Source organism: Erpetoichthys calabaricus, chromosome 2 (genome assembly GCF_900747795.2).
Source record: "Erpetoichthys calabaricus chromosome 2, fErpCal1.3, whole genome shotgun sequence".
Lineage (NCBI taxonomy): Eukaryota > Metazoa > Chordata > Cladistia > Polypteriformes > Polypteridae > Erpetoichthys > Erpetoichthys calabaricus.
The window spans coordinates 105,981,657-106,105,308 of NC_041395.2; the positions used below are offsets into that span (position 1 = coordinate 105,981,657).

General features: G+C 40.6%; 1 protein-coding gene across 2 annotated transcripts; it reads right to left on the reverse strand.

The window, feature by feature from the left end:
* Window positions 1–28,084: 28,084 nt before the first annotated feature.
* On the reverse strand, window positions 28,085–120,977 carry kcna4 (potassium voltage-gated channel, shaker-related subfamily, member 4). Of its 2 annotated transcripts, none has more exons than XM_028794235.2 (3): window positions 120,871–120,977; window positions 115,838–120,207; window positions 28,085–32,359 (listed from the first exon to the last, which is right to left on the reverse strand). In XM_028794235.2, exon 2 carries the CDS (start codon window positions 119,707–119,709, stop codon window positions 117,703–117,705), a length of 2,007 nt encoding a protein of 668 aa, XP_028650068.2. In that variant the 5' UTR covers window positions 119,710–120,207; window positions 120,871–120,977; the 3' UTR covers window positions 28,085–32,359; window positions 115,838–117,702. The 2 variants fall into 2 exon arrangements, with proteins under 2 accessions (XP_028650068.2, XP_051779153.1); XM_051923193.1 differs by lacking the exon at window positions 120,871–120,977 and adding an exon at window positions 120,574–120,782.
* Window positions 120,978–123,652: the final 2,675 nt, after the last annotated feature.

A 123,652-nucleotide genomic window follows, 5' to 3' on the forward strand; every position in this document is an offset into this window, starting at 1 on the left:
TATGCTAGTATAGCTGTACTGGCCTCACTGAATCTCCTATTCAGTTGTCCAACAAGCTAAACACCTTCATACAGTAACTCTCTGAACCATGGGGTGATATAGAGAATGTTTAATCCCATAAAATGATGTGAGAATGTAATTATAAATGCATATAAACACTAATAAGTACTCGTATAAACATCAGGTAAGTACAATAGCATTTTAAATACAGCCTGCTTCTATGATGAACAGCTCAATACTTACGTATTACAAATTTAACACTGGCTTTAACAGTTCCCTGACTAAAAGTTACTCAAATAAAAGATAGATAGCAAGAAAATATAATATCTTACAGGGAATGTCTTCACAAGGGCTAACTAGGAAGGATGCCAAAGGATAGTTTGAGGAAACAAACACACCATGCTGTCCGCTGCTGCACTCACTTCCTACTCTCCCTACCTCCTGCTACATGCAGCTGAACGTACAAGTACATAAAAGTTATATTACAGAATAATGAATAATTATTTATTCTAACTTAAGACGAAATGAGTTTGTCTTTACTGAACTCTGTTATCTGTGATCAGTGTGTTATTCTGTGCCTTCTCTCTGTTGTTGTAACATCAAATATAAAATTTGCAAAGAGTACATATTTACATGAAGCATATATTTCTGTTACCTAACATACTCATTCCCACTGATAACACGATCTTCCTAACAGTTCTTTGGACTCTGCTGATTATTTTCCAATATATTTATATATCACACTAGCTGTCCACCCGCATAATAGTGAAACAGGACAAACTTTAAAAATCAATAAACAAACAGGTAATGCTAGCTAAGCGGAGGCAAGGTCGTGAGAGTTACACCAACTCAAACGGAGGCCGGATGCATGAGTGAGGAGGGCCCTGCCCGGCTCCCAACTCCTGATGTTACGCTTCCCCCTCCCCTTGGTCCACAGCCTCTATTTTGGATTAGTGTGAAATGTGAATAAATCACTCCTGCAAGCAGACTATCATACTTAGCATGATAAGAGAAGTTTGAGATCTAAATCCGTTAAGTAGTTCTCTCATGAAAAGCGGACAGACAGACAGACAGACAGACAGACAGACAGACAGACAGACCATATGTTGGAGTTTACATATATAGAGATATGTGTATATCATAGGAAGACATACAGTGGGAAATAAAATGTGCTTCTTCTTGTGTTAGAGTCTTTTGGGTAATGTTCTGCACCTTGTATGTACTTACAATGAGTTTACATGCACAAACAAAATCAGGACAGGGTCAGCAATACAATTAAGGCAAAAACCTGGTTTCTTAAAACTTGAGTTTATATGGGCTAGTCCACCTATGGTCTTGTCTCTTGCCCAAAGAATACAATGTCATTAAACCATGTAAAAGTGATAAATGTCATCACTGGCAGAAAACAAGAATGGAGCCAATATGTCCTGAGATCATGCTACTGAGTTAGTAATGTACAGTATGTTCAGCTCATCAACATAAATGTGATGACTTCTGAAGTATTGAGGCAGATTATTTCAGTTTTAAGAAGGAATAACTCAATTGTCCAAGTTCTTCTCTCAGGAGATTTATCTTTTTAATGTTGCATTGATTTTGCCCTGCTAAACAAATCAAAATATTAAATTCCTTCATGAAGTATAGTGATGGGTGGTTTCACCATAGTTCCAAAAATACGAGGATCCATTCTTTTCTTGTTCCTGACACTCATCATGTTCAAACATTACGTTATGTTAGGTGATCTTTTTTATCCCAGGTAGAAATTTGTTTCCAACCAGAAAGTAAAAAAACATGACTTTGTTACAGAGATGCAAGAAAATAAGCCGAAACACAACATCTGACAACTAGTGTTATCATAACTACACACACTCAAGATTAGTACAAAGATTAATTATCTTTAACAGTTTTGGACAGCAGGGAGCGCTCCAGCTCCCCAAACCCAACACAACAGACACAGGGCAAGTTAAAAGCACAAAGAGTCTTTTTATTCTGTGGAAGACTCTTCACTACAGTGTTTCCCACCACCACAGCCACTAGCATATGAAGGGCACAGCACACAGGGATTCTTCTTTCTTTCTGCCTGTCTGTTGGTCTTTGCCTCCTCTGCTCCTCCTAGCAAGTTTTGTCCATCTTCCACTTAACTCTGGCTCACCTCAGTGAAACCAGCAAGTCCTCTTATACTGGCCAACCCAGAAGTGCTTCTGCTCTTGTCCCCACATACTCTGTAAACTTCCGGGTAAGGTGGAAACCCCATGCCATACGGTTCCTCAGTCTTTGCAGTGCCACCCTGGTGGCACTCACCGTGCCCGCAGGGCTGAGGTAAAGAACTCTAAGTCCCATAATGCTCTGTGGGAGTCCGAGGCACTGCTGCAACCCAGGGGAGTTACCATCTAGCCTTCCCCCATTCTTCTGTCTCTTGGGCTGCCAGCCATCCTTTACATAGTACACAAAATAATAGTTTAGAATTAACCTTCAGCAGCATTACCACAAAGAATAGAATTCAAAATGCTTATAACTCTAGGAATAAAAGAGGCATTCAGTTCTTTGCTCTTTACCCTTGGAAACCTAAATCTGCAGCCTGATGGTACAAGCTGAAATTTAGAGAAAGCGAATGGCTACTGTCTGACAGAATTGTATCAGTCTTCTTTCTAACCTGTTTGTAATACATGTCAGTGACAGAGATCTGCTTCACACCAGTAATTTTACTGCTCATTTTTACAATTTTTGTTAGATGGCTTATATTCTAAATGCTGTGGTTGCCAAACCAATATATGCATAAAAGCAAATGTAACAATAGATTCAATAAAGGATTTATAAAGAAGTGTTATTGTGGTTTTGTCCACTTCCAAACAATTGAGTTTGAAAATCCATGTCTGCCCCTTCTTACAACTTTGTTCTCTGTTAAGATCAAACTTTAGCCGGTTATCAATGATTGTCCCCAGATATCTGTACGTGGTGTCCCTTTCAATTAAAGATGAGACAATGGAAGGAGGGGAGCACTTAAGATCTACAACCACATCCTTTGTCTTAGAAATATTTAGCTGTAAAAAAAAACTAAATCATCAACAACAGGTCCATGGCTGTCCTCCTGATCTTGTAGAAGACTTACGTGACAGAGTCGCCTGCAAATTTCAAATGTTTATGATGTCAAAAGTGAGTGCAATGGACATTCGCAAACTACAAAATCTGTGACATGGTTAAGGGTTTATATGACCACATAAACTGGTTTCTTGCAGAACCATCTACATGTGCTAACCTGATTTCTCAGAGACCAATATCCTGATTTCCTTATTCAGAATAAAGGAATACATGGCATTTTTGAAATCAAGTTTCTATGAATAAGGGGTTTGGTAAAGCACATGTAAATACACTGATTGGGATCCTGCCTATCTTTTTCTGTGATAAATTCTGTGACTTATTTTATGATTGTTGTGTAATAAGAATATTGGGAAAAAGGGTGAGCACACCACAGAGGTAGTATTGTGTCTTACTGGCTTTGTAACAGCCTTCATAAATTTAGTGTTTGGAATTTCTCTGATATTTTGAAATTTTTAATTCTAGAAGACAGCATGTAAATGGCAGGCACAGCCTAAATAGTTTAAAATTGTGAATCAGCTGTCACAAATGCAAGTATTCTGAACTATTTATACTTTTATTTTGTTCTCAGATCTTTTTAATCTAGTTCAGTGTTGTGGGGGCCGGTGCCAATCTAAGGAGCCTTGGGTGCAAAGTAGGAAACAGCCCTGGACAAGGCCCCAGTTCACCTCAGGAGTCAGGTCACACATAAACCCACACACAGGCTGTCACTAAATTTAGAGGCGTCAGTTAAGCTGTACATCTTTGGAAATATGAAGGAAACAACCATGCAGTACACTCTTAAAAATAAAAGGGTCTCTTCAGAGCGATGCCATAGGGAAACCATTTTCGAAAAGAAACATCTACATTAAAGTTCCAGAAAGAACTTTAATTTATTTAGATCCATTAGCAGTTCCATAAATAACTGTAAACTGATAATAACAAGTTTGTGAGACACCACTGGGTTCCATATTATAAAAGGACCCTTACTGCATACAATAGCATGGCAGGAATTGTTGATCTGTCAGTATCCTGCTGAGTAGCCTACCATGCATTAAAGATTTCTGTTTTGTCCATGTATTAGAAACCTTAGGAAAGCCCAAAGAACCAAATTAATTTGCAAAGAACTCCCCCCCAGAATTAAATTAAAGGAATGGTTTTAAAAGGAACCACACAACCCAGTCACATGCCATTAAAGAATATTCACTTGGAGACTCTAAAGTTTTCTGATGACACAGCCATAGTTGTGTGTATCAGTGGCATGCAGGAGAATGAATATGGGACACTTGTAGAGGACTTTGTTCAATGGTGCAAATTGAACCATCTGCACCTAAACATCAGTAAGACAAAGGAGACCACTGTAGACTTCAAGAAGGTCAAAACCACTTCGTCTCCTGTTCTGATTGATGGAGAAGATGTGAAGATGGTGAGGACATACAAATGCTTTGGGTTGCATCTGAACAACAGAATTGAGTAGAGCGCCAGCACAAAGCTCTACACAAGACGAGTCTGAGTCGCTTCTGTTTCCTTGGAATGTTGAGGTCATATGTAGTATGCTGGTCACTCTTGCACATTTTTTATCAGTTTGTAGTGGCCAGCGTATTTTTCTATGCAGTAGTTTGTTGAGGAAATGGCATTAGTGCAAGTGACGCTAACAGACAAAATAAGCTGATTTAAAAGGTGGTTAAATTTGGGAGTCAGGTTGGACTCCCTGGAGGAACTGGTAGAACGAAAGTTACTCAAGAAGCTGCTAACTATTCCAGACAACGGTACTAAGCTGGTCTAGAAGACATCTTTACAGATAATATACTAAGTCAATGACACCTACTACTGTGAAATTGTATTTTATAAGTATGTTAAATTCTAATCACTTTACACTTAATAAATACCTACACTTCGTTAATAGACTGTACTTACCATTAATTATATATTTTATGTGTATTTGTATCTTGTCAGCATACTTAAGATTATTATAATTCTTGTTATATGTATATCTGTGCCTTTTTTGCCTACTGCAGTAACTCTGCAACTTCCTTCTGGATTAATAAAGTATCTATCTATCTATCTATCTATCTATCTATCTATCTATCTATCTATCTATCTATCTATGATATAGTGCAATTCAAACTATCTATCTATCTATCTATCTATCTATCTATCTATCTATCTATCTATCTATCTATCTATCTATCTATCTATCTATCTATCTATCTATCTATCTATCTATCTATCTATGATATAGTGCAATTCAAACTATCTATCTATCTATCTATCTATCTATCTATCTATCTATCTATCTATCTATCTATCTATCTATCTATCTATCTATCTATCTATCTATCTATCTATCTATCTATCTATCTATCTATCTATCTATCTATCAACCAAAGTCAAAAAGCCCTAAAACCAATGAAAAAATGAATAGCGACAAAATTAACCAAACATCACCGTCAAGAGTTTGACAAAGTCCAGTTTCCTTGAAATGATTTTCACACTTGTTAAATTACAATCCAAACTTTTGGATGCCAGGAGCTCCATGCTGCCTTCTTATATTTCTTCTATGAATGATGTGACTTCCAGGTGACATGTGGTGGGGCAACATTACCAATAACAACATGGCCACTGACATACAGAAATAAACCAAAATGGCAGTGTGTAGAAGAAAACAGTATAAATGTGTTGTCTTAGTCGTAGCTGAAATGTGATTCCAAATGTTTGAGCTGAAGACATAAATATTGAAAAAAAGGGGTGTGAGGTCTCCAGTTTAACCATAAGCAGGCCAGGAAACCTCCCTGGCCAGCTCAGAGGAAGTTTACTTTATACCAGCCAAGTCCCAACTCCTACTTGCTGGCTTCATCTGGAGCATGGCCCCAAAAATAAAGGGCTAACTTTAAAAATTTAAAATGCAACGAAAATCCCAAAATATAAGTCAGAAATGCCTCAGAAGGGGCAGACCATCAATATCCTGCTTGTAAAGACAAGCCAAACAAAATATCCTTATAAAAGTAGAATATTGTGACCAAGTGAAACAGACTGGTGATGTCAGATGAAATATTTGGGTGCCAACCGTGCAACTCCATTTAATTGAAAAAAAAATAATAGTGTTCACAGCTCACAGAGTACAGAGTCTTTCAATACCTCAAAGGTATAGCACTTTAGTAGGAACACTGTCACCATTGAGGTTCTGATCCAAAATGATCATGTCCTTCCGTGGACTGCCCAATTTTATGGCATCCTAGGTGGAAGGGGGGAGCCTTCTCTGCTTGTTGTGGTCAGGGCTAGTTATCACTCTGGCATGTCTTCTTGGAACTGTGGTAGAGAGAGAAGAAATGACCCCTCGTGTCCTAAGGTGGTATCACTTACCTTCTCAGAGCTTGGAATGTGGTCCCCATGCATGCATGCGTGACAACATTTATTAATAAAATCTATCTATCAAAGTCAAGAAGTTAGTCCCCTAAAACCAATGAAAAAATGAATAGCAACAAAATTAACCAAACATCACTATCAAGGGTCCTACAAAGTCTAGTTACCTTGAAATGATTTTCACACTAGCTAGCTCTGAGAAAGGATTGCAATCCAAACTTTTGGATGCCAGGAGCTCTATGCTGCCTTCTTATATTTCTTCTAGGAATGATGTGAAGTCCATAAATCTCTATCTCAGATCAAACTATGCCCAGAGAATTTGAAGCATACCTGGCCACTGTCCACAAGTACTGCCTTGTAGAAGCACCTTTCTGCAAAGTGCCGTACCCATACTAGGGTAAAACCCTTGACAACTGGGCATCTCTTTCCTAATGGATATAAAGTATCCCAAGTTCTATTTCAATTAATGTTTTAATAAACTGATAAAAGAAGAATCTTTAGTCTTGTCTATGTAATGGATAGAAACTAATAAGCACTTCATTTCATAATTTATTTCTGAAGTTGGACTCTATTTAATCATTCTTTTTTACCTTTTCTTATAACTTTGATCATTTGTGAGCTGCAGACAAACTTACATTGAATTACTAAGCTTAAGCTTGTACACTTACTGCATTCTTTTTATTATTTGTACTAGGAATCATTAAGCCAATAGCTTTATTTGGCAATTCCCTTTTCAGATACCTATGATCTACAAAGAGAATTCTTATATTTTTCTCTAGGCTCATTTTTTAACACACACTACTTCACCTGGCCCCACCACCATTTCTTCTTTAGATTCCCTTATAGCAAACACAACATATTCCCTCAGGATTCTGACTTACTGACATTTCTATGCTGCTGCTGTGCATTTGGCCATTTCAGCTACATCTGAATATCTCGTCAGGATATTTGTTCTAACTATTCATTCTGTGATTACTGCTTGTTGCAATTATCATCTCGTGATCCTGAACTGGATTAAGTGATTTTGAAAATAGAGACAAAGGGGCAGAAGGTGTGGAAGAGGTGGGTGTATGGCTGTGCAGAGTGTGTGATAAAGGTTTTGAAAGAAACGAATGTTTGATTTGCTAGAAGCAGGTGCATAAAAGATGTAGTGGTGTGAAGGGTAGTGTGGAGGCGGCTAATGTGACTTTTGTAGAAAATGTGTGAGACAAGTGCAGAATGTTGATGCATGTGTAGCTTTAGATATTGGGAATGGATTTGTTTTGGAGGAAGTAAGAAAGTTCTGCTACTTAGGTGACATGTTAAGGAAAGACAGAGATGTTGATATAGCAGTGACAGCAAGTGTGAGAAGGGCATGGAAGAAATTCCAGGAGCTGTCTACCATTCTGACGTATAAAGAAGCCTGTCTGACATTGAAGGGAAATTTCTAGATGATGTGTGAGGAGTAGTATGTTCCATGGAAGTGAGACATAACCGATGAAAGCAGAACGTGAAGCAAATTTGAAAAGAATGGAGATCAGAACAATCAGATGAATATGTGTTGTGCCACAGTGTAAGAGGGAGACAAATGCCAAATTATGAAGAAGACTTGGTGCTAGAAGATACATGTTGTGCTTGAAAGAAATGGACAAGGGTGGTTTTGGCATGTGGAACAAAAGGTTGAGGTGAATGAAGAGATGCACCAAAATGGAGATGAATGAAGTGAGGCCTCGAGGGAGACTGAAGAAGATGTTATTGTAGGTGGTGGCAGTCAGATTACATAAGAAGAATGTTTCTCACCCCAAAAATGCCCAGGACCACAGAGAGTGGAAGAAGAAGATTTTGGAGGGAAAGAGCCAACCTGGGTAAATCTGAAAAATGGGCATTAAACCGATGATGATGATAATTAGTTTCCTATCTTTTTTCAATTCTACTCATTATAAACATGGTGTCCATTTTTTTGTTTGTTTTTGTTGTTCATTAATATCATGAAATTTGTCAGACATCACATTTTCTAGTCAACTTTCATTCCCTTTCTTCGTTCCTTTAGTTTCAAGTTAATCATCCATCACCTTTTCCTGTGTCTTTATGTTTCCCCGGTTTCTTAATGAATTTCTCTTTTACTGCACATTTCCATTCATCACTGCTTCCTCCCAAGCTCTGTGAGTCATTCCCATCATGCTTTACACTATTTCAGACAATCATTCCTCCATTATCAGTCCTTTATCTTTCAATCAGCTGTTCACACATCTCTAGCATACTCAGATGCCACATCTCTTCCAGGCAGGGTGATTTACTGGCATAAGTGAACTAAACAGCTGCATGGGGCCCTAATATCAATGGGGGACCCCCCAGCTCATATAGAAAAGAGGGACGTAGACCCCAAGATAAGTATACTGCTTCGGGCCAAAACAGCTAGAAACTGCCGTGCTTCCAGTTTCAAGTTGTAATAATCTGATTTTCTAAACACTGTCATCCCATTTTTCTTTGTTTGGACATCTTGTCTATCACCATCATCTCCACCTCTCAGCAAAACTATTTAATTACCAGTTGTATTAAAAAATCTTCCATACAACATTCCCAAAATACACATTGTGGAATGTTAATGAACTATGGTTGGCAGCCAGTATATTGTGATGCATAAAAAGTTACTGTATGTTCAGTAAAATGACAGCAGCATCAGCATTTAATAAAATGCTACAAAATAAAGAATATTTCTGGGACATGTCATGCATTTTCAGCACAATTATTCAAAAATGTAACTGGGAAAACCATTCATTTTGGAACAGATTAACAATAGATTGCCTTATACGTATCCATATAGCCACCCAGCAGGTCATGATATGGTAAGAAATATGGAAATAGTAAATCAACTTCTTTCTTGGTTTCAAGCATACCAATTATAGAAGACAAGAAAAACAAAATGGTCATCAGCTGCCCTGTAGCAAGAAGAAAAAAGTAATGAAACATTGGATAAGGAGGAGAATATTTGTATTAGAGGTACTAAAAGAAAACTGTAGAAGGTCAATAATGACTGATTTAATGACTGATGTAAAAAAATGTATCATAAAATGAAACTAGATAGTTCACTGGAACCAGTAATAAAAACACATATGAAGGAGCAATTATAGATGTTCACAAAGTTTGATTGCTCATTCTCAGTGTTTCATAACACAGGGTTGTAGCCAGTGGGCAGCAGTCCTGAGCCACTTAAAAATGACTCACAAAAACCACACTGTCCAGTCACAAGGTTTTTGATTTATAGAAAAAAAGGTTTCAGGGATGGTGAAGAGCACAAGGCTATATAAAGGGAAAACAATAAACATTCGACACTTCAGGGCCTTTCTCCACCACACACAATATTTTGGTTCTAGCCTACCTTTCTCTATTCTGTCTCACCAATAATATTGGTGACTCTTTTTCTTCTTTCTCCACTTCTTTTCCAGATGACCATTTGTCTCCACTTTACTTCCAACTCCAAGCTCAACTGGCTGAAGAAAGTAGTCTTTTGTTAAAGCATATCCCTTGACTACCTCCAGGTGTCACAGCCAGCTGACCAAACAACGGTTTCAGACCATCTCTGTCTCCTGGAGAAGCATACAACTGTCTAATTAACGGGGCAGGCACACCTATATTTGGCTGCAACCTGAGAGTAGCTTCTTGTTTCTCCCATGTGGCTGGAAGGAGTAGTAAGTGGTCTCTTATCCTCCTTTGGCAACTGTGATGCTCTTACCAAAGCCAATGGGCACCCTCTCCTTTTTGAACCATAAAAACCAAGACAGACTAGAGGAGCAAGTGGGGTAACCACAACAAGTTTAAGGTGCAAAAATTGCAAAAGTGTGGATTTATTAAAAGGAAAAAGTGTAATTGTGTAATGCAACTAAATAAAAGATCTTCAATATATACAGTAAATCCTCCCAACAGTGCAATGAGGAAAACACAATTAACATTCAACAAATAGTTAAGAATCCAACCTTCCTTAGTTTAGTCCTCTCCTGCACTCACTTTAAAAATGAATCAACAAGTGTGAGACACCAATGGACTCGGTCAATCCAGCTCCCTCTTGGCCAACTCGGCCAGTACCCAATGAGAGTTCTTGGAGCACATCTTGCGCTCTGTGCCACCTCACTTGGCCACCTCAGTGAGATCCTCCAGAGCCCTTGACTGCTTTTGCTCCTCTCACTCAGCAGGACTGAATCAACATCTCTTAGAACAGCATTTCTCACTAGTTCCCCTAGAGATCCATTCTCTCTCTCACTGAATGTGCTCCACTATTTCTCCCCTCTTTCTTTCCTTCTTGCCTTGGTTACACTTCTCTCTCTTGACTCAGATTTTTATACTGCAGGTGTAGGTACTGCACTACATAACCCATAGAGCCACTAATGAGTGATGGCTCTCCGCGTACGTGAGTAACTCATTAGTCCAGTCCCTAAAATAGTGCTCTTTGGCTGCATGTACTCTATCCTCCCTGAGCTGTACTAGAAAAAATGCTCCCTGCCGTGTTACCTCAGTCTCAGAACATGATATGCCACAACCACCTTCACTATTCCATCTGGGATGAGATCTCCAATTCCCGGATTGCTCCTTTGTATCCCATTTGGGCAGTTGAGGACAGTATATTGGCATCACGGTACAGAAAGTGTTCTCAACCAATCCCCAGGAGTAATTGAAGGAGGAGTATCTGACTATCTATCATGGTAGCAGATCTTGGCTTTTACTAATGTTGTGCTTTTTACCCTCTTCTTCTGTAGCTGTGATTCTACAATAGTTATGTCTTTCTTGTCCTGTCTAGAGTTGGTTTCTCTTTTTGTGCCAAAATAGGAGGAGATCAGTCCTTGTGATCATGAACTAGATTCAGCAGGTACAATAATGGGTGGAAGAATTTTTCTATTTTGTTTATTTAAAATGTATTTATTATTTTATGTCTTCCTTGTATGTTTCATTTCCTTTGTACCTTTTTTTGAGGGGGCAGTTTTCCAGGTAGCATGATGGGCCACTGCTTAGTGCTGCTCCCTCAAAGATGTGACAGGCTGGATTCAAGTCCTTGCCTGTATAGAGTCTTGATGTTCCTCTTGTGTCTATAGCTATTTTTTGCATGTACTCCTGTGTCCTTTCACATCCCAAAAAGGTGCAAGGAAGGTTGTTTGCCTACTTGAAATTGAGTGTGGAGATGCCCTTTGTCTGATCCCTGTCATAGACTTAAGAACCTCCATCTTGCTGGCGCAGCAGCATAAGTGAGGTCAAAAAATAAATGTGAAAATGAACTGTGCTCCTCACACTAATCATGAACGTTTATTTAGTATGACTTGGGGACTTGACTCTCAGTCCCCTCAGTCAATGCAAACAAGTGACGCTGAGCATCAGGTGAGGCCTACTAACAGGGGGACAATGACACCAGAAGGAAATCACTTCTGATCTGAAAAGAGAGGCAAATTAATTAGCTGTATATTTGGGGGCAGCTTGTCCTTTATGTCTTGACACATCTATTCTTTCTGCAATCTTTAAAGTCATGGAGTTATGTGTGTGGAGGCTGATAGTAGCTTCTTGCAGTTTCTGATGACACATGTTTAAAGTAGTTGAGGGAGTTTATGTTGGCTTCTTGGGTTTGTATAGCACACAAAGGCTTCATGAGAGAAGAGCTGGAAAATATCCTCCTAAATACAGGCCTTGTACTACGGAATGTCAAAGCCTTAGCTGAATTCTGGTCTAAATCAAATCACTTTACTCTATGGACACTCTGCCATTGAGAAGTGACCCAACGCTCTAAGACAGGTCATGTTTTCTATAAAGTGATAAGATTAGCCGTGTCAAAATGGGTGAAGTGTTCTACCTGTTACTTAATAAATAATAGACACCTGCACCGTTCAGGTTACACAGCTATCCATACTAAACTGTTCAAGGCTTAGTACTTTTACCCACTAGACCTTGTGGATCATTACCATAGACAAGGGCACTGACTGAGTGACATAGGGCAGGAAAAAAATCCTAAATAGACCTCTTGATGAAAGCCCCACTGCCAGTGATGGAGCACCGTGTCAATTTAGTGCTAGTGGACAGGGACACTATGGAGTTGCAGACTTTATCTTCTGGACTGATGCCTTGCAGTGAAACCTCCAGGGGCACCTCTGTCCTTCCCAGGAGTACGAAAACAGATAACACACCTCAGGAGCACAGGGGGTCCGACCCAGTAGCTAAAAAGAGATCTCAATGGCTGAGAAAAAGACCAGAACCAGGACAACATAAGGAGAAAATAAGCTGTCTCTGCAGTTAATGCCAGCGGAGAGTGCCAGGAGTCCAGATTTTCCCACTGGACTTGAATATTGCCAGTGAAGGAGAGGAGCGGATGGGGATACATAACAGACACAGGCTTTTCAGATATTCACAGGATTCAAAGGGACACCAGGAGCTTTTAGACAGAGTTTGAGCCTTGCAACACTGTAGCTAAAGATGTGGCCACTCAAGATCCCAATAGTGACCCCAAAGTTAGGTGATAAAAACCAATTTGAATGAAAAGCTATTAAAAAGATTCTGAAGTTGATCTGAAACAAAGACCAGGGTTAGGAAAGGGATAGACGTGAGGATGAGGATGAGGGTGCTTTCCATCTCAGGTGACAGTCATGGGCTCAGCCCACAGGGGCAGCCAGATTTTCTTGTTTTGTCGGTTCTTTTGAAGATTGACTTCTCCTTTATGTGCTTAATTCTTTTGTAAACATTCTGTCGTTTTTAAACCTTAATACAGTATTATTATAGGTTTAAAGGTTTACAGGGCCATCGTTGTCATGAGTACAGAGTACACTGAAATTCATGCTTGCGTGTGCTAATCATCACACAACACATCACAACTTTCCAGCAAAAGATAGCTGCCTGCCTCTTTTTAAATCTTTTTAAGTTTGTATTTTCATTAAAATAGTCAATGGCAGATTTTCTATTTTCATTTTTTATGCTGATATCTTTAAGGGTTTGTATTATATTTTTGTATTTTTGCTTTATTTTGCACAAGATTACATATTACACAGAGAATAATGTAGTAAGAGTGTGTCACTGTGTGCAAGTCGTTATTATTAATGTTGTTCATATAATAACTGTAACTGTTTTAAATTTTAATAAAGAAATCAATTCAAACTTAAGTGATTTGGTGTAACTCAATGTTAGTCATGTAGCTTACCGATGGTGACCCGCATCTGTAGAAACATCTTCTGTCATTTCTCATAGAAAACACATCACTGTAGTTCTAAATGAAAAAAATAAGTCAAATTTTTTTTTCAAGTATTAAAAGTACAAGGTTAAAGCAAGATGGGCCAGTGGACACCCAGTTTCAGAGATCTGGGTCCAGTTATGGATCAAGGAGTTTGCATATTCTCAACATGTCTGTTTTTTCTTGTAGCCCTCCAGTCCCCTACCACATCCTAATGATGCACCTGTTAGAATAACTTGTGTGTGTGTGTGTGTGCGCGTGTATGCGTACTCTATGTGTGTGTATGCGTGTGTGTTCGTGCGTGCGTGTGTATGTGCGTGTGTGTGCGCGCGTGCGTGTGTGTGCATGTGTCCACTGTAATGGACGTTTCATTGCCTCCCACGTAAGAAACATGTGCTTTTAATTTAACTGGTGACACCTGCTGGTCCCTAGAAGTAAAAGCTAACACTTTATATCAGGGTCCAGATGTGTTATTGGGGGTTTCCACAGTCTTGCAAGGCTTTTTGCCCTGCACAAAGTAGATGTCTTAAACAATATGCCAAATGTATAATATGAAATCTGTGGAGGGGTTATAAAGTGAATTTTAAAGAATTCATTCTAAGTGTATGTAAACGTCTGACTTCAACCGTAGACACCATGCATTAGTGTTCAGAGTGTGGGGTGGGGTGTCATACTAACTGAGCAAACCTTTCGTGTCTCTCAGATGTATTATAATGGGCTGAAAGAATAAAGCAACAATATTTTTGTTTATGCAAAATTATTATTGTCCTCTTCTTTTATTGATTCTTTCAAAAAAAAAAAACAAAAACGACAAACACTTTTCAAGTGTTGGATTCTGACTTTATCACCATTGTATTTCTGTGGGTATGTTCCATGCAGAGGACGAGGTGCTGCTTTTGTTACTCATCTACATTTTAAATATTGAAACAAAAAAAATCAGAAAAAAGATTTTTATTAAGAATTTTTTTTTTGATTTTATAAATTTGGTTACAGCTGTCTTTCAACTCTGTTCCTTGCTAATTGTGATATCCATCATGAATTTCATTTCCTATGCGTATGGATTAATTGTAACATTTTTTAGTTTGTTTTTGCTTATTTCATATTGTTATGAAAATGTTTTTGTTATTTTATGTTATTTTTGGACACCGTTTTGTTTTTGCTAATTCCGTTGTCCAATGCCAATGTAAGGAAACGTGTAATGGCCACAGCCATGTTGTTTTTTGATGTCATGATCAGTGCCAGGCACATGAGGAAGCATCATTGCACATTGTGTAATCACACCGCCAGTATGTAGCCTCATCCACGTTATATTTATCCCTGGAAAAAAATGAGTCAAAAACGCTGAATATTTTTCAACAAAGAAAAAATGTATTATGTGTAAGAGAAGCATATTGAAACCAAGACGTCAACATAAAAACTGTAGGAAAGGTATGTCGAGTGTAAATTATGCACAAACATTAGGAAGTTTTTCTTCACACAGAGAACCAAAGACTCATGGAATAAGCTACCAAGTATTGTGGTAGACAGTAGGACTTTAGGGACTTTCAAAACTCGACTTGATGTTATTTTGTGGATGTTACATTAAGTGGATAGGACTGGTGAGCTTTGTTGGGCTGAATGGCCTGTTCTCGTCTAAAATGTTCTAATGTTCTAATAATGCTAACACCTAAAGCCTTCAGGTGTCTGGGTTCAGTTTCTACATTCTCCCTGTATCCAAGTGCTTTTCTGCCCTCCAGCTTTCCTGCAATATCCTTAAAATATGCAGGTTAAGTTAGTTGGTGCTGTGTGGCAGGTGATGTATGGTGCACACCATCGATATTTGCTTCTTGCCTAGCTTCTATTGCTGCTGGAATATACTACATCCTGCCCATTACTCCATAATGAAAAAAGTCACACTTCAAAAGTACAGCAAATGAATGTGCTTCCTTTGGACATTCAAGAGCAATTTACATTAAAGAGTAACACAGTTGAGGAACTGGGATGCTGAGATCTGAAGGAGGTTCTGTGCAGCGGATGTTAATTGATTGCTTCTCAGTCAGATGCCCAACATCAGTGGCTTTGTTGTGTTGTTGTTGGGCCTTCTTCTGATAAATTTGTTTTTTCACTGTTCTCAAGCCAGCATGTAAAAAAAAATTAAATGAGGTTTTCTAAAAAATAATGGGCACTATCATAGACATTCCTTGGCTGTTGGGAAACTCTTCTCGGGAGGTTACAGTCAGAGCTAGGAAAGTGATAAGAGACCAGGACGTTGTTGTGGAAGAGTTAGTGAGCTCGGTACAGGCTGTGGAAGTGAGCTTGGTGCCACAATGAATAGCCAGCTGTATAGCACAAAGTGACTGCCATGGTATGAACTAGGACTTTGAACTATTGCCCACTCAACTGATCCAATAACAGTATTGCAGATTTTTACAGAGACCTAGTTGACCTGACAGTAACCTGACCTACTGGCCAGAGGCGTGAACCTATTTGCCTGGCTGCTGTCTGGGATACCAGAACAGCAACAAAGCAAACTTCTTGAATTTCGAGACAATTTGTCACTCATATGATGTCCCTTTTGTAAAGAGGTGAAAGAAGCAGACAGTGCCTGTGAGGAGTCATCTAAAAGACTGATGAATTATTAAGCAGCCAGTGATGCTCTGTCACAAAAACACCATCCATTGCGACACCTGGATTGTCTCATGTGAGTTGGGGGTCACAAGACAACTGGGAATTAGATATCTTTCCCCTTTCAGGCCCTCCTAAAATAGACACTGAGTTGGGAGCACAACATGCAGTTCTGAGAAATCTAATCCTCTGTTGTTTTATTTTCTATTGTAGGTAACAAAGCAGGTCAATCACAACCTATAATAGAGCCCCAAGTGGGCAATCTGTGCCCCACTTTTATGACTCTAATGTTGGCCTCCCAGGAAGCTCACACTCAGTGTAATGTGTTACTTTGAAACTCCCTCACTCACTGCTTCTATTTCTGCACGGAGAAAAAGGTTCCAGACCTATCAGTTCCTTCTTCTCAGAAGCATTTAGTCTTTAACTGTGAACGCTCTCCAGTACCTTTTCACTATGGTACCCCATCACCTGTCAAGGCAGAAATGGATACATTCCAGGAGCCAGTTCTGGTTAGGCTGCCACAGTTTAAACCCACACTCACACCTCTCTGTAATGTGGGAGGAAACTGGAATGCCATGACAAATCAGGACAGGTCTGGGTGGGGAGCAAGCACTGGGTGGGGAGCAAGCACACCAACCACACGACATAACAGCTCAGGATCTCAGCTGGCAACCCCCCAGGCAAAGACAAGGTCCAGTCCCACCCCCCAGAAATGACAATCTATCTGCTACACCCAGGTGTTATGTGGGCATTCCTTTGATCTGGTTTAGCCGCTTGGGTCCTCAGTAATGAGGATCCTCCGAGTTGGATCACCATCAAGGAATTGCATCACATGGCCATAGTGCTGTAATTGACACTCCCCCACAATGCAGGTAATGTGCCTCATTCAGTACACCACGAGCAACTGCTAATTCAACACAAAGTCAAGCAGTGGTAACCAAGGATACTCCAAAGAGACACACTACCAAAGGAGTCCAGTCTTTGTCTCAGGTCACTGGATGGAGTCCATGTCTCGCAACCATATAGCAAAACAGGAAGCACCAGGACTCTAAAGACCTGGACGTTCGTCCTTTTGCAAAGGTATCGTAAGCACCACAAACTCTTTTCCAGCGACCTCATGACTCCCCATGCTCCCCCTATCCGTCAACTGACTTCAATAGGAAGAATCACCAGAGACATGAATGTCGCTGCGAAGGTAAGTAAACCTCTTGACACAGTAGACACTCTCCAGATCAGTGAATCTCTCTTCAACAACAGATGCCCCAGAGCTGCTGGACCCCATGACCCTGCCCAACATCCAGTCCATGCAAGCATGGAACAGGGTGGGAGCAAGAACACACCCCCAATGAACACCAGAACACCAGACCTGTAAATAGCTGGGAGTGCAGCTGGATGATAAACTGGACTGGACTGCCAATACTGATGCTCTGTGTAAAAAAGGACAGAGCCGGTTATACTTCCTTAGAAGGCTGGCGTCCTTCAACATCTGCAATAAGATGCTGCAGATGTTCTATCAGACGGTTGTGGCAAGCACCCTCTTCTACGTGGTGGTGTGCTGGGGAGGCAGCATAAAGAAGAGGGACGCCTCACGCCTGGACAAACTGGTGAGGAAGGCAGGCTCTATTGTAGGCACGGAGCTGGACAGTTTGACATCCGTGGCAGAGCGATGGGAACTGAGCAGGCTCCTGTCAATCATGGAGAATCCACTGCATCCACTGAACAGTATCATCTCCAGACAGAAGAGCAGTTTCAGCGACAGACTGCTGTCACTGTCCTGCTCCACTAACAGACTGAGGAGATTGTTCCTCCCCCAACTATGCGACTCTTCAATTCCACCCGGGGGGGGTAAACATTAACATTATACAAAGTTATTGTCTGTCTGTTATATCTGCATTGTTATCACTCTAATTTAATATTGTTCTTTATCAGTATGCTGCTGCTGGAGTATGTGAATTTCCCCTTGGGATTAATAAAGTATCTATCTATCTATCTATCTATCTATCTATCTATCTATCTATCTATCTATCTATCTATCTAGAATCAACTGGGAAAAACTCAGAGGTTCTGCTTCCAACCTGCTCAGCACTCACAGTACCAGTGTACAGGCCAGTCGTGACATCCAGCAACTTTGGGGGAATCCCACAAAGTCTCAGGATGTCCCACAGGGCAGCTTGTTCAAATGAGTCTAACGCTTTATGAAAATCAACAAAGTCTGCAAAGAAACTCTGCTGATATTCGCATTTGTGCTCGATGAGAACCCTCAGTGCCAGGATGGATCCTATTTAAGATGACCCTACCAAGGATCTTACCCGGCATCAAGATCAATGTTATCCCCCTGTAGTTGCAGCAATCCAGGCAATCGCCCTTCCATTTACAGATGACACCAGTCTCCCAAATGGAAGCAAAGATTGCTCACAATGCCAGGAGGACAGCCTTACCACCAGCCTGGAGAAGTTCAACCCGGATACCACAGATCCCTGCAGCCTTTTCTACCTTCAGCCGATTCACCACCTGTACAATCACAGATAGATGGGATGGTTCACAGCTACTGTATTTGGAGGATCAGCCTCAAAACCGTGGACCCAGAGATATCCAACGTCCTAGCCAGAGGATCAGCTTTAAACAGCCACTCAACGTATCCAACCCAGCAGGTCACAACTGCAGCATCATCCGTAAGGACCATTCCTTCAGCCGCCCTGACTGCAACTCTCTGAGATGCGTAATTCTTTGATTCCTATGTAAGCAGGATGTGGGCCACTAGAGCATTGATTGTGTGTCACTTGCTCACAGATTCCTCTAACAAACACCTACTTATCTGCCCTCAGAGACCTCACAGCCATCCTTCTTAGTTCCCAGTACAGATTGGAGCCATGCACTGAGACTCCTCTTGATGATATCCAGGGTGCCCTGAAAGATTAAATACATTCTTCTGGGAACACCGGCAACACCAACCAACCCTCAGCAACCTTCAGGGTCTTGTCACAGAAGGTATCCCACATCACATTAGGATCAGCAGTCACACCCAAGTATGCAAGTTCCTCACACGAACTGCGTGCAAACATATTAGAAACAGCCTGATCTTGGAGTCTGGCCTCATTCACCTAGTAGGTGGTAGCCTACTGAAACTATACTGGATCTTCAGTAGCAACAGTAACAATAAGTCTGTGGTCAGAACTCACAAACTGGGCACTTCTATACACCCTGCAACTCTGAAGGAGCCTCTAGTGTCTGTCCGCAAGGATATGATCAGCCTCCTCCATCGTACCACCAGTATTGGAGTACCAAGTCCAACAATGCACTTCAGGGTGCTGGAACCAGGATTCAGCAATCCACAGCCTCTGACCTTTTGCAAAATCAAGGAACATGGAGCTGCTTTCACCATGGTCACCAGGTCAGTGGGGACAAACACAATCCTTACAACCAGCCCTGCCAGTGCCAGTGACTGCATTGAAGTAACCCATGACCACAGGAGTGTCACCTTGCAGGCAAACCATCAACCACAGAGTGAAGCTGCGAATAGAATGTCTTCCTCACTGCGGTTAATACATACAATGTGACAACAGACAAGTAACCCAAACGGTGCCTTAACCTGAGTCTCATAATACGCTCTTTGAAAGGAGCAACATCGTACACCATCGAAAGAAGCTGTTTCACAGTAGCAGCACAACCAGTCATATCCACCTATATAGATCTGGCCACTCCAAGGTCTGTGTACCACAGAGTCCCACCACTGAAATGCAGAGTTTACAAAGCTTCTCCAACAGCAGAGAAAGATGGTCATCATGCCAGAGAGACAAGACGTTCCACATGCCTACCCAGATGGGCCACCTTAAATTAGGACCCAAGTGCTGCTGTGTAGTGAGCAATGCCTCAGCACCATTCCAGTTCTGATCCACAGCAGGCCTGACCTCATTGGCTATCCTGCGGTTTTGACTTTTCCAGGGATGAGGCTCCCCAGGGTTCCCCCCATCCCCTTCATAATGTGAGCAGCCTTCCTGCAGCAGCGCTACTCCGACAGAGAGCAGAAAGGAGTCGTATCTGCCATTTCAGAGTTGCGTGAAGTTTTTACAATAGTTGAAGTGCCACGTTTTCCTGGCAAGTTGGAGGACCATAGGCAGTTTAACATCATACCCAGGACCAGGAGAAAACCCCACATGGAAATGGGGATGGAAATAACAACTTCTCACTGAGTATGGCCAAACCAGGGCCCTGGAGCTGTGAGGTAGCAGGGCTATACGGCTTGGTTTTTGTTCAGACATGCAGTGTGAATTGTGTGACCTTATATGCACAGTATGTGCCTTTCTAAACGATGTCTAATCAATTCAATTTGCCACATGTGGACTCCAATCAATTTCTAGTGAGATCTCAAGGAAAATTAAAGCAAACAGGATGCAGCTGGTCACAATTTGGATTGCCACAGCAAAGGGTCTGAATAATTCTGTAAATAAAAGATTTCATTTTTGATTTTTAATATATGTGCAAACTTTTTGAAAACTTGTTTTCATTTTATCATTATGGGTTATTGGATGTAGATTTGTTGGCAAAAATGGCAAATGTATCCATTTAAAGTTAAATCTACAACACAATAAAATGGCAGAAAGTGAAGGGGTCTGAAAATTGTCTGAATCCATTTATTCCTTGAGATGCTCTACAGATAATTAGTGCTGGCCAAAGAGGGACATTGATGCAGAGATCAATGGAATTTGTAATGTGGACATATGGAACAACGTTTCATTACATCACTTGGCACCATTTGTATTTCATGCAGACAGATAGCATTGTTCTCTGGCACCATCTGAACAATTCCTGTGTCTTGTTCATTCATAAATATTTTGCCTTGTGTGCCAGCTGAGGGGTCTTCTTTCAAATCTGTAAATGCATTTTATTTCCACTGAGGTAATTTAATATAGCACACCACTTAGGGAAACAAAACAATGTTAATGAATAGAATTTGTGTATAGACGTCAAACTTGATTTCTGCATGTATTATACTTGGGTGTAAATTTTGTTTGGATGCCTTACCAATTACAGGGAAAACTTGGAGGCTGGTGACAGGATTGGCACTCCAACCACCGTAAAAAAACTCACATTGTTTCAGTGTGGTGCTGAGGAGTCACCCATTGCACTTGGGTCCCAATCCGAGTGGTTTGTTGTATTGGGAGTGCGGCAACGTGCTATCAGCATATGTTCCCAACCTCCTCCTCCTTACCAATTCTCCATCCAGAATGTTTGAATAATCAATGTCACACATGAACATGAAACATTCAGCTGCACCCTAAGACCAGCCTCATGTAATGGGAAACCGTAATGTTTGACAAGGACTGAAATGATTGCTGTAATTTCATTGGAGACCTTTGTCCTCTGCTGTCTTCTTAGAAGACCTTCAGCATGAAGTCTTCTTCCTCTTCATCTTTGTCTTCCATGTTCTCTATGGCCCTGAAGTAGTTATTGTATATTGCTTTCCATTTTCCATGTGAAATAAAGCCACAAACTCCTTTTTATGTGTAATACTGTGTGCTGATTTTTTAGAGACTTGCAGGAAGTGGCTAATTTATTCCAAGGCTGGTTCCAATTTGAGGCAGTGATTTGGAATTGGCTGTTAGCACCTGAGGGTATTTTATGGTGATTTGCTTGACCTGACACTTCCACTGGAATTTTGTATTATCAGATAATTACTATATTTAGATTTGTGCAAAGCTTTGGTAGTTTTTCTCAATCGCTTACACATATTACCAAACTTATTAACAAAAAATCCCAAACCATACCGCCATCTACCAAAATACAAACTCATTTCCTGAAACTATAAGCACTATTTGGATATTTTGACACATAATTTAGATTCATTTCACTTTTTGTGCAAAACTCTGCACACAAATCCTTTCATATGTCATTGGCTTCACTATGTGCTCATTTAGAAAGCACTGGCTTCAATATCATGAACTCAAGTCAGCAGAGCAGGAGCACATGGAGCACACAATTTCCCAGCAGCAAACACTACGACTCCAAATTGTTCACACACCAGACATACCCTTAGGATAGACAGATACAACAACCATGGGTCAGTTCAGTTGTCTTGGAAAAAGGGATCAACCACTACAGGAAGAAAGAGAAAGAGGACACAGGAGGGGAGGTGGAAGAGGGTGAGGAAGAATAAGAGCATGAGTAAGGAGACAAATGGCTTCAAATGAGATTTTGTGTCACTGTCATTGACCATGTCATTGTGCAAACCCGAGTCACTTTGCCGAGTAGCTTCTGTAATATGAACATTCAGAAGAGACCATAGGCAGGTCATTGACATACTGCTCTCTGCTGTATCTTTGGAGTTCTGTATACTGTTACGTACAACACCTACACCTGCTCTAGCTGCTTGCTCTGCTGGACTGCATGCTGTCTGAAATGCACCACTTGACATAGTTGCTGTATGTTCCTACTGTAAAAGTATGATTTTACAGTTAGTACTTGAAGTATTTGGTTTGCCAGAACTGAGAGGTGACCACCTGTTGGAAGCAGAAGAACCCTATTTTCTGAAGCGCAAGAGAGGACAATGATCAATATGATTTTTGCCAACAATACAATTTGCTTGCAGGAGATACCACATGGGGTTGATTATGGAGTATTTCCATAATTCTTTGAAAAAACAGGTTGACAATGAAACAGGCCTGTCATGATTCTGTGAGAAGTATCATGAAGTACTTCAGCTTTGTTACAGGATGCATTACAGTACTGTACAGCACTATGTAGTGTAGAACAAACTGAATTTTGGGCCTCCTTTTTTGTGTACTCTAGCAATGTGTTTCAGAGCAGTCGTTTACAGCAGTGTGTGTCATCTTTTGTAGAGAATCTTTGAAATAGAAGCAAGACACACTCCTCATGAGCTCATCTTTGGTGATGAAGCAGGCGTCAGCCTCACCAAGGAGGAGAAGGGTTTGAACCATAATTGGCCAACAGGCCATTTTGAATGTCCCTGGCCAGCAAGGGGGGGAACGTAACAGTCTGTGCCACCATCAGCCACCGAGGGGTACTCCACCGACATGCCATCCTTGGTTGATATGCCACCATGCTTCTACTAGCTTTCCTCAATGGTCTCCAAGATCATGTATACCAACTGGACCAGAGCAGCCATGCTACGTTGTAATTCGGGACAATGTCTATTTCCATTGGGCTGCTCTGGTTCGTGACTGGTTCCCCAACAGCCCCAGATTCAGTAACATCTTTCTGCCTGCATATTCTCCTTTTCTAAACCCTATAGAGGATGGTCTATGACCAAGAGTCCTACATTTGTGTTCACCTCCTCCAGTGCATGGAGGAAGCTTGTTTGGACATCACAGTTGAGGTTTGCCAGGGATGGATGTGGCGTACAAGGTTTTTTTTACCCTGCCGCCTGGCCAGGGCTCATATTGTATGTGATGTCGATGAGATTCTCTGCCGTGACCCTGACCAGAGAAGGGATGCTACAGCTAAATACAATTTTCTTTTTCTTTTCCATCCTTTTATGTATTGTGTTGTACATTAAAGGATAGCATTTTTAGAAAATTTCTACATTTGTTGTTTATATATTGTTCATCATGTAAAGATGTTGGGAGGGGGGACATAAGTAACGTTACTCGTTGCAGTAACTGGTTTTTACAGTAGTGTTCAGAACTTATCTCAGCATGGTGTAAGGTTATGTTGTAGTGTACAGTATGTGTTTTTGTGTGATGTCAGATTTGGTGGAGCAATCAAAGGAGTGTGCAAGTCAGTCAGTCAATGCATGAATGAATGAGTGAGTGAATGATGAAGCTAAGGAGTAAATGAATGAATGTGTTATCAAGTAAATAAATGAGTGTTGACTGAACAAGTCAGCCAGTTCCACACGCTCCTTTTTTCCCTTCTGCACAGCCTTAATGGCAGTTCACTGGTGAAACAATGGCATACTGATGATGAATAAAACATGTTATAAGAAATGTGAAAAATGGCCTGCACATTTTTCTTTTCTGCTTCCCACTTCAAAGCTGTGTAGATCGACAGTTCTTGTTAAGTAAGTTTGCCATTAATAAAAGAAGCCTGCATTTCAAAGCTTGTTACATCAGCAGGCTTGGCATTAGTGAATGACATTTCTTAAACGCAGAGATAGAGAAATCAGCCCATCGAGGATAAAAATAGATTCTATAAGAAAACCATCAAAACAGGACAAAAGGGAGAGTCCAGACAAACATGTGCAGGCAGGGAACAGCCCACTGCTCATGTGTCTGGCTATCAGTGTGCCTTTGAGTGAGCCCACCTTTTATATAACGAAGACAGTGACCTTGAACCTCTGGAGCTATGGACTGGACTGCATAAGTAGCCGTGACATCTTACTGGATTGATTTGCTGTCCCAGTAGATTTTGTCAGGGGATTTAAATGAAGGAACAATTTTCTATAACCAGTTTGAGGTCATGGAGACTCACCCATTCAACTGATATGGACAGGAAGAGAGAAGTGGTAGGTAGGTGAGCATACAGTATGTAAAGAGCATGACGACTTTGGGTTCAATGTATCAGCAGAACCGGAGATGCGCTAATACTGCTTTGGCAGCTCTCTGCCAGCACAAACGCCTACCGGAGTTGTCACCAGCATTTTGCTCTACCGGCCTGGGCAGTAGCCGCGTCTGTAGGAGTCATCTCCTCTAGTGTCACATCCTTTGCATACTTAAGTGCAGACTGTGTCTGGCACACAGTAGCTTGAAGGAGGCTGATTGGTAATTAGCCCTCTTTTGCTCTCTGGCAACTTACTATTTTAGTAAGAATAAATAAGCTTTAAGCACTGAGTTTTAAAAAGGTCGCTTTATTTATGGCAACAACAACAACACATGAAAGAAAGAAAGTACCCTTTTTTAATACATTCTGTGCATTTTCAGGGCAGCATGCTGGCAAAGCAGGTAGCACTGATATCTCAAAGACGCTGGTTTCAAGTTTTGCAGCTGAACGTTTACACATTCTCCCTGTGTGGTGTGTGGTTTTGGAAGCTCCTTCAGATATACTGGTTTTCTTCAAAAAGTGTGCAGGTTAGGTTAAATGGTGATTGTAAGCCCTGCAATGGACTGGAATCCAGTCCTGAGTTGTCTTGGAAAAAGGGATCAACCACCACAGGAAGAAAGAGAAAGAGGACACAGGAGGGAAGGTAGAAGAGGGTGAGGAAGAATAAGAGCATGAGTAAAGAGACAAATGGCTTCAAATGAGATTTTGTGTCACTGTCGTTGACCATGTCGTTGTGCAAACCCGAGTCACTTTGCCGAGTAGCTTCCGTAATATGAACATTCAGAGGAGACCATAGGCAGGTCATTGACATACTGCTCTCTCTGTATCTTTGGAGTTCTGTATACTGTTACGTACAACATCTACACCTGCTCTGTTTGCTCTGTTGGACTGTATGCTGTCTCCCTGTGTTTTATGGAAGTTCCTTCAGATATACTGGTTTGTTTCTTCAAAAAGTGTGCAGGTTAGGTTAAATTGTGATTGTAAGCTCGCCCTGTGCATGTCTGGTTATGAGTATATGCATCAGTGAGCCCTGCAATGAACTGGAACCCAGTCCTGAGGTGAGAGTGAATGTTACTATCAACCCACGACCCTGAATTGAGATGAGCAGGTTTAAGAATTGTGTAGCGCGTTAAAAGTATGTGCATTTTCTTTGTATCAGCTCTTTCAATAGATGCTCTGCAATATTAGATCTAGCAGGAACATCAGTCAGGAGGCCAGGTATCTCGCTGCCACTGCCACAAATGAAAAAGACCTCATGTCACTGGTGGGCAATAAGTGGCAGGTGCAGAAGTGAGTCATCTCTATGTCATGTTTGTTTCATTTTTATCTTACCTGTCACCATTGTGTAGTACTACATCCAAGCTTCAGTCTAGTACCTTTATTGACATTGTAGAGCATTATATTCTTCTTGTGTTAAAATACTGGGAAATAATTTTTTTGATATTGTTTTTTTCAATTTTAATCTGGTTTTCAGGAATTGATTACAATTACGCAACAAAGGGTGGCTGTACTTTGGAGACCTTCAAGACACAGAGGGAGAGGGAGAGAAGAGAGGGAGAGCCTGCCATTGTATAGCAGGCACCCCTACAAAAAGAGGCCCAACTAGCCACAGGGCTGAAGAGTGTGCTCCATTAGCTCCATTAGCTGAATGAGCTGTTCTGTAATGCAATAGCCTTGGGACTGAGTCCCGCTACTGCCATCTCAGGAGGACAAACAGCTGAGAGAGGGGCATCACCTTTGATGAAGTGCACCAAAAACAGTCAAAGGGATTATTTTACAGCCAGACCTTGGTTTTTGACTTTCTCCTTTTTTATTGCATAATTTGACCAGGAATTTTATAAATGCTGTAAGGGACGCCCCAGTAACGGAAGGATGGGGGAAGGCAGCTTATCAAAGACACTGCCTCCTCCAGGACGATAGACAGCAGCATCCCTGGACTGCAGTGATGCCCCAGATGCCCCCAGGGCACTATGGGACTTGGAGTTCGGCAACACAGCCCTGCTTAGTACCATGGGTGTCACCAGGAGACGCTGCAGGGAGACTGGGGAGTCCCTACTGTTTACATAGCCCGGAAGTGCTTCAAAGTCACGGCGATTGAAGCACAGAAGTACTTTCAGGCTGAAGAAATTACAAGTTCTCCATCTGACCTGGAAGTGCAGGTCAAGGACTATATAAAGGACTGTTGGAGACCCAGCAAGAGAGCCAGAGTTGGAAGGTAGAGGACAGAGCTTGCTGGAAGGTGTAGAGGAGAATTTAGGAATTATCATTACTTATTTGTTGTGTTTATTGTGGTTGTGGTGCTTTGGAGGCACGATACAAAGAAGAAATAAAATATTAAAAGTCTTTTTAGTGCTTTTAACCTGTGTCCTGCGTCTGTCTGTTGGGAAAAAGGTGGGCAACAGTGCCACCTAGTGTCCATTTGCTTAAAACGCACATATTCATTAAATATTGCTATTTAAGAAATATCCATCCATCCATCCATTTTCCAACCCGCTGAATCCGAACACAGGGTCACGGGGGTCTGCTGGAGCCAATCCCAGCCAACACAGGGCACAAGGCAGGAACCAATCCCGGGCAGGGTGCCAACCCACCGCAGTATTTAAGAAACATTTGATATGAAAAAGCTAAGATTCAGCAAAAGCATAGATTGTAGCACTAATTTAAAAATTTTATGAAACACTTCCCTAGACACTTTTGAGTAATCACCAAGTAGCCTAATATACTTGTTGCATTAAGGAAATTTAAGAACGAATCCAGGTGTTTGGAATCTCGAAGAAAACTGGACTACCTGGAGGATGCTAAGGCAATAATCACAAGTAAAAAAGGTCTTCAATGGGACAAAGTCAGTGGTTTGGATGTAAAAAGTCATAGTTCAATCACAGTATGGACCGAAGAAAAGAAGAAGAAGTGGAAGACGTGGAACTGGTCTTCTCAACTAGAAACTTCAAACATACTTTACAGATGTAGATATAATAGGAGGCTTTTCAAACTGCTGTCCAAACTTTTAACACATTGCACGCCTTAGTGACTTGAGTAAGTTCACCAAAACCTGAATTCAGGTTAACTTTAGCCAAAGATCCACAACTGACAAATACTTCAGCTATCTGAACATCTTGACATTCTTTGTTTTTCCTTATAACTTACTTAAAACAGCTACTGTGAAAGAAAGAAAGAAAGAAAGAAAGAAAGAAAGAAAGAAAGAAAGAAAGAAAGAAAGAAAGAAAGAAAGAAAGAAAGCTGCAATTTAGACCACACAAAGACATGCCCTCTGTCACCTTTGTCACCATTTACATTCCCTGATCTTTTCTCTGAGGGTTCCACCACTTCCACAACCATCAGAAATCCACAGCCACACATTAAAACACGACTCAGAGGTAAGAGTTATCACTTTATTTTCATCATTGCACATAATTCCATAACTTGACCCTTCTTGTATTGCTGCCTTGTTGGAGACATGAATATAGAAATTCCATGAGTCAGATTAGAAAAGAAAACAAAAGACAAACAGAGGTCCCAAAAACAAGAAGCGCGCTAGCACCCAAATCAATAATAGTTACATCTCTTCACAGAAGTGGAGTAAAATACTGAATCATGCAGTGGGAGACAGATATGAAATGCAGAAGAAGACCATACAGGAGGCTGCACGGTCCCCAGATATGTCAGGAGATTTCAACTGCTAAATGTACAGCTCCACGTTGCTATTGTGTACACAGCAGACATCCAGAATGCAAGAACTTTATGAATCTTGGAAAAAAAAAAACATAATAGCAAACACTGCATGGGATGAACGGACAATAATGATGATGATAATGCTGAATCCGGACCCCGAGGGAGACTGAACAAAGAGCTTAGAGTTGATTGCGGCCCTTTAACAGACGTGAGTTGAGAACCCCCTAGGAAGACTTAGCCAATGACAGCCTTTAATAGGGCACCAACTTTAAGGAAAATGGTAAGTAACTAAGGAACAGCCTTCCAAAAATGAGATTAATTTAGAGGGCCCATTGAATGGAGACACATGAACAACTGGTAACAAGGAGGGATGATCAAGCCTTGATTGCCAGACAGCAAGGGCAACTGATTATAGTTCCATTCCTGGAAACTACCCTAAAATAGAACAACAAAAGAGCAGCCTTCCAGAGTTACTCCACTCACCAGATGAAATCCTGCCAATAGTGGCCCTTAAAAGAACACTGAGCTAGGTCAACAGAGAAAATATCCCTCTGTGGAATGGTCTTTAGGCTAGAATGACCATGGAAAGCATAGATAGGAAGACTGAGTTTCCATTTCCTCTGCCTGAAAATAACCAAATTCAGACTGCCCCACTAAGAAGGAGTCCACCTTATCCCCCTTGGGGAAATATACCTGGCAGCGGGCATTCAGGAAAAGAAGGATGCACTGTATGTTTAGTGATTGGAGATCACCTCATCTGCAATGACCCTGGGTCATAAGTAAACTCGAGGCAAGAATTCCTTATGGAGTATAAGTGCACACTGTTCGACCTGTGTAATGCAACTGCTGACCAAAATGGCAGCAGCTGTCATCCCACAACAAAGTGAATGAACCGCATAAACCAAACTGTCTTGTTACACACAAGCCATTTGCAGCTATGTGTCTGTGATAAAAAAAATGCTTGAATATCATCAGTTCATTGATTCCTTTTTCAACTCTAGCTTGGAAAAATACATTAACAGTCTAGGCTGGGCAGTCAACTCTAGGTTAGTCATTTCCAGAGGAGAAGACAGAGATTGTAGACCATTTACTCTAAATGAGGGGGAACTCCTTAGCTGCCAGCATGCTTGTCCCCCTGTAACAGCGACAAGATGGGCCAGACAATACCCATGATTTGCAAATTAGATTAGTTCTAAGGGCTTATGTGGCTACTTTTACAGGAAGACTGTTTTTGCAGCAATCAGACCGATCGGATATAAAACACACCAAGAAGGAGGAAAACAAAAATGATCACAGAGTTTAAGTGAAGACGGAATGACAGGGGAGGGAAAAAACTAAAACATCGTTCTCAGCGGACACGTTTCAATCTGTAAGTCTGTATTCTCGAAATGAATGCTTCACACCTGAAGTCTCACTTTGTTGAGGGTGATTTTTTTTTTTTTTTGTAGCCTAGAATGCCCATCCTGCAGAGATCTGCTCCTCTTATAGTGAAATACAGGAATGGGCATGGAAGATTTGCAACCTTGTACTGGTTTTACAAAAATACCATCTTCTTTTTTAAATTTCTGCTAAAAACACTATAGCTAAATACTGCAAATAACTGTTTCAAAAAATAGCCAGTACAAAAATATTCTTTCCTGTGTGCAAAGAAAAGCTTGAATTTTGTTGGAGGAGACTCTATTGAAAAACATGTAAGCAGTAAATATACGGTCAGCATCCAATTCCCCACCTTCCCCACATGACTGCAGGTTGATCAAAGATGAACAAATGCGCTGAAGGAGAAAGGGAACAGAAAGACAAATGAAAATGCATAGATAAGTATCTCCCGAATAACTGAGCCCAGCGCCATCTGCGGAGAGGAATATCACACTTGGACGCGGCTGCCTTTCCGAAGAAGTCTCCGAGCTCAGTTACTCAACCGGTCATTCCTGTTACAGGACATGGCGGTCAGCAGCATGTCTGGCTCTTTTTTTGTATTGTTTCTCATTTCTTTTATTTGATTTCATCCTTAGATAGGCAGCAGTAAGTTTGAATAATTCTGCACATCAGCTCTAGAGGAACCAAGTGTTACATCAAACTTTTTATAGATTATGTCCTTGGAACTTTGCTGGGTAGGTTCCTTTAGTCAATCTGTCTGGCTCCTTTGTTGGCCAGCTCTATAAAAGGTGCTGAGGAAGACAATCAGGTTGACCCTACACTTCCAGGGATGCATCTTGCTGAGGAGGTCCAGGCATCAAAAATAATTGGACAGGTTGGGGGAGTGTGGGTCACAAAAAAAATCTCTGAGGGCTCAAACACGGCTTCTGGCCTGGGTTCCAAAACACAATCCCAAGAGGACAGGATATTATCATTATGTTGGGCACTAGAACCTCAAATAGCACATCAAGAAGACATGCAATTAATCTTCTGAACTAGAAACTTTAACCTTATACTACAAAAGTAGATATCATGGGAGTCTTTTCAAATTGTCCTCTAAAATCGGAAAACATTGCAGATCTTACTGACTTAAGTCAGTCCCCGAAAAATGAGGTCCACCGTTAGTTAATGATCTAGAACTGGCAAATACTTCAGCTCTCTGGGACTGATTTTCACAATGAACCCAAAACCAGAGCACAACTTGGAGGAGACTGCTTAAAACGCAGCTACTTTGAAACATGACATGTCTGGTAACCTGCAAACAGAAAATGTATCAGCCCTCAGCGACACTTGTTAGTGACTCCTAGTTCTGATGAACTATCTGATTTCCCCTCCGCCATCCTCATCACCTTCTCATCCTGAACAAGTAACCAACGTGATGAAGATTAACTACTGGATTCCTCTCCAAGGGGAGTCAGGTTCGTGACGGCAGGAAAGAAAGCAGACACGTTCACTCTTCCTCAGTCCACGGCACCAAGGAAAGGTCAGGCCCAAAGAAAAAGAAAAACTGAGGGACGGGGCCGAAGATCAACAAAATAAACGAAGGAGGTGGAAGTTGAAGATGCGCTGTTAGCCCTAGCCTTACTCCCCTTCCGTAACCATGAATGTCCTAAAGTAGCTCGAGAGATTTTTTTTTTTTGTATAAATCTGAGTTTGCATGCTGTTTCAATGGCTTCACAGAGTGCCACAGTTTTGCTTGGTCAGTATTTCTATAAGGTAGATTGCAACTGGTCAACTGGTTCCCCGTTCAAGGGGGTCAACCAATGTAAAATAGTAACAAATATCTTCTATGTTCTTTTATAAATTTTGCAACACCTTGACATTCTTTGTTTTGCAATGCAACAGTAAAACATCAAAAAGCAAACAAAAAGTATAGAAAATATAGCTATGACATATATTTATATCTTTATATATTTATATATATATATACTGTATGTGTGTGTGTGTGTGTGTACATGTTACTTTATATATATCTATATAAAGCAACATTATTATTAAATTGGGAAACAAACTAGACCTTACCAAGGTCGTCTCTTGACTGATAAAGGAATGCAGGCAGAGACGTACACGCAATTGGAATTATTGAAAAAAAAAAAAAAACTTTAACAAAAAAATAAATAAAATAAAACCTTCTTTCTGTTGATGAAGCGTCCAGAGCAGCACCATTTGCATCAGTGGCATTTTGGTTTAAGAAGATCTATTTGCATGCCAGAAAAGTAAAATATATCCACTGTCCTGAGCCTGCTAACTCCAAGTTCAGCCAAGAAGCTGGATGGCAGATGACAGCCAACCATTTCTTCTGTCAAAAACAAGTCAGAAAAAAAAAGAATCTATGGTCTTTATTTGCAGTAATTGCTTGCACCCCTCTCCAAGGTGCAGGACTCTTCACCTTGGGTGATGAGGAAATGGAGAAACATGACTAATCTTGGTTTTCTTTAAGGCATTCGACTGGGATTTGACTTTGTTGCAGGTAAACTCCAAACACAAAGGTCTTCTTCTTCTGCCACCACCAGCATGGCAGGCTGCTGGCATAGTGTCCGGGTCTGGGCAGCAATAACCCTGCTCCTGGAAAGGACAGACAAAAAAACAAAAAAAAAACAATGAGCAAGGCTATAGAAGAACTACACATAGGCCGAAATTATTGCATTTTTGTAAATGGCTGCCACATCAGAAAATAAGCATCTATTCTGTTGTCATTAATGTTGCCCAACTTTCCACTCCCAAGCAGAGTTTTCTGACAATGTGACTGTTGTTCCTTCTGTTGTAACAAATTAGCTGTTCAAAGCCTAACCTGAGCTGTCACAGTCCACACTACTTCCCCATTTTTTACATCATAACATAATCATTAGTGATGAATTAAACAGTCACGTGAAATCCAGTGCTTGATTTTGCAAAAAGAAAAATTACAAAATGGATTGTTTCACCACTGATGAAATTGAAGCCATTTACAACAAGAAGAAAGGCATTTAGTTGCCTTGTGCAAAAGTTTTCACTAGGTTTGATTAGCTACATTTTACTAATCCCACGGGGAAATTCAAATTTCACACAATAACTCCACATGTATCTGCCTGTTATTTAGTATTTAGATAAAGATCTCAAATGAAAACCGAATTCCCCACTAGTGTGCATATCCCCAACTAGGATATAGTGGTTGTAAGAGAGGAGGTTTGGCAGTGGTGTTTTTCCGTCCAGATCATTTTCCCATGGAGAAAACACAGTAAATGTGCATGATAATGTGTTTTACTGTGTCTTTACCTGAAGAACATGCAGTACATCACATTTAAAAAAAAAATGTACAGCAAACTTCTGCTGTGTTGTGAACGAGACACAAAAATAGAATTGATTTTACCGATGTGGTGTGTATTACATGCTTAACAAAGCTGCAGAACAGAACACAGCGAAACACGAAACTGTGAATGGGGCTTTAAAGAGCAGTTTTCCTTGTTTTCCACCAAAAAAACGCTCTTAAGTGAGTTTTTGGTTTCACAACTGCAAAAAGTATCACTTTATGCAAATCCAAAATTGCTTGTTTGTGTTGAATAAAAATAAAGGGACGTTCCACTCAAACTACACAATGTACTATTAAGACCTCACATGGAGTACTGTGTGCAGGTCTGGTCACATAAAGACATAGCAGCACTTGGAGCTGTGCAGAGGAGCAACCAAGTGCATCCTGGGACTTAAGGACATGTCCTACCTACTCTGACAGACTCAGAGAATGAAACCTGTTTAGTCTCGAGCAGAGGAGACTGCGTGGGGAGCTAATCCAGGCATTTAAATTCCTCAAAGGCATTGATAAAGTAGATATGGCAGAATTTTTTTACCTTAAGGGTGAATCACGTACTCGAGGACATCAGTGGAAATTAAGCGGAAGTGTTTATTTAGGACTTCTTTATACAAAGACTTGTGGGAATCTTGAACAAACAACCTAGCCATGTAGTTGAAGCAGAAGCCTCGAAAACCTTTAAGAAGTATCCGGATGTGATTTTTTTTGATAGTTTAGCTATTAGCTAAACAGGTGAGCATGATGGACTAAATGGTCTTGTCTTGTTTATCAAATTTCTTATGCTCTCTTTTGATCATCACTAGTTGTCATATAATGTATCACATACTACAGGATGATGGTCGAAGTTAAGATGAAGTATACGCAAAAGCAGAATCCAGGAAGTACTTCTACACACAAAGGGTGTGGGAACCTGGAACAAACTACAAGGTTGTGTATATTGAAGAGGAAACCGCAACAACTTTTAAAAAATGTCCAAATGAGATTTTGGGACAATTTAGATATTAGCTCACCAAACAGCCTTGATGGACTAAAAGGTCTCCTGTCACTTGTCTAACCTCTTATGTCTTTATATATTCTGTTTGTCCAAGTCTATACTTCCATGGCAAGCAGATTAAAGAGGGACATGCATAACACAAGGACTGTCTCAAGCACTGATGTCCCACAAGGTTTAATTGACTGTTCTTTGAATCCGACTCAAGCTTGAAATACAAGGACTCACAGTTGTTCGAAATGAGAATCGCAAAGATGCAGATCGTAATATCAAACCTTTGGTATAGAGGAGCTCAGAAGTATTCTTACAAACAAAAGTGAACGTTTTCACATGAATTATGAAGAAGAAAAGACGGGTGCACATTGATGCTAAGTGAGCTACTAAACAAGATTAAAAGTTTTAAAATGTAATGGGGTAGAAGTATGAATGAGGGAATTTCAGAACAGTAGTGTGAGGACTGTCAGCTATGAACACACAGGCTGAAAAGGAACACATTAAGTGCAGCAGCAGTCAAATGATTTTAATTTGTTGAATTAACTAAACAGTTTCCATAGCCTCATCGGAAGAGAAGATCGGGCAGTTTAAACACACTCTAGTGTCTTCTACTCTTTAAACACAGGATGCGTTTAAGTGACTTTGATCCACTTCATTTAGCAAGGGCCCAGTGCCAGACTTCTGAGGCGATCCTTCGGGCACTATGCTGAGCAGCTCAGTGGGGTCCTACTACAGCTGACCTAGCACTTGTTGCTGTCATCCTGTCCCTAAATAGTGCAGGCTCTCCTTCTTCAGTGACCACCGGGCTAATGCATTATCATCTCTTTGAACATTCAAGGCCTACTTTTTTAATTTTGACTTTTCTTTCTGGAAAAATGACATGTTAAATGATAATGTTATGTTTAGGCCAAAATCTCTAAGACGCACTTTCAACTGCTTGGCAAAATCTGAGTGATATATTATAGTAATATACTTGAGTAATATATTATATTATAATTTGAGTAATATATTATTATAATCCTTATTAAAATGATTACTGAAAAGGAATTCTCTGTAACGATCAGTAGATCAGAATGACTGGTGATGTGTAACATTCAGATGAGGATGAGTTCAACATTACTCTTCAGTATGCAGTTTGCAAATACTCCCCCTCTAGCCCCTAGGCTTGGGTGGTCCTCCTAGAATTGTACCTTTCCCAGAAACATCATAGCATATAAAATTAATGGAACTTCCTTATTGGGAGACTCCTAATCCACTGAGTAGTCCCCATGAACAGGCAGTCTACATCTCCACATCATATTCTATGTTTTCCAATATGGCTACATGTATTATCACATTTTCTTGATATTACTGGGGTTATGCAGTATAGTGTGCAAATTACTCCATAACAATGGGGGAGGGGTCCTGTTAGTGTATGACTGTTGGATGAACATTGAAATCTTACTCTGGTACTATGGAATATACTATTAGGTAGAATTATGTCTGTTAGGGTTTGCATATCTTAAGGAGATGAATCACATCATGCACAGATATGCAATCTGCAAATAAAAGCCACACAACCTTGACCCTCTGATCAGCATCACACTTTTCCGAGACACTGTCTCTGCAATATTAAAATGCATGTGTTCCGTGAACCAATTTGTGACCCTGTTACAAATTAGCACTGCTACTCTAGTTATTTAAGTGAAAAGAGGCAGAAGAAGGACATTTCTAGCAGAAAGCAGTGTTCCCCTACATCCGTTGGTATCACACTCGTCACCATCACTGCGACCAAGGCAAGCACTAACAGCCATATGGAGCTCCTGCTCATACCTTTTCTCTGAATGTCTCGGCTCTCTTCTCGAGGGTTGTCAGTGGACCTGCTACATGGGCTGCTGCCACTCAAGTCTCTAGCCCCGCCCACCAGCCTCTGAACCACTCAGACAGCTGCATTCCCTCCTGACCAGTGAAAACGTGTCTGTCGGCTGCTACAATGTTTGCTTGCAATCCATGCTGCTCTATAAAACACAATGCTCTTCAAAATGTATTTCTACAAGCACCATTTTGATTTCTTTGGGGGTTTTTTTAGGGAATCTACAGGGTTAATTAGGATGTCCCCTACTTCTTAGGACAGCCCATATTTCACTTCTTGCTTGCAAAATCCCCTTCCTGTCTTGTAGCACTGAATTGCATGCCCAATTCAGTGGCAACTGTTGAGGGTGGGTGTTCGCAGAGAAATATTCTGCAGTGATAAGTGAAATGGGGGACAAGAAGCACACAGCCAACATTGTTTAGAAGGCACTGCTGTTAACTATGGCTATTTCATTAATGTAATGTAGATGTCACTGATCAGTGTATCAATAATTCCTTTTTGTAATATAATGGAGTTTGGACAGAACGTGTGACAGGTGACCCCCACTTGTGCTTTATGTGCCCACTTAATGTGGTGGGGGGTCCCTTGTTTTAAGCACCAGCCAGTACAATAAGAAAAACACCACAGACCAGGATAGCGAGGTAGAAACTCATAAATTCAGAAAAATGAAGCTAAATCAATATATAGTTAAAGCACATTTTCAAAAAAAGGTTTCTTTTTATTTTTTGTTTTTCAAAAGAATGTTAACATTGCAGGGGGGCTTGGTACCACAGTGCCGCTACTGCTGCTTCACGGACCCAGTCCGTCTGGGCTTGAAACCTGTGTCTGTCCGTTCTTTGTATGTTTTCCCCATGTCCGTAGGGGTTTTCCTCCCGCCTTCCCACCGACATGCTGCTTATTTTAACAGGCACGAGTGTAGCCGTGTACTGTATGTGTGTGTGTGTGTGGGTGTGTGTGTGTGTGTGTGTGTGTGGAAACGGGCCCTGTGATGATCTGGCACCCAATGCTTCAAGGCTCTGGCCACCATAACCCTGAATCGGATTAATTAGGTTTGAGGATATCATGTTAACAGTATAATTTTAGAAAAATCCAAAATCTATGTTAGTCTTTATGTGCTTCCTTAGTGACATTATAAAGTAAAGAATGAATTTCACCCTTTGTTACTCATGTATCATTTTATGATTGAATTAATGCCAGTGTAGATGCATGCTTTAAAATACTAAGCCTGGGGTATGCTTGCGGTCTCTTATTGTTTTTCATATTTATGTCTGCTATTTATTTTGATTTTTCTTGTGGTACCGAAGTGCGTCTTTGTTTTAATTGAAGTTTAAAAATAGAAAGTGCAGCATGCAAAATACATGAGATAATATTAGCAGCTGCCCAGTTGCCTTTTAGCATTCATTTTTTTTTCTCTTTTTAATATTCTCTCCTGTGATTGAATTCCTACAAACGCCAGGTTTATGTTTTACTTTCCTAAAATAGATTAATCCTAGAGAAGGACACCAAATTTTAAATGCAAAAATGGTATAATATTTCAGGAGCTTTTGGTGTTTAATATTTTTTGCCATAAATAGTGTTACATTTAAAGAGTGGGCAGCATGGTAATGCAGTGGTCAGATGCCTCACATCTTCGGGGTTCAAATCTTGGCATTATTGATGTGGAGTACGCAGGGTCTCCCTGTGTCTGTGTTTTTTCCCCAGTGAGTACCTCAAGGATACACCATTCTGGGTTCAAATTCAGCACTTAGGTGCTGTCTGAGAAGGCATTTGCATGTCCTCTCCTGTCTGCACATGCATTTTCCTTGAAGTTCTCCGTTTCCCCTCTCACATCCCCATAAACATGCATGTCTGGCTACTCGAACCTCTTAAATTGGCTGTGTGTGTGTGCGTCTGCACCAGTGGCTCATTTCACAGAGTGGTCAAACATCGAGTGTGGGTTCCTGCCTTTCTCCTGATGCTCCCACACCCTGATTAAGTGTATCTGCGAATGTTAAGTTGGTTTGACTAGCCCGTATATTAGACTGTAAAGTGCCTGTGCTGTTGCATTTCTTTATTGGCACTATATAAAATAAAGATTGACTGAAGGCATTTGGTGATTTTTCTCTCTCAGGAAATCCTGTGATATTTCAAAGACAAGCTGTTGGATGGACCAGAGACTCCAGATTGTCTTGGCGTGTGTCAGTGGGTGTATGTGTGTGGGTGCGCATGCTTTCGTCTGCACATTATTACATTTCATTCCTCACTGCAAGTTCTCATTGTTTCTTGTATATATATTTCACTACACAGTTTCAGCAGTACAGGGGTCTGGAGCCAAATCACTATCTATATGTATGTCATATTGTGGTTTGATTAATATTGTGTTTATTTATTTTTTTCGTTCTGCATTATTTTAATGGATATGTTACTTTTAGTTATCAACCCTGCTTCCTTAACGAGGAGGCCAAGGAGGCGGGGCCACCCGATGATGCAGCTGGGGGTGGTCCAGCTGGATAAAAACAGAAGCGTTGGTGCTGTGATTGTGATTTTTGCTCTATGTATATAATAAGGAAACCAGACCACCCTGGCCCACTGAAGGGGGTTCAGCCTAAAAATCAGATTAAACCAGATATGGACCAAAGACGTTCAGGTACTAGATTAAGAAACTGTCCTGTAAAAATGGAATTAACACTTTAAAGAAATTGCAGACTGCAAGAGAGAGGCAAGACACAAAAATGACAGTGGCACAATTCTAAACTCTAAAACCTGAAATTAGGCAACACGTATATACTGTAATAAAAACACAGATAAGTACAAGATACAACTGAATACCGAAAAAAGGCACAATCAATGCATTAAATATAAAAGGTGAACATAGCCCATATACTGTACAGAATACAGAAAACGAGCACTTCTTATATTATTAAAAGGTGGCTATAACCCTTACAGTGAATACAGAAAGTGGGTACACCTTATAAACAAAGTGGAAACAGTCAGTCAGTCATTGTCCAACCCGCTATATCCTAACTTACAGGGTCACGGGGGTCTGCTGGAGCCAATCCCAGCCAACACAGGGCGCAAGGCAGGAACAAATCCCGGGCAGGGTGCCTGCCCACCACAGGGCACACACACCCACACACCAAGCACACACTAGGGAAAATTTAGGATCGCCAATGCACCTAACCTGCATGTCTTTGGACTGTGGGTGGAAACCCACACAGACACGGGGAGAACATGCAAACTCCATGCAGGGAGGACCTGGGAAGCAAACCCAAGTCTCCTTACTGCTAGGCAGCACTACCACTGTGCCACCGTGCCGCCAAGTGGAAACATTTAAATAATAAACATAATGGGTGGGCACAACCCTTGTAGTGAACACAAAAAGTGGTTCACATAATGGCCATTGACAAGTTGGGCAGAGTCCATGCAATGGCTAAACAACAACATTTATTTATATAGCACATTTTCATATAGCAATGTAGCTCAAAGTGCTTTACAGGATGACAAAAAGAAAGTTACAAGAAGAGAAAACAATTACAAATAAGCAATAATATTAAAGAATAAATAACAACACAACAAGGCAAAATCAAATGGCTGGAAGGACAGAAAAAACAAAACAATTCTCCACTTAGGCTGGAAAATTAAAATAAAATCTGCAGGGGTTCAAATAGTCTGTCCAGCCATACTGGGCATTCTACCTAACCTCTCGTAGATTTTATGATTGACATGATGGGATTTGATGAAGTTGATCTCGTGGACAGCTGAGACCCCTGCCTTAAAACAATAAACTAAAAGGGTGGGAATGAATATGATTAATATTAATAATTCATTCATTCCTGTGTCTAATCATTCATTTTTGAGTGTGCTTAATCCAATTTAGGACTGCAGGTTAAATGATTACTAATGTCAAAAGGGTACAATCAGTTAATAAAACCTTCTTTTTTTACTGAGAAGGATGAGCACAAGCAAGCATTGCTTGGCTCTTGTGAATATGGAATAATTTATGTACTGTAACTGATAAAGAAAACAGATACTCCCAGCTAATGCAAATTACTAAATATAAAACAGACCGATTAGCCCCGACATATTTAATCAATTCACCTAAAATGCGCTAAAATCTGTGAATCTGAAAACTCAAGACTACTTTCACAAAGCTATAATGAGTGGTGGAAGTGAGCACAGCTCTTCATTAATACAAAAATGAGGTGCATCACCCATAATGCACTCTGAGTCAGGGTTTGAAACAAATAATCAATATGAACATTCATTAGTTGGCACAGACACAGATCATCCCTCATTGCTCTAAGCCTCCTTTTTTTGGACACCACATGTGTAGCATGCTTGGATGAACTGCTCCCAGGATGGCACATCAAGGGCTGGGTCGTTCTTTTTTTTTTTTTACACAAAAGCACAGCATTACCATTTTGGTTTATGGATTACTCCCAATAACCCAGACCTGTCTCATTACAGATAAAATCTAAATACAAGAGAAGCTGTTTGTTTTGCTTTTTTTTTTTGAATAATGACAGAAGTATCAGCGAGACAATTGGGCGGTCGGTAAATAACAGACGTCAGCCCCTGCAGTCTGCCGTGTGCATTTATATACACAGAACACATTCAGTGTGAAGGAGTAAAATGAGAGCGCAGCATGAGCATTCTTAGTCAGGAAAACAGATTTGGACCAATCCTGGGAAAGAAGCACAGCAGCATCCCCCTAAGCCCACCATATTCTGGTGGATGGGGTCAGGAGAATGGCCCACAATATGGCACTGCCCTCCGTTAACCCAAAAGTGTTTTTCAGTCCTTCTATTCCTGCTCCTGCTTCACAGCTTCTGCCTATGGACTGAAAACAGAAGCCATAGCAATCTCCCAGTGACGCACACGTTAACAGCGGACTGGGAATTCCTCCTGCTGGATCTAAACAAAAGCAAGCCCATGGGTGCCAGCAGCCTCTTTAGATTTTGATATGGCTAACCTGCTTCACGTCTGCTTGCTGCACATCTGAAATGCACAAGGCAGAACTACCATCAGCGGGGTCTCCGCTTGCAGAATAGTAATGCAGAGAAGGAAACTCCCCCAGTGAGAGATGCTGAGGGAGGAATAAAAGAGATTATGAACACTCTGGTACCCATAATTACTTAAAAACAGACCAAGAAGTAATCACAAAAGGCCAAAAAAAAAAATCAGGAAAATCCTCACAATAAAGGCCTGAGGTGGTGGTGAGGTAGAGGGGGACCTGTGTATTGAAATGCAAAATGATGTCACTCCATAGGCACAAAGCTCTATGAACAGACATACTGTACTCTCTCCATCAGTGGGGACTTGCTCGTTTTCAAGTGATGATGTTTCTTTCGAGTACTGATTTGTCTTGGGGATGAGATCTCAAGATTATGACAAGAGCAAAGCTCAGAGGTGCCTGCATCTACAGCAACTGCAATAACAACAGCAAAAGGCGCTGCTTAGAAGTACAAGGAAGAGAACAAAGTGGGAGAACTTAGCCCAATGCGGTATGGCTTTAGTAAGTGCTCATGTTTGAAACCTTAGCAGGACTTGAAAATTCAGGGTACTGGGAGAGTGCAGTAGTGGGATCTGTTCTGTAAAAAGCAGACCCTGGACTTGACGTTTAGGTCTTGATGTACACAAGTCATTAAGCACATTATGGCTGCTCAACTTCAGCATTGCGGCTTTAGGGTGGATGCTGGCCGAGCAAAGGGAAAGAGCGCACGAAGAGCCTGGTTTGGCATCAGCCCGAAAATGACAAATTTGAAAAGTTTAAAAGCACTGCATCTGGTACCTAAGCCTAACAACAAACCAAGTGAAACAGTCAGCAAGAAGAAGGTTAACTCCCCGGGGAAGAGCTAGAAAGAAACCAGAAAGACACACATTGGGCAGGGTGATATAAATTGGCCATTAATGCCTGACTAGAACATATTTTAAATCATTGTTGAAAACATGAGACACTTCGCACATAACTATAGGATTTGAACTTGCAAATATTTAATATTTATGATTTTAAGTCGGGTACCTATGATAAACATTTGAGTAAATTGGGAACATTAAGATTGATCACTGGGTATCTCACATAAAATGAGATAATCTCTTAAAATCTGACATGGGGATGCCTTTTGCAGAAGGGCAAATCTGCCCTGCAATTGTTCCAATTATCCTTTAATGTCTAGCATTAGATGCTGTTGGGAAAACCTGATGTATGACTTGCCTTTTGGGAAGATGACACTAATCTGTGCCTTTAATTGGCTTACTTTATTGTCTCTAGAGCTGTGCTGAAATTCAACCCAATGCAGTCATCTGCTTACTAAACCTGCTTATCCAGAGCAGGGTTGCAGAGAAGCTGGAACCTCTCCCAGCAAGCATCAGGCAGGAATAACCCTTGGACCAGGCGCCAACACACAGCAGAATGAATATACACCCAAACACATATCATGGTTTAATTTTAGCATCGCCAATACATCTAACCTGCATTTCTTTGGTCTGTAGGAGTGAACCAGAGAAACTGGAGAAAATCCACAAGAACAAAGGGAGAACATGCAAACTCCATGTGCACTCTTAAAAATAAAGGTGCCAGAGTGGTTCTTCAGAGCAGTGCCATAGGGCAGTGGTCTTCAACTTAGATCCTGGAGTGCTACTGTGGCTGCAGGTTTTCATTCCAATCCTTCTCTTAATTAGTGAGCAGTTTTTACTGCTAATTAACTCCTTTTCCCTTCATTTTAATTGACTTATTTTTTAAGATTCAATCCTCTAAATTGCTTAATTTTTTTGTTAAACGGCACCTGAACAAAAATGAGCTATGAAGTAAGCCAACAAAAGACCAGCTAAGTTGGGGACTCAAACTCCAACCAATTTCACTCCAACCAGTCTCCTAATTAGAAGCTGATTCTTGTTATTAATTAAATCTGTTATTTAATTCCATGGCTTGTTGCTACTCTCATTCTGCCAAGGCAGACATTTCCAAAACTGTTGATTTTCTACTTTCTGAGAACATCATCAAAATGTTTTGTGAACCAGAGCCGATCAACATCATTGAGACCATCACCTTTCTTTATGTTCATATACTGTACGATGGACACAGGTTGCTGGTCATCTGTTGGCTCATTTTGTATCTCATTATTGTTTGGATGCTAATTAAGGAAAAAAATGAATACTTAAGAGGTCAAAGTCTTAAATAGCAAGTCTATTCAAATTAAGACAAAAGAGCTAATTAGCAGCAAACACTGGTCATCAATTAAGAAAAGGGTTAGAACGATAAACTACAAACACAGTAGCGCTTTAGGACTGGAGCTGGAGACCCCTGTCATAGGAGAGCCATTTTTGGTTCAGAAAAGACCTATTCACATGAATGTCCCAGAAAGAGCTTTTATTTATTTAGATCCATAACACGCTCAATAAAGTAACTAACCATGAAGATATAATAAAAGAGATACCAATGGCTTATGAGTTTAAAAGGACTCTCGCTGCATACAATAACGCAGGCTAAGTCCAGGTTTGCTTGATCGGTTAGTGTCCTTCTACCTAGTCTACCATACATTAAAGATTTCATTTTTTGTTTTGTTTTCTATACATATTAGAAAGTTATTCAGAGCACAAAGAACCAACTTTATATGCTAAGAACCCTTCTCACAATGAAATGGTTCTTTGTCAAGCAATGGCTCTATGAGGAACCACAAAACCTAATAAAGAACCATATAGTGCCATTAAAGAACCATTATTTTTAAGAATGTAGGGAGCAGCCTCTACGTGAACCCTGGTCTCCCTATTGCAAGGCAATAGCACTACCACCGTGCCAACTGACTTTAGTGCATCAAACAATGCATTAATTTTCCGTTACTGAGTGATTTTTAAGTTTGAGTAAATGAGACCAGAGAATGCTATCAATGAGAAACAAGTTAGCTTTCACTTCCTTTTGACAAAACTACCTTTAGAGCTGAGATACAGTACAAGAACTTACTGATAACTTTTCAAATAAACCACACACTCGCACAGATATTTAAATAGTTACAATAAAGGTCCAGTATACTCAAGCAGATAGTATACTCAGTAAGACAGTTGTTTTCTCTTATCTACCCAGAGAGATGATCCCGAGTTCACACCTGGGTATGGAATTATGCCCTAGAAATGTCTCTCCATGGATAGAATTAATGAAACATCCTGTGAATGTTATAAAGAAACCTCTGCAGTGTCCCCAGGGGATCAAAGTGACATTTGTGCAAAAGACATAGAAAAACAACCCACCAAAACATTATATTCCAATGTTCCGATAGTAACTTACGAATTTCCAGTGATATCATTCTTCCAGTTGAAAAAGATGTTATAAGAACATTTACAAAGGTTACACAAAGCCACCCTAAGATGTATTTAAAGAACCCCATACAACAACGCATCAGGGACATTACATTGCATCATTTGGGGTCTCACTGGGACATTTTAAGGATATCATTCTTCTTGGGGGGAACTGCCTAACAGTTCTTTCTTACTCACTGCTCTTTTAAATTCGTCCTTAGAGCATACACGTCTTTATATAATTGATCAAGTTTTGCACTTGACATGACTCACTCACTGCATCCTGGCTTCTGGAGCTCTCTGACAGCGTTCAGCGTCTGTGGCCTAACTAACTGGGGTGATGTACCGCTTACACATGGCAGCAGTCTGAAGTCAGTAAATCAGCAGGCTTTTTCATGTCGGACGATTAGATAGAGATATGCAGCCTTATTTTTCTGTTTCCATTTTGAGTAGGCACTGTAAACCATAAACTGGTGGACTTGTTTGCATTGAAAAATAAAAGAACCATTTTAAACGAGATTTATGCAATTACATCATAATGAAAAATATCATACTGTGGAATGAATGGCATGGCTCAGATCAAATCTCAGCATGACTTAGACATCAAGGAATCACAACTGTGAGGTAGCGGCAAGATGTAAAATGATGAACTTGAAACGTTTTGGTTTGGTTTTCCAACTCACAACAAAGCAAGTTCTCCCGCAACATACACAGAACTGTGACCTTGCCCCTGCACCCATCCAGCATTTGATCAACATCCGACGGTCTGAAACAAAAATCCCCTCTCAGTACTGGTGATTTTGAGGGAACTGTAACTTATTTATCAGTGACTTTCTCCCATTTCATGCTCATTTTCCCTTCTTATTCACTGCTGCCATGATTTTCTCATTCTCTTAAGATGCTCAGATGATTGTGAAAGCTTATAAGCTTGTGTTTTCTTCTGTTATTCCGCTTTTGCTATCACATTTCAAAATGTGTGTGTTAGCTTGAATTGTTAAGCCTGGTTTATACTTGACACAAAGGCCACACAGCAAAAAATGACATCAGACCTGAAGGCATGCCCCTTCGCATGGTTCATGCACAATGGGTTTTTGCCATGTGCTTTGCACTGAATTTTACCTAACTATGCACAGAAGCGGCTGCGTCATTGTGTATCCAAAATGGACAATTTTGAGGACAGGCTGATGGTAGATGTGCCAGAATAATAAACAAATGGGTAATTATGATGTAACAGGTCATGAAACCACAAGGAAGTGCATCTGTTCATCATGACCGGCAACCACTCACGAGAATTTCATACTTGCCCTGCCTTCATAGCTTTTAGTTAATGACTCTGGCACTCCACCTTCTCAATTTTTTTCATTAAGTCAGATTTGCATTAACTGCCCACAACTTCTGATATCTTTCACTGAACAATCATGTAAACAATTCACTTCATCTGCTGTGAAACTATAAGGTATGCGAAACTGACCAAACATTGTCACCTACTGACTAGAAGAATATCAACGCTTCGATTGAATGGCCCAGCACAAGTATAAATGCATTTTGGTCACAGATAGCACTTGTACTTTGAATTGCAGTCTGCACACAAGCTTCACGCATTAAACAAGGCTTCACTATGAATTGGCCCAGTATGGGGTTAGGGTTAGGGCTTAGGGTAGGGTTAGGGATATGTGTGTGAATGTGGCTTCAATGGGCCAACTATTCAGAACTGGTTCTGGCAATTGCTGATGGAATAGGCTCTGTCTTCATCAAAGAAACCAGACTTAATGGGTTCTGGAAAATGGACAGATATACCACATGACTAACTTGACCAAAATTTCACAGACTGCTAGTCAGCTTTATAGATTCCAGAGGATGAAAGCTGAGCAGCATGAACCAGGTTTGGACTGTGTGACTGTGTTAGTACTCTGCTACTAGAGCATAAACATATCTGAATATGCGAGCCCTCACATTAAAAGATCGGTGTTACATCTGTCCTATTATGTTGTGTGTTCATGTACTGTATATGACAATCAGACCTCTTCTACTCCAATAATAAATCTATCTTGCTTCTGTTTTTTGTTGACCCCCTGATTGCAGGGACAACATACTTTCACAACAGCTGAACAACCATAAGTCGATGTAACGTACATGGAGGAACAATATTAATGTTAGTTTGAATGGCACCGGGTTCACCATTCAGCAATTGTGGAACTTCACATCAGATCACACAACGATTATACAACTGTCCACCACTGTGTTTTGAACAAATTGGGAACAGGGCCAATCATCTGCTCAAACTTCATCATGCTGCCATCTACAGTCAGTGCCAGCTTAACTAAGGGAATTTTTTTATTATAGATGCAGCTCTTTAATAGACCAACCAATCTTGTGACAGCTTGCAGCTTGGCAGGTATCACATAAATTGAGAAATGATGGTAAATGTTTATTAAAAAGAGGCAACTGATATTAGCAAATTATGGTAAACTGCTGGAAAAACATAACTATTTTAGAGAAGTCAGCTTTACACAAAGATTTAACATACCGTGTAATATGAAAGATGCTCTGTATTGTCACAGTTCGCTCTGCCTATATCTGTAAAAATGCTGGGAGGAAACCACTAAAAAGGAGCCAGGAAATCTCGGGGGTTTAGTCTTCTTGAAGGTGTACAGGTCTAACCAAGCCTGACCAGGAAAGTAACAGAACAACGAGTTTCACCCCATGAGGTCACATGATACTAGAGAGTACAAAAGAGAACCAAGAACAAGGAAGTTCAATTCATTTGTGAACTCTGCAAAGGGTGGAAGTCCACCTGCAGGTGACTTACAGCCCGACTAAGCTAACAGAGAATGCACTCTGGCCCATTGGACATTTACTTATTGAAATTTATTGGGCATTTATTTATTCATGTTGTTTACTTGAAAGACACAGACTGTTTATCCAAAGAGAAAAAATGTGTGCCAAAAGTATCCAGGATCTATGTCTGAGTAGAAAAATCTATTCTTTAGTCTGCATCTGGGTTTGCCGAAGTCCTCACACTGGCCACAACACAACCTAACTAGTGAAGCAATGAAATAATCATTGGGAATGTTTTTTTTAATTGTAAATTTTTAATCTTAAAAATTATCACCCAAACTCTGAGTCAGGACCATACATTAAAGTCAAAAATTAATTCTCCACCCAGATCCAATCCCGGCAGTATTGTGAAAAAGGCAGGAATCCTGGACCAGGTGCAATTCTGTCATGAATTACACTTAGATTTGACAACTAAAAGCCATGTCAGATTACCTGAGAGCTGACAACCAATGAATGCTTTTCTAGATTTACAATGTATAGAAAAGGGAACAAAGGTAGTCTGGACCCAAAAAACAGAACAGCATACCTTGTGTTTTTTCGTACCACAAGCAATTTAAAGAAAAAGGGTTGTGATTGCGTCTGAACTCTCCATATGTGTTAACTCTTCTAGCAGAGGCAACTCTATCAGGTGGCTTATTATTGGCTGCCAGAAAAAGGGGTAACCTTGACTGTGCAGGAAAATCAATGCACAGTCACTAATTGTGACACATCCAGTGATTTTCATTCGTGTAAGCATACATGGTTTGTCGATGAGATCAGCAACTGAGGTTGGAAAGTATGACATCCCCGTCGATGAATACAAGTTGCATAATATGACATCGGCTTAACTTAAACTGAAAGAAAAACCAGAGTACTAAGTGGGCAACTGTCAAATACATGATAACAAATACATGAAAACTTCACACAGACAGCACGTCAGGCTGGGATTCCAACTCTGCCTTCTAAATTTGTGAGTCTGCCCCATTTATTAGTACGCCAGAGTGCTTCATCATCACACCAAAATTGTTATCAATATATATCAGCGGATTGGCTCCAGCAGACCCCCGTGACCCTGTGTTCGGATTCAGCGGGTTGGAAACTGGATGGATGGATATATATCAGCAACTGAAACGTCAACTGTGCTCAGTAGAAACACTTTCAAAAATCCAAGTAAAAGCCCCAGCTCACATATAACAGACAAATGATGGTATCTGAAAAGATGTCTTTGGAGAAATCCTGTAAAGCCAAAGAGACTACAAAATGTTACCAAATCTTTTTTGTTTAAACAAGCATGTTAGTCTGCAGATAGTGTCATTGCCCTTACTTCACATAACATGGACAGTTTGCTCATTCTAACAGATAGACCTGCCACAGGAAGAAGAAACTATAAAATGGATGGATTTGAAAGGATTTGTACTAAATGAATAAGCTAAATGGAAAGCCAGAGTCTGTGATGCTTGCAATGAAGCTGAAAACCAATAGCCTGGAAAAAAATAACAAATGGACAGTAATAGGCAGGGATATCAAATGATAATAATAGTCAAGTTTACCAATAGCCAAATTGATCAAAAGGAAAGAAGACTGAGAACTAAAGCAATAACTAGAAATTTTGGGTAACTTTAAATAAAGCCGTACTAATACACAGTGATGGCACTAAACCAAGAATTTCATCATGAAAAGCAAAAGAGGTGGGCAGCTTGGCAGTTTACGTAATCAGCAGTGCTGTTAGTTTCTTCAGGGTACAAGAGAGGGAAAATCAATATCTTATTAAACATCATCTTTTCTAAGCAGCACTGCATGCCCTTTGTCAAGGATAGCCCACGGGTGACATTGAAGTAAAGTTTAGTGGTCCTGAAAAGTACAACTTTCTGTTGATCGGCAAAAACACTCCAAATAAGAGCACAACGGCTGGTCCTCTGAACAAGAAGAACAAGAGGAATCTCCTGCACTTGAGCACCAATGAAGCCAGGCCTATCAATGTAGCTATCCAGCCGTTCATTGTCTGAACCTGATTATTCCAACTTTAGAGATAACTGTGCCATCAGGCTAAGCAGACCTGACTTCTCTTTCCCCAGTAACAGTTTATAGCACATCTTGGCTGAAGAATTCATAAGTGTTCACCAGGCCAGCATTAAAAACAGGATCATAGTATGTCCTATGTCTGGGTCTGAAATTAATGTACCCTTTGTGAAACCAGATAGGAATTTTACTTGATGTTGAAAATACTTCAATTATTACTGGCTACATTCAAGCTTAAGCATCAGGGAATCTACTTCCAGGTCCTGCCTCAGTGCTGACTTTCTTGTCTTGTTATGCAGGTGGTGTGGCCGAGTAACTAAGACATTTGACTTTAAACTCCAGTTCAGTCCTCACCTCTGACCAGCTGTGTGTCACTGAGCAGTCTGCTAAAAATGTCTGAGCTTCAGCTGTAAACAATGCATGTAAATAATCACAACATCTCCATGTGAAATACCTAGGAATGAAGTTTCACCACAGTATAGAAAGGTCCATTAACCCTGTTCAGGGTTGCAGGGGAAGGAGAGGCAGGAAACAACCAGAACCACAGAAGGGGCACTAATCCATCTCAGGACACATTCATGTACTTGCTAAACCTCATTTCTAGTGGTCCACTTTAGAATCGTCAGTTAACCTAACCTGCTTGAGTCTGAGATGTTTGAGGAAAACATGGAGCACCCAAAGAAAAACCCACAAAGAGACCATACAAAATCAAGGCAAAATGTCCCCAAGCTTCGGTACTTGGAAAGCATCAGTTCTAAACCCTAGCAGAAAGAGGAGCTATACAGGGGGTCATCGGGTTACGACACAGTTCCGTTCCTACAACAGTGATGTAAACAAAACACACCCTAGCCTAAGTCACGTACCTATCCTAACACATTTGCAAAATCATAATCTAGAACATAAAAACACAACTAAGCCACAGAAAAAGGAAAAGGACATAAATATACTGTACTGTACACTGCACTGTAGTAACAGAAAAAATGACAAAAAATTAGTGTAAAAAAATTCCTTACCTTTATTCCTTCTGATCTCTTTACCATGTCTAATTTCACTTCTATTGTGATGGCTTTCCTCTTCTTAGAAGGAGTACCTTCTGAAGACTCTGACTTTCGTTTAGGAGCCATGATAAGGGCAAAAAGTCACTAAACAAAGCAACACAAACAGAACACTTGTGCCGCACGCAACCAAACTAGTTTGCCAACTCCCTCACTCATACGCCGCATTGCATACAACCAAACTAGTTTGCTCACGTAGTCTGTAAGTATGACGCTAATGGCATAAGCCGAAACACTCACGTCTCAATTTTTTTAAGTTTTTATGGGAGTGAGCATTGTAAACTCAAAACGTCATATGTCGAGACGTTGTAACCCGAGGACCCCCTGTATAATAAAAGTTGTTCATTTGCTAACTGAGAATGAGCTTAGTAAAACTGCCTCTGCACAAGAACTTCTTTTTCCACATGCACTCAGATTCTATTTTCTTTCAGTCACAGTCTGACGCGTGTGAGATATGGCGAGGGTGAAGATATATATACGCCAATTAGTACATGGATAGTTTAGTCCTAGTTCTCAGCTCCCATTTTACTGCCACTGTCCACTTATCTTTGTTTCATCTCAGGACTACCTTCATACTCACTGATAAACATGGCCCTGAGACATCTAAACTCCTCATCCTCTACAGGCAGCTGCTGCCTCTTCATCTGCGACAGCAAACCCCAGACCCCCGCCCCATTCCAGGAAACACTTTTTCTTGTAGTTTTGATTCAGTCCACTCCAGAAAGTCGCATAAGGCCAAAAGGACAGTGTCACCCACAAAAAAGAGAGGGGCAGTTCTCAGGTATCTAAACACCACCATGTGCTCATAAATTCCCTTTATCTTTAACTTGATAGCTTCACTCATGGTGTCCACCATTTTATCTTACAGACATATGTAGCATTTAAAGAGAATGATGTGACAAACAGAACTCATCCAGTGAGCCAATACATCCCATTAAGAGAAGAATGGCCAGGCTCATTCAAAGCAAACAAAAAGAATTTAAGAATTATAAGAACAATTTTATCAGATATAGGCCGGTTAGCCTATCATCTGCAAAATATCCTCCTGTCAAGTTTTTAAGGTCCCAAAGTACTACTCTCAACTACCCTCATTTTTTATTCTACACTTTACCAAGTTCTTTTGAAGTTCTGGTGGTTGAACTCATTTTAAAATCACAGCTGGAATCCACTGCACTGATTCCTTTCACAATTTCAAACCCCTCTGTATTATCACCATTTTAAATTGAAAAGACTGAGCTCTTTCAGTCTTTCCTCACAGCTTAGAGTCCTAGAATCAGTCTGGTTTCTCCAATCCTGGATTTTTTTTTGGGCTGCCGCATACTTTCTGAGACCACAGCTGCACACAGTACTCCAAATGAAAGCTTATTAGTAATTTGAATAGTTTAACAATAACCTCCCTTGACTTGTAACGCATGCTCCATAACCTAACAGCTCATCAACCTTCTTACAGTAATCACTTCTGCACACTGTGTGGATGTGGACGATGATAAGTCCACTACAGCTCTCAAGACTTCTTGTAAAATGTATGTGTATGGTTAACAGACCCTACTGTGTATTCGCATATAACATTTTTACATCTGCAAAGCACTTTTATTTAGTTGCTGACAAATCAGTGGAAGATGAACCCAAAATATGGTTAAGGCGTAGAGGATAAACAGAATACTGAGAAAACAATTAAGATTTGGTGATCCGGCCATAGAACAAAGACTGGTTTTGTGTTTTGAATAGAGCAAAAATTCAGAAAAGCCAAGTTGACAGAACCTGATGAGCTGGCAAGGTGTTGGGCTCAGTCTAAACATTTTCATATGCTGCTTGGTTCTCCCTGTGCAGTGAACATTTCACAGGCTAAGCCAGCTTTCTGCTTCAGTACTTCCGAGATAAACAGATAGCACTGTGGCTGAGGAAACGTGCAAATTGCTTGAATTCTGAAAGTCTGAGTCATTTTCAAAAGGTGCAAGTAGCTCCACCTCGTTTTTTAAAACTGTGCCCCTTTTGCAAACAGAAAGTTCATAGAGGTAAAACTAAGAATTGATGTGACTAAGAACCTACTAGACCTCATTATCAAAAATATGGGCACAGCAGTAAATACTGAAAACCAATGATTTAAACGACTTTCTGATTATTTTCCGTTGTTCATTTCCAGGATCAGCTATACTGATAAGCAGTTCATTCAGGGTCACGTAGTGATTACAGCTGCTGCCTCATGGATCCTGTGTCCTGGGTCTGAATCCAACACTGGGTTACAGACTTTTGGCCATCTACACGTTCTCTGTTTTCTTCTTACATTCCAAATACATGTGTGTTAAAATATCTTGGCCCTGTGTGGTGCTGTATGAGTGCACTTTGCGAACTACTGGTGCTCAGAATGGGGAGGGATTCCCATTTTGGGCTCAATGCTGTTAGAACAATCACTGGCCCCTTATCACCTTGAACTACATAAGCAGGTTACAAAATGGATTGGCTGTTAGATTTTCAGACCAATTTCAAAGATTTACAAATGACTTTTTGGAGCCGAAGTAGAGTTGTACCATAAGCTGAAAAGCCTGCTGTTGGTTAATAAAGAGACAGCAATCGGCGTATGAGCCTTCAGCTGCAGACTGACAAGTTCAGGGCTCAGGTGCTCTTGTGATAAAATGTGATAGGGCAATTAACATTAAGATTGCTGGGTAAAGCATGCAACGCCTCACAGCATGCTCATTTCTGACATGCTCATGAGAGTGAACTAATCATAAGAGACTTTGATGATTAAAAAATGAAAGTCTTTCTCGGTCGTTTAGCAGAACTCTGTCTTCTGATAGATTAGCTTTTTGAAATGTGCCAGAAACTGGGTGGATTTTGAAACAGAGGAACAACTCTCCATCCAAATCAAGAAGAAAAATTGGTAAGCCACTTACCAGGAGACGCAACCAAGTGCCTTCTGAACAGATGCAATTTGCCACCAGTGAAAGGGGGCCTGTAAAGCAGCGATGAAGCTGAAGGGAGCAGAGCACATGATGCTCAGAGCATGGCTTACAGAAACTCAGCTGAGAGCAGCATTCTGGAAAAATTCAGGAGCGTTCAACTCTTCTGCAATGGAAATTTATATTTGACTCGGCTGTTTTTACATTTTTATGTCTCAGATGCATTTTATACAAAATAAAACAAGAAATAAACAAATACACTGAAAGAGTCAGATGTCATGGTTTTCAGGTATTCGTACTTGGACAATCAAGTGTGTCTTCTTGGGATTGAGTATTTTAGAATGGGTAAATCCCAGGAAGTTCCTGGGATGGGTAAACTGGAACTGTGCCAGGGCATAAGTGTGAAAGGGGTTATTCTCAGTGTGGACTTCACACATTCTTCCTTCGTCTCTTCATCATTTTTCTCGGGTACTCTGATATCCTCCCACATCAAAAAAATGTTGTCTGAGTACCGCAGAAAAACACTCTCTGCTGTCAGACACTTTTACTACACTACCACACTTGAATTGTGCAGTATCTAGTCACTTGAATTGTGCAGTATCAAGTCAGACGTTACCATGTTTCTCACAGAGTTTTAGGTCAGTTTCCCTCAAAAAGTCTGAGAAACTTAAGATGAGATTTGTATTAAAACATTTATGGCATAACCCTAACCTGGCCCTAAATGTAACCATTTTTGAAAAAGCAACACATTTAGAAAAGCCATACTTAAAACAAAAAGCTGTAGACTGTGACATTATAACGTTATGAATTATGCTTAAACTAAATCTGAACCACTGAACAAGCAAAGTGATGCATGTGTGTGTAACCTGTAACTTAAAGATGCTGGGCGCAGTTACACTCTAACAGAGACCTGAGAGTGTCTGTCTGCAGCTAGATCCTCCTGCTTGGATTAGTCCTTGTGGGAGTGTGTATGACTTTTTGGGGGGCTGGTGTCTCATCCAGGCCCTGATCTTACTTCATTCAATGGAATAATCGGGTTAATAGAATATCGCTAAAGTGTGTGGTGGCACTTAATATTCTCAGTGTAATGGCTTTATCTTTTATCTCATGGTTTTCCTGTGGCTTCAATGTGTACACTCTGCACTGCTAATGGCCACTGTGAAACGGGAATAGTTGGCATAAGCTCAGCCGAACAAAAAGCATTGTTCCTCAAACAGCTCGAAGGAACTGAGATGTATCTTATTTCACCAGAGCTAATTAAAAGCAATAAGGATAAAGAACTCCTCAGTCTGACAAAAGCCCAAAACTGTTTACAGTACTAAAATGAATGTTCACATTCTATGCAATTGTAATTCAGAAGCTAGATTTAATAAGTGTACATTTTGCTGATGTTGTGTACAAAAAAGGCAAATTAATATGTGCCTAGCTCCAAACTAGATTAAAAAATGTATGGCAAAATAAATTAATAGACACAAATGCTCTAGAGTAGAACTTTGATTCTTGTTTGTGCTGTATTTATTCTGCCTGATTGCCTGCTTAATATTATGCTATTTGAGATTAATCTAACAGTGTTAATCTCACAAATGAATAGAAAAACATTAAAAACCTTGGTAATACACTGGCCAGTGTTAATTCTGTACTCTTCTAATGCCAGCTGTCATTAGGCATGCACTAAATGCCCAAATAGAAAAAACAAAAAAACATCAAAATTCATAATGGAAAATTCCAAGCGCTAGACTATATGGAATCTACATTTTCTATCTGAGTTTCCAGAGAGGGACTTCACCTGTTGAGAGACCTGCTGGCCGACAATTTTAAACTAGCTCAGCGGGGCTTTCTGGTTGAGCATTCCCAATGTTGGAGTGGCATCCCATCCAAGACTGGTTCCTTGTATATGCCCACTACCCACTACCCACCAGATACACACCAGACATAAAATAAGCAGAATCAGATGATGGATGGATGGCTGGATGGGTGGATGGATAAAAGAAGCTGCAAATTCACCACAAGCACTTTATGACTAAAATTTCCCAGCATCTTACAAAGCCCTTATCAGTCTCTTATGTTTACATCCCAGCCCTTGACCATCTCCACTGAGCTGGTCCCATCAACGCTGCTGTGCTGCTCTAGTCTACATCTTCTGAGTTGCCCCATTCCCAAAACGTTAGTAGAAAGTTACTTTCCCCAAAAAAAAAATATTCCTGGGATGTAGGTGACTGGGCAGCCCAGTGGTCTGCCTCAAAGCTCCAGAAGGCACTGCCTTCTGTGGACTCTGCCCGATTCCACACATTTAGGTGTGTTCTTCTCCCGGTACTCTGTTTTATCTCCCACATCCCAACAACAAGATACTTAGGTCACCTGTAACTCTCCATTGGCTTTGAACGCATTGGTGGGTTCTGAGCCCCCTTCAGAATTTGGAAATAGCCTCTGGTTCTCTGAACGTGAAGAAGGAGGTTCAGCAAATGCATTGAGGTTTTGATAAATACTAACCTGGTTAGAGACAATATAAATAAGACTTGAGGCACTTCTTTATCTCTTTGTGGAAGAAAGGAAGCCACAATATTTTAATTTAAAAAAGAGGTCTTTAATAGCATTAATGCTATTAAATATTGTGGCTTTCCACATCTTTAAAATGTATGTTCAGGAGTTTAGTTTCAGGTAGAATAATTTGGCAGACCACCTGATTTGTCGCATAGGGTCCTATGTGACCCTATTCTCCCTTTTATACTCTTTATTGTGTAGAACTTAACAAAATGTCTTTTAGGCTTCATTCATTACACTACCTTTTAAACCTTTAGCCATCTGGCAGCAAGACAGAGCAATAGGACAAACAGTACAGAGTTACACTTTAAATTAATCTATATATATAAAAGCCAACTACCACTGACTCACTCATCACAAAATCTCCCGAACCATGAGGACTTGGGACTTGAAATTTGGAATGTAGGTTACCCTTGGCCCATAGGTGCTTGCTAAGAAATGGTTTTAAAAATTTCGTGGTCCAAGCGTGAAATTTCTTAAGAGTTTTTTAGACCCGTTTGTATGTCTGTCCGCTTTTCACGAGAGAATTACTTAACAGATTTAGATCGGGTTTTTTTCTATAATTTGCTTGAACATTGCATTGATTTTGCTACTTTCTCATCGCATTAAGTATCATAGTTCGCTTGCAGGGTCCTCCTCACTGTCCTGTTTCACTAATACGCGGGCAAAGCTGTGGAGGATGGCTAGTGACATATAATATTATAATATGTCCAAAATAACAATCAAAATAAAACGAGTGTGACACAAATACAATTACATCCTAAGTAGAAGTGCATCTTACATCCGTAGATCAGTCTCATGTTCTGTCTGGCTTGGTCTTTGAATGGAGTATTGAAACAGGCCACACACCTGTCTCAATATGGCTGCCAGAACAGAGTTGTCTTCATTATGCAGAAACTACGAGAGTGAGAGAGAGAGGTTGTCTTCTCTTCATTGGAATATGGTGACAGAGAGAGACAGAGAGAGAAAGAGAGAGGAGAAAAGAGAAGAGACCAATGGGGATGGTGGCCCTTTTCTTATTTTGGTCCAACTTCATTTGATATACCTCTAAACCAAAAGGTGCAGGCAACTCCCTTGCGTCATCCAGTCCTATTTCAGCCACAATCCAATTCCAATGACCAATAGAATAAGTCTACTTGTCTGATCCTGGGCCATTCACCAATGAAAGCCCTCAGGCACAACTCATCCTCCACTTGCTTTGTTTCCCTGCCAGCTAAGCAGTTTAAGGCCTTCTTGCAGGAGATGGTTTGCATAATGTTCAATAAAAATGATAACAAATGCATGCTCCACATCTTGAGACAGCACTTAATACTATCTCCTATAGACTTGAGGGGGTTAAACTTGGTCAGGTAAACATCTAAACACAGCTGTTCACACCAGTAAAGTACAACATGCATCCTGAAACACTATCTAATACAGTAATCCCTCCTCCATCGCGGGGGTTGCGTTCCAGAGCCAATAAGAAATAAGAAAAAGAAATAAGAAAATCCGCGAAGTAGAAACCATATGTTTATATGGTTATTTTTATATTGTCATGCTTGGGTCACAGATTTGCGCAGAAACACAGGAGGTTGTAGAGAGACAGGAACGTTATTCAAACACTGCAAACAAACATTTGTCTCTTTTTCAAAAGTTTAAACTGTGCTCCATGACAAGACAGAGATGACAGTTCTGTCTCACAATTAAAAGAATGCAAACATATCTTCCTCTTCAAAGGAGTGCGTGTCAGGAGCAGAGAATGTCACATAGATAGAGAAAACAATCTCTAGCAAACAAATCAATAGGGCTGTTTGCTTTTAAGTATGCGAAGCACCGCGGCACAAAGCTGTTGAAGGCGGCAGCTCACACCCCCTCCGTCAGGAGCAGGGAGACAGAGAGAGAGAAGCACCGTGCAGCATGTCGTTTCAGGAAGCAGCTGCACAAAAGATAGCAACGTGAAGATAATCTTTCAGCATTTTTAGACGAGCGTCCATATCGTCTAGGTGTGCGAACAGCCCCCCTGCTCAATCCCCATACGTCAGAATCACAGATAGTCAGCGCAAGAGAGAGAGAGAGAAAAGTAAGCAATCTAGCTTCTCAGCCATCTGCCAATAGCGTCCCTTGTATGAAATCAACTGGGCAAACCAACTGAGGAAGCATGTACCAGAAATTAAAAGACCCATTGTCCGCAGAAATCCGCGAACCAGCAAAAAAATCCGCGATATATATTTAAATATGCTTACATTTAAAATCCGAGATGGAGTGAAGCCGCGAAATGCGAAGCGCGATATAGCGAGGGATCACTGTATTACATTTAGTTTGCCCATCGCCCTGATTCTTTAACATTAGAAATAAAAACATACAAAATATTTATCAACTTAAATGCTGCTATCACTTGTGTTACACTCCACTACACCATCTGTTCTCTATTCTGCATGTCTACATCCTTCCAGAAGTGTCCTCTTTCTGGGTCTTGCCCATGTTACTTCACTCGACCAAGAGGTTAATTTAAGGTTAATTCACCATTTGCACACTCTCACACATAATCAATACTGAGCCTGCCCAATTACTGGATTACAGCTAATTAGAAGTGGAGACACCATTGCACTCCTAAACCTCACCCATGTTTGCAGACTGCTTAAAAACGCCTGGGAGGAGGACTGTGCAGGACGGAAGCCCTGAGATGATGTCAGTCTTCTTGCTCTACTAAACCTTCCTGTCTCTCTGGTAAAGCTCAGTACCCTTTGTGGTTTCTCAGTGTAGTTTCTTTTAGCTTCAGCATTAATATTTTTACATGTGTTTTGTAAAATGCTTTAACAGCAGTGTGCATTAAGAAAGAATTCATAAATAATGCAGATTAGACTTGCCACAACTCTACCCAAGAATAAGCAGGTATGAAAGTAAATGGATGCATGAAAGACATACAGTTAGTTCCATCGCTACTCAAGACTGAGCCCAGGCAAAGCCAAAAAGTTTAATACAACTGAGGCAAGAACTGACCTTGATAGGCAAAAATGGGCTCCTTTAGGTATCCTCTATAAAGAAAAGGGCGCCACAATGGATACCTTGAATTAAGAACTGACCATCAATTTAATGCATTTAGTGGAGGTGACCCAGTGCCTCTTCCTGCCGAAGCAAGCTCTGCAAAGTAAATTACCCTGAGCTGTCATCTGCTAGTCAGAGCGGAGTGCTTTTTTTGTCTCACGTCCAGACCAAATAATAACTCAGCAAAGACGGCGGCACACAAGAGGGCTTTGGAGGAGATGTGGGACTGGCTTTCAAAGTCAACTTGCTCACTCACGCCTGTTACAGCTGGCAGGGTGGTTGCAAGATATTTCCAAGCTTGTGCTTTTCTACCAAAGAATATTTCTTTGTACTGCTACTTGTAGGGCAAAGCAAGACGTCAATCCAGATGCAGACTTTTTAAAATGTTTTGTGGGGAAAATGACTTATAAATGAGTTATAATAAGTCATGAATTGAAACCAGCACTGCATCCTTGTCCAGGAGGACCATCAATCTCTTTCATTCTAGAATGAAAGGTGTAAAGTGAAGGATCTGAATAATAGAATGTGAGGTGGTTGTGACCTTTGAGATCCTCATTCCTATTCCAGAACAGTAAAAGTGCTCTTTGGGTTCAAAGATGGGGCAACTTAGGGATCATGGAGTTCAATCTGCAGTTACAGTCTCTGGCTTTGCCTTCATAATATGCAAGATTTATAAAATGAAGAACAATACTATATACCATGTAAAAATCATTAGCTTTATTTGCATTCTTTCATTTTATAGTAAGTTGCTTGATTGCGGCTGCTATTCTGTTGCCATAGATTAGGTTCAGACTGGCACCTCCCGGGTCCTTGTCCTGCCAAGGAAACTGCCAACACCCTGGAAACAGGAAACAAAGCACTTAAAAATGAACAGCAGGCACAAGTGCTGATGGACACCCTTTTCTGACCAGCACTCATATAGTCACGGTATTAGGTTGTAATAAGACACAAAGTGGGAGGCAGCTAGTCTCACATAGGGGCTTCCACTCCCTGCCAGCAGTAAGCAAACAGTGGCTTCCTGATGAGGCGCCCAGGCCAGTTCATCCGAAGTCTGCTTTTAAACTCCAGCAAACAAAATGCACAAAGACAACTGTTTTCTTTTGACTTTTAAAATTTTACTGTCTTTTTCCTCATTCTTTTAACTTACCCAACAGCTACTGCGAAATGAGCAAAGATCTGATGATTTTCAATCGGTTTGTGTGGATCGGTCATTCCTGAACACAATTTGACCATTCTGGACTTTCAGACGTGACGTTTGTCTGCCTTTGTCCATATATTGGGATATGAGACTTTGGACAAGATAACTCAAAAAAGGAAATGCTCAAACTGAATAAAACCTGGCACAGGTATTTACTTTGTAAAATTCTAGATGAGAAATTAATTTGAGCAAAATGTCTAAAAATAAATTTTCTGTACACATATAATGATTTTTGAAAACATTTGTGTCTGAACTACAGCTCAATTGAGGATCGATAATATATTTTTTATTAAGATGCAATTCTTAAATTTCACATTTCAAATTTCACTACTAGTGAGATTATGGAGATAACATGAAAACTACCAGTCTAACACTTAATATAGCTCCTCTCAATAGCAAATACTATTTGCAGCAGTAGGGGTGCCAGGATTTCATGAGTGTGCCTAAATTTGTCAAGAGTGGGCCTAATGTTATTTCTTTTATTGTTAAAATATGTCATTGTTTAAAAAAAAAAACTTTCAGAAGGCCAATCTTATCAACATAAACACTTTTTTAAGTGCAGTTTGAATGATTTTTGTTAACGTGAATTTAATTTCACTTACAAATGGTGAAAATAAAGTGACTGCCTACCTTTTGATACAGACAAGATACCAGCTGATCGCAATGCACAAACATCCCAAATAACAACAACAACATATATCTTCCATTATAATTCTGACCATTAACATTATATAGCAGCAAACGAAAGGACTCACCTTTTCTGACATTCCTCATAATGTGTGTATGTGCAAAGCGCTGCCCCGTGAGCTTTACGTAATTCATGATGTAAACATCCCTGATGCCTGCATTACCGGTCTCTGAATCTACAAGTGAAACTGTCATCAATGAGGTTATCACCAAAATGGCAAAACTGCATCTTTCGATGTCCTGTATTCCAGCCACATAAATGTTGTCTGTTGAACCAGTGAGCTATGAAGCAATGCTCATTATCGGCTGTGTCAAAAGTTGGAAATGTTAGTACTGATTCACTTGGTGGTCCATGAATAGCACAAAAGTATGTGACCTTGGCTGAAGCTTCGACATTTGACAGCAAAGTGCTTGTAGATCTTCTAGCAAAATCGGCAATGGAGTTGATAGCCAACCCATCGCTAAAGTTAGAAGAGTTAACGACTTGAGTTTTCACTTGCATCACCAAACTTTTCAGCACCAAAGTCAGACTCTGGGATGTTCTGCAGTTCTGTTTGTTTCCTTTAACTAATAAAACCTTTAGGGTTTGTTAAGACATTGTTCATGAATATCTTGCCTTGTTCACATTTCTCTCCAATGGGACATACCTACATAACTGGTAAATTTACTAAGTTACTAGTTGATAGCCCATTGTGATTGGTAAAATTTGAAGTCAATCTTATTTTGTAAACCTTGTTTGGTAGACGTATGCTATAAAATCACCATCCATATATATGCTTTCCAAACATTTAAGAGTTTAATTAACTCCTATAGTGATAAAGTAACAATTGAGATTTCGCTATGTAGATGTATAATTAACTGATTTTTAGATATATACTAAAATCCATGCATGCAGTATAAACTCAAATCTTAATAAAACAAATCTTTAATTTGTAAAAACAAAACACAAATAACTAAAAAAGCTAAGCTTGTAAACATCAGGCCTTATCCCAAGGCATACTAAGAATACAGGCGCTGCACCTAATCCCAAGGCACTTTACAGTTACACAGATGCAGGACAATTTTCCATCCATCAATGTAGTTTCATTTCCCTTATCCGGTTCAGGGTCGCAAGAAGCTGTTGCCCATTCACATATATTTCTACAGCTGAAGCACAGGCATGTACAGTGACCTGCTCATGGTAGCACAACATGTCAAACAGGGGACAGAGCTGGCAGTTTGAAGTGTTAGCAACTTGTGGTGTTTGCAGTTGGCAGGGTTGTCAATTTATGCTCCATTATGCTCACTTGACATTATCCTAATCATTTGGGCACTCGCATTCCCTCTTGTATCATAAAGACATGCATGTTAGATTAATTGGACATTCTAAATGTTCTCAGTGCGGGCAAAAGCAAGTGTGCCATGGACTGGCATCCAATCCAGGACTGTTTTTTCTTTGTACTTAATTGCTGGAACAGAATTTGGGTACCAGAATGGTGCAACTGGAGTAGATACCACACGGGATGGACTGGCATTGCAGCCAGAAGAGGAGATGGTTCTTTACCCGGAAGGAAGGCTCCTCGAAGGCAGACAGGGAAGAGAGAGGAACCAGACCTGGAAGAGATGGCCAGAGATAGAAGTGGAAGAGGTCGCTGGGGACTTTCTTTTCCCCCCAGATACTACATGGCAGCATCCCTCCATGATGGTACCCATTCAGGACCCAGCAGGGAATGCTGGGAGATGTAGTCCAGCAATACAGCCCTGCTGGGGACTGCAAGGGGGGAGTTGTAGGGAAAAGTGCTCCCAATTTATGGGACTTCTGTGTGACCTGGAAGTACTTCCTTTGGGCAGTCGCCCTGGCACTGGAAGTACTCCCGGGTCCGTAATTAAAGGGACCGCACTCCGTTATCCAGCTGAGTCAGAGCTGGGAGGATGTGGAGCAACACTCAACTGGAGGAGAGCAGTGGTGGTAAAAGGAGAGGTACAGTATTATGGAGAGAGAAAACTTGTGTATTTGTGCTTGTGCAACTTTATGGAAAAATTGGTTAATAAACCTTCCATTATTTGAACCCAGGATTCTTTGTGATCGTGTTTGGGGGTTTGGGATTTGCTGACACCCCTGGTTCCATCACACTGGGATAAAAATAGATGAATGGATTAAGAATATCAGTTGATGGAAATCTTAAGAGATGTTAGAAATCAGGAATCTGAGTAATACGGGTATAGAAAGCCATTCACAAAAGGCACTTTTTGAAATCTGTTTCTTCAGTTTGCATGATGCATGTGCACACTCAGTGGCACCTTAAAACATCAGACTAATTAGATGAGAACAGGCCATTCAACTTAAAAAAGGTCACCATTCTCATCTACTTCATTCTTCCAAAATAATATCTCTCTATTATAATTAAAAAAAACCTGCAACAAGACAAGACTTTTTGGAAGATTTTTTCAAGTCCTGCGAGTTGAAACCTTGGCCTTGAGATTTTTCAAGTCAAAACCTCTTCTTAACCATTTTCAACCATGCACACGGCCCTCTCACCTCTCATTCGTGTGAATGATTTTGACAAACACAGTTCCTGCTCTCTTAGCTCTTATAGATTTTTATGTTTTCCTTAGTTTAAGATCCCAATAAAAGAAGACTTATTATGTCCAAATCTTATTGAAGAATTTCATCCCGATGGGTTATGAACAGAAGAAGTGAGTACATGGGCAATCCTAGCACCGAGAAACAATGAAGTGAAACGAATTAACATGAAAATTGTCAATCGGTCACACAGCAAATTGTTTCAATGCATATCAATAGACTATGCTGAAACAGTTGGTGGTGTCATATGGATAATCTGTTTGCGTGTACTTCATTCAGTGCTCAAAGCATACACTTACACGATTCCGGACCATAAGCTATGAGAATCCATGGTCCCACATCAATTAAAGCTACTACAAGTTTAATTGCAAAAAAAAACACAATTCGGTTAGGTTTATATTTATGATCATGGAGAAGTGATGCAAAATAGAATCGAAAGAGATAATTTTAGAATTTCTACAGCCAACAATGGATACAAATCCATACGTTCAAAAGTATCGCACTTTACACAAAATTTATCTGCAAAACCCTCACATGCATTTATTGGTTACTTTTCAAAATAAATGATTAACTCCTGATGATGTAGATCATTTTGTCTGTTCTGAAATTCCAAACAAAGAAACCTATCCTGAATCATGGTACAAAATCATTAAACACATTTCTCACGGGCCACATTTAAAAGATTCAGCATGTTGGGACTCAAAAGGAAAAAAGTGTTTAAAGAAATTTTCTAAAGCTTTCGTTTATTCAACAAATATGACTAAGGCTGCCTTTCCTGAATATCGACGTAGAGATAATCATCACAAATAACACACTTATCACGGAACAAAAGTTGTTAAAATTGTGATGATCGATAATTCAATGATTGTACCGTAAAACCTGTATTTGCTCAAACGATTCAACTGTCATATTAATGTCGGGTATTGTGTTTCGTTTATGAGTATTAAGTACATCTACAAGTACATTCATAAAGGGCACAAATGTATCCAAAGAACAGCCTCAGGACGAATTTCAAGCATATTTAGAAACTTGGTACGTCAGTGCAATGGAAAGCGGTTGCATTTAATGAAATTGCCAATGCACAGTCGAAGTCATTCTGTTGAATTACTACCAATTCATTTACCAGGTCTGAATATGATTCAATTTAAAGAAGGTGAAGAAGCACAAGCTTTACATGTAGCAAAAATAATAATAATAATAATTGGCTTTTTATTAATATATCTCTCCAGATCATTTGCTGACTCCTAAAGGATGCCAATTTTAACATCACTCAATTCTGAGAAGGTTCCTCACACCATCACCATTTGCTTCCAGTGTTTTAGCCAGTTTTACACCCATCTACACACTACACCCTGAATTCCCACATCTTTTAGTTTGATGCCCAACCTCTCATGTGGGCCCTTATCAAATGCTCCAGATAAACGATATCACACACACCCCTCTCATTTTATTCTTTTGTTGCTTCCTCATAGAATTCCAGCATATTAGCAAAACACAACCTCCTCGTCAGAAATCATGCTGACTGTTCACTAAAACTCCTGCTCTTGCCAAGTGCTGTCCGATCTTTTCTTTAATAATTCCTTTCATTAATTTACCCTTGATGCACATTAAGCTTACTGCTTTATAGTTATTTGGATCTGCCTGATCTTTCTGTTCATATAATGGGATAATATTTTCTATTATCCAGTCTTGAAGAATTTGCACAGACTTTTGAAAAATATGTGTCAAGGGTTTATATATGCACTCTGATTTCCTTCAGCATGCTGGGATAAATGTTAGCAGGTCCTCATGATTTATTAGATTTCTGTCGATTTAATCTAAGCAGTGCTTCTCCGTCTACAATTCTCATGTCACTCAGTACCTTCTTAGTAGTTCCTGTTTCAGAAAAATGTAAGTTTGGAGCTTTCACTATTTCACTGTCAGGATAGTTTACTCTTCTTAGTGTTCCTGATACATTTCACCGTCTCCTTGACCATCCTGTTACTACTAAAGTATTGACAGAATCTCTTGGGTCATTTTCACCATTTCTGTAATATTTCTTTCTAACTACCTTTTAGCTTCCCTTGTATCTTTTTAAACCATTACTCCTGTGCTCTCATTCACCCTACGATTAGTGCTGGAGTTATCGGTCTTGTATGCCTTATTCAGCTTTCTTTAATTTGCAGCTTTTTTATCTCCTTATTTACCCACTGCAGAGTTTTCATTAATATTTTATCTCTGCCAGATCTGGGGATGAACTTGTCCTGCATGATATGTAAAGCATATTTACACTTGTTCCACTGCTTCTCAATTGTTTCTACACCCAAAAGCTTATTCCATGATATTTTGTTTAGACTGCTCTATATTTGTTCAAAATTTGCCCATCTAAATTTAAACTAACATTCGCCATAAGCACGGCTGTGTGTCCTTTTTCAGGTCAGCTGTCACCCTACATAACAGATGAGATAGGACAATTATTATGAGGTCACTTTCAGTGTCAGAAGTTTTTCTGTGCCCACCTATAGAAGAGGTTTAGAACTTTTCCTTGGAAAGGAAAAGGGATGCTCCAAACGATGAACCCCTCATCCTCACCCCCGAAATTGGGATGCATTACTAAAAGCGCAGAGGTAAGAAATGTGGGGACTGGGCCACTCACCTAACACACTCTCCTTCTTCTAGTCAGCATATCTCCTGTAACTAATGTGATTAATCATGGGGTAAGTTTTCCACACTACAAGCCAAATGTAAGGGTGAGGTCTTCTTCAATTATGTCTCCTTAAGGCTTTTTGTTGTACAAGACCTGAACTGACTCTTTGGACTCTGAGATCCCATAATGTGTGAGTCATTCAGTAACTAAATCCATACAGCATGCGAAGACCCTACAGTGACCTTTCTACTCTAGCTGTCTTGAGAAATCTGTCTATGTCTATCAGAATTTAGTCTTCACATGGTGCTGTCACTTCCATTCATTCATTGCCTAAGCTATCTGTCATGGTCGGGGGCAAGGTGGTGCTGCCATGTTGCCAAGGAAGCATTTAAAAGTCAGGCATCTTTTCACCCCAAGGGCCCTGTGTGAATGCCACCCAGCATGTCTGGGAGCAGCTATACGCAAAGATTTAAATTTATCAAAGAACATTGTGACCAAGGAGGATTTCTAGGAAATGTATATGTCATGTACCATGACGTCTTCAGGCCTCACAGATGACAAAAATCAGACTCAGTGTCTATATATTTATTTAATGATGTATGCAGAGGGTTTACTCTATTTATAAAAATAATTTTCAATCAATATCCAGATGCTTATTTTGTTCTATAAAACCCCACTGGCTGATTTTTCTTACCTGGAGTTCATCTTGTAGAACAGAATTTCACTCTCATAACTGACGCAATTGCATATTTCTGCTTTTAGAAACAACAATCCATCCCGCGGGCACAATAACACTGCACGGGGTGCCACTTGGACCATGACAGCCAAGCGCTCTGAGGCAAATGATAAAGCCAAGTGCAACTGCTGCTCACACTCTGCACGTTCGACTCTTATTTCACCCAGGTGAGAAAATAAAATATAAAAGATCTGAAAGGGGAGTTTACTAACTCAGGAGACTGGCACAAGACACATTTTCGGGCGCTGCCTGGAAAGCACTAGACATCTTTATTGCAGTCATTAAGATGTAGCAAGGAAGAGTGCAGAGACAGATGTGGAACAAGAACATCACTTATTAGGCGATACAATGGGCCTGGTTGTTTAATACTATGGCAACTGTGCTACAGTCAAATGCCTTATAATTCTTATAAGGCAGCAGATTTAGGAAATTCTCACAGTTTTCAGAATCAGGCTGCTTAACAAAGAAAGATATTTGGACTAGTTGTGTTATCTGGGAAATCTTCAATGGGTCTCACTTATAGTGCCACTGATTAATTGGATGCATCAGAAGTACTATGTAAATAAATACTTTTCTGTGTATAATATTTGCATTTTTTTACCAGGAGTTATATTAGTTCACCTGAGCAGCTTACTGTTGGACATCCTACATACAGTCCTTGGTGGTGTTGGTGTAAACGAGATTGGAGCAGAACTCCGTATTAAAGTGCAATTCAGTACTTTTACAAAGGTGATTTAAAGTTGATTCATTCAAGATAAAAACTCCTACAAATCAGCTCTCTGTTAGCATTAAAGCCTAAAATCAGTACTCCTACAATATCCAGAGGATTTAAATAAATGTCTACCAATAAAAACAAAAACAGAAGTTACTAATTACTTTTACTCGCTCAAGAGCACAGTCCTGTTCTTCTCTTATCACTTTCTGAAAAACAGAATGTCCATCAGTTGTAGAAAAAATCGTGCTGTGTTCTGTTTAATTGAGGCTTGGCTCCATCAGTGAATTTGTGGTGGTTTTTCTTTTTTGATTCCATATTTTTATTCATCCATCCATCCATTTTCCAACCCGCTGAATCCAAACACAGGGTCACGGGGGTCTGCTGGAGCCAATCCCAGCCAACACAGGGCACAAGGCAGGAACCAATCCCGGGCAGGGTGCCAACCCACCGCAGGACACACACAAACACACCCACACACCAAGCACACACTAGGGCCAATTTAGAATCGCCAATCCACCTAACCTGCATGTCTTTGGACTGTGGGAGGAAACCCACGCAGACACGGGGAGAACATGCAAACTCCACGCAGGGAGGACCCAGGAAGCGAACCCAGGTCCCCAGGTCTCCCAACTGCGAGGCAGCAGCGCTACCCACTGCGCCACCGTGCCGCCCATATTTTTATTTTTAACTTCAAAAAGTGCCTAATGCTGATCATTGATTAGCATTGTCAGCTTAATAACAATATATAGGTAGACAAAATTTTGACTTTTTCAAAAATGCAAGGTTATTTACTGACAAAAAAAATGTAGTTTACCTCAGATTTATTGCCACATGTGATACTCCAGTGGTCTGCCAAATAGATCGACAACATTACCCAATGTTTTTAACAGTTTCTAATTGCTCTCATTTCACTAATGCTCTTCTAATTGTGCCCAATTCATAAAGGGAGAACCCCCCACACCCACACCCCCCACCACCTCTTCAAATATGTTTTTTAGCTGTGGTGACTTGTCACGTTTGTCAGGTGCTTTTATTTAAACTTGATGAGCGCTTATGAAATCATTTTGGCTGATGGGAATTATAATCCACACGTCGACATCTGCACAAGTTTGGAGATAAGATGAAAGGGAGGATAATATATAATAAATGTCTTTCTTACTGGATCAGCTGACTATGCTCAAAGCCTCAGTACCTGGCAAGCATTTGCTAAACGCATCTTCTTTGAGCTTTGCTGAACTTCGCTCCTTTCACTTCACTCCCACATTTACATAAACAGGCATTTCCCGTTTCGCAGTGAAAGTGCAGTCAGCTCTGTGGTGAAGTGGGGGAAATGGTGCATTACAATGTCCCACTCTCTACAGCACTATTACCGACAAATATCCACATGTAAAAAAATCACCAAATTCCAAAAAAATATTTAATGGCATTTTTGAAATTTTGGAGAATTTCGCTTTTCTACTGTGGAAGGCTTTTCACTACTAAATTCTGAAATATTGAAATGTTCTTTCATAGTGGATACTATCACACATGTGCGCTTGGGAGGCAACCTCAGGGTTCATCAGATGGTAATTCAACACCCAGATGAGGGATGGCGCTGTCCCTTGATGACTTCTTCTACCTACAGATCTGAAAATCAACAGCATGACAATGTCTGATTTCACAGGAAATTGTGTTTTTATTGATGAGTGAGTGAGTGAATGAGTCAGTCAGCTTTGCATGTTATATATACAGGGGTGGGCACAAGTAGGTTTGCAGTTGTGAGTAAATGAGGATGGCAATCTGTGTACTGATGAGATTGTACCTAATGTAAGTGTTGAGTTATTAAAGTTACTAAAGCTATTGTTTTAATAAATAATAATAATAATAACAAACTGCATGTCTTTTTCCCTACAAACAACTGTAAACCTACTTTTGCCCAACCCTGTGTGTGTATATATACTGTATATAGTCACACATGTGCATTGGAGGACCTCATTGCAAGATCAGCCGAGTTAGGTATTAACCCGCAAAGATGAGAGGGGGCACTGCCTCTAACACTACTTCATTCCCCACAGTGCCATGAAGCTGCCAGGTGAAGGCATTTTGCCCTTCCTCTTCCTGTCTCACTGCAATAAGATCCCAGGCATCCCAAAATGAGCATCACTTTTTGGCCAGAACAGCCTGTGAAACGGAGCTCTGCTAAAGATTCGACAACCTAGTGTTATTTACGATTCCCTGCAGATGGGGCATGAGCCTACAAGCACTATTTTGTTCTTCTTTTCTTTTTTTTTTTTGTCTTTGGGCAATGACCTGGTTGTGCCCCAAAATACTTACCGCTGTCTTAAACTGTCATTCCTGCACATATATATATATATATATATATATATATATATATATATATATATATATATATATATATATCCATCCATTTTCCAACCCGCTGAATCCGAACACAGGGTCACGGGGGTCTGCTGGAGCCAATCCCAGCCAACACAGGGCACAAGGCAGGAACCAATCCCGGGCAGGGTGCCAACCCACCGCAGGATACACACAAACACACCCACACACCAAGCACACACTGGTGCCAATTTAGATTCACCAATCCACCTAACCTGCATGTCTTTGGACTGTGGGAGAAAACCAGAGCGCCCGTATATATATATATATATATATATATATATATATATATATATATATATATATATATATATACACACACATATACGTATTTAAATATATATATAATAGGTCAGGTACACAATATAACTGCCACCCAAAAACTAAAATGGACAATATGATAAGTTGTGAGTAAGAAATGGATATAATCCGTCCATCCACTTACTGAGCCCATTTCACTCAATTTTAGTGTCAGAGGAAGCTAGAAGTCATTTCGGTAATATTAGGCACAAGGCAATAAATAAACATTCTTTAGATATTTTCTTTCTAAAAAAACTGATTTGGGTTATGTGCATTTAAAAATGGATAGTTGAATGGATAATAAGAAATAATAATTCTATTTTTAATCAATATATGCTTACCATTCTAATATTTGAGGAACAGTTAGTATTCCCTTCTTAGAAAAATAAATAAATTGCCAGAAGAGATGTGAAATTGAACTTATTACAATAATATCACTCTTTAAATTGAAATAGCCTGCTTTAAAACCCAGAAACAGAAATGAACACACACACTAACCAATGTTTTCTTTCTGATTTCATATTTTTCTTCTCTTCTTTTTCATATAATTCCTCATTCTTTTCATCACCTCTTTTGATCAACACTACACCTTCATATCACTCATTCAAAGACGTGATTTGTGCCTTTGTGTTTGTCTGTCATCTGTAGACTTGATTTGATAGTGGCCACCTACTAGATGATAGTATACAACATTCATCAAGTCAGCTGCCACTTTCACTTCCAAAGTGACAGAAATGTGGTGCTAATGAGATGCCAGCATTGTCACACTTTCACATTGCCAACAGTCTGTCCATTTTCTCTACTCAGTTATCCAATTCATGGTTACACCATTAATAAATTTGAAGATAAGACCACAACACTTGGGTTGATCAATGGTAAAGATAAGCTTGCATACAAAAATATCATGGCAAATTTGTCAACCATGTTCAAAGAGCTTTAGTTGGTCAATATTGGAGAAGTATCAGCGGAAAACGCTAAAGGCTTCACTTGACCTGGAGTCGGAACAGTGAGGTTAAAAATCGAATGAAGAACTTCTGATAACCAGTAATGGGGAGGCGTGATCACAACTTGTGGTATTAGTCTGCAGCATTGGAGAAAATATGAACAACAACACTCAGAAATACAAAGTTACATTGCTGCATATCAACCTATTTATCTGTTCACCATTTTCTAACCCATGCATCCATTTCACGGTCAATGGAAGCCAGTGCCTATCCGAAGGGTGACCACACTCTCACACCCACATGCGCTGATTCATGTATGACCAATTTACGGATGCAGGTTAACTTAAGATACAGATCTTGGTGATGTGGGAGGAAAACCAATGCCACAAAAACAAAAGTCAGTCTGATTTAAGAAGAGCAGGACAAACACAAATGCAAGTGCAGGTTGTCACGGGGTGGTACAAAAGGAACAATCTCAAGGCATTTCATTTTCAAGTAAAAGGCCTTTATATCCGCCTCTGACTTCCTAAACTGGGAAGTACACACAAACGTCATGCAAAATCTAATACGTAAAGTGGAAAAAAAACCCAACAAATTTACATTTATGACAACACATGAAAAATCCTGTGAGTGTGGAGGTATTAATCTGTCTTCAATTAAATTCCTAAGCTAAACAAAATTTTTTATGTTATTAAGAATGTTTTAACTTTGTGTCTTTGTACCTATAGCTCCTGCTTTATGATGTCAGGAAAGTAAATGACAACCCACCTGACAATAAACGAAAAATATCTAGAGGCCATATCCCTTAGCCCTAGAGTGTAAGTGCTGTCACATCTGTGTGCCAGAGGGCAGCCTTCCAGGCTCACCTAAGGTATGTGGGCGAGAGGGGGCGCTGTTGCCAACAGTCCCATCTCCTTTTTCCCTCACAACCTCAAGAAACCGCCCCTTGAGGGAAATGAAGCCAAGGAAGTCCACCCCTCTCTGCTTCATCTGGCACAAAAAGGCGTCTCTTTTCAGACCTGATCGTGATAGCAAACACTCAAGAGATAAAGGTGCGACTGATTGAAGGGAATTGTTCCTACTTAAGAGCATCTGCTAGTGCGTATTTTTCATTATTTTTCTTATTTTTTGGTTGGAATTAAACTGGATTTTGCCTGGTTGGCACCCCAAGCATTTGACTTTTGTGCTACCTCACCATTTGTCCCTCTAGGGTGTTTAAAATTGAAGGAACAAACAACCTATAGATATGGACACACTTTCTATTTACTGAATGAATGCACAGCAGCCTAAAAAAAGAACATGTCAGAGAACACAATATATCACGTTTCACTCAGCCGTGAGCCCTGGCGGCTCACTGCCACAGTCACTGGTCCCATTTGCTGTAATGGCTTGTGTCGTTTTTTCACTGCATAGTGAAGGTAGTGGTGACGTCACTAACATAGTGCAAGTGACAGACGTTCTGTCTGTCACATGGATGGTGAGGCTTTTACATGAGAACAAGCCTGGGGGGGCTTGCTTTTCTTCTATTATTTTCTCTGCCCTTTTGTGTTTTTTTTTTCCTGTTCCTTCTCGCCGTTCTTAAAAAGAGCAAAGCCTGAGATAACATGCGCCTGAAGTCTCTGACTCCTTGAGGCCATCTCTAAAAAGAAAAGCAGCTGAGAATGAGCAGCATCTCCATGCTCACCGAGACATAAAGCCAAAATGTAAAATAGTGTAGTGCAGACTGACAGAAAAAAAAAATTGAAGAAGAAGAATGTGATGGTGGGCGGTCAAAAGCAGCAAGTCTCCTTCTCATTTATCATTCACAGAGCGCACAGCTGTAAAGCCGTCTGCAGCCTGAGCCTTCAATCCACCTGGCGGATGGCAGACACTCTCATTGACTCAGCTAGACTAATAAATCAGGCCTGCCTGTCAAATGATTCTTAACCATGTTCACTCGCTGCTTCCCCATGCAAAGAAGGCAGAAAGCATTGTGTGCCATCCAGGCATCTCTCTCTGCCATGCATGCACAGGCCATCTGCAGGAGAATGCCAGCAGTCCCTAGACGCAGTTTCTCAGAGCCGCTGTTGACTTAAGTGTGATTAGGGTAGAGGGCTGAGCTGAAAAAGCATCACTTCACACGTACCTGAAGATGGAGACAGCACGGCTTTCTTCTGCGATGCTAGTCAAAGTCCTCTAGAAATCTTAGTGAAGATGAACACTGCCCTACACTTGGGACTGCCAGCACTGATGTAGCAGAGGCAGGAGCCAAGTAGTGGAGTCGGCGTGTGTTTATCCGCCTGGATTGTAGATGATTAGCTGGGAGGGCAGAGAGAGCTGACAATGTAAAAAATCTCTCTGGGCCAAGTGCAAATAAAGATGTATTGGTACCAAGGCCACGATCTCAAAAGTGATAGCTGCAGAAAAAAATAATACATCCATTCATTTTCAAAGGCACTCCTCCTCGGTCAGGAGTGAGAAGATGGTGGAGTGCCCTGAGAATTTAGGGAGGATGAACTGAATCTCTTCATGTGAGGTTATTCGTCTGCAAAGGACAAGAGTTTCCAAATGCCCAAAATGTCACCTCAGCATGAGGAAGAAAATGTGGTAAAAAGGAAAAGTACAGAATGTGTGCACCCCATTTGACTCCACAGAGTGGACTGCTGCATGATCCTGACACAAAATACATGCACAAGGTGTAAAGAGAATGGCGCCATAACAGAATCTCAGCTTTCTTTCGCAGAAACAGATCAGTTAAACCCAATAAGCATGAAAATGACCCCCACTTTAAAGTGGAAGAAAAGCTGAGGATGTGGTCTACTTTAGAGCACGTCATATTTGGTAGGTAGTCATACGGGTTGATCCACCCAGTGGTGGGGTAGAAAATGCAAGTCAAAAGAAAACAAAAATAACAACAAAATGAGTGTAGCGTGAGATGTTTCAAGCAAAGTGTCATTACTGTCTCGACCCTATGGCAGCAGATCAACACAGAAGAGAAGAGCTAAGCGGCTGAGATTTCTTGTATTTCCTTTTAAGTGCAAATTCAGAGAGGCAATGGTTGATACACTGAGATCAGAGTGCAGTGAACAAAATTGACGAGCAAAAAAAATGTTGGGGTCACAAAGCAAGCACTGGTCAAAACTTGACTATCTTTCGCATAGTGTGTTTTCTTTTAAGGATTGCACAAGAATATGATCCTTCCCTTTATATTAACAATTAAATAGCTGACCATGAATGTGTCAAATGTCGCATAGTCCATGACTCACAGGCCTAGCAACACACAACATTACAGCAACAGAGTGAAAGTAGCCATGAGAAAGCAAAAACAGTACAAAAGTAAATGTTATCTCCGACACAAAGGCAGCAGAGTTCCAGGATCTATGCATGCAGTGTCCTCAGGTGCCACTAGGTGGCAGGTTACTTAAAGGACCCAGTACTTCTAGTTCTACTTATGATCACAAAATTGACTCTACAATGGAAGTGGTGCTAATGCCACCGCATTTGTGTTATCAAAGGAGCAAATTGTGAATAATGGAAGTCAAGAAAACCAGCAAAACAGAAATTTACCAAGAGATCCTTTTATCTTTTGTCAAAACAGATTTGAAAATGAAAAAAATGAAAAAAGGGGTCTATAAATAAAGAGCACAAACAACAACATGCACAGATTTGTTGTCTTTTAATTTGCAGGCAACCTTTCAATTTGTTGCGTCAATGACATCAGATGATGTGTCAGTCAGTCATTATCCAACCTGCTATATCCTAACACAGGGTCACGGGGGTCTGCTGGAGCCAATCCCAGTCAACATAGGGTGCAAGGCAGGTACAAATCCACAGGCAGGGCGCCATCCCACCACATCAGATGATGTGTCCTCTATCAATGTCATTTATGGTGTTATGGAAGAAAACCAAGGTGGCATTCAAAAAAGATGCATAAACATCATTCATAAATATCTGGAAACCATAATTTAGTAAGAAAGCAATATCAGAATTGAATTCTGCAACCCTAAAAACCTATAAATGTGCAAAAAAGGTCAAAATATGTGAAGAGAAAGTATGCAAAACGTAAATATGATTATCAATCGTAGCAATTTGCACATCTCCTTTGGACCTTCAGTTGGGCCTCCAGATTTATCTGCACGTGGACCACTTCCACCAGCATGAGGAGATGAGCGCTGCTAGCCATGTATGCTTTTGAATTACTTTATCTGTTTTTAGAAGTGTTCCTTAACAGGTTTAGTTCCTGGGTTGTGTCCAAAACTCAGCAGAAAGAATTTTAACTAAAAAGAGAAAATCTCTCCTGACTCAGCATCATTAGACTGTCTGCCTCTGTTCTTTGGGATTAATTTTAAAATACTTTTAATTGTATATAAGGCTGTAAACAATTTAGGGTTTCCTCCTCATTTTTGGCCCTCTACACCAGGGGTTCTTAACCTGAGGTTCGGGGGTCCATGGATGGGTATCAGGGGGTCTGTGAGGGTCAGATAAAAATTAACATTTAAATTCACAGTACAGCCTGGTACTGTTGATTTAGAGTAAATGTAGTAGTAGTAGATCTGTTTTAATTTGCACAAGAGGGTTGTATTTCATAATTATAATGAGTGGCCATTACTTTTTTGCATATAAAAGGAGTGTTTTTTTTAGATTGTTTACTTTAAAGTTTAATCATTTTTTCTGCATGTAATATATGTATGAGACAATCAAATCTCGACAAATAATACATTATATTCATTGCATGCAAAGTTGTGTTTATGTGAATATTTCAGAGGAAGGAGGTCCATAGCTTTCATCAGATTCTTAAGGGTGTCCGTCACTCAAAAAAGGTTAAGAATCACTGGACTAGACCTTCATTTTTAGGCCATTTTTGCACCATATTTTGTGCACAAAATTACACCCTTATGATAAAGATTAAACCAATAGATGTGCTCAGCAAAATTGATCAGAAGGACTTGAAGTTGTACACATCACATCAAATAACCCCAGGGGTTCACCTCCTAATGGGATACGAGGAGTCAAACGTACTCCTTTTTACAAAATTTCAAAAAGTGGGGATCGGTAATATAGTCACACTATTTCTAAGTTCATGATCATAAATAAGATAATACAAGGATAAATCAAAAAAGTAAATTCAATTTGAAACTTCCACAGTAGCTGCAGCCGATAGAAGCTGATTCAATACAACACATTCCCAAAGGTTTATGGATAGCTCGAATATTCACAGTGCAGCGCTCTGCTGATAGTCTAATTGAAGCCAAGATCATGGACGCTCCGCTGCAGGATTGCACCATTGTTTAAGAATGCACTATAGTGAGATTTCTTTGGGTAGAGGGAGAGAAACCTGCTGAAATTCACCAAAGGATGTTGCCTCAGTGTGCAAGAACAAACAGCATGACTCAACAAAATGTTTATGAATGGGTAGAAAGGTTTAAATCGAGGAGAACAAGCATAACCAATGAAGCTCTATCTGGTTGACCCTCAACATCACGCACACATGGCGAAAGCCTTCATCAGAAAAGACCAAAGGATTACATTGTCCGCTGTTGTGCACAGTTGGATATCAGCTATGGATCTACACATGCCATAGTGCATGATGACTTGGTTCACTGTAAAGTTTTCACAAGATGGATATCCAAACAGCTTACCAACCTGCACAAGCAACAGGATGGAGGTTGAGACCAAAAATAAGTCTTGCTGCTCCATGACAACCCACATCCCCATCACAATGGTGGAGGCAATGTAGCAGCTGCAGTTTGAACGTCTTTCAGATCCCGCTTACGGCCCTGATTTAGCACCATGCATCTATCACATCTTCAGTCCAGTTAAAGAGGCTCTACGCGGTTGCAGGTTCACCTCTGATGATGAGGTTAAGGAAGGGGTGGATTCAGGAGGAGCTGAAAAGCTTCTACTCCCAAGCAATGTAGAAGTTACTGGAATGACACAAGACATTTATCGACCTGCAGGGAGACTATGCAGAGCAGTGATTTCATGTTATGTTTATGATTATGTTCATTAGGTTATGATCTCTCCTTTAGGTAGAGTAAAGGGTTTAGCTTCCTTTTGTTCATGTTTTCTCTTAAAAGAACAGTTTTAGAAGGTTTGAAGAATCAGCAACCATCCAAGGAATCAGATTACTTTTTGGACTTTAGGAATTGTGTTCTTCTTGTATTTAGCATGTTTCTGATTCTGAGTTTTTACTGTTTTGCTCTTTCCATCTTAGAATTTTGATTCCTGTTTTGTGTACAGTCAAGGTACTAAATCTCTTATCACTCATAACCAAATTTCTGTACGCAAAGAACCATAGACTTACAGAATAAATTACCAAGTAGTGTGTTATAGAGCAGGACTTTAAGGAGATTCATACTTCAACTTGATGTTATTAGGCCAAAGTAGGTGAATAGGACAGACAAGCTTGTGGGGCTAAATGTCACTCACAACTATTGTAATGTTCTAAATAATCAATCTAGTGGCAATAAACTGCAAAGTGGATGGCTAGCTGGAGGCTACTCAGAGGGTGTAAAGGAACATAAGCAACATTAGGGGATGTATTAAAGCTGCAAGTTTAAAGGCTAATAAGCAAAAATAAAGGCGAAAGTCCAAAAATATATCAAGGAGCAAGAGATCAAAAAGGAAAAACAGATATGAAGCCACAGAAACTGAGACAGCAGAGACATTCAATAAAAGGACAAGCCATTAGAGATAGTTAAGTGCCTGCTTAAACAGGCTGCCATGAAGATTGATATGGCCTCAGGAGGCAGAGTGTTAAAGGACTTTGAACAGCTAGCACGTAAGAAGAATGAGTTCTGGATGTAGGGAGGAAAGCAGACTTCTCACAACTTGGACAACAGTACTGAATTTCTGGAACGCTAGGCCTAAACAGAGTAGCAGGGCATTTATTGCTTTGTGTCATTTCCCTCTAGTTTATGCCATTATTGCTTCTGGTATAAAGCAACATGACAAGTCTCAGGCAAGCCAAAAGTGAACCTTGAGTAGGGTGGGCAGCAGTAAACAGGCCAACATAGAGGTTTTTACTGGGAAACGTACACACTGGCACAGCACAGTGAGTTGAACAGTGATTTCACGCCAGAGGGAGATGAAGGGAAGGTAGACAACAAGCGATAGCAGAAATAATCATGCTTGGCAATTTGAAGATGCTTACAGGAGGGCTTTCATGTTTTAAAAACTGCTGGCTGAATACACAGCCGCATAATAATTAAAGCTGCAAAGACCAAACATGAAATGAAGCAAACAATGTGTAAGAATTTACAACTTCGACAGGGTAAGCAACAGGCCTGCCAAAGGGTCAGGGTAGCACAAGGTGTAGGATAAGGATTGGAGTGTGCAAGGAGAAATGAGTGGCTTTTATTTTGGTTTTGTGCCTTTTGTTCCTTTTTAGCAATAATAAAATTAAGGTTAAAAAAGCAATCTCCCTCCAATCTGCACTGCCCATGGATAGCTGGGTGTTAGTGTCTTCCAAGTTTGAGGTCAGGATTCTTAAGAGTGGAGTGCCTTATCCGGGATGGCGATGAAGTGATGCCTCAAGCGGAGAAGTTTAAGTATCTTGGGATCTTGTCCATGAGTAAGGGAAGAAATGAGCAGGAGATCATCAGGCAGATCGGAGCAACGTCTGCAGTTATGAGACATTGCATGGGTCAGTCATGGTAAAGAGGGAGCTGAGACAAAAGGCAAGGCTCTTGACTTACCGGTCGATCTACGTTCCTATCCTCATATATGGTCACAAGCTGTGGCTACATCTACATCTTGGATACAAGCGTCAGAAATGAGTCCAGGCACTTAGACGTGCAATGTTGAATACAAAGCCATCCCAAAAGTCATATGATTGATAGATATGTACATATTGAGAACACTGCAAACACAGCGGGTAGTTCTCAATAGACCTTTGGTAAACAATTTCTTTATTTAATGTCAGTCCTGTTATTTTACCTACTTGTTTAATCATAACGGCTCACTCTAGCTCTCAGTCTTCTGTCTCTGAAATTATTAATAATGGGATTTTAACTTTTCTTTAAATTTCAAAGAGGTGTCTACTACCAGCAGTACTGGTAGTCTGTCTTTTAGGTCACTTAAATTCATTTGCTTGTCAAGCATTTTAAGTTCTTTGTATTAACCAGAAGATGATTAACCAAAAAATCACACATAAAAAGATGACACCAGCTAATCAGTTAAACTGATGTCATTGTCACCAGTGCGTGTGCTTATTATGCAGCTGTGTTTTAATGCAGTGTTTAAAAAGTAGAAAAAAAGCTGAAGGACTGAGGGGTTCTAATTTTCTATGCTGCACTTTATTGATTTTCTCAAAAAAAAAAATTAAATAGAAGCTAGATGGAATTTCTGACACAGTAAAAGAATAATGAATAGGAGGGCAAAAATCTAACTAAATGGCATGTTCCACACACTACAAGAATTAGTTTGTAATTAACAATGTGGTTGGGACAACAGCCTGTGGCCATGATGGCCTTCCAGAGCCAAGACTGGCCACTCCTGTTATATAAATAAAACAAAGTGAGGCAAAGGCAATACAGTATGCTATGCAATGGTGAGCTGACCCCACCTCAAACCACAGACACAAGTTAGAAGTGCAATGTCTACTTAAACTTTAGATGACACACTCGCTGCAAAAAAACCAGGGTGCTCATTACTAGACTCCATCAGCAACTCGTTCATACAATACATTCAGGGCTTGTCAAGGGGGCATAATTACACAATCTGTACAACACACTTGGCATTGCATTGGACAGCAACCCCATTCCTTAAAGAGATTTCATCACCCACTAAACATCCATGATCAACAACATACAAGAAATAAAACTCTTGACATACCATTTTGATAATTATCAATCAAAAATGTGTGTATGCTGACCTCCAATGACAATGAAGGAAGATTAAGATGAGAGCCATTATGAGCGATGTTGCACATCCTCTCTCTGACTCACTAACACCAAGTACTTTCAGCCAATGAAATATTTAGCAAAAGTGTGTCAAGAAACACTATACTGGGGCTCCTTTATACCTTATAGCAACATGCCTGCATAATGCCTCAGTGAGACTTCTCTTCTTATCTTTAGCCAAGTCAGAAGGTTTCTTTCTTGTTTGTAATTCTTAAGTGTATTTGAGGAGATTGTTGTTATTTGGAATATTTATTTATTGAGCCTCTTTAAGTGAACTGAAGATGTGACGGATGAATGGTGCTGTATCAGGGCTGTTAGCTAAAAAGTTCTATCTATCTATCTATCTATCTATCTATCTATCTATCTATCTATCTATCTATCTATCTATCTATCTATCTATCTATCGATGATCAACCCTTATCTATCTATCTATCTATCTATCTATCTATCTATCTATCTATCTATCTATCTATCTATCTATCTATCTATCTATCGATGATCAACCCTTATCTATCTATCTATCGATGATCAACCCTTATTTACGGTATCTGTCTATCTAGGATTTGTTACTCATTTCAATACAATCCTTTAATATAATACAAGGCCTGTGCCCTGATCCATCATCCAGTGCATCACACACTTTTGTGCTTCATATCTATTCCTCCATCTGTTTCCAAACCTAATTCAGAATGACCTTACTCCAGAACCATCCATCCATCCATCCATTATCCAACCCGCTATATCCTAACTACAGGGTCATGGGGGTCTGCTGGAGCCAATCCCAGCCAACACAGGGCACAAGACAGGAAACAAACCCCGGGCAGGGCGCCAGCCCACCGCAGCCAGAAACACCAGATGCAAACCATACACAAACCCTACACAGGTTATCAGCATATTAAGCACATTTGTGAATAATGTCACATTCACTCACACAGGGCCATCTTTGGGATGCTGGTGGATAAGCCCTGCGGATGTGGGGTGAACAGAAAGCTCAAATCTGTCAGAATACAAGACAGGGGGACAACTGGAATCTTAACAGAGCACCTGAAAAGATCAGTTAACTCACTGACTATTAGTAATAGGAATAATTGAAGGCAGCAACACAGTGACATACTAATTAACACTTCTTCCCAAACCTCTAAGGACCTGGGTTCAATTTTAGACCCAACCACTCTCTGGGTGAAGTTTGCACAGCCTCACCGAGTTTGTGTCCTCCGGCATATCATGCGAAAAAACACACACATAATACAGTCTGCTTTAGAGTAGAAGGGACCGACATAGGACACAAAATAAAGAAGGATATGCTAAATGCTGATTTCTGTCTGTTCGGCTGCCACGTAAGATGCCCCTCTCAGTCACTACCACTGGAGCACTAGTCTTCCTGTTTTACATTACACATTTTTTTATCATCGTTGAGAGGACAATCGATAGCAGTGACGTGACAAACAGAAAATGAGCAAAGCTGGACTGCCGGCGGCGATTCTCTGGTAAAGCACATTAAAGGAATTACGTTTGCTGTGAGTCAAAAATGTCATTCCTTTGTAAAGCCATTGGTGTGTTCAGTGCTGTCTGTGCTGGCCGCATATAATTAGCAGGCCTAAAACTGATGACACGCTTGAGGTGCCAGGGCCTGAGAGAGGAAAGCATCCTGTCTGCTTTGACAAGCTCTGGGAGCAGTGGACATACCCAGTGGGGTGATTTTAGGAAGCGGAAATGTAAAGAGAGAGACACCTGTGTACATCACTGAGGCCACCTCATACCAAAATGATTTCTGCATGCTGCTGGGTTTCCCACTGGGACCTTGACTTCTTGCAGTTAGGCCATGTGGGCAGCATGTTCAAAATCTGCCTGCAGCTCATCTTCTCTACTGCCATGAAAGGAACACAAATGGAAAAAGTCCATGCTTTACCCTACCTGCAAACTGGTGCTGGTTACAGTTCTAGAACAACAACTCAATATGGCTACACCAAGAGCAACAGAACAACCAAGAAATTCAGCTTCTGGCGTACTACACTAAACTACACGTTTGACATTGTGGTCAGCAACACAGGAGCGCCACAGGGGACTGTACTTTCTCCGGTCCTGTTCAGCCTATATACATCGGACTTCTAATACAACTCGGAGTCCTGCCATGTGCAAAAGTTCGCTGATGACACTGCTATCGTGGGCTGCATCAGGAATGGGCTGGAGGAGGATTATAGGGACCTAATCAATGACTTTGTTAAATTGTGCGACTCAAACCATCTACACCTGAACACCAGCAAAACTAAAGAGCTGGTGGTGAATTTTAGGAGGCCCAGACCCCTCATAGACCCAGTGATCATCAAAGGTGACTGTGTGCAGATGGTGCAGACCTATAAATATCTGGGAGTGCAGCTGGATGATAAATTAGACTGGACTGCCAATACTGATGCGCTGTGCAAGAAAGGACAGAGCCGGTTATACTTCCTTAGAAGGCTGGCGTCCTTCAACATCTGCAATAAGATGCTGCAGATGTTCTATCAGACAGTTGTGGCGAGCGCCCTCTTCTACGCGGTGGTGTGCTGGGGAGACAGCATTAAGAGGAAAGACGCCTCACGCCTGGACAAACTGGTGAGGAAGGCAGGCTCTATTGTTGGCATGGAGCTAGACAGTTTAACATCTGTGGCAGAGCGAAGGGCGCTCAACAGGCTCCTATCAATTATGGAGAATCCACTGCATCCACTAAATAGTATCATCTCCAGACAGAAGAGCAGCTTCAGCGACAGACTGCTGTCAATGTCCTGCTCCACTGACAGATTGAGGAGATCGTTCCTCCCCCAAACTATGCAACTCTTCAATTCCACCCGGGGGTGTAAACGTTAACATTTAACATTATACAAAGTTATTGTCTGTTTTTCACCTGCATTATTATCATTCTTTAATTTAATATTATTTATTGTATCATTATGCTGCTGCTGGAGAATGTGAATTTCCCATTGGGATTAATAAAGTATCTATCTATCTATCTATCTACTACAGGGTGGGAAGTCCTAATTGTGGATGGAGCCATGGTACTTCCTGTGCAGCTCTCTAAGCAGACCTGCAGGTATTTGTAATATCCCGAGTGACAGTGCAGCTCATTTCTAAGTATATCTCACTCATCCCACCCCTGTATGACTTGTCTTTTGTAGTCCAGGTCAAAGATTTAAGTGATGAGTAGTGTTTGTTTGAGGCATACTATAATCATCTGGGATCATCAAACGCCCAACTACATCTTCTTAAGGTCCTACCATACACATGAATTCTGAGGGGAGTATGTTTAAAAATCATTCACCATCCCATTCATCCTTCTTCAGACCTGCTTAACCAAATTCAGAGCCAGAAGGTGTTGGAACCTATCTTGTCAGCATGGAGCACCAAGTAGGAACCACCCCAGATGAAGTAAAAAAGCTCACTGCAGGACACTTCAATAAACACTACACACCCAAAATCCATTCAGAACACTCCACTTCTCACATCTTTGAGATAAAGAAACTGACATGGGAAGAAGGTGTAAATTCTACACAGACAGTGAACAGGCACGGTAGTCAAGACCAGAACCCTGGAGGTGTAATTACTGTGCCACCCATTTAACTTCTGCTTATAAGGATAATTCAGTGTAAGAAGGTCAAGCGGAAAGCACTAGTCAACCTACATATCAAGAAGCCAAAAAGAGCTGTGCATTATCCAAAGTGTCTAAGAAGGCACTAACCCAATCTAGAAAAAATAAACAGACGTGAAAGAAGAATCATTCCTTCCTGGTGCTCCAATAAATCTTCATCTTTGCCACATTCACAGTTCTGCTCATATAGCATGCCTTTACACTGATCAATGCACTCCACATATGTCTAGATAGATAGATAGATAGATACTTTATTAATCCCCAAGGGGAAATTCACATACTCCAGCAGCAGCATACTGATAAAAATAATATTAAATTAAAGAGTGATAATAATGCAGGTATGCAGCATTCTAAGACTGTTCTCTTTAAAGTGTACTCCATCCAAAACAAAGTGTTGCTGATTCACATCTGAGTAACTTGGTGAAGCAGCGGTTAGCACTGCATCCTCATAGATCCAGGAGTCTGGGTTCAAACTCTGATCCCATCCCTTCATGTTTTCCTCCTGTATTCCAAAGACCTGCTTTCTAGGTTGAGTGATGTCTCCAAACTGGCATTGAGTGGGTGTCCGAGTGAATATACTGTACTCTGAGATTGGCCTAATGCCTTCTTAATGTCCATTGCTAACAGCATAGGCTTTGACTCCTCACTACCCTATTCTGTAAAATGCAGCTTTTAAAAACATAGGGATGAGTGTTCCTAGCAAGCTGGCAAAATGTTGACAAATAACTGCACATTAAAATTCATAGAGAAAATGAATCAGCCATTGTAAGTTGTAGACAGTGAGCATGAGCATCGGCTTGGAAGCTGATTTCTCACAGTCTGCGTCTAATTGGACTTCTGTTTTATTTGTGTTCTCCGCCTGTTCATCCCTAAAACCACACTTCTCCAAATAAAGAACATGTATTTGATTTTTCATCATCTGTTGGACACTATGTGCAAAGATTAAAAAAACTGCCACCAAGGCAGTCTAACAAAACACAGGCAGACGTACTGTTTCAATAAGGAATTACATATGAGTGCAAATTTAAGAGAAGCCATTTCGGCACTCTGAGTCGGAGCCAGGTGATCTGCTCATTTGGGAGGCCTTAATCCTAAAGCACAGCACGTGCCAAGTGGAGCTGGCAGACATGGCATAGAATGGCAGGTGCAGAGAGGGAGCAGCAGTAACTGTTTACTTTTGTATCTCTCTTTTGGAGTTTCTGTCATGCACTCAGACCCAGCGTTACAAAGAGCTGCTAGACTTTCATCTGCACGCTCGCTCTCTCTGTATTCTTAAATAGTCATTACTGATTCGGCCCCTGGGTTAATACAAATATGTCCAAAAAAAAAGATACTGTTACAAATAATGGCACTGCATTCTCAGTTCTGTTTCTTTAGGGAAATTTCCACTAATGTGATTGCAAAGGGCAGCGCTTTGCATCAAAAGCCCACAAAGGAAAAGGTCATCAGCATTTATGAAGTCAGAAAAATGTGAAATATATTCATAATTATACTTGTCTTGAGGAAAAAATAAAGTGGCATCTGCAAGGCAGGCATTGTTAAGATTATTCCAGAATCTAATTCAATTAATCTATCTTCTTGTTTTTTTTTTCCTTTTGAGTCACAATGAAGCTCACAGCCACTTGAGCAGGATACTCACACAACATCTGCTGCACTGTCAGAGTCACATCCACCACATACCCACTTTGCAGACCTCAAACCTAGAGATAGTCACCCTGTTTGAGCTGCTTTACACAGCAAAAGGATCTATCTATCTATCTATCTATCTATCTATCTATCTATCTATCTATCTATCTATCTATCTATCTATCTATCTATCTATCTATCTATCTATCTATCTATCTATCATATAGTGTATTATCTATCTATCTATCTATCTATCTATCTATCTATCTATCTATCTATCTATCTATCTATCTATCTATCATATAGTGTATTATCTATCTATCTATCTATCTATCTATCTATCTATCTATCTATCTATCTATCTATCTATCTATCATATAGTGTATTATCTATCTATCTATCTATCTATCTATCTATCTATCTATCTATCTATCTATCTATCTATCTATCTATCTATCTATCATATAGTGTATTATCTATCTATCTATCTATCTATCTATCTATCTATCTATCTATCTATCTATCTATCTATCTATCTATCTATCTATCATATAGTGTATTATCTATCTATCTATCTATCTATCTATCTATCTATCTATCTATCTATCTATCAATCATATGGTGTCTTATCTATCTATCTATCTATCTATCTATCTATCTATCTATCTATCTATCTATCTATCTATCTATCTATCTATCTTATAGTGTCTTATCTATCTATCATATAGTGTCTTATCTATCTATCTATCTATCTATCTATCTATCTATCTATCTATCTATCTATCTATCTATCTATCTATCTATCTATCTATCTATCTATCTATCATATAGTGTATTATCTATCTATCTATCTATCTATCTATCTATCTATCTATCTATCTATCTATCTATCTATCTATCATATGGTGTCTTATCTATCTATCTATCTATCTATCTATCTATCTATCTATCTATCTATCTATCTATCTATCTATCTATCATATAGTGTATTATCTATCTATCTATCTATCTATCTATCTATCTATCTATCTATCTATCTGTCTATCTATCTATCTATCATATAGTGTCTTATCTATCTATCATATAGTGTCTTATCTATCTATCTATCTATCTATCTATCTATCTATCTATCTATCTATCTATCTATCTATCTAGTGTCTTATCTATCTATCATATAGTGTATTATCTATCTATCTATCTATCTATCTATCTATCTATCTATCTATCTATCTATCTATCTATCTATCTATCTATCTATCTATCTATCTATCATATAGTGTCTTATCTATCTATCTATCTATCTATCTATCTATCTATCTATCTATCTATCTATCTATCATATAGTGTCTTATCTATCTATCATATAGTGTCTTATCTATCTATCTATCTATCTATCTATCTATCTATCTATCTATCTATCTATCTATCTATGTCATATAGATTGATAACCCTCTACAGTATATGTTTTTATGTTTTTTGCACATGATTTTTTACTGTGTATTTGCTGTTGCAGCCCTGTGCATTAACATAAATGTATACAGAGAAAGAGTTTCAAAATGTGCTCCCCTCCTTTTACCTGCAAAGCGTAGCAGGTAAAAAGGAGTGGCATATGTTTTATGATAATTGTTTCTAACAATGCATCGAAGCTTTTGCCCACAGGCTGGGAGCAGACAGCTTGCTGTATTTATTTTTACTTATGTAAGCATGAAAAAGCCTGAAAAACAAAGAAGACTACTACTATTACCTGAGGCCTCATCCTGCATCATCTCACTTTGTTGCAGATTTACCCGGCACAGTCTGGTCCTGTAACATCCTAGAATCCTGCGGCTTTGCCCCGATGCTATCTGAATTTGTAACATTTCAGTATCTTTATGGAGTTCGATTCTTTTAGATCTCAATATCCTGCCGTTTCCCCCAGTTAGGTGTGAAGCTGATTCATATCACAATCTGCAGCTTTACCACATGCTGCCTTATCCAATAAAACTCAGAGCTCTATAGGTTTCCCCAAATTCTACTGAATCCCATAACATTTTATTCTCCTGTAGCTATACCTGTCATTGTTCAGTCCTGTAAAATCTAAATATCATTTATCCACAGGAGTGTAATCTTGCATCTTCTCAGTCCCCTGAAGTTTCACCTCACCTCATTCTCCAGTAGCTTTTTTCTAAAGTGACAAATGTCGTAAGAGTTCAGTATTAACCTCATAGAGTCTGATCCTGTACCGCCTCAGTCTCTTACCTCTATGGTGTCTGCTTCGGGAACATTTTAACATCCTGCAGCTTCACCACTCAGAGTCTGGGTCCTTTAACATCTCAGGCTCTTGCAGCTTTACCCTACCTCATCTCATCCTGTAATATCTTAGGATCATACAGCTTTACCTCCTGATCCTGATCTGTTATATCTCATCCAATAAAAACTGATTCTGAAAAATTTGAAAGAATTTTGCAGGTTAACCCTATCCTGTCTAATCCCTTAACATCTTGGCACCCTGTGGGTTTACCAGTGTTGTCCTGTCTTGTGTGATCCTGAAACACCTTGGTATAATGTGATCTAATGATACACACTGTCATCTTTTCAGATCTTGGTTTTCTACAGCACTAACATTGCATGATATTCTGGTGTTCTGCATCTTCACCCCATGCAATTTAATTCTGGCATAGTAACCCTCCATTTAGTCAGCTCCTGTCAGAGGTCAAACTTTGGCAGCTTTATGCCATGGTGTTCTGATCCTGTCGAACTCCAGCATTCAACTGCTGCAACTACTGGTATTGAATTAATTAATCAGTCTTTATTTTGCATAGCTCCTTCTCTATCAGTGCATTTTATAAAGCCGACAACATAACAACATAAATGGGAAACTTGAGGGGTGGCATTGGCTAACTGTCTCCTAAAGCTTTTGATGTTTGGTAATTTAGTCAATTAGGTACAATAAAAGAAGGAGCAAATGAAAATGGAATTAAAGGCTTTCGCCATTTCAGAGCAGTCCTCTCCATTCCTTAAGCTATCAGCCTGGCAAACTACCCTGAAAGGTCCTCATTATTTCAGCGGCTGAAACTATATGTTCAGGCGTCACAAATGAGTTAGGTGGTCAAGTGTGGAATGAGTGTGAGCCGCCAATAGCATGAACAGAAAAACATTTTGACAATTTAATTTCACATTCATTTTACAGTGGGGTGGGTGTTCCTCAGCTTGACCATTTCTTGCATTGACAGATAATGAATAGTAGCAGTAGTGTACATTATGCTTCTGCTGTTTAGCATTTATCATCGCATTTATAATTTCCAGGTCATTTTAGTAAATGATGAATTTAAAAAGAAAAACAATGAATGGAGCAGTGGACTATTTAACACAGCTGCTTCATTCCAGCATTCTGGGTTCAAATCCCAGGCCTGGTCACTATCTACATGCAGTCTCCCCATGACCGTGTGGGTTTTCTCCTTGTGCGTTCATGTCAATGGTGATGAGCTGGCACCCCATCCAGGGTTGTTTTTTTGCTTTGCATTCGATGGTGCCGGGGTAAGCTCCAGCCTTCTATAACTCTAAGTTGGGCTGATATGAGCGAGTTTAGCTGAGTGCTTCAGTGTGTCCTACAATGGACTGGCACCCTGACTGTGGTTGGTCACTGCCTTGTACCCAGTGCTACCAGGATGGACAATGACACCGTCTCAATTCTGCCCCAGGTTAGAAAATGAGTGAATGGATAAATACTACCAATCTATGTTTTTATATGTCATTTAATTTGTCCATACCAAATCCCCCTTAAAATACAAATGAACTTAACATATGCCAGACTCTGTTAATAAGATCTAAATTCATAGATTAACATGCTGGAGCTGGTGCTTACTGCAGAGGCCTCCTACTTACTTTGAGTTTTGATCCCACATGTTTTCCATGTCCTGCTCTTATTTTCTTCACAAAAATACATCAAGAAATGTCATATCAAAGTTGTAATTATTAGTGATTAATATTAACAGATGGATTTTTTTTGTTTCAATTATCATTCACCAAACTTTATTTTATTAATCTTATACCTTATTCATAGTTGCAGTTAAAATGGTTGCACAAAACCTTTTGCCACAGCGCTTATGGCTACATATTTAACAAGAGTCATGCCTTGTCATATAAGGGCTGCACACAGCTTGTTGTTTTTACTACATGAGTGGCAGCCAACACGTATACATCCAAATAAACATGGTGTTCATTTCTGCAGATGTATCATTTAGCACCACTACTCTGCTCTTGCGGAAATAAGTTGAGTACAGTTGTGAATTAAAATAAAAGGAGATTTTGTGCTTTGATTTTCAAAAGGGTCTCTTTCTCCTCACAACGTCATGCAATGGAGTTGCACTTTTTAAGAGGGCTGTCGTCGCCACACATGAGTATGTTTTGAGAAATTTTCTACTTTTTCTACTAACTTCAAACGTTTCAGAGTTCGAACACTAAATGCAAGAGAAATTTGACCCAGAGTTCAAACGATGCTTCTACGTTTGAACTGCGAGTGCAGTGAAAAAATGCTGCAGCAGATGGCACTTTACACAACCAGCATAAACGTCATCTGTTGTGCACCAAAGTGTTATTTTAACTTTATTGTTGGTGTATTTGGTTATATATATATATATATATATATATATATATATATATATATATATATATATATATATATATATATATATATATATATATCCCCTATCTATTAACCATGGCATCCAACAAGAGTGTGGAAGCAAAGAAGCCTAAGAGGAAAGTTGTATTATTGACTATCACAAAGCAGGTTTTTGGGGGGTGACCCCCTTTCCAAACAGTAACCTTTCTCTTCCTCTCCACCAGCCACACAGGACATCAGCATTCCTTACTTAGGTACAGTAAATGCTATTTTCATTTTATTATACAGTATTTAAGTGTGTTATTTATTGTTTTCATGTTTTAATTCATTATTTAGGGCATTTAATTGTGTTATTTTTACTTTAAATTATGTGTATTTGCTGTTTAAATTTATTGAAATGGGTATAATCTGGGATTAGAGTAATTCACTTTCTGTTATTGCTAATGTGGAAAATGGACTCAGACTTGGAACAATTCAAAGTTCAAATGGCCTCCTGAAACATATAAAGTTCAAAGTACGAGGCACCACTTTACTGGCCTTTCAGAAACTTTCCATGAAAGCTCATAAAACATGGAGGTAATAGGGCTACTGCTGTCTTACAGTAAATAAGCAAAGTTAAGCACACGTCCAACATCGCAAACTACTGCAGTAAACAGTGCAGTACGTCAAAACAGTGCTTGTGGCCTAGGCATGCACACTACTTTAACATTTTTTTTCTCTACAGTAGTATGCGATTTCGGAATGCAACCAAAGAATTATGTTAGCTAACCCACACCTTCTACTTATCTTGGTCAGCTAATCCGCTTCAGTTAGCTAAAGCACAATACCAATACCCCCTACTTCCCTCTGTAGCCAGTGAGAGGCTGTTTAGCATTCATTGCAGACCGTGTTTTGAGCCCAAAAAGAGTAAGACTAGAATCCCAAAATTTTGAAAGTCATCAACTTCTAAAAATGAACAAACTCCTCTTTAGCTTTAGAGAAGAATGGAGGAGCATAAGAGTTGACGAAAGTGGGGAACTAGGAAGGGGAGGAAAGAAGATGGAAGGAAGGGGGTGGTTCACACTTGCATTTTCCCATTTAGCAAACACATGAATACAAAGCAACTTCCAAAAGAGGTCAAGATAATCAAGAAAATATCAGCCTGGAGACCACTTTAAAACAGGTGTTGCAGGACATGGTTACTAAATTGACTATCACAACTGAAGAGCTCTAAACCAAACAGCACAACAGATGACTAGTTACTCTTTTCTTAGCTACAAAGAACATCAAAGTCAATATGAAATAAAGAGACATTCCCAGAACAAGAGAGTCTTCAAATGCTTCTTAAATTGAGTTTAAGCATTTTAGATTGAAGTGGGCAGTTTATACCATCAGCTCAGAGCTACACATGAAAAGAGGCCGGATTGAGATTTGATGCCACACAGGGACGCTGTTCATTAGCGGACCTGAGTGGGCAAGAGGAGCATGGAACCTCAAGAGTGTCTCCATATACATACTTCTGACCCACTGAGTACTCTGTAGGTAAGCATCACATATCTGAATTTAATGTGTACTGTTACTGAAAGCTAGTGGAGTTACCTAAGAAGAGGAGTGACATTTGCTTGTCTCAGATGGTTGAAAACAAGACATGCCTCTACATTTTGAATCATCCGTAGCAGCTTGGTAACACAAGCAAGTACTCCTGCCAGTAGAGAATTAGAGCAATCAAGACGTGACAAGACCAATGTCTGGACCAGAAATTGTGATGCTCCGTCAGATATATCCTGATCTTGTGGGTGTTATACAGAGTAATAATGCATGAACAGGAGACAGTTGCAATGTAGTCAATGAAGGATAGCTAGTCATCAATTATCACCCCAGTGTTATGTACTGACTTGGTAGGTGTTGGTGATTATGAGCCAAGCTTTAAAGCAACAGGGTGTTGAACACTAGGATAACAAGGAGCTCAATTTTTGCCAGGTTAAACTGAAGATGGTATTCCTTCTTCCAAGATGAGATATCAATAAGACATGCTGAGATTCTAGCTGAGAACCTGTGGACCTCTGGAGAGAATGACAGGTACAGCTGAGTATTCTTGGGACTGGATGATGTGGCCTAGTGAGGTTGTGTATAGAGAGAAGAGGAGAGGACCCAGCATGGATTCTTGGAGTATTTCTGTGCTTGCCTGATGCACTCTTAACATCTCTTCTCTCCCATATACACAGTAGGATCTGCCCAAGAGGTAGGATTCAGACCATTTTAGAACAGTGTCAGTGATGCTTAGGCTAGAGAGTGTGACAAGGAAGATGTAGTGTTTATCTTTAAAAACTTAAGAATGGTTGACAACCTTTAAGAATGATCTGGATGAGATATTGGGAGAGCTTAGCTATTAGCTAAACAAACAAGCTCAATGAACAAACCTCTAGTTTGTCAAATTTCTAGTGTTCTTATGTTCGAAGAAGATGAGCATGAAAGACACATTGGCAGCCATAGCCAGTGGAATGGCATAGATAAACAAGTAAGCGAAAAAGAAGAGGAAAAATAATTGGGAAAGGAGAAAAGATTAGAGGGTAGGTGGTGTTTTGTTTGCCCAGTTATATTGCAAAAGTTTATTGTTGGTAATGTTGTTACTTTTTAACAAAAGTTTTTTTCAGCAAAAAAGAAGGTAACTTGATTTGTGATTTGTGAGAATGTTTTTGACCATTTAGAAAACAAGGAAAGGTCCTACATTTACACTTTAAAACTTACACTTGACTAGTCTGCTCATGGGCAAATTTTATTTTTGCTTGAGTCGCTTTCCAGAAAGGTACCTCTACTTTTGCTCAAGTTTGGCTGTTGGGTGTTTTATACAACATTGCTTTTTACTAAACTATGTAAACAACACTATAAATCACTATCCTTTTTCTGTTATACACACGATTTGAGTGCACAATATTGTGCATAGTTAGGGTTGATGACGCTGCAAAAAATGCCCGTTATCAATTCAAATGTAATGACAAAACTCTGTCACCAGCATACACACTGAGGCCTTGTTAAACAAAAGTCGACCTGAGGGTAACAAGCCTATTTTCTAGACCAATGATATTTAACTTAAAGGAAACTGAGCAGTAAATATCTTAACAGTCCAGTTAGCTAATTCAATTCCAGTGCACGAGCATCATCATCTATCACAAAGCAGGAACTAACCCTGGACCATCACTAGGCATATTTTATACACACATCAACACTCAGATTTTCCAAACAGTTTAGAGATATTAATCTTGTCCTGCCAATTTTTGGAATAATAGTAAGGCTGAGCACCTGCACAACTAAACCACCTCCTCTTCCTCTAGACGAGAACAGGCCATTCAGCCCAACAAAGCTCACCAGTCCTATCCACTTAATTCTTCTAAAAACATTAAGTTGAGTTTTGAAAGTCCCTAAAGTCTTACTGTCTACCTACTACTTGGTAGCTTATTCCAAGTGTCTATCATACAAGCATTCTGATCACATCGTTTTGAAGGCATGCATTTGTCCTGCACCCTGCACCGTAATGGTGCCACAGTAGAGCACAGAATGGGCTTTTAGTTGTACTACTGTCAGCAAGAAGAAGAAGGTTAACTGCCACAAAGAGAGCCCAAATATGGCTTAGAATAAAATGTGATTCCCCTTAAATCAGGTACTCTCTAAGTTTACCATGGTAGCTAACTTGAGTCTTTTGTATAAAAACTAAGGTTGTGTTTACACTTCAGCTCAATTCTGATTATTTTCCGTCATATGTGACACATATCCAATCTTTTCACAGATGTGTGAATGACGAAAAAAACACATCAAATCTGGCCATTCAGGATTGCATTTAGACCACTTCCATATGAGGTACTAAATCCAATATAGACATATGCGACTTTGAATGTGAACTGTGTTTGAATGCTTGAATTGGAGTTGTCTATAAATCTACATGATTTTACATCATTGTTTATGCAAACTTCATCAAATCCTTTATGTTAAAAAGCAAGATGGATTACAGTGACAATGCAGTGTGTCAACGGTAAAGGCAAAACAGAACAGTGGATGTAATAAGAATTTATGGTGATGTTGCCAGACAGTACAATCCAATTGCTCAGCATTTTCTGAAGGAAATGACAAATCTCAAGCGTGTATTTATGGAAAGGACACTGGCTGTAAGGTTGGATGTTCAAGTGTTACTATGTACAGGTTAGACCAGGTGTTCACTGACAGACACAGATGGGGTGTGGCAGAAGTCAGATATTCCGCATATGAAGAGTCTTAGGCCTTCATTGTGGCACAGTAGGTGATGGTGTTTATGTTGCATGCAAATTAATAAATAAACTAGAAAATCAGGTAAAAAGAAAGAGACCATACACATCCAATGTCATAACTTCTTCACATGGCAGAAGTCAGACATCTGCCACCACTTCATCCCATGTATAGTACCGTGAAGTACTTGTATTTACCTGAGAGAGCTTAGCAGACAGACATTGTCAAAGGCGATCAAATGCGTCAACATTCTGAAACTGTCAAACGGCCATTCTTCAACCAAACTGTCCACACATCCAAGAAATCCTGGCTTATCTCTTGAATCAGCAGGTTACTTCATACAGATACAGTACAGGAATGATGAGTGCACACAAAGAAACAACTGAGATTTTTCATTTTCTGTTTCTCTTCCTTGCCATCATTAGCTGATGGATTCACTGATGTTCAGCGCTGAAAACACAGTTAAGCAGTGTGGCTGCCATTCAGGATGGATACCTGTACACACTCATATCCAATTTGGGTCACTGAGCAAAACTGAATATGAATAGTCAAACTCAAAAACTGGATATTAGCGAAAAATCGTAATCAAGTCACTTCTAGCTGCAGTGTGAACATGGCCTACTCAACTATCATGTTAGCTGCAGTTAACTGTAGTCGCACTGTCGGTATGGAGATGTGCAAAGCTGTTAGCTATTTTTGGGAATCGTTGTTTTTGTTTATAAGGAATGACTAATGAAAATCTCAAGTGATTTATTTTTCAAGACCTGATTAGCCACTAGTGGCCTGCAAATTCTGAATCACAGGAAAGAAACAAGTAAGTGATGTAAACTTAAAGGCATGCCTAGTCGCTGAGAGGAAGAGGAAGATGAGGAGAGAGCTGGGGTGGAGTGTTTGTCAAAATGAAATCTGATCAACTCCTAGAAAGGCAAAACTAACTGGAAGGCTTTTCCAGAGTCAGTTGATTGACATTAAGCATATGCCCACAAAACATGGTGTCCATTTTATACATAGATTAGCCTCGGGTTGTCTCAAAGTGTCCAATAACTACAGTGTTACAACTAATTAAACAGAGATTATGACATCAGTCTCTGCATCAGTCCTTCCCACTAGATAGTTCACAAAACGATTTATGGTCACAAAGTTACTATTTCTAAAAGTACTATCTAAAGAACCCGGCAGGGCCAAGAAGTGTCACTTTGTCACACAGCTCACAGGTCAACAATACCTGTTTATTATGGTGACACACCAGACTCAGCCTCATTTATGTCTGTTTCCCGCTACTTTGATTTAACTGGCTATAATTGGATATTGTGATAGCAGATGGCGCTATACCAGCGCTTAACCCGACACAGACAGATGCAGGAGGCACACTTATAAAAACGCAAATGTTTTTTATTTATTCTTCACTTGTGTGGAATGTCCTCCCCATTCGCACGAACACACAACACAGTGCCCAAAGCACAAAACACACCACAATTCTGACTCCTCTTCTCCCTTTCTCCACTACTCCTCTCCGGCAAGCTTTGTCCACTACCACCCGACTCTGACTCCTGGAATAGTGTCTGCTGGTCCTTTATATAGGTCATCTGGAAGTACTCCAGGTGCTCGTTGACCTACTTCCGGCAGCACTTCCGAGTGTGGTGGAAGAACCGCCCACACAGGCTCAGGAATAATTGTAGCACACCCTGGCGGCACCCCGGATCCCAAAAGGGCTGTAACAAACTCCAATTCCCATGAAGCTCTGCGGAAGTCTGCCATCTAGTGTTCCGGGGGAGGTGATGCTCTGTCCACACTTACTCCCCCAGTCCTTCCAAGGCAGAGGTGTCCTGGCCGGGCAAAGGCCCCGGCCATCCATGACAATATGTATACTATGTATAATTATTTGAAAACAAAATACCCTGTTTTTGTACTGCTTCGAAACAGTAAAACTAGCCAGCTGAACTGGCTCTTTGTGTTTCCCACCACGTGAAGAGTTAAGTCTATCCCACAAACCTTAAAACAAGCAATAACCATCTGAAAGATTTCTAATTCACTTGCTCATTGCAAGGTTACAAAGAGGAGCTGAATGTCACTAAGTGTAGGGTAGGAACCACTCCTGGATGGTGCGCCAGTCTATTGAAGGGTATGGTTATGCACACACCTACACATATTAGGTGCTTCTCCACTGAAGGATTTGTTTTTCCAGGAACCAGGGGCTTTTTAGAAACTCTTGAACTTATGTAGTATTGTCACTGCAGGACATGTCTAGCTCCTATTACTTCTTTTAGTTCTTGCTCCAGAGTGTGTACTTTTCGTTCAACCAGGAAATGATGTGGCTGGGGGTCGAGTGATGAATTGTTCTAATTGGTTGACCACAAGCCATCTTTCAAATCTATTAGCAGTTTGGACATTAGAGAGTTATTGGTGAAGATGGAGCACCGCATTTCGCACCTCATCACTCTTTATGGCCGCCTCCCTAGTACACCGTGCCTGCACAGCAGCAAAGCAGTAAGCGCCCCCATAAAGTTACGATCATCCCCCATGAAATCACAATCACACTGCACTTTGTACCACATCATTCTTCACAGATGCCTCCCTGGTGCACCACATCAAAGCAATAATCTCTCTTGTGAATAAAGTGGATGTGAACCCCTGATCACACTACACTTCTCACTACATCACTCTTCTTTGTACAGCACATGTTTTGTTTAAAGGTTACAGTTTTGTGTGTTGGGATAAAGAAGCCAAAGACCACAAGTGGCCCAGGGATTGCATCATACAGGAACTCACTGGTTCATGAAAACAAAGTTCTTGTGATGTGAAAATGCCTATAAGGACCAATTTAGAGTTACCAATTTAAAAAACGTATTTGAGATCCAAGGTGTTCATTGCAGAAGGGGTCAATTTCAGGCAGGGAAGAATTTTGCAAAGTACTGTAGATGTGCAAGTGTCTATCACTTTGCACTATATATACAGAAGGCACAATGGTCAGGATTTATTTTTCAAACTTTTATTTGTTTTCTACAGATATAATGTTGTTTCAGTATGTTAATGAGAAGGCCAAGTGATGAGAAGATGAGTAAGAGCAGCAGTGTTGTCAAGGCAGTATAGCATACAGGTTAAGGCTGGCAGTTCAATGTCCCTCTCTGAAATATTGCACGGTGCTGTGCAAATCACATAATCTGTCAGTGCTCTAATTGTGGGAACATATATAATAAAAGATAGAATTAAAGTTTGTACAAGAAAAGTGCATTTCGCTGTTAATTACTAAATGAAGGTGCATGTAAAGTTATAAATGCTTGTATGTTAACTGTAGAGGTAAAGAGCTGTTGGAGGTACAGACTGGGCATGGGTAAGGAGAAGCATATGTGTTGAAATGGCTGAAAGTGGTAAGGTACAAGTGTTGGTCAGGGTCTTACAAGTCAATAGGAGAGTTAGGCAGGACGTTTGGGTAATTTGTTCAGATGTTTCAGCTGCTGACAAAGCACTGGCTGACAGTGTCCTTTGTTTTTACTGATAGTAGCACTGTGGTGTGGAGTTTGGTGCTGTCTTTGTGCTAACATGAGTTACTTTTCAGAACACGGGTCCAGTGTCCTCTGCAAAAGTGAGATCTGCTGTCAGAGTGTAGCCTGCAGGTTTTCACCTTTTTCCCAGTACTTTCAGGCAAGGTTTTTATTTCCAAATTTGAAAGACGACTGATTTTAGACATTAATTAATTACTGTGAAAAGAAGATCTTTATTTAAAAATGGAGCTGCTCCCTACAGTATTGCTACAACTGGTGAAACAATAGCTGGTTTATCTTCGATTTTTCATGTTGTTTATTTACACAAACAGCTTCTTTATACATCCATCCATTTTCTTTACCTTCTATATCCAACAAAAGCTTATGTAGATCTGAAACTTACTCCAACAGCATCTAACCCAAGGCAGGTAGCAAACCTGAATCAGATATCAGTCCATCACTGGGTACACCCTAGCACACACATTCACTGCTATCAGGTCACTACGGAGAAAAGCAAGTCTCTAGAAAATGAAAGGTAACCACAGCAAATGGAGGAAACCAGTGTAAATAAGAGGAAAACTACCAGCTACACACACACTAGAACCCTGGAACCATTTCTTCATCCACTTCTACACCTGCATTTTTCCCAGTTGACTCTGGGGTTCGTCGGGGTGCGTTCTTGCTCCTACTCTGTTCAATGCTTGCATGGACTGGGTGTTGGGCAGGATTGTGAAATCCAGCAACTCTGAGGCATCTGTTGGAGAAGGAAGATTCACTAATCTTGACTTTACCAACAATGCTGTGATCTTCACCGAGTCGATGAGGGTGCTGATCGGGGTGCTTGAGAGATTGACCAAGGAGTCTGAGTGTCTGGGCTTGTGAGTGTCCTGGATAAAAACCAAGAACCAGACCTTTAATGACCTCTTGGGCACAGTCATAAGCAGTGTGTCTTTCTGCGGAGAGAATGTCAACCGCATCGAGAGGTTTGTTTACTCGGCAGTGATATTCATGTCTCTGGTGACTCTTCCAACTAAGTCAGTAGATGGATTGGGAGAGCATGGGGGGGTCATGAGGTCGCTGGAAAGGGGTGTGTGGCACTCCAGATATCTCTGCAAAAGGATGAAGGTCCAAGTCTTTAGAGTCCTGGTGCTTCCCGTTTTGCTGTATGATTGCAAGACATGGACACTATCTAGTGACCTGAGACAAAGACTGGACTCCTTTGGTACTGTGTCTCTTCAGAAAATCCTTGGGTACCGTTGGTTTGACTTTGTGTCAAATAAGCAGTTGCTCATGGAGTCCCGAATAAGACACATTACCTGCATTGTGAGGGAGAGTCACTTATGGCACTACGGCCATGTGGCGCAATTCCCCAAGGGAGATCCGGCTTGCAGGATCCTCATTGTTAAGGACCTGAGTGGCTGAACCAGGTCAAGGGGAAGCCCTCGTAACACCTGGCTGCAGCAGATAGATGGTCATTTCTGGAGGGTGTGACTGGAGCGTGTATCTGCCTGGGGGGCAGCTGTTTTGTCGTGTGGTGGGTGCAGCAGCGTGCTGTACCAGTGCATGCTCCCCAACCTACAGCTGGTATTTCCTAGTTTGGCTGAAGTGAGTTGGAGTCTACTGCAGCAGCATCAGTTGCAGGGTAGGAAGCAGCAATCCGACACTAGACACCATAAGTTACAGAGAGCCAGTGTAGAGTTATTAGACAATATAACGGCATGACTGAGGAACGTCAAAACAAGGAGCTCCCCAAACAAGACCTGAGCCAAGGTTCAAATGCTATCCATGGCACCGCTGTATCACTCAACCAGAGTGCAATTGTCTGCCAAATCCTCCAATCTTTATTCCTGAGGTAGAGATAACTATTTTAAATAAACTGAAAGGGACACAACCATACTTATAATCTTATTTTTATAAGCTGAAAATCAGTCAAGAAAGATTGAAAGGGCATTCACAGAGAGCTATTAATGATGCAGTCCAACACAGTTTTATACATTGCCGATTTTTAATAAGAAATAAATTACTCAAAATCTAGTCTGAAAAAAGGGCTGCATTTTGAATGAATCACCAATGTCACTGTTCTTCTTTTCTTTTAGGTAATTATCGTGGAAAAAGACAAGCATTTCTATCGTCTAAAAACATTAATTCTGGCATCCTTGTTCATGCTGAAAAGTCTGCCAGACAGATGAAAGGTCACCCAGCAATTAGGAGAACTGTTAGCTATTCAAGAAAATAATATTTGCCTGTGCTTTGCTGGTGAATACTCACAAGAGATAAAAGAGCAATGTCAGAAACATGAAATAAACTAAGCACTAGAGATAAAAGAGAGAAAGACTAGACCCCCAGGTTTAAGTAAATATTCCACAAAAAGAGGCAAAGCAGACAGACTTATTTTCCATTGCTTCGTATCTGTTGGTATTATGGAGCTCTAATGTCCACCCACCCAACACACACTGCCTCAGGTATCTGAGTCACTGAGAAGCTCAGGGCCTTATTGAAGACTCAAGTACAGAGAACAGATTTTTGAGATTTGTCTGCAGTTATAACACTGGTTAGCAGGTGGTGCTGTGTATTACTGCTTCACACCCAATACTTCCACTACTAAAATAATAAAGAGCAGTAGTGTATCCCAGAAGCATTGGAAACATGAGAAGTAATCAATTCTGAATGGAGGCCCAGGATATCACAGGGCACAAACACACTCATGCAATCGCGGTGGGCCAACGTAGAGTCATCACTCACCCTAAGGTGAACATCTCTGGAATGTAAATGGAAACTCAAATACCCCCAAGAAACATGGGGAGAAGGTGTAAGCTCCATATAATCAGCAACCATGCCATGTATCCAAATGAATACGACAACCACAGCCACCTCTGATTTAAAGAAACAAAAGATTTACGAAGCCAGCAACCATAACACAGGATCTTATATATCTGACACAGCATTCTCTAACCTTCTTAATGTGGTGATGGAGGTCCAGAGATTTTCCCAGCAGTATCACTTGAACCAACATTTGAGGCACTGCCTCAAAATATATGTATATTTATATATATATATATATATATATATATATATATATATATATATATATATATATAATAATCAGCTTGAATAGCAGCTATTCTTAAGTACCAGTATCAATTCAGCAAAACACACTATTTCTGAATAACAATTTAATTTCTGACTAAAAGAAGTCTTTATGAAGTACAAATACCAAAACAGCCAAGCTTACCACACAGACATTACCATCAGCTACGCATGAATCAAGAATTTCAATTTCAATCCATCTTTATATTGCAGTCTTCACAATTTGATTAATATGAACAAATTATGACAAACTAAGTCCAATAACAATGAAATTGAAGTACGGCCAGTCAACATGAGACAAGAGGAAAACAGAAACTCCAATCAACAGCATTCCAGCAGAAAACAATCCTCTGGTTATTGCAGAACCTGTCATAGTCAAAGTCACTCAAAGTCACATTTCTATTTACCTAGGGTGGGCAGCACCAGTGGGACATTTCCCAATATTATAAGTATATGTCTAATAAAATAGTCTAATAAAAAGATTAACTCTTTACATCCTTAGATTCCAAGACTCTTAGAACCTGTGGTGCCAGCAGCAGCTTGGCAAAATAAAAGTGGCACAGTAGGGCACCAAGAAGAGAAACAGAATTCTCCTGACATCCAGAAACATACCTAATTCTGACTATACTGTAAAGAATAAACCTGCGTAGTCAACACATGACTACAGACACAAGACCAAATATTTGGACATGAGTCCGCTTTCTACATCAGTTAAATCTAATTGTTGTTCTGTCCGTAGGGAAAGTAATGCACACACATCCTGCACACACAATGCTAGTCTAGATGTATGTTAAACCATACAGTTTACAGACAGGCAGTGGAGTGTACTGGTTACAGCTGAGATCTAAACCCCTGAGGTTGTGGGTTCAAATCCCGCTACTGACACTGTGTGACCACGACCAAGTCACATGACCTGCCTGTGTTCCAAATGTATCATAAATGTGGTATGTCACCTGGATAAAGATGTCAGCCAAATAAGTAAATGCAGTTTGCACAAGGGAGTGATGTGTTTATTGCACACATCCCACTTCCTATTTAATATGACATTAAAATGCCATCCAACTTGTCATTTTTAAGCAACAATAAAAAAAAATCTGCGCGCATCAAATGAACAAAATGTTTTCCCGACTTCTTTGGCTCTGTAAAATTTAAATGCATCACAAATGATTGGCTGCCTGATCTGTTTGGTCATCAATCAATATGTTTAATGTTGCTCTAGAAATAACAGTTGCACAGCAAAATTATGTGTGGTTTGGTATTTGCAGGTATACATCCACAAATCTGATGCCACCATTTATTACTGTAAAAAAGATTTTTTTTACTTTTGCATGAAAAAGCATTACAATTATCCTAGGAATCTTTACACCACCAAGTAATGTATTCTTCAAAATGCAACCATTTAAATCCTAATACGTATTAGAAGCCAGGCATTTCCTTGTTTTTTGTTCTTTTGTGGCCTATAAATCATCAAAATGGATGGAGAATGAAGTCTAAAATAGGCAAATAAATAACATTTATTTAACGTGGGATGTGACATTCTTCACATTTTCTATAACTCTGTGATTTCCAGTGCAATCTTGTATGTGATGTGCTGGGCCGGTAATGTCACTTCAAGAGACGGCAACCAAATCAACAAGTTATGTAAAAAGGCAGACTCCATTATGGTACACACTTTGGACCCCCGGGAGATAACAGGAAAGGGGAGAATTTAAACAAAACAAAGCACCTTTGTAAACGATGTTGCACATCCTCTCTCTGACACACTAATACTGAGGATTTTCTGAATCAAATAATTATTTAGCAGAACTGTGTCAAGAAACGTTACTGGGGCTACCAACGGCAATACACCTGCATAATGCCTCACTAGGACAGCTCTTTTATCTTTAGCCAAGTTTGAAGTTTTCTTCTTTTCATAATTCTTAGGAGCAAGTACTATCTATCTATCTATCTATCTATCTATCTATCTATCTATCTATCTATCTATATATCTATCTATCTATCTATTTATCTATCTATTTATCTATCTATCTATCTATCATAAGTGTTATGAAGGACAGATGGATAGGCCAGGAGCTGTTCCATCCCCCCTACAACAGGTGGCAGTGGTCCTCCTGAGGTATCCCGACTTGGACACCCACATGGGTACATGTTACTTAGAGTTTGAAAGTGCAGTCCTGCCAGAGTCCCTGGGTACCATTACAGGGCGATGATGGGGGCAAACCTCCCAGGTTCCCACATGACTCAGAAATGTTTCCAAGAGGACACACTATGGCACCGGAAGCATTCCCAGATCCATCTTAAAAGGAGTCCACTGCCTCACTTGGATGAGTCAGAGTCAGGAGGCAATGGGCGACACTCAACAAGAGGAGTAGAAGGAGAGAGAAAGAAAGAAGATTCACTTGCTTTATAATTATTTTTTGTGCACTTTTGGTGACTTCATTTGGTGAAATAAAATCCTTTATTTGAATTTGGGACTGTGTTGGCTACTATTGTGTCTGAGGTTTGGGTGTCAGTGACAGCCCCTTGTGGGGAATCTATCTATCTATCTATCTATCTATCTATCTATCTATCTATCTATCTATCTATCTATCTATCTATCTATCTATCTATCTATCTATCTATCTATCTATCTATCTATCTATCTATCGAAACAAGTGCTTGTTTATTGATAGCATTAAGAACAGTTTGATATTTGGAGAAAAAATAATAATTTGCTCTGTAGACTACAAACAATTGTAGCAATGTGCAAATTTAGAAATATATTTATTGAAAGCACATCTTCTAATTTCCTAAAAAATGTATTTCACTAGCCTTTACAATAAGAAAATGTGATTTAGTTTCACAATGTCATATGTTAGCTTCAAATTCTGCTCGACTCAATTTCTACTTGCTTGCTTAATCCCATTATTTGTTCTAAAAGAATGCTTGGTTTCACTGAATGATGCTTCCAGGTTCCAACTCTCTTCAACCATTTGTACTGATTAAAGTCAGAGTCCAAAGAACAGATGCTTGTGGGAAAACAGAAATCTGTTTTGCTTGACTTTTATATTTTATATTGAGCCGCAGCGGCAGTTGGATTTCTAGAGAGGCAGTCTTCTTTCCGCTAGGTGGGTTGAGGGTATTCCCATGTACTTTTGCTCAGTACTGTTAGCATTGCTTGCTAAAAAAGCAAGTAGATCAATATACTGTTCTGTATTTGCCCAAGCAGACACTAATCAAAAACATATTATGTGCCTGTTGGTTCTTTTATCATTCTCCTCTCTTGCTCTCATAAACAGCGTCTGGATGTCTCACAAAAAAACAATTTGGACTTGGAACTATTTTCTACATGTGTTTAAATGTATCTGTGTTTTATATCCAAAGCTTTGGACTTGCCAGCTGTAAGAGACTAGAGCTCTAATAACACCTTCCACACTCACCATAGTGTTAAGCAGGGCCACGACATACAAAATCACTTTAGTATGTAAATAAACACAACAGAAAAAAAGATTACAGGGATAACACAAAACTACAAACTAAATAACAAACCCTGTCAATAGGTGGGGTGGCTTCCACGCTTGCACATCTCAAAGAATTGCCCAAAGCACTTCATTCACTTTTATATATCTTTCTCTCTCTTAGTCCTCCTCATTCCAAATGAACCCTTGTCCAAAATGTATATTACTAAGATCAGTGTGTTTAATGTTGAAGCAGCTCCTCTCCTAGGGTCACTTTTAGTCAGGCCTGGAACTACTTACAGGATAGGAGCAGGTCTAGAAAGTCTCAGGGCTTCCAAATTACCCTGTCTCCTACAACACTTATTATCGTCTCTTAGTTCAAGGGACCTAAAGATTGATGTGTGCTACCACCTAACAGGGTGATAAGCTACAACCAGCCTCCGTTGAGTCTTCCTGGGTCTCATTTTTAAAAAGGCATATTGCATTTCCCTCTAGATCACAATTCTTTCTCTGTCTCTCATGTTTGAGTGCCCCTTCTATTCTAAGATACATTTTACTCTGAAAGGACTTACCACCCCTAGTGGTGCCATTCCTTTTACATCAACAAATTAATACCATCTCTGCTGCCAGTGCAGGTTTTCCACTTACTCCTATACCCTGCTGGCTCCTAGCCCTGTCCTGTGGTTACCTTTCCTGCTCGGCAACCTTTAACCTTCTGCACAGCTCATAATACAATGTTGGCAAGTTTTACATGTCTGTTGCACACATGTATGGGATTGATTGCACTTTCTGCATTATATGAGTTGTATCACAAACTACTGAAGCCTGACTGCCTATTGGCTACAAAAGACAATACTGTGTTCTTCTCTTTGGGCTTCATGGGACCCCCTGGACATTCCAACATCTGGTAAATAGACTATGGAGGGTTTGCAATACCAATAGAGCACAGACAGGGTGACAGTCACTGCCAATCAAGGTATAAAGAGTGGTGCACACTGCACACATACATGTAATCTAACATTCACTAGTTAGGCAAGTGGGATTTAAAAACATTAAAAGACATTGATCTTATTAATAGTTTTTAACGCAGTCTGTCAATAAAGCTGCAGTTTTTGATGCTGTTGGCATATCAACCAGAACATCTCACTATATTTATATTGTCATCGGAAAAAGATGTATGGACATATTGTATTGTATATATTTGCAAAGTTGAGAATCTTTACTTTGTTTTGTATTTTAAAAATAAATGTTTCTGTCTTGGAGAGTAATTAACATTATCCATTCAACCATTTTCTAATCTGGGTTTCCAGTTCAGGGTCATAGAAAAGACAGAGCACAATGCAGTAGCCGACTTTGGACAATGTAGTAGCCCATCCCAAGGCCCTCGAATACACACCCATGCTCACTTGAGTAGAGCCAGGTTAGAGTGACCAATTAACTAAAAGAGATATACATCCAAAAACAACATTCTTTTATATGTTACTTATCCCATGTAGTTTGGACTGATGGCTGAGAGAAGTTTCTAATCTCATGCTTTTATGGAGGCGACATAACAAACTTTGCGTTTATGGTGACCAACACTGACTACAGCAAACAATATCAAAAATGTCCACGGTAGTCGTGTAGCATAAACCAGGCATCTTCCAGTCTTCCAGTCATATGCTTACAACAGGCAAAATGCATATTTCACTAAAATGTTGTTAACTAAAAATGTTTGGAAGCTAAAGTAGTACACACAGAGGAAACAAGTTTTTGAATTGAAGACAGGACTTTTAACCAATGCAAGAGAGAAAGGGCAGGTCTTCGATTCAAAAGCTTAAACTTTATGCAACACAACTAATGAAAGATTTTTTCCATGGATATTTTTGATAATGTTTGCTGTTGTCCAACGTTGGTCACTTCATTATCTCCATTCTCCACGCAAACACCAGATTCAAAGATTTTCTCAGCCATCAAAATAAGGGTAAGTAACATATGAAAAAAGTTTGGATGTAAGAATCAGTAGGCTTTGCGCCCTAGGAACCAAGTTACCCAAACTATTCTATAACATTTCAGTAGTTATTTACCACTTTGATGCTAATCTTTCTGATTATAAAATAGATCATTACGATAGCAATTGTCAAGAAGAATTCATAATTTATTGCAGAATTACTGTATTTCTCTTGCACGATTTGGCTCAAAAACTAATCAGCACATTGTCATCTCATAACAGGCTTACGTTTGGTATTTATCCATTTAGCTCCAGACCGTCCTCAAGAAACTGTGACACACAGACCCACACCCATCATTAAGATATTGATGTTTTCAGTATCAGGGGACACTAAAATGTCGAGATCCATCGAAAGCTAGAAATCGAAATTTTTGACGAATCTAAAGCTTTTGCTCCATTCCCATAGACAATAAGTTATGGTGGGAGAGGACGCAAAGCAAAGATATAATTTTTGAGTGGAGTATTCCTTATTAATATGCACAAGCTCAGGATATGGGTGGAAAAAGCAAACATGCAAACTCAGCACGGGCAGTACCTAGGCTAGGATGTCATGAGCAACTCTGAAACACTTAAAGCTTGTGTGGTCTTTGCAAAGTGACAATACAGTACATACACACAAATGTTTAGGTTCATGTGGGTTCAAGTAACTAATCTATACACCATATTTGTTATCCGAAATGCCTTACTTGATCTTAAACCATAAGGCTCAGTTAAAACTTGCTTACAAGTTTGCATTGTTTCCTTAATGCATTTGAAACTGCTTAAAATGCAAACAAACCTAAATTAGTCTAGACTGCTTATGATAATGTGCAACCAAAATGCCGAATGTTACACATACAGTATCTGTATTGTATTCTACATTTCATTGTATTTGAAAGGTAAAGGCACTGTCACTATGATTTAAAAACATAACAGGAAGACAGTCTGCAATGGAGTGCTGGGCATGACAGGCTTCTAGTGCCGACATCAATGATACCCCCTTTTGATGGCTTTTCTAAACGCTCAAAACTGCATTGCACCAAAAATGCTATATAGCACAGTACATGAAGCGCCATCTCTCCCTATTTCTCCTCCATTCTTGCCAGCATCCCCCTTGACTCTTGCATCATTCACAGCACATAGAAACACAACTTTACTTCCTGCCACCTCTTTGATTTTTTGAGTCTCGCTGTTTATGTTCAGAAGGACATCAGTTAAACCTTGAAAAGTCTGGAAACTTATGGTGACCTCAAAGTTGTATAAAGGCTTTGGTTTACTTAATGAAAAATGTCTGAAGGCCAACCAGGCTCACTGATAGACATAAAATTAGGAGACACCCAACTGCCTCATTTTCTACCACAGCTCCTGAACGTCTTTGCTACAGCGTGCTTGCATTTATGAAACACAAAGGTGAATGGCATGGCTGTCAAATATTTAAGAGCTCTGTGCAAAGATCGTGTTACTGAGCAGCTGCACTACCAGGAACTGGCAAAGGGGTGCTGGGCTGGCATAAAATAGAGGGTCACTTAACATCCCAAACCTTACAAAGCAACTGTCTAACAAAGGAAAAAAAAAGACATGGAGAGGAAGAGATAGAGAGAAAACTATCTGCTAGTCTGGGAACTATGGTTACTTGATCCTGAGACTAAGCTAAGGGCTGCTAAGGTGCATGGTGCCTAATGAAAAGCAGCGTGGATAGCAGTGTCTGGGTAACCGCTCATCTAGGAATTCTGCTGGGAGTCGAGTGTCACGCAGATGCATCCCAAAGCACCACACTGGTTAGAATACCAGAAATTGTTAGAGCTCTATGGTATGCCACTGCTCATGTCTACATGTTGGATACCTTTAAAGTCTTTATAAAAAGTAGGAGCTAGGCAGTGATGTTCGGTCCATACAGGTTTATCGTTTTACAGTTTCACAGCCAATGATGTGCCCTGGCAGTGAATTATGAACTTATTTAAGACCAGTCACACAACAAGTGTACAGGGTTGGCACATCTTGTCACCTAGGAAGAGGTCACCATTCCACTAATTCCATCATCTCCTCTCCCCCGTCACCTTGTTGTACTGAGAAATTTTGCACGTATCTAAAGCTCTCTTTCCTAAATGATAAACAGCAGTCACAGAAAAGCACAAGCACACAGTTTCTCACATGTACTTGTACCTCGGCTCTATATGTGCCTCCTGGCAGGCACCTCTCTCCTTCTCTTGGCATTTCTTTTCCTATCCTCAAACTCCTAAAGATGGAGATTCCAGTCCGGCATCTCATGTTTCATATAGCTGCACAAATATGTGCTGTGAAATATGGCTTTAAGCCACTTTCCTCATTCAGAAATAATTTTCAAAATGACAGCGTAGGGTGTCACAACTATTGTAATGAAACCAGAAGCTCCACACCAGTAAACAGCTGATTTCTAATGCTTCTTTAAGATCTGGTGAGTATGCAGCATCCATTGAGCTCCAAGTGCTGTTTGCCTCTGTTTACCTAGCGCCTTCAGAGTCAAGTCTTGAGATTAGCCGATAACATATGAACATAGACTACCTTAAAAAGATTGGCTCTTCAGAAGGTAGGGTCAAAGGCACCTCTTCCACCAAAATAAGGTTGAAATAAAAGGAGAAGTTAATAAAAGACAAAGCTCAAAATAACAGTGTGTTGTGACAAGGTGTCCTATGTTAGGCTTAATCACCTCCCAAACCCTCCCCATACTCCATTGCTGGTCACAAATCAGCGTTCTCTTTGAACAAAAGTGCACAAGCTGTGCATTTCCCTTGAAATACAAGCCAAGAGTGATTGTGCACTTCCATAAGCTGTAATGTCACATCCAAAAATAAAAACGTACCCCACGCCAAGGTTGAGGGAGGCCAAGCCCTCATGCAAGCAGCATGGTGCACCTGCCATTCCTTCATGGCTCCGACCCATCTGCCATTAAGTCTGTCAATCAAGTGACGGTCGAGTGATAGGGAAGCACCAGAACACAGTGGGCTACTTGCATGCTCCTGAGGCCAGCCACTAAAAACCTCCAAAACACTCAACTACACCCACCTCCCGCTGTGTCTGTTAACACAAATGGAAATTTGAGAGCTTGAAGTGAGCAAAATCAGACTCTATGCTCCAGCTCTGGCAATGTGTATGAGGAATTTGCACGTCCTTGCCACATCTGCTTGAGATTTCTTCTCACATCTCAAAAACATGTGTATTAAGTTAATATGTGGCTCTGAATTGTCCACATATCGATGAGTATGGAGTGTGCGTCACTGTGCCCTATGATGGCACTCCATTTGGTGTTGATTCCTACCTTGCACCTAGTCCTGCAAAAATGGGCTAAAGCTCTTGAGACCCCGTACTGGATCAGTCAGGCTCAATAAGGAAAGGATGCATGGATGAACTTGCTACGATTAGAATAAAAATGAAGTACACCGCAACTCCCTTTGTCCCTAAATAGGATTAAGCAGCTTCAAAAACGAATGAATAAAGTGCATCCACTACCAGAAATTCACGAGGTTAGCACATTAGGTTTTTCAGTATTAAATGGTTCTGTAGGCCCATGGGGAGTTCAAATAAAAGCACACCAAGAATTTACAATGCATGCTGGGTGGGAATGGATGACTTCTACTACATGATACAGATTGAGCACTACCATGTCAGGCTGCCCTTATGAGACAGAACATTTAATCTTATCAGAACCAATGTGGAGCAGTGGCATGTCCACCCTGATTCTCATTTTATGATAAGGGCAACTTACCTGTGTAGTGGGAGGGAGGAGGTGGAATAACTCTAATGTGTAGAGGTATTCTTAAAACATGAGGGGTAGCCTACAAGTGTGCAGGCGAGAAACCTACCACTAGAAGAGTGAGGTTAGTGTGTTTAAACAGGGAGCACTAGACTGGATAATAAAATCATCAGAGAGTGCTCAGCTTCTGTTCACAAGAGTCCTTCTGGGTTTGATCACAAATATTCTGGAGGCCATACATCTCAGACTGTTACAGCCATATTTTCAACAACAAGACACTGGAGGCCTGCAGGCATCTCCTTCTGGGTCCAATCTTGAAGTGACTTCAGCTTTTCAAGGCATGTCTCAGGTGAGCTGTTAATGCGAAGAACACACAAACACTCCCACACGCAGTCTGTCTCTCATTCAAGAATGTTAAAGGCGCACTTCTGCACTTTCTGTCACATGTAAATATTACAAAGCATTTGATGGGTGAAGGTCACACCATGGAGCAGCGGGGTTGTGCCTTTCTTGGAAGTCATTTCCCCCCATTCTAATGTGTTATTAGTTGAAGAATGCACGCTGCTCCCTACAAGCTCTTTAAAAAATAAAACAAATTATGTGGTAGCCTTGCCTGCAGGATCTGTATCACCAGAATTATTCATGCCAACTCAAAGCAGCTCTTGAGGCTTCAGTCCGCCAACCCAGCCTTCAGCACAAAAAAACAAACGCATACATAAAAGAAACACAGCACTATTTTTAACTCTGAATAATGAAAATAAAAAAAGCAAAAACCCTCGTTAGGCTTACAAAGTCATCATGAAAGCTAGCAGAGAGCAAAGCAGGGGGCTCGGAGCAGTGATATTTACATGGGTTGTGAGCCACAGCTCCTACAAACACAGTACGCAAATATATATAAAGGTAGATAACATAATTTCACTGCATTCCCATTCCAGCCTCAATTCTCCTTGTGCTGCTCTCAGAATCTGACTCCTGTCTGCCACAAAACAGATTTATGCCATAATTATATAGGCAAACTAAGGGGTTGAGACATGCTGGATGTACCCTGCACTTGCAACTATGTATGTCTGCAGCCCAGAGCCACTACCCTGGAGCCTGCAAGAAGGTGGAGATACGCTGTGGTTAAGAATAGGGTTCTAGGAGCATTGGTGACTCAAATAATGACGCCTGTCGAGTAAACCAAGGGACATAAACGTGCAATCCAATGGGTGACTTCACCTGCTTGTAGAGGCTCCAGACTACAGAGATACCACTTTCTCACCAAGTGTGAAAACTGTACTCCATCCATTTCTTGAAATTCTCAACTCAAATACAGGGTCATGGGGAGCCATAGCAGATTTCAGCATCAACATGGAAGAACTAATTCTGAGCAGTGCACCAGACCACACAATCTCATACAAGGAAGAATTTACTGTAGCATTGCTTGTCAAACTAACAAGCAAAGTGTTATGATATGGAGGTTAAAAAACTACAGTATTCAGAGGAAATCCACAGAAGTGCAGGATTAGCCTACAAATAGGCTGTGATTCACACTCTGGTGCATAGCTCTCCAACACAGTCAAACCAACAAGAGCCATTCCTGCTACCATTACAGAGTACAGGAAAAAACAGAAGAGTGCCATTCAGATTATATTTCCAGGTTTTCCCACCTGCTTGATTAACTCATCTAAATTATTCCCAATTTATGGAAGTTCTGTTTCAATATGAAGATGTTCCTTATCAGATTCTACAGGCAGAACACTTATATTTGCATTATAATACAACTGAATATATCCATCCATCCTTCTACTGTGTTACTTCGTTTCACTTAGGATTGCAGAGGTGCAGGAGACTATCATGGCAGCATCAAATGCACAGTAGAAACCATCTTTGAACAGGGCACCACTCAATATAATATAATATAATATAATATAATATAATATAATATAATATAATATAATATAATATAATATAATATAATATAATATAATATAGGGCTGAAGGGGTACGGTGGAGCATTGGTAACACTGTTTCTTTGCAGTAAGGAGACCCCAGGTCATCCCTGAATGGAGTTTGCATGTTCTCCCCATGTCTGTGTGGGTTTCCTCCGGGCGCTCCAGTTTCCTCCCACAGTCCAAAGACATGCAGGTTAGGTGGATTGGCGATTCCAAATTGGCCCTAGTGTGTGCTTGGTGTGTGGGTGTGTTTGTGTGTGTCCTGCGGTGGGTTGGCACCCTGCCCGGGATTGGTTCCTGCCTTGTGCCCTGTGTTGGCTGGGATTGGCTCCAGCAGACCCCCGCGACCCTGTGTTTGGATTCAGCAGGTTGGAAAATGGATGGATGGATGGATAGATAATATAATATAATATAATATAATATAGGGCTGAAGGGGTACGGTGGAGCATTGGTAACACTGTTTCTTTGCAGTAAGGAGACCCCAGGTCATCCCTGAATGGAGTTTGCATGTTCTCCCCATGTCTGTGTGGGTTTCCTCCCACTGTCTAAACACATGCAGCTTAGGAGGGTTGGTGATGCCAATTTAGGGTATGGATGGACTGGCACCCTGTCTATGGTTTCTTTCTGCCTTGCAATCTCTGCTATCTGGGATAGGTTACAGCCTTAAAACAACACCCCAATCCAGAGATCAGGACATGACGTACCATAATATAGAATTGGTGCCCCTTATTTCAGATTATAATAATGGGCACCGTGACCCAATGATATATGCTGCTGCCTCACACCTTCTGAGTCAATTCCCAGCCAAGGAACTCCCTATGTTTCTCTCAGATTTTCCTCACATATCCCAATACTGTGTTTCCCTAGCATCTCTATCCCAGCCCAGTATAAGTGATTACGAGAATGATCTGCAATGGGTTTGATATCCTAGGCAGAGCTGATTCCCACTTTGTGCCCTATAGCCCCCTGCACCTGAACTGAATATGCAGTTAAAACAATGGATGGATGGGTTTGAAAGTTAACAGCTGATGGCACAGCTGTTACCTCTGATGTTTTATGGATCCAGAAACTTAAGTTTAAAGTTCATCCTAGGAGCTGTGTCTGCACAAACTCCCTGTGTCTCTGAGTATTCTAGTGTCTTTCCACATTCATAAAAACACTCAGGCTTGAGTGTGTGTGAGTGAACAACAGGATTCTCTTTTGATGGGACACAGTAATTTGGAAAGGGCGTGGACTCTGGTAGAGTAATGGTGGAATGAATACACAGTGAAGAACGTTCTAGGAAAAGGCCAAATGGCCAAGATAAGTGGATGTCTGATATAATCCAGACATTTGAGAAGCTACTCTGCTTAATTCAGAAAATCCCTCCCCTATGATGCATGACCAGACCACCATGAGCAACTATTACATGGTACACAAGAACACATGTATGCCAAGCGGAGAGGATGCAACCCTTTCCACCTTTGGAACTAGAGATAGACTGGACTAATGCACAATATCTGGCAGCAGTTTTAATTCCATTAATATGGCATTTACACATTTTGGGTCATAAGTCTTGCAAGTTCTTTTGGCATCCTTATCTAAGTTTTATTTCATTGAATTATGGATTTTTTATTTATACATGTCTCCTGAGTCTCTTCTTAGAGTGCATTTAATTATTATACAACTTGATTCATTCAATCCTGTTTTACAGGTTCTTGAGGTTTTACATACTGATGGAAAATGTCACTTTTAGACACTCTGAAGTTAAAGGATGCCTCTTGAGCCTATACCTAGCAACCTGCCATCTCCTACAAGTGGTAGATCACTACCGAGAGGGATCACAGCAGGGCAACTGCATAACTGGCAGAGTGTAATGACTTTGCAGATTACAACCATTCCCAGTCGTGGCAGTGTCAGAGGTCTGTACTTGACGGTCTGCAAATAATCTGATCTGGTTTTCTGAATTTCACATTTTGAAGCTGGCAAAGACCCTGCTGGACAAATTTGTCTTGCCATCCATAAAGGTTACCTGAGTAACAGTAAGCAGCACAACAATCAGAGTGGATGAGCTAACATATACAGTATACTGGCAGCATCTTTCCCCTGGCAATCCCTTATCTAGCCAGGATCTATCTGGCTATCTGTCCATCCGTTCATCTATCTATCTATCTATCTATCTATCTATCTATCTATCTATCTATCTATCTATCTATCTATCTATCTATCTATCTATCTATCTATCTATCAGTGCCTAATGTATTATAGAGTGCCTTAAATATCTATCTATCTATCTATCTATCTATCTATCTATCTATCTATCTATCTATCTATCTATCTATCTATCTATCTATCTATCTATCAGTGCCTAATGTATTATAGAGTGCCTTATCTATCTATCTATCTATCTATCTATCTATCTATCTATCTATCTATCTATCTATCTATCTATCTATCTATCTATCTATCTATCTATCAGTACCTAATGTATTATAGAGTGCCTTATCTATCTATCTATCTATCTATCTATCTATCTATCTATCTATCTATCTATCTATCTGTCTGTCTGTCTGTCTATCCATCCATCCTTCTGTCTATCCATTCATCTGTCTGTCTGTCAGTTATATATTGGCTTATCTATCTATCTATCTATCTATCTATCTATCTATCTATCTATCTATCTATCATATAGTGCCTTATCTATTTATCTATCTATCTATCTATCTAGGGAAATGATAAAAAGGGTCTGTCGGGGTCATAGGACCAACCAAGGTGGAACATTATAAGGGAGGCACCCACCATGTGCCAAACAGAGAGAAAGAAAAAGACAAAGAGAGATATAATGGAATGCATGCTGGCAGTTAAAGAACATCTCCATATACCAGTGAAGGTAGGCAGGAGCTGCCAGGGGACATTAAGCTCTGTCTGTGCAAAGAGTACCACGAATGAGAATTCTCCTAGAGCACCAGAGAGGACAAGACAGACTGACAGGTAGCCAACAGGATGCTACAGGGCAATAGGAAAGGCCAGAGATCAGTGGCTACCTGCCAACATTAGAAGGAATATAGCTCAGGAGCCAACAGCTGGGTACTGCTGATACTGGAACGTACTGTAATACTGAATAGTGAAAACACATCCCACTCTACTTGCCCCCATGATTACCCCTGCTGCAAGACTGTATTTTTTACAGAAAATGCTATATACAGTACTAGATAGATAGATAGATAGATAGATAGATAGATAGATAGATAGATAGATAGATAGATAGATAGATAGATAGATAGATAGATAGATAGATAGATAGATAGATACTTTTAAATGATTTGTCGGATTAAACGTTTAACATTCTTCAGTGCAAAAGATGCCACAAAAATAAGCAGGTATTGGCTGATCAGATGCTCTACAAGCAGCTTTCTTTTCTGACGTTATATTTCCATCCATTCTGTGTGCAATTTTCAAACAAAATGACACAAGTGTTGTCCAATAAGGCGCTCTGGCAATAGCTATGGGGCAAACCCGTCTCACCCCCAGTAAACAAGGACACATCTGCATTCCAGCTGTCTGACGTGAAATGGAAACCCTGAGACTGAAAAGTCCCACAAGCTTTGGCAAATATGTTTACATGATTGGTCTGCTGAATCACTTCACATTCACCCTGAAGGAAACTCATATCCTTGATTGCATAGTGGCTTGCACTGAGCACCTCTCAGAGTCTGAACCCTGGTTCATGGCTGGCCTGTAGAGTCTTTTATGTGGAATCTGTATGTTTTCCCTGTGTTCCTGTGGAGTTTACCTTAATATCATACTACAATCCAAGCACTTGTATTTTAGGTTTATTTGGGAATGTAAGTTGGTTCTAAATGAGTGTGCCTTGCAGTGGAGCAGCCTCCCCATTAGGTCTCACTCCAATGTCATACCCTATGCGGCTGGGATAGGCTCCAGCTCATTGTAACTCCTTAATGTATAAACAGGTCAAAAAAGTGGAAATTGAGTGAACATTCAAGTCCCCAGTACAATTCCCTGTAATAAAGAAATGCCAGATTCACAAAACACAACCTGGTGTTCCCAGTTTATGCTGACTATCCCTGCTGGTCACTATTGCAAACACCTCAGCCCTGGAGAAGTTCCCTGCCACTTCAGACAGGCTGACCAACTCTTTTGTGTCAATATGTTTTCTTCACCAGGACAATAACACTTCTTTCTCCCCTAATCTTGCTGTATTTCTCCTTGGTGCAATTGAAATACTCTTTGTGTGGATTTTTGATTTTTATCTAACCCTACTTGTCCAAAGAAATGCAGGAGGCAAACAGAAAGAAGCCTTAATGCCCCAAGCTGACATGATGCACCTTGGAGATTTCTATGCTGGTTAAAGCAAACTTGTTAAAGCATACCAGTCATTATTACAGTCTTGTGCAATTCCTGTATTAGCTAATCCAATTTCTGAAGTGGGTCATTCGAACCCCTCTTTAATAGAGACTCTCACATACACACCAAATTTCATTCTGATATGCCCGCCTTAAAATGCAAACCCCCAGTGCATGGAACAAATATAAATTGTTACCTTTTTCTACACCTTTGCGTTTGGGACACGTAGACGCATTATGGGAAGACTGGAGTTCTTCTAATTCTTCTTCTTTTATTTTCTTTTTTCGCCCTCTGAATGGGCAGAATGTCCACATAAGGTATTAATAGAAAAAAAAAGCAAAAATTCAAGTTGCCAAAACCATTCATGAAATTTAAAGGGATTTGCAGTCCTTCATCGCTCACAGGTCACACAGTCTGAGCACATATGGCAAAGGGTTCCTTCAGCAGCAAAGAATTATGGTGGTGTGACTACCATTTGGTTGATCTTTTCATCTGATTTAGGCACCGCAAACAGGAAGATCATTTCATTAGGGAGGCAAGCAAGGGTTTGAGCTGTGGGTTCGATACCCCAGGAATGTGGCAGCTTTGGAGGGTAGGCTGGAACAAGCTGATGCAGCTGGCAGATTTGGAAGGTTCAGAGTGGACTGGGTTGGCAGACATGTCAGAGAGGGGAGATATGTTTGGTGAGAACAATTTATAATTCAAGAAGGCATAAAAAGCAACCGGCTGAGGCAAGTCTATCTTTTTGAAAAGCGTCAGGGAGTTTTAATGGTGATTCAGCTATGCTCTGTTACTTAAGAAGCCTATATCTGATTGAAGATCATGTTTAAAAAAGGATTAAATCCAGAAGGAAGCACGTTTTAAATTGTCAATGCTGTATCTTGATTATTTATTTATTTATTTATTTATTTTTTGCAATTTGTTAATAACAGCTGATTTCCTGTCTAAATGCTGTAAAATAAGAAATAGAGCAATGATTCATAAAAAAAAATCCTCAATTGCAATGGGTACCCATGTGGCACAGAGCTTGCAATCTGGGTAGGGTGCACTTCACTGCCAATTATGCCAAATGAGGTAAATTTGATTTCATGGGCCGCTGCGCCATTCAATAAAATAACGCATGCATGTTCAGAATTGTCACATCTGAACGGTTACACTACGTGGCACCCGATGGGCACACTAGATTGGTAAAGAGCAACTGTGTCCCATCTCGGGATACCGTCCAGCAGATGATGCGCGTTAAGTAACCCCTGTTTGTGTGTCCAGCATTTACGGTAAACTTCGCCTTTACGGCCGCGTCCCTGTCTCCAGAACACATAATAGTGCAAAAAAAGCGAAGTTGAAGTTAAGCGTAACGGTCTTTTCTCCGAAGCCCCTTTCAAGTGTTTCGCACTGCACACAACACTAGATAAGGAAGCTTGTGTTGTTGAATAAAGTGCCTTAGATTAGGATTAGGATGGGCAGAAAGCAGCATCGCGGCATCTAATAAATCGTTCGGATAAAAGAGTTCAGTTTAGGTTTAAAATGCCGGACTCAGCGCTAAGCAGAGCGCAGCGGCTGCCCTTCTCGCCTCCTCTGTTTATAATGAAGCCCCTCCGACAATCGTAGAAGGGGGCTGCCGAAGGGCGAGTTGTGGCGAATGGAAAAAATGTGTCGTGGCATTTAAATTGAGTGGGGTGGAGTGGGGGTGGTGGAATTGATCGCAAAATTTGGAGCTGCTGAGATAAAGCTTGAGTTTGCATTATGAGATTAGGCAAGCAGGTTTCAACTTCGCTTGAAGGATGGCAGTATTGTTTGGGGGGGGGGGGGGGGGGGGGGGTGACACTGGTGGCCGAAATGAGGTGTGATCAAAGTGGCCGGACTGAAAATAAATGCTGACATCTAATTAGTTCTCATCGTCTGCAGGTGCAGCTCATCTCTCTTATGTGTCCACTTTGTGTTCGCCTTTCTGTTTCTTCTATGCACTTGTATGTCTGCTCAATGCTTCTTTTCACCAGCAATAAACTGTATAGATGTAATAAGTACAAAAATTAAAAGATTGTTAATAAAAAAATAAATGCATCACACGTCAGTCTGGACAGATTTCGGATTGATTGACTTTTTCTTTACTATCTCGGTCCCGTTCCCTTTGCTCTGCAAGTGCTTCTCTTTTGCGCAAAGCGACTCCGTGACACCCTCTTCCATTTCCACGTATTCCGATTTCTCCCCCAAAGAAGAGGCGGTGGATGACCCCTTGAATTTTTTAAGTAGATTACTGGGGAGGTAAGGGCACAGTGGGGTATGCTGTGCAATCTGCGACTGTTCATCGTTGTCCGTTTCTCGGTGGTAAAAGTAATTGAAGTTGGAAACGATGACGGGCACGGGCAGGGCGATAGTCAGCACTCCGGCTATGGCACAGAGGGAGCCCACGATTTTGCCTCCGACCGTAATGGGCTTCATGTCGCCGTATCCCACTGTAGTCATGGTTACCACTGCCCACCAAAAGGCGTCCGGGATGCTCTGGAACTGTGAGGAGGGCTCGTCTGCCTCGGCAAAATAGACCGCACTGGAAAAGAGAATGACGCCGATAAAAAGGAAGAAAATCAGAAGCCCCAATTCCCTCATGCTGGCCCTGAGGGTGTGCCCCAGAATCTGCAGCCCCTTGGAGTGTCGCGACAGTTTGAAAATGCGAAAGACTCTAACCAGGCGGATTATTCTGAGGATGGCAAAGGACATAGCTTGCTGCCCGTTGCCTTGCTGCTGAGCCAGATCTGTGCCAAGCGTGATGAAGTAAGGCAGAATGGAGACAATGTCAATGATGTTCATAATGTTTTTGAAGAAGCCAGTCTTGCTTGGACAGGCAAAAAAGCGCACTATGAGCTCGAAAGAGAACCAAATGATGCACACCGTCTCCACGATAAAGAAGGGGTCGTTAAAAGTTGTAAATCCGCTGTCGGACACCGTGCTGTTGATGCCCATGAATAACTCTTTCTCGTCCCTAAACTCTGGCAGAGTTTCCAGACAGAAGATGACAATGGAGATCAGGATGACTAGCACGGAAACGATGGCGATGCCCCTGGCAGGACTGGAGCTCTCTGGATATTCGAAAAGCAGCCAGACCTGGCGCTTGAACTCGTCATCTGGCAGGGGCTTCTCTTCATCCTTCACGAAGCCCTCATCCTCCCTGAACTTCAACAGCGCGTCCTCGCCCAACTCGTAAAACTTGACCTCCTCCGAGAATATGTCAAAGGGTACGTTGACCGGCCGCTTGAGCCGCCCCCCGGACTGGTAGTAGTAGAGAATGGCATCAAAGCTGGGCCGATTCCGGTCAAAGAAGTACTCGTTGCGCAAGGGGTCAAAGTAGCGGCTGCGCTTCTCCGGGTCTCCGAGCAAGGAGTCTGGGAACTGTGTGAGGGTCTTGAGCTGGGTTTCAAAGCGCAGTCCGGACACATTGATGACCACCCTCTCGCAGCACTCGTATTCGCCATAGAGTGTCTCGTAGCCGGACTGGGGGGCTAGCGTCTCCTCTTCCTCCAGCATGTTAAATGCCAACCTCGAGTCTGGATGCTCTGGCACATCTTCCTCTTCGTCACAACCCCCCTCCTCCTCCTCCTCTTCTTCCTCCTCGTCTTTCATGATTTCCTCTTCAGAGCCGCTGCGCCGCTGCTGCCTGGCGCGCCTGGGTCCCGACGGCGGCTCACGCTGTTGCTGCTGCTCGCGCTGCTGCCTAGCGCCCCTAACTCCGGGCAGCAGTTCGCGCGGCGGCTGTTGCTGTTGGGAGGAGGAGCGCGAGGCGGTCCCGCCGCCGTGTGCATGGCAGGAGGCGGAGGAGGCGCTGCGCGGTGGCGGTTGAGGCTGACTTTGGTGATGGTGGTGGTGATGGTGATGGTGCTGCTGGTGATGACCCGAAGAGCCCCCGACTGCTCCGCCTCCTACCCCATCAGCAGCGGCCGCGGCGGCAGCAGCCGCGCGAGAGTGCGCCTGGCGCTCGCGCTCACGCTCTCTCTCCCGGGCGCGCGCCTGGGCGTAACCGTACGGCAGGTGGCTGTTGCACCCGCCGCTCTCCGCGCTGACCATTGCAACCTCCATCTTGCAATTTATGTCCTATTCAGAAGTTCGATGTTAAAAATGAGATGTCAGCAAGTGGCCCCAGGAAAGTGTCGGCCCGTCGGGGTACTGATACAATGCGGGTAGAGCCCCGCATCTGTCTCTGGGTGGAGAGCTCAGCGCAACAGTGTGATCCGACTCCATCCCGCCCGTTGCCCCAGTCGAGCCAACATCTTCGCCGTGTCCTGTCTGGTTTTGCTCCCACCGCCGCGAAGTGCGTACTGACACGTCCTAGTGCCGAGGTGCCCCGTTGAGGATGATGGTGATTAGTAGACAGCTGCAGATTGCTCCATTCTATGAGTTGTTATATCCCCTGTGGCCGCCGCGACAGCTCACCGGAGACGAACCTTCTGCACCCAGGCTTCTGGCTTTCACCGGCCCCCCTATTCATGTGCCAGCCTTTTCGGAGCTAATACACTTCCCCCATCACGACCATCCGTGGTGTGCGGCGCGGTGAACATGTTCCTCTCTCAAAAGCATCTGGGGGGTGGGGGGGGGGGGAGACAAAAAAGAGAGAGAGAGTGGATTCAGGGAGGAAACGGTGGCGTTTTGCAAATGCAATGAAAGCTATCAGCTATGCAAGTCACGGACAGCAAATTCTTAAGAAAATCTAACGGTTTCTCCGACTCCAATATCTAAGGAAAGCCATTATTACCTGCGCCCGTTATAATTAAAACATAGCACAGCGTTACCAAATACAACCGCGAGAAGACGAGTCCCCAGGCTAGCATCTATCACGCCAAATTTCCCTCTTCTTTGCTAACTACTCGTTTCTATAACGACAGATGTGCCCATGCATTCTTCTACGCTCCCAAAATATTCAAGAATAACGCCAGACGTACTTACTATTTTGTGGGTGCTACTGTGAACGCGCGTCCATTTGTTACAGTCAATGCACTTGCTGTAGTTTGGGTACTTAAAATGTTCAATATCAAATAAGGAGGAGGGGTGGCGGGTTCCGTATTCCTCCTGTCTGTGACAAAATAACCCAAATAAATAAATAAAAAAAAACACGAAGTGAAGGCGCAGCGCGTTAACCCTCGGTGCACCGTAGCCGATGGTCCCACTTGTTTGCTACACTCGGAGCTCTTGCTCGCCCTCCCTCTTCTTCCTCCTCCTCCTCCTCCTCCTCCTCCCTCTCACCTTCTTTACGAAGCTCAACGCGGTTCTGCCATTTCTTTCGGTTCCCATTTAACGGGATCCTCCATCACTTGCTTCAACCCCTAAATGAACAGCTTCATGCTTTGTAATTTCTCTCATCCGGTAGGCGGAGGAGAGACTGTGCGTGTGCGTGTAAGGCAGTGGGGTGGGGGATGCATGGATCAAAACTTGATTTGAGATATAGGAACTTCAAAAAAATGCAGATGCGCCTGTCAGCAAATCGAGCAACAGTGTCCTGGAAACCTTTCAGTGCTCCCTCTCCACAGACTGCCTTTACCACCTCTGGTCTGTGTTTCTGAAGGGCACGCAACTTCGTGTTCATTTTCTCCAGTGCTTCTCAGACTTATATCATCTCTCAGTGGCCATGGCGTGATACTGCAGTTAGGGGCGTGCTGCCTAATAAAGACAGGATTTCAGACCCACGAGACACATTTACACAACAGATCGAATCCCTGCCGTGCTCTCCCCGTGTGTGCGTGGAGATATCTCTTTGAATTCCGGTTCCTTACGACAACCCCACCGCCTCCCCCAAAAAGCATAAAAGCATACATGTTAGCTTTCTCAGCCAATTTAGACTGTTCTCGTATAAATATGTACGAGTTTGTGCGTGTGCGCGCATTGCGATGATCTGGCATCAGGTACAGCGGTATGCTACCAGAATAGGCGACGGCTTTCCATGACCTTAAACTGGATGAAGCGGATAAGGATTATGCGAGACGGCTGAGGTAAAGAATTATAAATTGGTCTTGGAAATCATTGATGCTATATATCGTTATATTTTGTGAACCGCATCGAATAGCAGAACAGGACCAAACCAATAGACTGGATGCCAGCCCATCATCACTGGACACAATCTTATCTGTTGAATAGATCCGTCTTTAAATCGAGGAGGACAAAAGCAACACATCATAGAACGCAAAGAAAGCATCCCACCTGAAAAGGGAAGTGGGGTCCAAGAGCGATCCTGTCGCGACCTTGTATATTTGGTACAAAATAGATAGATAGATAGATAGATAGATAGATAGATAGATAGATAGATAGATAGATAGATAGATAGATAGATAGATAGATAGATAGATAGATATGGTGTTACTAGAATTGGATTAAGAGGCTTTGCAAAATGGATGGATACATAAAACTTTGAAGACGTCTAAAGACCAGTTGTCTCCCTGTTCCTGGAAAATAAACGCTTAGTATCCGTTGTATTTGTATTGTGAAACATAAAATAATAAGCAGCGACTTTTAAAATTAAATCTCCTATATGCAAATTAACGATAAAAAGTCTTAATCACTTGCATACAAATTTTTATAAGGGTGTCCAACAACCGAAGCGTTATGCGAATTATATATTTCTGCATTTCTTGGACAGTCTTGTGATATTTAAAGTTTATGTAATGTAATTTATGATCGTTGGCACTGTCGACGGTTATGCACACGATGACGTTACTTTATTACGCAAAATAGTTTGGCCTGCGCGATGTAGGGAAAGTGATTTATTGTTCACCATGAGCTATTTTAACGCTTTACCCCGTAAATGGAACTTTGTGGGATGCACTGAATAAAGTGTCATGGGGGTAACGGTATTTCATTAAGTGTATCAAAATCATATTATTTATGCGCCAGAATTTATTTGATTGATTGATTGATGTGTTCTATTAAGGGCTCACAAATCACAGTACCGCTCATCATCTCTGCTCAGTCTGTCGTTTGCGTCTTTGTGGGCATCACCACAAACTGAAGTCAAGGCAGACCCCAGTGCGTTGAGGCTCAAGGCCAGCTAGTGCAACGCGATGCAGCCCCCATACTAATTATTTAACTCGAATACAGCGCCTTAGGAGGTGCTGTGCTCTCGATAGGTGATATATAATCTCATTGATTATGTTATTTGCTATATGTTAAGTAGTGAAACTTGATATAAGTTAGTAATTAACATTCTAATTTTGTAAAACGAGTGGTGCGAAAATAAACGAGTTCAATGATAGCATATGTGCAGCTTCTGTAAAAAACAAAGGAATGTTCGACGCTTTGAAGTAACACCGCTTATCTATCTATCTATCTATCTATCTATCTATCTATCTATCTATCTATCTATCTATCTATGTCTGTTTGTTTGTTTGTCTTCTTCTTTTTCTTTGATCCCTAGCTGGCGCTCGGTTTAGTTCGTTTCCTAAGCCCGTACTCTGTCTGTGTATCTGTCTGAACAAGACTTCACACACCAAGAAACACAGAATATCTCTTGTGCATATTATAGGTAAATTCTAAACTGATCTTCGCTTTGTTTTTATTTATGAAAGAAAGAAAGAAAGAAAGAAAGAAAGAAAGAAAGAAAGAAAGAAAGAAAGAAAGAAAGAAAGAAAGAAAGAAAGAAAGAATCCAGACGAAAATTAAGAAAAGATGACGAGATTCGAGATCTGAACCCATGACGCTGGATTTGTAAGGTTAGGGAAGATTATAAATGAAGGTGAACAGAAGTAATCCAATAAATCCATCATTTTTTTCGAACCCGCTTCATCCAATTTTAGACACCCTGGTTGATGGAGCCAAACCGACAGCGCTGGGAACCAGGACAAAAATCAGTTGCGCTCTGGCAAGGTGGCCTTTTTATAATAATAATAATAATAATAATAATAATAATAATAATAATAATAATAATAATAGAAACATTACAGTGACGCAGTAGTTAGCACCGTATAGAACTTGCGTTTCCCTGCGTGTGCGACTTTTCCTCCGATATACCAAACACTAGTGTGGGAGTCTGCCTAAG

Excerpts from the sequence above, each read along its gene's own strand:
- kcna4 (XM_028794235.2), bottom strand. The coding sequence starts at position 119,709 with ATGGAGGTTGCAATGGTCAGCGCGGAGAGCGGCGGGTGCAACAGCCAC.